General features: G+C 41.9%; 8 protein-coding genes across 11 annotated transcripts in view; 4 read left to right on the top strand and 4 right to left on the bottom strand.

The window, feature by feature from the left end:
- LOC138622807 (SITS-binding protein) overlaps positions 1–8,459 on the top strand; it is a 23,506-nt gene extending 15,047 nt beyond the window's left edge. For 2 of the 3 annotated variants that reach the window (XM_069701870.1, XM_069701871.1), the window contains 6 exons: positions 1,012–1,209; positions 1,623–1,891; positions 2,027–2,163; positions 3,023–3,144; positions 4,934–5,113; positions 5,315–8,459. In XM_069701870.1, the coding sequence (XP_069557971.1) occupies positions 1,012–1,209; positions 1,623–1,891; positions 2,027–2,163; positions 3,023–3,144; positions 4,934–5,113; positions 5,315–5,488 (1,080 nt within the window). In that variant the 3' untranslated portion in view covers positions 5,489–8,459. Of the gene's footprint in view, positions 1–1,011; positions 1,210–1,622; positions 1,892–2,026; positions 2,164–3,022; positions 3,145–4,933; positions 5,114–5,314 lie in introns of those variants that run through there. The other variant, XM_069701872.1, reaches the window with a different exon arrangement.
- Positions 8,460–14,008: 5,549 nt separating this feature from the next.
- On the bottom strand, positions 14,009–30,923 carry cpt1ab (carnitine palmitoyltransferase 1Ab (liver)). 2 transcript variants are annotated; one of them, XM_069701855.1, is made up of 19 exons: positions 30,811–30,923; positions 27,210–27,374; positions 26,525–26,667; positions 25,267–25,438; positions 24,906–25,007; positions 24,665–24,802; positions 24,435–24,512; positions 22,502–22,609; positions 21,146–21,230; positions 19,633–19,828; positions 18,835–19,023; positions 18,636–18,741; positions 18,319–18,435; positions 17,887–18,051; positions 17,166–17,297; positions 16,871–17,023; positions 16,473–16,586; positions 16,106–16,198; positions 14,009–15,991 (listed from the first exon to the last, which is right to left on the bottom strand). In XM_069701855.1, exons 2-19 carry the CDS (start codon positions 27,348–27,350, stop codon positions 15,905–15,907), a joined length of 2,319 nt encoding a protein of 772 aa, XP_069557956.1. In that variant the 5' UTR covers positions 27,351–27,374; positions 30,811–30,923; the 3' UTR covers positions 14,009–15,904. The 2 variants fall into 2 exon arrangements, with proteins under 2 accessions (XP_069557956.1, XP_069557955.1); XM_069701854.1 differs by lacking the exon at positions 21,146–21,230 and adding an exon at positions 21,740–21,827.
- A 3,338-nt stretch (positions 30,924–34,261) lies between these two features.
- On the top strand, positions 34,262–54,837 carry LOC138622805 (USP6 N-terminal-like protein). The gene is made up of 14 exons (XM_069701859.1): positions 34,262–34,523; positions 46,182–46,255; positions 46,740–46,825; positions 47,003–47,042; positions 47,129–47,209; positions 47,583–47,690; positions 47,784–47,893; positions 49,538–49,586; positions 51,170–51,290; positions 51,559–51,653; positions 51,928–51,993; positions 52,184–52,283; positions 52,710–52,862; positions 53,012–54,837. The coding sequence occupies exons 2-14, from the start codon at positions 46,190–46,192 to the stop codon at positions 54,442–54,444; spliced, it is 2,508 nt and encodes an 835-aa protein (XP_069557960.1). The 5' UTR covers positions 34,262–34,523; positions 46,182–46,189; the 3' UTR covers positions 54,445–54,837.
- Positions 54,838–56,890: 2,053 nt separating this feature from the next.
- Positions 56,891–61,454, bottom strand: uevld (UEV and lactate/malate dehyrogenase domains). Its single transcript, XM_069701873.1, has 12 exons — positions 61,359–61,454; positions 60,680–60,764; positions 60,517–60,582; positions 60,265–60,428; positions 60,017–60,158; positions 59,834–59,928; positions 59,627–59,732; positions 58,719–58,889; positions 58,441–58,605; positions 58,019–58,106; positions 57,188–57,311; positions 56,891–57,080 (listed from the first exon to the last, which is right to left on the bottom strand). Exons 1-12 carry the CDS (start codon positions 61,398–61,400, stop codon positions 56,916–56,918), a joined length of 1,413 nt encoding a protein of 470 aa, XP_069557974.1. The 5' UTR covers positions 61,401–61,454; the 3' UTR covers positions 56,891–56,915.
- Positions 61,455–62,506: 1,052 nt separating this feature from the next.
- On the bottom strand, positions 62,507–67,273 carry spty2d1 (SPT2 chromatin protein domain containing 1). The gene is made up of 6 exons (XM_069701856.1): positions 66,752–67,273; positions 66,303–66,426; positions 64,654–66,177; positions 63,479–63,635; positions 63,324–63,401; positions 62,507–63,204 (listed from the first exon to the last, which is right to left on the bottom strand). The coding sequence occupies exons 1-6, from the start codon at positions 66,812–66,814 to the stop codon at positions 63,111–63,113; spliced, it is 2,040 nt and encodes a 679-aa protein (XP_069557957.1). The 5' UTR covers positions 66,815–67,273; the 3' UTR covers positions 62,507–63,110.
- A 2,318-nt stretch (positions 67,274–69,591) lies between these two features.
- tmem86a (transmembrane protein 86A) lies at positions 69,592–82,744 on the top strand. The gene is made up of 3 exons (XM_069701874.1): positions 69,592–69,730; positions 76,438–76,702; positions 77,380–82,744. The coding sequence occupies exons 1-3, from the start codon at positions 69,710–69,712 to the stop codon at positions 77,805–77,807; spliced, it is 714 nt and encodes a 237-aa protein (XP_069557975.1). The 5' UTR covers positions 69,592–69,709; the 3' UTR covers positions 77,808–82,744.
- Positions 82,745–84,836: 2,092 nt separating this feature from the next.
- LOC138622791 (immunoglobulin superfamily member 22-like) lies at positions 84,837–94,877 on the bottom strand. The gene is given in 21 exon segments (XM_069701844.1): positions 84,837–85,088; positions 85,197–85,378; positions 85,497–85,548; positions 85,755–86,385; positions 86,449–86,527; positions 86,698–86,908; positions 87,197–87,338; positions 88,868–88,992; positions 89,109–89,393; positions 90,128–90,290; positions 90,558–90,670; positions 90,876–91,038; positions 91,151–91,264; positions 91,507–91,571; positions 91,574–91,665; positions 91,974–92,009; positions 92,161–92,270; positions 93,319–93,360; positions 93,363–93,457; positions 94,216–94,347; positions 94,871–94,877. Coding segments are annotated over 21 exon segments (2,898 nt in total). The 3' UTR covers positions 84,837–85,029.
- A 10,912-nt stretch (positions 94,878–105,789) lies between these two features.
- Positions 105,790–143,423, top strand: part of b4galnt4a (beta-1,4-N-acetyl-galactosaminyl transferase 4a) — a 127,519-nt gene continuing 89,885 nt past the window's right edge. The window contains exon 1 of the mRNA XM_069701857.1: positions 105,790–107,396. Within this exon, the coding sequence (XP_069557958.1) occupies positions 107,255–107,396 (142 nt within the window). The 5' untranslated portion in view covers positions 105,790–107,254. The remainder of the gene's footprint in view (positions 107,397–143,423) is intronic.

A 143,423-nucleotide genomic window follows, 5' to 3' on the forward strand; every position in this document is an offset into this window, starting at 1 on the left:
CACCAGCTCGATGCTGCGATCTGACCCGGACAGTGAAACAGGAGAGAAAGCAGCGGAGTTTCACATAATCACATCAATCAGCGAGCTGAAATTCAGGCAACTCTCAATACACAGACACAATGGCAGCAGTATGTTCCCATTACCAGTTCTGTAGGTGTGAATGAACAGAGAGAGGGGGAGAAAATGGGAGGAATAACACATGTCAGTTGAGGGATACCATTCAGTGAACAAGAGTTTCTTTTTCCTACCCAGAATCTCGGGTTTTCTGGTACATCAAAGATATTAACCACCAGTTTTGTTGGCTCTGCATCGCCCTGTTCCCCTCACTTAGTGCTATAAAGAACCAGTCAAGTGTATAGTCCTGCATGGAAACTTATGGAATTGAAGTTGTGCATGAAGTGTAAGGCTCTGCAGAAGTGTGACTGGCAACAATGATCCTCTCTTTCACTCCAGTTTTACAAGTATTCATAAATTATCAGTCACACTATGACCTTTCTTTCCCAGTTTCCATATTAGCATGGAATGACTTGCTGGCATTGGGAAATTTGACTTATTAATAAGTTTGTCACTTATCACTTAGACACTAAATGAAGTAGCTTTTTGTAAAAAAAAAAAAAAAAAAATGTAATTTAAAAGGCCATATTCTAGCCCATGTTTTTTCTTCTTTTCCAATATTTTTCTTTTTCTTTTTAATAAAAAAAAGCAGAATAATTGAAATATCAGAACAAAACTTGAGAAATTACACAATATGTACTAATCTGGCCTTTCTTCCCAAAGCTATTTCACCTTCTAGGGTCAGCATTTATATTCTGAAGAGTTTTTGTTGCACAGTTATGGAATCTGAAATCTCTGTTTGATTTAAGCATGTAAATCCCAGAGGATTATGATATATGTCAAATGGTTCCGACAGAGGTCATACTGTCACAGCCACAGGTTTGCAAAGCAAAGTGCCCACATGGTCTGTTCCTGCAGTCATATAGTATTGTTGTGTATCTGTCTGTGTCTCTGCAGGACCATGACTACCTCAACAGCAGGAAAAGGGGGATGTCCAAGAGACTGACCAGGGACCTCCCACTTGTCAAGCTTCTTAACATTTCCATCACCCTGTCCCCTTTCCTGGGCGTGGACACCACGCAGTTCCACACCTCCCTCATCGACGGCACCGAGGCCTATTGGCTCAGTCTCCCCTCGGCCCCTCAGGGACAGCTGGTGAGACCCGCTAGGCATTTTGTATTTTCATTTTGGTACAGAGTTGCCTCCCCTTAATAGTCAAAACAATATCCACATTCTTTCTGTTGTGATGTGTTCACATAATGGAAAACATTTTCCATGTCATCTGCAGTTCTCCATAACAATGAACTTTCCTGAACTTACAAGTACTCTGTCAAAAAGAATCCAGACACAGATTTTTTTTTTTTTCAAATATGATACTTTCCATCTGCATTGCAACCTCTCTTCATTCACCACTTCCAGTTTGATAAAACGCAGAGCAGTGTGAATATGGCCTAATCCAGAAAATCTATAATTGCAACAGAAAGAGGCACTAATTACCCAGACAAACTAATAGCAGTGTAAAATAAACTCCAATTAAAATCCATTTCCTCTGTTCTTCCATCCATTAGGTCCCTGTGATGAGTCAGTGGCGAGGAAAGTACTGTGTAAAGCTGAACATCACAAACCCAGGAGCGGTGAGCTGGTTCCTGGACAGGGTGGGATCCCTGCAGGCCCATCTAGGAATGGAGTACATCCTGCTGGAGGGGGGCGAGGGAAATTTGTTCAAGGAGCAGGCGCTGCGGCCGCCACAGGGTCTGGGCGGAGACAAGTACATCAGCCTGCTGGCTGACCTGGCTACCAGGATAGGAGACTCCACCATCGTGACAGCAGGGATGAGGTAAGGCCCGCAAACATGTTCCATCAACAGGCATTCTCCCAGTACATCTTCATTATCTTGACATTGCTCCTTCAGCGTGCTTTTCGTTTTAAGGTATGCTCATGTTTGTAACGATTCTTTCTTTCTGTGTCTCAGGTCAAGCCACAAGCCGCTGTTTGTTAGGATGACCCCCTCGCAGTCGGACTGGAGCCCGATGGGCCTGAAGGCCATCATTCCCTCCCTGCTGCACCACACTCTGCTGGGATACAACTTCCTCATTCCTGATGCAGTAGGTAATACCACAGCCTTTGAGTAATTTTTCTCCTTTCTAGTATTATGATGAAATTTTGCCTTTTACAAAAAAAAAAAAAAAAAAAAAGGTTCTGATTTGATCTGAGCTTCTGGTTTCTGGCACAAAAATCAAGTGTATTCCTGTAATATTCCAAATTCTTCTGATGGTGGATCGCAGACAGGCAAGCAACCAGGCAGACAGACAGGCAGGCAGGCAGACAGACAGACAGACAGGCAGACAGGCAGACAGACAGACAGGCAGGCAGACAGACAGGCAGGCTGACAGGCAGACAATGTCTGGGAGAAAACTATTTACTTTGAAGTGGAGAAAACAGGGAGCTGTCAGGAGCACAGACAGAAGAGATCGTTTGATGTACTGTAATTGCACATAAAACATTTTAGATTGTGAATTTAATCTATCCATTACTGTGACAGTTGTGAGAGCTGCATTTGGATCACTTCTTAATCCTTGTCTTAAATCATATTTTTTTTATATCAGCATATAAACTAGTTAATTTACTTTTCATTAAAATATTAAGAAAATCTAAGTGCAATAGTTGCTTCAGTTTATCTCCAAATTGATTAGAATGTATCATCAAATATTAAATAGTCCATTTTGCTTTCCTTTCAGACAAAAATATAGAATTGTTCTAATTTTTGATCATCTTTTTGATTCATGGATTGGCACCCAGAACAAAAGAAAATAGGACTAACTTCTCCCAGAGGACCAATATCCCATAATCTGTTTACTCTTATATTTGCCCATTTCAATAACCACAGAGAAAAATTAGGTAGGAAGTGTACCAACTGTTTAATTCATGATTTTCTCTGCCGTTGTCCCTGCTCTGTCTCTCTGCACAGGCGGCTCTCTGTCTGGAGATCTGGTCACAGATGAGGAGTTGTTCATCCGTTGGCTGGAGATCGCAGCCTTTCTCCCTGTTATCAGCTTCCACACACCACCCTGGGTCTGCGGGGAGGACCAGGTACACAACCATGAACTGAGCACACATTACAACGCAGTCAGAGCTCCTATGTAGCCCACCAGCAGTCAGACTGAGTTGAGTGACATTATAGCTGCCTCATCCACATTCGATGTAATTACGATGTGAACAACATAGTAGGTTCACGTTCTTTTCCAGACTTGTTAACAAGATTTTCACTTGTGGAAAGACCAAGTCAAGTGAGGTGTGAAAGCTGCCAATTAGATGTTCTAAAAGGGAGTGGGAGATTATCTTTCCTTCCACACACTGCTTTTGAAAAAGAAAAATAGACATTAGAGAAGTAGTTTATTGACCGAGCAGCCTTCCCCGTCAGTTTTGAGGGTCAGTGCCGAGAAGTTCCCACCGATACTTTTGCAGGGGAGCCTCAGGAGCTGCTGAGACCTGATCTATCCAAACTCAGACCTGGTAGGAGAGGCAGGACTCAACCCTGTCCTTCTCTGCTGGAAATCAGGAATGTGCTATTCACCGTGCACAGCAGGAAAACAAGGCCTGCCCTCTCCGGTGACATGAATTGATACTTTTGACAATGTGGTACCAGAGCTCAGGTTCCTGAACAGAAAGACACTTGATGTTTCTTGAGAGGATAAAGCCCCCCCCCCACACACACACACACACACACACACACACTTCCCCCTGCCCTTCCCCCTGCCCTTCCCGCCTTTCCTCATCTCATTCACCTGTGGTTAAGGGTCCATCTGTTCTGAATTACTCTCCTTATTCTAGATTTATGGCTCACTCTCACTCTCAACGGCCACTTCAGCAGGAATGATAATGAATTTGAGAACAAGTCTTGGAAAAATACTTTATTGAGGCAATTAAGATTTCCATGAGTAATTGACAAGTAAGACAGAGTGGGAGTGATCAACTGAATTTATTTTCCACTAGGAGAGGACGCAGGCAGCAAAATATATTGGTTGTGACTTGTGTTGCGTGACAAAGATAAAAAAAAATAGGCCTTTTGGATAGCTAGATGTTTGACAGCAGCAATGTTTTCCATTTTGGTCTCTTGCATGGCCTTCAATTTATAAACCCCGATGGAGTGAGACTGAGGAGATGTTTAGTGGAGAATAGACTGCTGCACTGCACATGATAAATGACTCCTGTATGGGCATTTTACTGTCGTTTAAATGTGGTGCACCTTTATTTCCAGAATGTGTGAGACTTCACTCAGTCACAGACAGGTCACAGCAGCGACCACACTGGAATCAAATAGCAATAAAACCTCAAACCCACACACATGCCTGACTTCTCAATTAGAGAACAGATCTACTCAAACCCGGGCTGTGATTCAAGCTCATTCCTACAAATGTTCTCTATCCCAACTCATAAAAATACATTTTTTTTATAGATGCGGTCAACTTTTGTTTTTGTCATGGGACGCTGAAGAGGATGTGACCCTTTTAGGAATGCCGGAGTAGTTTGGCCAGAGTGAGACAGGAGGAGGACTTGAACAGTGTTAAAACCACTGTGTCAACAATGAGCTGCTATTCAGTTCCGTCTGCATGTCTGCATATAGAGATGGCACAAATGTCCTTAGCAGACCTCATTGTCAATATTATTCTTGTCCTGAAATACTTGTGGTAGATGATTTAGTTTAGGAAAGGGCTTCCATTTTTTTTTTTTTTTTTGTTGCTCTAGATTTCTTGAAAAGGCATACAATAAATGGTTCTGAGTGAAAATACAGTTTGACAAAAAGGCAGACAATGATCCGTCCTTCTATGACTAAACTTCTTACTCATTTTTCCTCATGAAGTTTATGTTTTTCTCAAAGGTGCTAAACCTAACTCGGACCTACATAGCGAAGCACCAGAGGGATGTGGTACCGCTGATAGAAAAGTATGCAGAGGAGTGGCAAATGACGGGAAACCCCATCTACCGGCCGATGTGGTGGCTCAGTCCCAGTGACCCCATGACTTTCACCATCGATGACCAGTTCCTCATCGGAGACGAGGTGACTTAATGGTGTTCTGATGGGAGGGGATTGAGTTCCTTCAGTCAGCATCTGATATACTTGGCATCCGATAGTGAAGAAATGAACTGCAGCTTGTGTGTGTGTGTGTGTGTGTGTGTGTGTGTGTGTGTGTGTGTGTGTGTGTGTGTGTGTGTGTGTGTGTGTGTGTGTGTGTGTGTGTGTGTGTGTGTGTGTTTCCAGGTCCTGGTGGCACCAGTGGTGGAGAAGGGGGCAGTGCAGAGGGATATCTATTTACCTGACGGGGGCTTCCAATGGCAGGACAGCCGGAACGCGCAGGTGTTCGACGGCGGGACGTTTCTACAGGACTACCCAGTGCCCCTGGAAGAGGTGGCCGTTTTCTTACGGAGAAGCTGAGTCACTTATGTCAGTGACTTATCCTGATACTGTTTTTAATCAAATTCTTTTTAAAAAGAAAATACTTGTGCTGTTCTCAACTTGCACTTTTCCACTAAAGACCATTGACCCTGTCTCAAGGCTCTGTCTTGAGATGATATGTAGAATTTTTTTTTTTTTTTTTTATACTTGCACTTTACAGTTCAAAAGTATTTGTATTTTTTTCTTCCTTTTTTAAAAATGTTAATCTGTTTTACCTCTTGGCTGATTTGTTTCCGGACTTTTTAATCCGCTCTGCTTTTTCTTTTTTTCTTTTTTGTATAGTTCCGGAGAAATCTGTGTGTTTACATACTGCATTTCTACAGTCTTTACATTTTTTTGTTGCTGCTGGCTCTCTTGATTAAGGAGGAACAAAGCAAGCCTTTTTGTTTGCTTAAAAGAATCTGAATCTCTCAAGAAGACCAAATGAACATATAGATAGACAAAGGACGATGTTTAAAAGGGCTTTTTCGATGGAAATACAGACTGGGATGAAACTAGGTCACAGAAACCTGCACACGGGGACAGACGTGTATGTCATGCTTACTCATTGGAAAGGCTTTTACTTGAACTTATCAGGCTGAAAGGCTGATATTTTATGAATGTACCTCAAGTTATGGATTTTCACTACTTTATAAATTCATCAGACACACGATAACCAACATGTTCTCATTCCCAGGGAATCAAATAATGCTGTTTTCTTTCTTCAAAGCCGCACAAGGTGCCTCACATTTAGGCACGAAAAAAAACACATGGTTATGGTTGGGGAAAGGTCATGGATTGGGTTAAATTTGACACGGTTGCCTTTTGGCCAGGTTTATGCAACAAAAATGATTGATTAGGGTTTGGAAAAGAACATGGTTTGGATTATTTCAATGAAATCCATGTTAACTTCTGAGAGAAAGTCCCGGGTTTGTTCCGTCCAGCCACCCCAGATCTCCTCCTTATGACCCGCTTCGAACGGCCTTGTCACATTGTGCATAACACAAAACGCACCATGTGTGCATCACTCGGACACCCACGGCTGTGACAAAACAGAATTAGGCTACTTGACACCCTGTGAATGAGAAGGGGCTGCAGTAACCTCTAAACACATATTCTTAGATTATTTTTTGATTTAGTTTATTGACGTGCCACTCTGTTGGACATACATGTCCCGCCAGATGGACTTTGAGGCCAAGCCGCTGTCATTGTAACTATACATATATTTAGATTAAATTTGACCTTCCTAGTAACCTGCTGCAGCGAGGGCTTTTAAATAGGTGGCTCTTTTTTTTTTTTTTTACTATGTGACTGTTGTTGTGTTGAAATGCTTTTTCATGGGAGCCAAATGAAGTTCTGAAGAAAGCCTTGCTGATGACACATCACAAGTGGAAAGGACATTTTAACGAAAAAGCTTGACATTTGGGGAAATACACATGTTCAGTTTTTTATTTTTTAAAAGACTGATGTCACTCCTGTCTGTTTTGTAAATATGAAGCTACCACAAGCGGCCGGTTAGCTTAGCTCAATGTAAAGACCAGAGATGCAGGGAAACAACTAGCCTGGTCCAAAGTTAACGGAGTTTGGCAACCAACACTTGTAAAACTACAATTTGTTTTTGTTTTTGTTGATATTAAGCATTATAATGCTCATTATAATGCTTAATTGCTTAACAATTTGTTTTTGTTTTTGTTGATATTAAGCATTATAATGCTCATTATAATGCTTAATATCAACAAAAACAAATTGTAAAGACAACAACTTGCAGTTCTGTTTGCTTACATAGACTACGGGACTTTTTCTTGGAGGGAAGATTCTTCGGTTTTTAGGCTAAGATAATTGTTTTGTGGTACTTCAGCGAACTACTGCAGGTACATAAGAGAGTGGTATCAATTTTCTCATCAAACTCTCAGCAAAACATCAAATCAAAACTTATTTCCCCAAATGTTGAACAAAAATACATAAATACAATACTCTCTTAAATTATGCCTCTTGTTTGCATATGAGAGCATCGCATTCAGCCCTGCTACAGAAGAAAAAGACATATTTTTGCTCGATTTACCTGAAATAGTCCAAAGCATGACCTGACATTTGAAATGATAGAGGTGCAGTGGCCGCCTGGCACAAACCTTCTTGAGTAATTCAGTTTCTGCCCTCAGGTGTACCTTGACTTAGCCAACTCTTTGAACTGTGCTTGTAGCAACATGTAGCTTTCTTCAGTTTATTAGTTTAGATGTAACAGAATATCTCATGTTGTTTGAACACTGACTTGATGCTCTAAGCGAATGACATGTAAATGATTGTGATTATATTCAAAGTCAGCCCATGAAGAAATGTAATAATCTTTATACCATGATGCATTGCTCTATATATGGTTGGTTAGTCGACAGTGCTCTTTGTCAGTATTTTTCTTCATTGATTTGTTCTTCACGAGGCGATCTTAGCTGGCCAGCAGTGATGATACAGACTCTGGAAACTTATCACTTAGACCACTAAACTGATTGTGAAACTTTGATCGAACTAGTTTACTGTATCAACTCAAACACTCAGGTCTAATGAAAGCTTATCAGATCACCAAATGTCTTAGTGCAACGCAGTATGTTGTGAACACATTGACGTCTTAATCTCTCCTAGAGCAGAATGCACAATGGACAAACTGTGATTTCCCACAGCCCTTTGAGTGAGGAGCTTTTCAAGTTCCTGTTGTAATGCCTTTATGAAACGCTGTGGTATGTTCACATAATATGTTGCAGGAAAAGCTTTGATGTGTTATTCCTTCCCTGTACAGACTGAGCGAACCATGTGCCTTAATATGCCACTCTTAAATCTGGACAACACAAGTGTCTGGATTATTGCAGTATCAGCAATGTACATATTACGATGACTGTGCCATTATAAGTGTTTTTCTCTTCTGTAAATCAGAGAAGGTAGAATGACAAAGTTGCAATAAAGTTTACATTTTCTTACTTCACTTCCTCACATCATTAAGCTCACGCTTATTTCACAACACAATGGGGCAGCAGGGTGGACTATAAAAGGAGACCTACTGTGTTTATTTACAGTTTTTTTTTATCCTGGGATTCTACTTGAGTAGCTTTGCATGATTTAATGTTCAAAAACAAAATAGAAAAAAAACTTTTATTTATCTTATACCGTTCCTTCATGCAGCCCCTCAGTTCATCCTGTCTGAAACAAACCGTTCTAGTTCCTGTCTCCTCCCTAAAAGCCCACTTTCTTCTGATTGGTCAACTTTCTGGAAGTTTGACATGTGGCAGCTCATGACCCCCAAAGATCATTTCTTGTTCTTAATTGGAAATAACAAATTCTCAAAACCTCTCAAATGTTCGTGCCCAAATCCGGTCCGGAAAATCCAGAGAGTGGACAGCACGGACACCTGCAGCAACAGAGACTTGAAGCAGGACACGTCGTTTGAGCAGTATCACACTCATTACCTACTGATTGTGTTACATAAGGGTGGAGATAGTTTTTCAGTCCCAAACTGTATATAAAAATGTTTTCTATATATGCCCGTCTCAATAGGTGTATGGGTTGGAAATGAACTCAACCTTAGTTTGACAGGCTTTTAGTTTGAAATATCCTTGCTTGAACATAACTGCTTTTGGTATTACCGTCAGACTGAGCATGTGGATGGATGGTGCCTGCAGGCTCTGCGTCGTGGCAGAGCAGATGACCGTATAAAGAAATCCGTGAAGAGTGTTCCAAGCAGTCTGAGCTTTTTTCTCAAAGGAAATTTCTTTTGCATATGTTTACCTCATGGTTTGACATTTTGGCAACATTTGATATTAACATCTGACGTTGTAACATTATATACAGTGCATCCGGAAAGTATTCACAGCGCTTCACTTTTTCCACATTTTGTTATATTACAGCCTTATTCCAAAATGGATTAAATTCATTTTTTTCCCTCAAAATTCTACACACAATACCCCATAATGACAACGTGAAATACGTTTTTTTGACATTTTTGCAAATCTATTAAAAATCAAAAATGAAAAAAATCACATGTACATAAGTATTCACAGCCTTTGCCATTACACTCAAAATTGAGCTCAGGTGCATCCTGTTTCCACTGATCATCCTTGAGATGTTTCTACAACTTGATTGGAGTCCACTTGTGGTAAATTCAGTTGATTGGACATGATTTGGAAAGACACGCACCGTCTATATAAGGTCCCACAGTTGGCAGTGCATGTCAGAGCACAAACCAAGCCATGAAGTCCAAAGAATTGTCTGTAGACCTCCGAGACAGGATTGTATCGAGGCACAGATCTGGGGAAGGGTACAGAAAAATTTCTGCAGCATTGAAGGTCCCAATGAGCACAGTGGCCTCCATCATCTGTAAATGGAAGAAGTTTGGAACCACCAGGACTCTTCCTAGAGTCGGCCGCCCAGCCAAACTGAGCGATCGGGGGAGAAGGGCCTTAGTTAGGGACTGTCAGACCATGAGAAACAAAATTCTCTGGTCTGATGAAACAAAGATTGAACTCTTTGGCCTGAATGCCAAGCGTCATGTTTGGAGGAAACCAGGCACCGCTCATCACCTGGCCAATACCATCTCTACGGTGAAGCATGGTGGTGGCAGCAGCATCATGCTGTGGGGATGTTTTTCAGCGGCAGGAACTGGGAGACTAGTCAGGATGGAGGGAAAGATGAATGCAGCAATGTACAGAGACATCCTTGATGAAAACCTTCTCCAGAGCGCTCTGGACCTCAGACTGGGGCGAAGGTTCATCTTCCAACAGGACAACGACCCAAAGCACACAGCCAAGATAACAAAGGAGTGTCTTCGGGACAACTCTGTGAATGTCTTTGAGAGGCCCAGGCAGAGCCCAGACTTGAACTCGATTGAACATCTCTGGAGAGATCTGAAAATGGCTGTGCACCAACGCTCCCCATCCAACCTGATGGAGCTTGAGAGGTCCTGCAAAGAAGAATGGGAGAAACTGCCCAAGAATAGGTGTGCCAAGCTTATAGCATCATACTCAAAAAGACTTGAGGCTGTAATTTCTGCCAAAGGTGCTTCAACAAAGTATTGAGCAAAGGCTGTGAATACTTATGTACGTGTTATATTTTCATTCTTTATTTTTAATAGATTTGCAAAAATTTTAAACAAACTATTTTCACTTTGTCATTATGGGATATTGCGTTTAGAATTTTGAGGAAAAAATGAATTTAATCCATTTTGGAATAAGGCTGTAACATAAGAAAATGTGTAAAAAGTGAAGCGCTGTGAATACTTTCTGGATGCACTGTATATGACGGGAAAATGGAAAAGCATAATAGGTCCTCTCTAAGTATAGGGAGACTACTATTCAAGTGGTGGGGCCCAGACTTTAATGAATTTTGCCAGAAAACATCTGGACTATTTTTTGCTGCACAGAAGAATGTCCTCAGTTCAAATCTGTCCTTGAGTTTGCGTGTGTTTTTTGTCTGTGCTCATGTTGATTTACTTCCCAAAATATGCGTTTGACCATCCATGGAGTGGACTTGCGACCTGCCAAAGTGGTTCTTTAGTTGCCACAAAGGATTGTGGAATAGGCTTCAAAACAACAAACACTAAGCAGAAATATGGAAAATGAAAATATAAGAATTTCCGAATGTAAAATAATTATTTTTACTTGTGATATTTGTTGCATCCATGTCTGTGTCTGCTTTCCATGTCCATGTGTGTACACTGGAACAAAAAAACTATAGATGATTAATTCTGAACATGATATTCTGGAAACATATTTGGATTCAGCATGCAAATGTGCATAGAATTATTTTTTTTTAATTTTTTTTTTGCATGGGCCAGATTTTTGTTCACCAGTGCTATTAACACTTTACCCTCTTTCTTCTCCTCAGGCCAGATATACCTACATATCTATGAGCATGCTTATGACTAACATCTGCACTAATTCCACTCAAACCTCATAAAAGTTATTTATAGCTTTGGTGAGCATGCGGTGGGAGAGATTCTCAGGGGAATCACATTCGGCCCCAACGTTCGCTGAGCTTCTCTTCCTTACCTTCCTCTCCTGCTGCCACTTGGCCGAGTTCCACCTTGGGGCCCCGTGTCCCTGCTCCTTCAGAGCAGTTAGACAGGTGCAGCTGGCCGCAGACATGCAGAGTCCCCCCATGCCAGCCCCCGAGCTCACCCTCTCCGTTTACACCCTCGTTTTAATCACTTAGATTCATATGGCACTTTTTAAAATCTCAGTCCAGTTCTCAGCCAGATAAAATTCCCAAGACATACTAGTGTGGCTCCATGGTTTGTGAGGTGATGAAGTTACAGTGTTGGAGACCTGAGAGGACTCTTCTTCAGGGGACAGCAGAGGTTAGAGAGCTGGTGGCGGGTCATATTCTGTGCAAAACCTTAAATGACCTTCGTCATGATCTCTTTATTTCAGTTTATAGGCAATAATTTACAGAATTCAACATAAATATAATTTTCTTCGAAATGTCACAGTACAATAAATCTGTTTGTTGTATGTTTAATATTGATCCTTGATTATGAGCAGTGAAACTCCCTCTGTAAGCTCCACTTCAATGTTAATTCACAGCACAATAGCACAGTTCCTTCCAGGAATCTTGCAGTCAAAGACATCCACCCTTAAACTAACATTTAGCAGCAGGACACAGTGGTCCAATTATTTTTTTCCTCATTCACTGAATAAACATGTAACATTCAACCCAATTAGTTTGGGAGCATAACAGAGCCTTATGTAAGTTGTCCTGCAGTGCAGGAAAAACAAATTGTCCTGCCAAAACCCAAATCAAGAATGACGCGAATGATCTATATACAGTAGCAGCAATTAGAACAATGTTATTCTCCTCCATTAACAACTACTGGTGATTATACCATCAGACAAAATGGGATCATCACTACTCCTGCATGAATGAATAGCTTATAAAACAGGATAGGCAACACTGGGTTCCCTCTCTTCTTCGAGGGTGTTGTGGAGCAAATGGCACATGAATTAAACTGTTGACAAGCGGAGGCTGCAGATCTCTCCCAAAGTCTACTTTTAGAAAGTGCAAGTCAAGGTTTTAAGTTTCAATGTCTGCTCTTGAGTGAATGGGTTTTCCAGCTTGCCAATTAGGTGCACAATTTAAAGGCTTGTTGTGCAGAAGCCAGAGGTTGAAACTTTGCAGATTTGTCATCAGTTCACCTGAATAGTGTGCATTTTGAACAAAGAAACTGCCTCTGGTCTCAGTTTAAATACTGATCAGATTTCCCTGAATGCACAGAGAGCCAGGACACACTTCATGTTTTTAAAAGGACATAAGATATATACAAAATAACTGGCTTTTGAAACTGGCGCTTTTTCTCATGGTGAAAGCAGACCTCAGGAATGCTGTCTTCAAAAGTTAGCTTGCTATGGGAAGCCCGGGGCAGGGTGACATCGGGGGAGGTGTACCATTGTGAAAGTTGTGTGTGGGAGAGAAATTTGGTGCAGCAGAGCTAGAAGGAAATCGGTCCCATGTAATCACTTCCGGCCTGCCCTCTTTGAAAATCTGTCACCTCGCGACGCCTTTAAATGACTTCCGTTCAATCTTGGTTAATCACTGATTACACCTCCAACAGCCTCAGTGCAGGGACTTATTAATACCCTCAGAGGCGGAACTGGCTCTTTGGTGCTGTCCATTTGAGCCCAACCACCTGTCCAGATTGGCAGGCTAATGCCATCAGACAGCTTCCCTTTGATTAAATAAACACTGAACTAAGGAAGGAAAGATCTCGTTTTCACACCAGACCAGTTTCAAGTGGTTTACAAATTATCAGAACTAAGAAAAGCTGATAAACGGTAGCTGTGATCCACTTTGAGACAGATGAGCACCCAAAACCTAAACGGCAATTGGACTTGCTTGAGATTCTTGAAGACGTTTCACCTCTTATGCGAAAGGCTTCTTCATTTCTGAATTGATGATGACCATGACCTGCATGACGGACAAAGCTTGAATTTGGTGATTCACCGTTATTTTATTTTTTTCCTCTCATGCTTTCACAGGGTCTGTATCTTTGGTTTTTAGTTTTTCACTAATTGCATATTAGCATGCTGATCTTAGCATTTAGCTTAAAGCACCGCAGTGTTTCAGTACTATCTCATGTGGGGACATTGATGCATTGATGTAAAATATTTTTCTTCGTTTTCATTATCGATAAATGTGACAATTATTTTTGAATTGCCATCATAATTCTTCAAATTACATTTTTTTCTGCCCACAAACTAAAACCTAATAATATTCTGCTAACAAGCAAATCTTAACATCTGACAAGAAAAAAAATTAGATCTATCAAACAATTATCCAAACTGTTACCATCATATTATTTCTTTGTCAATAGCCTCACGTAAAAATGTATTACGTCATTTCAGATTAATCAAAAATTCAATTATGTTGTTGATTGCAGTCATCAGCGTACCTTTAACGCTGGTGAATACACTGCTTATCTGTCCCAAGTTATTAAATTATCTAAAAAAGAATCCATTGCAAGTAAGAAATGACAAACTCAGATGATGCAGCTGTCTGACATTCACTTTAATGTTAAAACTTTGTTTGGTTTGTCAGCTGCTTGTCTTTTTTTTATACACATCTTTAAATTAAGGGCAAACATATACAGCTTCATCTTCAAAAAACATGCAGCAGTGTAAACATGAGGTCTACCGAGATAAAAAGTCGTAGAACTACAACATACTGGCAGAGTCTGGGACAAAACTGTCATGTCAAAAAAAAAAAAAAGGATGCATTTTGTCCTTCATAAATTAGCAAAGCTTAAATTTAGTGCTCATCAATCGCCATATTTAGCTGCTAAATATGCATGTTGTGTGTGAGTAAAACGATTAAAACCCAGAAGAAATAAATATGAACTGACAACATGTACATAATAATAATAATAAAAAAAAAAAAAAAAAAAAAAATTAATTCCTACGCATGACAGCTCCTCTTTATCTGCCCTTCCAAAGAATAACTCGGAGAAACAACGACTTCCTACTGTCCTGGAGAGGCCAAACAGGCCACTAAGAAATTCTGCACCTAATCTCGACTAGGCAGCAACAGACGACCTGACAGACAGCTCGTAAAAGTTTACAATTCATCTTGATGTGACAAAAGGCTACCAAGGTAGTCAGAAACGGGTTAGTTTGAACTATAGGGCCAGTCATGGAGTGCACAACAGAGTTTAAGTAGGGATAACCCACTATCGTTTAGGAAACAGAACTAAAGTCACCGTTGGCACACACACACACACACACACACACGGCCCTGCAAATCCTCACGTCCACAGCAAACGCCATGCTCGACTACCTACCAGCTCATTTGGGGGTCACATGCCATGACACTGCATTTCAACTTTCTCCTATGGTTGCACATGTACATGCCAGCATATGCAATAATCTTAATGTAGTAGCCAGCAACCTAGGATAACAGGCCAAGTTAGCAAAACCTGAGTATGAGAGAACACAAACACACACACACACACACGCCTTTGTCGCTACATCGTAAAATCCTTGCAGCTAGAAGTCAACACGCATACAGTCGGAAAGGCAATGGGGGTCCACCGATTAGACAGTAACAACCGCCTCCTGTGTTGGTGTTCAGCATCACACCGATACAGAACCACTTTTCAGATCAAAACTCTATATTTATAATTACCAGATGAATTATTTTAGTCCTGGGGGTTTCTGTAGATAAGAGATCAGTGGATACAACTATTAAGCTTCTATTTTAACTAATATATATGAAATTAGTGGACACCACGCATCATGCAATCTGTTGATGATATTTAAAATCAAGTTTGCTGCTTTGGTCAGTTATATGGGACTCTGGCGCTACAATCGAAAAGACTAGAAAAACCTAAAAAAAAAAAAAAAAAATATATATATATATATATATATATATATATATATATATATATATATATATATATATACACACACATAGGCTATGGACAGAAATATTGCACCATCTCACAATTTAAAATGTGATTCAAATATTGGATGATGCAACTTAACAAACCTTCAGCTGAAATGTGTTGATACAGACTTGATCACAAACTAAACCTTTGTCCTCCCTTTCTGCCCTTTTTTTTTTTTTTTTTTTTTTTTTTACATGAGTGGATCACTAAGGCACTGGTGCAAACAGTCCTGGAAATAAAAACTTTGTTCTGTGCACTAAATGTACCCAACACCACCAGAATCTCACCTTGCCTCTAGATACAGTACACATCACCGCCTCACTAACAAAATGACGGCATCGTTTCCGAAGAACCTTTCAATCATCCATATTTCTGAAACATCAATTAACTTAAAAAATAACCCAAAATCCAACAATTGATTCTGTACAAGCTTCAGGAAGAATATATGTTTTGCTAAAACAGTTTCTTTTTCATGTTTATTCAACCAATAAAGAGCACCATCACTTGGTGGCCTTCTTGTCGAGCTGGAAGAGATCCAGGATGTCCAGCATGGCCTGTCTGATGTTGGCGCCAAAACGATGTGAATCCTGACATAAAGCAAAAAAAAAGAAGGAGATTTTAGAAAGCCTGTTCATATGACAATGGACATAGAGGAATCAGAATTGCCAGAAAAAAAAAGAAGAAAAAACTAGTGAACTTACAGTTTCTGGACTTGAGTGTTTGCTGGAGATGTGGAAGTTGATGAGGTTCTCACCAACAATGATGTAGGAGACACCGTAACCATCATCAGCCACCTTGTGGACAAAGAAAAAAAGAGGTACGATTTTAATCTCAACCGTAGTCACCGTTTTTACAACATTTTTTACTATATTTCCAATAAGTCTGACATTTTAACGTGTACCAATAGACTTTTAATTTACCCCAAAAAAACATAAAAACCGGTGGATGGAAAAATACTTGGTGTTACATGCTATCCTTTAATCAGAGTGAAACAAATAAACATAGGAAGGCTGAGTAACCCTCTTTACACCGTCTTTAAATGACTGTGAAAGCTGATAAAGAACTTACTGGACCAAATCCACCTCCGGACGACACATATTCTGAGTGTCTGACCAGATCAAACAGCTCGGTCTGCTGCAGAGGAGTCTGGCTGGTGGACAGCCTCCACGGCTCGGACAGGACCTACACATACAGGAGACACATTAAACTCACTGCTCAGGGGAAACACAAACCTTCCTCAGCCCAGTTAGTTTTTGTCAAAGTCGACCACTCGACGTATTTTCATTACTGTATGAAGAAACGAGCAGATCCCGTCTGTACATTGCCTCTTTTTCAAAAATAAATAACAAAACATCATGTGCCGAGTCACACTGGTCGATCACTTTGGTGGGGGGATGATTTACAAGAGCAACTACGACAGCTTTAAGAGCACTGATCCCACAAACACCTGCAGCAACAGCTCATACCTCCTTCAGGAAGGCCGAGTCCTCTCCCAGGTATTTGGAAATCACATAGAGACAGAAAAGGTGGCGATCGATGCCCTGTCCCGTCATTGCCAAGCGGTACATGTTTTGATGCTTCTCTGCCGCCCCTTTAAGCAACTTGAGACGCTCTTCTGTCTGCATCGATGGGAAGGAAATAAAAGTGAAGCGTGACAAATCACTGAAGAGCATGATCTGCCTACTGGAATAGCAAGTCAGTCAACAACAATCAGTAGCATGGTAGTCAGAGGTGTGGTGCGTTGCCGAGATTTAAACTTACTGTCTCATCTCTGATCATGGAGCGAACAAAGGCACAGGTCTCCATGGTGCAGGAGCGCACGGTTTCTGTACGACCCTCACGGAACAGACGCGTCATGGAGGCTTCGTATGTCAGGCAGAACTTCCCTTTGTCCTGTTAAAAGAGAAGACAGATCAGCATTATAAAAGAGAAAGCTGTTTTACAAATTGTTAATGAGTTAATAGTAGATTTTTGACACATTCATAATTGTAAGTGACTTTTAGGAGACTTTTAGACTCAACGGTGGCACTAAATAACAGAAATACCATATTTAGACTGCAATACCAGTTATTACCAAAGGTGCTACATACAGTAAATTAACTGTCTGAAGTTCAACACCAAATCCCATGTGTAAATTTTACTGAGCAATTTTTTTTTTTATCATCAAATTAACTGTAAAGTGAATAGGGCAACAGCCTCAAACTATAGCTGAACAATGTTTTGATAAAACCATTCACTGACAATGTTTGACTGTCTTCAGTGAAATGATGGCTGGCTAGTTGTTACTGCCCTCTGCTGGAAATTAGGAGGAGTGTGACTGGAAGGTATCAGTCCCTGCTCAGCAGAAAGCTCTGTCACAAACCCCACAAAGTTGTTGTTTAAATCTTTAATAATAAAACAACATACAACGTAAATACAATTCTTCTGCAACACAATATACTTTAAATGACAAACAAGAAAGCAGTGGGGTGAAGGCACTTACTCTGTAGTGGGCCAGCTGTAGGGCGATCTGGATGAAGGCATCGGGACTGGTGCGACACTTCTTGATCAGCCCCTTTCCGAAGTCACTGAAGGGGAAAATGTGACTGTCCACATCATCTGCCAGAGTCCTGGCGACTGTCAGAGAGCTGTCAATGATCTCCTGGCACTAGAGAACGTGATATAGTTGTTTTAATTAGAAAATGTAACTTGGCATGATTGTCAATATATTTAGAAAACATTTTATGAAGTCAGATTAATAAAATGTAGGCCTAGATCAATTATTAGACAAACATTAGTCATATTAAATATTACTTTTTACATTACATTTTTAAAATGAAGTAAATAGACGTCAACACTGGTGCACATAGTTGAAGCAACCAGCAGAGGGAAGCCACGGTCTGTGAAAATCAAAGTGTGTTGTACAGTATGAGACCTCATCAGTGATCTCCCACTGCAGCCTCTGAGGACCTGGCATGTTGGGATGGGGCTCCCCAACGCAGTGACCTTCCTCAGTATATCCAAGCTTTAATGGGTCCATGGAAAGCACTTGCTGCAACAGAGTCACGTTTTACCATTACTGACTTCATGTTTCATGTGTTCCGATTGTTGTTCTAGTTGAATTTATTACTTGTGTTTTCCTTGAGCCAATGACAGAAGGTATACTGAAATATTCATTTCATGCAACATTCCTTGTGACATAATTAGATGCTGGTTTAACGCAAAGATGTGAAATTCATTACGCAGTCGTACCTCCCACAGATGGCCAACGATGGGAGCATCTGCCCAGGAATGCTCTGCGTTCAGTCCCATAGTGCCATTCTTAAAAACGATCAGGTTAAAAGACTTGTCAAACCAGCTAAAAGAAAACAAAAAAATGAACACCTTAAGTTCATATTACTACAAGCTCATGGAAAATCAGCCATGAAATGTATCAAGTTATCTACCCTACCGGTCATAACATTTTCCGTGGAGCAGGGACTTGGCATAACTGTCCAGAGACTTGACTGGGTTGTCAGCTTCGAAACGCTGCTCGGTGTCATCGAGGGTCACAAAGAAGGCTGCTTTCTCAATGGCATCCAGAGATTGCTTGTTCTTACCACGGATGAAGTACGTCTCGCGGGCAGTTGCCCAAGGGGTCCTAGAGAAGGTAAAAGAAAAGAAAATCTGCTGTTGATACGATGCAAAAAGCAACTGCATGATTGTAAAATATATTTAATAAACTACTCCTAGTTTATTAAATTCAAATAAATTCAATGCAGGGCTTATTGTAGCAGAAAATGGGACTTTTGGGGAATTTTACAGCTACTGAAGTGCATTCAAGTTTCTCAATTCAAGCGTGAGCATTTATTTCCTTGTCACATGCTTTACTACAGAACATCCACAAAAAAACAACAACTTAGAACTGACTGCAATCAGCTCTCCTAAAAATATTATTAAAAGTCAAATTTAAGTGATCCTTACAAAAAATATCTCCATCCTAAAAGTGAGAAGATGATCAACAGCTCACATCTGTCAGAAAACTGCAATATTGATGACTCTGCAGAATAACTTAAAATAACACACAATAACAATAATTGTTATTTTAAGTTATTCTGCTTTACAAAGACCAGAAACCTCCCGGAATCAACCTCGGAACATACTGTAATAAATGTCCATCTACAGAGAGTATCTCCTTACTTCCTCTCGGGTTAGAGTACACGATGTGCATTGTGTGGCTGCTGCTCGCTCATTCGGTAATACCACCCACCTGTCCCCTGCAGTAAGTGCAGCGAGTCTCTCCTCTCCTGGTAAGGACTCCGACTTGTCTGCCAGGATCCTCGCCATCTGCTGCTCTATCTCCCGTGGCAACAGCAGCCGACCGTCATAAAACATCCACACCTTGAAGAATCGGCCCTTATGGTACACAGCTATGTGTTTGCTCTCGATCGTGTGCTGAAGGATGTCTGGGAGAGACGAGACGAACCAAAGGAAAGACAAAAAGAGGAAAACGTGAAAGACAATTGGCAAAGTGTTGGGGTTGGTGACAAGTAGAGTATATTCATGTGTTAGTGCATGTGTCTTTGTGCAATGTAAAACATGTACACCACATATCTTGTGAATAACGGGTATATAAAATCAAAAACTCATATCTCTTTGAAGTAACCAATTCAAATGGGAGCACAGACGTCGCATCGTTTTACTTCTGGGAAAAGTACAGGTGCTAGTAACCAGTTCTTTGCCCCACTAATAAAATGATGTGATATCCACAGAATTCTGTTAAGAGCAAACACTTATTTGAGTGCTGTTTTTTTGTAGTGTACCGTGTGCTGGTAGAGACTATCCAGTTCAGGAACTAAAGCAATGGGAAGTGCAGGAAGTGAGATGAAAAAGGAAAGTAATTTGGGATCAGGGATGTGGTTGGGAATACAATGAACTTAGACAATGCTTGTTTGAGCAGCACTGTGCACAACCAAGAGAAACCAATTCCAAGCTTTGTTTACTTGTTATCTTAACTGCAAATTCCTAATATTATTTTTGGTGACACTGTGTTTAAACAAGCATTGACATTGTTACAGACAAGGAAGAGGAAATACTCACGCTAGGAACAGCCAAAAGAACAACCTCACATCCAGATAATACTTAGCCTACTGTGCTTCCTTACTGTCAGTACACCTCCAGCAATATTACTATAAATATGGACCCAATATTTAAATGAATTGGCTCTGGCTTAGTTCAATTTAACAAAGCAACTCCCATCCCTCGGTTTACAAAAAGCCTTAAAACCACCTATTACAACCTGACGGGTAAACTTCAAACTCGTATCATAACATTTGTATTTTATTAAATCGAGAAATGCTTCATATATTTAATACAAAAGCAAAAGGTTTTCAGAATAAACACTGAATAACACTGTCTGTCTTATGCATTTTGAAAAATTTCAAACAAGTTATAAATCTCTTCTGTCCTCTATAACGGCAGCGATAAAAACACTCAAAGTACAAAGTATCTGATTATTTTTTTGACATTTTTTTTAATGTATTAAGGTTGGCCCATTTAATCCAAAAGTTCCAAGTCTTACCTGAACACTGTCACCGACTTGTCTTCTAAAACCCCAAAACTAAATTTCAGTCACATGCAAATTAGTCCTCGCATGGACCAGCACACATGCATTATTCATTCATAGAGATCAGATTCCTTCCAACTCAAACACATGGACACGCGTCCCAAGGAGAAGTACAGTAGGAGTAGTGTGGAGGAGACGGCACTGCTAAAGACTCTACCTGTGTCTACACCTGGGACACGAGTCGTGTTGAACATACGCTCGTATTGGGCTGAGCACATGGGAATAGTGTGTAGGAGCATGAGCTGAAAAGCAAAAGGGGAGAGTCAAACACAAAGAGATGACAAACTAATTCACTAAAATCCCCAGAGAGAGGCAGCGGACAGAAACATCTACATGGACAGGAGCATGGATGCAGGGCAGACGGAGTGATGAATGATTGATTTGATAAGCAGTCTTAAAGGAAGGAAGAGGGACCTCAGAAGGCTGCCAGGGAGAGAGACATGAGCAGGGTCCAGAAACCATTGGGTTGCCATTTCAATAGCCACCAGCAAAGTCCTGATGTAACAGCAGGATTTGAACTACAATGCAGGTAATTTTAGGACTTACCAAATGACTTCAGTTCATTTACATATTTATAGCTATGAAATCCAATCAAATTTGGGACTGTTTTAGGGCTGTGCTGTTGACGATGTGTATATGAGTCATGGTTTCCAATGGCTGTTGCCACAGCAATGACTAGGGTCACAGGGTCGAGGAGTCAAGAGGGGCGAGAGGGGTCAGAGGGCACGGCGGAGAGGTGCCCTCCTCTTACCTGTCTCCACACCAGGGACGCGGGAGGTGTTAAACATTCGCTCCCACTGAGCCGAACACAGAGGAACCTTGTTCGCCAGCAAGTAAATCTAACGCAGCGTCCGACACGGCGAAAGGACAAAACAGTAAAACAGAGACAACCGAAGGTGAGTGTGGAACAGAGTGAGCTCATGCATCTGTTGTATAAATGCATACAGCTGGTCTTTGCAAGAGAGTAAAGTGTGCATCTACACAACATAATGTGCAAATCTAATTAAAAATTTGCACCGGAGCATCATGCAGGTTGGTAAAGGAAAAGGACTGATGGATGTGCGGGAAAAGATGACACTACATTGTCAGTTAAAGCACCAGCATTCATAAAGCCTTATTCACTACACGTTCAGAAAACACCTGTGACCTTGCTTTGCCGGTAATCAAAGCTGTATTTCAATCAGCAAGCAAGGACTGGCTCATTACAAAGTCAGAGGTAGACACAACGAGCTGAGGATGATATCAGGCAGCTACATAATCACGAGTGAGATTGCGGACGACAAACTTACTTCAAACTATACAAGAAAAGCTTGTAAAAGATAAGTAGCTCTCATTGTAAACAGAAAAAGACAAACACACTGAGATAACATCTATTATTAACTCGTGAATTATGAGTGAGGAAGTTAAACATTTACATAGAATATATTCGAATGGGCTTTATATTACGTGTGGATTAAACTAAGTTAAATCATTAAAGCAGTGAAGCAGGGAGACAGAGGAGCTCTGTACTCACTGGTTTGAGCTGAGCTCGGTCCAGTTTTCTCCTGTAGAGCATGATCGCATGGATGGCATTACCTGCCCTGGCAGCCTGGATGGAGGTGGGGATCACGTATAGGAAATCCTGGAGAAAAAGAAATAAAAATGTTTTGAGAAGGTGAACTCGATAAGAAAAGTGTTAGTAGTTAAAAAAAAAAAAGTTTTTAGTTCCACCATTGAATCACATTAAACCATCTCACAGCCAAATTTCCGTCTTATCTGAAAACCTTATTTTTTGTATTTGCACTTCTGATTGCCAAGTAGTCGATTAAGTAATACAGTTTTAAATATTTACAATCATAACATACACATTTGCCATGTTCTTTCCTTTTAACTTACCAATCAATATATATTGATGAATCAATATAATGTCAATTTTACAATAGCAGCATAAAGTGAAACTGCGGTGGGAATTTGGAGCTTGTTATTTGTAGAGGACACAACGACCATGTCCAGACTAAAACACAGGTGCAAGTTGAACTGCAGCTTCTGAGGACACAGAAATGGGGTTCAGGTCATCAAAGTCATATGATCGACATTGATGTAAACAACATCTATTTATACCCGTCCGAAACCTTAAGTGAGCCTCTTTGATCTATCAGTTGATTCTTTGCTGTTATTTTGGTCAAGGACTGTATGCATACAAACAGCAGCTATCGTGACCTGCTATTTCAAGGATGTCGAGTGTTGTTCCACTGAACCCCATACCAAGTCTACCGCTTTCAATTGCAGTGTTTTTGTGATATGGATGTGAAAAGCAAGAGCAGGGATCCATTTTTTGTGCTATGAAGTTTGATGGTGCTGCAATAACAATGTCACAGTTACACAGTCTGTTTGACAACTGCAAACAGGCAAACGGGTGCACTGACCCTCCCCTACTTTCTCTCTCATTCAGGCAAAAACATACAAAGGCTTGACTTGTGGTTAGCGATCCTGCCAAGTTCACAGGGGTGACGATCACAAATCTGACACAGATTTGGAGCAATCAAACGCACCACAAAATAAAGACACTTGTCATCTTATTAATTATGAACTCTTTATGTGTAATTTTTGAATCATTTGTCACTAAAGCTGCAGAGTTGACACACCAATTTATTACACTGTAAATTAAATATAGTAAAATTTGCCACTTTATGCCATATTTTAGACATTCTAGACTTATATGTAACTTATAACCACACATATTGGAAACAAATCGTACCTGTACCAAAAACCTAACCGTCTTATTTGAGCTGATTGTTCCTAAATCATGTAAATACTGTTGCAGCTTCATCTTCAACTGAACTTCTTCAAATTTGAACTCAACCTTCTTCATTTGACTTTGATTGAACAGAATATTGTGTTGCATTTGTTTAGTTTTGGACAGATTAGAAAGCTTTATTAAAAGTCTTACTTAGCTTTTAAGAAGGAACATTTTTGCAGCATAACTCTACAACAGTGTATGAAAGCTGTGTACAGTTTGGTAGCAAATGTTTTTCTATATAAAAGGTAAGGATTTCCACTTGGCAACATAAACCCAAAGGCATCTGTGAGCTGAAATGTACTTTTTTTGCTAATTTCTCAGGGGAACTCATTACAGCTAAAGTCTTACAGTCTTGGGATTCTCAGCATCTTGGCTGGCAAAGCTACAATGACTGCATAATAGCCTTTCACAAATTTCAACAGCTCTGTGTGTATGCGCGCGCGTGCGTGCGTGCGTGCGTGTAATTTTTTTCTAGCGCTGGCAAAAGGTTCATGCTCACATGGCGGTCAAAGTATTGAAAGGCTTTTGGACTTTACTCCAGCGTCATGATAAACACTACACACCTTCAAAGACTGAGTCACAATTGATGTGGGGAATCATGTTGCTTAATCTTTAAACAGGGGGCTATGTCACTGTTTGCAAAGAGAGATACTAAGGGATGTCTTACCATGGCATAATAGTTGCTGTTGACCATGATCGGTCCACGGCCTCTCAGGTAAATATACTCCTCCCACCAGTCACTGACCTGTGCCAGACAAAGAGAGAAAGGAGAAAGGAACATAGAGTGACATTACTGGCTTTTCAGATCGAGGCTGATTCAAGACCCAGGACAGTGTCCAAAACTGTGACTAAAGAGTGGAGAGGAGTGAAAGGGAGAGGAATTCTTTTCTAACTCACATAGTTGGATGCCCACCAGGACTTGAGTTTGAGGTACCACTGCAGCCTGGGTCCCAGATTCTTCTCAAAGTCTTCAGTCAAGCCCTTCATCCGTTCATACTGCTCGTCTTCCATCAGTGGGCGCACTGACTCCAGGTACTAAAAACACGAGACATTTTTTGAAAATCAAATGGTCCATTATGAACAATCATAAATGTGCAATAAGCAGCGGTTCCGAAAGGCAATGACAAGTAGAAATTACCCTTCTGCAGGTGTCCTTGACGGAGGGAAGGGGTAGTCGAGGCAGTGAGTTCTGGAAACTGTAGAGCATTGGCTTTCTGCCAGAGAACACCTTCACTAGCACCTGGACAAGCAGAACAGATAAGGGAGATCGAGGGCAAAGGGAATTGGAAGTTATTTTTTTGTTTCACTGGGAAACCTACAAGTCATGTGGCAAAGTCCAAACACATAACCTGAGGGTTAATATTAAAAATGGGCAAAGTAGCACTTCTTCCAACAGTTGTCTCTTATCAAGTACTAAAGAATGCAGACGTAAAATTCAATGTGAATAAGAATACCGCTGTGACATTATACTGAACAGAGGAGCACAATCATTGTCTCACCATCCACACACGAGTAGACCAGGACACGGAGCCATGGCGTGAATGCATCCAGCCATGCCATGACAGCAGGCACTTCAGGACATTCCTCATAATCATGATTATGGTGACCCACAGGCCTGTGCCCACCAGAACTCCTCCAACTATCCTCTGGCTGTCTGTGGACATGTATCGGCTGTGGACAGCGAAAGAGAGTGAAGTGGAGTCAATACAACAGAAGAAAAGCATCACTGTAACTCAATTAGCTGTACACTGGACACAAAGGATGGAAAATTATATTTACTGGGACTCAAAGTGATAACGGGAACTATTTCATTATCAAGCTTGGACAAATGAGCAATATAAGAGTTTGCACTATAACAACACAGTGGAAACACAGGACAATAACGGTTATATAACAATCATGAATAATAAACAACCCATGTCCTTTATCTTAACAGGGTTATATCACCCACACACATTGTGATTGCTTAACTGTCAACAGTAAAGTCCCAAACCTTAATTACTCAATGTAGCCATGTTTACTGATAGTACATTATATATAAGTAACATGGCTTTAATTTGTAATTCCAGTGTATTACAGACAGGTGTTCTAACCTTTCACAAAAAAAGGAACTTTTACTGAAAGTGAGACATTCCTCAAGGTTATAACTTTAATAACGCTGTCGTAAGCAGCGCCTTTGATTTGATGGAAAATCCCCAGAATTGCTGAACAGAAGAGCATTAAAAGGTTTGTATGAAGAGACAATATTACTAAACATGATAAAAAAAAATTTGCAAACATTAAAATAAGGTGTGGTGAGTAGTTGGAACAAAATATTATTTGGAAAGAGACTATTTCACAGTCTTTAATTACACCTAAAGCTGCCCCTGAAGAAGGTACTGGAGAAAACCGACTCGCAGGAGGCTTGTGCAGTAACGCAAACATTTTATAAAAGCGTGATTCCACAGTCATTGCTATGCATTTGTCAAGCTGAATCTTTCTTATCACATAAAACATTTCATCCATGCATGTTATTGTTTCTAGCCAAACTCCTGATTCAGAAATGGGTTAGTTCCCTCTGTATTTGTTCAGCTATTTCCTCACTAACCCTGTGCCAATTTGTAAACAAATGGTGCTTATATCTACACTTGAATACAGCTTGCATTATAAAAAAATAATAATAATACAAACGTTTTTATCTTGCTTCTAGAAAACAGGGAAAATAAAACATAAACCATATCATCCTGGGACAGCACCTCATGACATCAGTGGCCTTACCTGATGGGTATGTGCTGGCCCAGCTTGGCAATGAAGCCCAGAGATGGATCCAGCTGTTTATATCTATTGAAAGACATGTAGGACACAACCACCACCATGAACCCACCCGGGCTGCCCGGGTACACACCAGTCATTATCCCATTCTGTGGAAATATAAGCCAAACGGAGGGTTACTAAAGGTCATTCAGGGTCTCAGGTGGAGAAGAATGTATAAAATTACACACTTCATAACATGCGGTCTTGGGTAACGCATGTTAAAACATGTGAGTTTTCATTAATTGCAGTCATTGAACAAAATAGGAACGCATGAAAACGCTAGTAGGTCTTTGGGTTAGAGTTAGTCAGTATGACTGTGTGTAAACAGACAACTAGGCCAAAGACTAGAACAGACAGGAAGGTTACCGTCACTGTTGTGTGACACTATGTGTGAGAGTCGTTGACCTTTTACAGTGAACAAGTTCATGCAACCCAATAAACAAATGTACGGGACAGGAGCGATCAACTCAAATAGATAACATTTCTTGTGTTCTTATGCTGTAGTTTATTAACTGTACAGAAAAGACCAGTAACTGTTGTGAGATACTAGCAGGCAACAAAGCTAATATAAGGGCTCAGTAAAAGCTGAACAAATTTTCCCATAATGAACAGAAAGCCTTTGCTCTTCCATATGTTTAACACCTCTTACCTTGAAGCGAATGAACCTTTTCTTCCAAGAGTGGAGGCCAGACAGGTAGATCTGGCGTAGAGCCTCATGGCACAACTGCAGGTCGATGCCATCAGGGCTGACTGTGAACTGAAAGGCCACAGCCTGGTGCGCTTCTGCCATGGTGGCTACTACTGTATAGAGTCACTGAGGGGAAAGAGGAAAGTGCAAAATAATAACGTTAGCCACGTGGGAAGTCTCAAAATATCTATGACAAAAGATACGAGGACGATGTATGATCCTCATCTCAGTCGTTGTTTCGCATAACATTTTCTCACTTTGAATCCACGTGGATGGCATCATCTCTTAAATTGCTCACAAAGTTGGGTTAAAATGGTTGCCGACTTTAATAATAATCCCGTCGCAACAAATAGGAAGGTCCGATCACCACATGCTGATATCTAGATAACACTGTGCGTAACTGCTGTCAGACAAATATCAGAATTGTCTTTCATTCTGATCAGCTTCCGTCACTGTTCCTTGAAATCACAAGTCCTTACTCATCGACAGCACTGATGGTCACCTGATGTCTGACATTTAATCAGTTTCAGGCCACTGAGTGGTAAAAGATTCTTCTTGGATTTTTAGAACAACACTAGAGTTAACACAGTTAGACGGATAACTGCACAATTACTCACATTATGAACATGTACAGACAAAATTGCTGCAAGGTTTAAGTGAGGAGCAGTCAAAGGCACAACTATGGCACAATCACTTGACTAAGCTGTCATGTGAGGCAGCACTGACACTCACACAAATATGAATAAAAAACATAACATCACATCCGCCAAAGAAGTACTAAGCACTACACAAATGACCAGAGTTTTCTGTTTTCCTGCATTAAAAATGCTTCGTTATGATGATTATCAACAATGAGTGGTTCAACAATAACAAAAGCTGCATTTCCTTTATTAGGAAACGTTTTGATTTAATAAATTTCTTTCACTAATGAGCTTGATGTGTACATTTTTGCATGCAGTTACTATATCAACGAAACTGGTTCCTGCAAGCCGACTCCAAAGATGATGCACTGGGAGGAGACTGTGTTGTAACACCCGCCATTCATCTCTGAACTGGTTAGGTGGATGTGTTATCTTATAAATCCCTCCAAGAGAGCTGATGCTCAACAAAATATGACTCGAGGCTCCCTTTTATTTGAAATCTGAATGTTCTAGTCATTACAAGTTTGAATAAGGTGTTTAAAGGAATGAGATGTTTTGTTTTTTTATTTATTTAATAAGGTAAAGTAGATAAGAGGGGAAGATGGTGTGCAATCAAAGGAGAGCTAAGTGGAGACAGACTTTAAGCCTTTAGAGGTGGCGTGACAATGTCTACTCTTGCACTGCACACTTCTAGATACAAAATCTTCTCATTTAAAAAGGAAGCTCTGGGAAGTAAACCTGATCAAAAAGGAGTCTGGTCTAAAGCTTGTATTTTAGCAAGTGAATCTTCTCTGTGCTTACCTTACCTGCTACCTGAGACTGCACAGCTCTTGATGGTCTTGTAACTGGCTATATTAAGATCCTGTTGGTATTTTTTTTTTTGCAAAGGTCTTGGCTAAATATTTAATAAATGTATTGGTTCCTTATGCACAAGTAAATTACAACGATTGAAAGCCCTGCATCACTTTAAGTGAGACATGAATATGCCTGTGACGAGTTGCACACATTAGAATAATAATTTTAGGCATATTTGAAAAGCTATTCTGTAATTCTTCTTCATTCAAATGTAAATTGCACAGCTAGAGCTCAATCTTCAATTCGATTTGAATTTGGCATTATTTTGGTCTGTTTGTGTAGGTTATGCGTGCATAGTTGTCATGGGAACTGCTGCTGCAACACGGTTACTTCCCTAACCATCTTAAAGGATGATTTCAGAAATATGTTACCTCCTAATACAACTGACGCTTTCCCTCCTAATGAATATGGCGGGATTTCTAAACATGCAAAATGACCAGCATATTTCCGGTTTTACAGGAACATGTCTTCATTTATAAATCAAGTTAGTTCAGTCTTTATTTCACTAAAGACAGCTCCGGTAATCTGCAAAGCTCGACTTCCTATCCGAGAAGGGACCCCTTTTTATTTGCAGAGTTCGTTTCTTATTTAATTCAACAAAAGGCACTCTGAAAGCAGAACACGTCGTTTCTACGTTTGTAGTCCTCGGAAGGAGCAGCATCCACGGAGCAGGGAGAAGAAAAAAAAAAGCATTTCAGCAGCCAGTCCCTTCCCCCAGCTACTTTTCCAGCATCACATGATCCACCCTGTGCTGCAGAAACTGGGGGAAAGGTCGCAGCGCTGCGCCGCTTAAATACCGGTTAAAAAAAAAAAACTGGGTAAAACTGCCAGCATTAGTACACACAAATCATCGTATGCCAGCAAGTAGTCAGTTATGACTACAAATGAAGCCACCGAAAACGTACTGTTTGCTTTGGATATCGTGTAATCGGCGTTTGTTCCATTTCTGTACTTCAAAACATGCAAGACCTTGTCCATTAGTCATGTCAATTACCCTCTGGTTTTCACACGCTTAGTGCTGACGATCTGCATTATGATTGTGACCGCAAATCCCACATAATTAAAACTTTTTTTTAATTTTTTTTTTTTTTTTTTTATAGATATCACTTACTAAACACCAGACACATATTCAAAAACCAACTGTGAATATATAGGCTACATGTCTGGTGCTATATCAAATATCCAGCCCACGTGATATGCGTGTAAACTAAGTGCTATTTATTTCATTTAAGCTGTCAGCGTTTTCAGTCTCACCTACATGAAGTCAAGCTCTTCCCAAGGACACCACGACGAGACGACTTTTTTTTTTTTTTTTTTTTTACTGACCTTCACATTGCAGGTGACATTCACACACATACCTGTAGCCTTCTCTCATTGGATAGTTTAATACAAATCACAAACAATAGGGCCCCGTCAGGCACACGCATACCATCTTAAATGATGACCCAGTAATATGTATTGTAACGGAGGTGCCAAGAAGTGGTGGCCAGTAAATGACCTTTACTTGGGACATCCGTATTATGAACAACACCTCAGGAGTTTAATACAAGATCGCCATAATATATATAAAAAAAAATTATTATTTTTTTTTTAAATCATAAAAAGGGGAAATGTCTAACCTAATGAACATATTCATAGAAGTCTTTTCAACAACTATTCCCGTAACCTGCTGTGAACGCAGCGGATCGTTGTCCCCCGAGGCACGACCGTGATCTTCAACTATACACTTGATTTCTCGCTGCCGACAGGCCAAACAAGCACGCAAAGCCTCGCGGTTACGACAATACGATGTCAAGACCAATTTTCTGTACACGTAAACACAGCCCGACTCGAGCACAACCGCGCCGACTGGGAAATGCAACCAACTGGCATTTAAAGCGCAAAGATCACTGCAGCCTGGTTTTAGTTTAGCTTTTGGAGGCTGAATGTTTATCTCCCTCCTCCTCCCTCCTCCCCCCCACCCCAAAAAAAAAACAACCCTTGCAGTGACATTTGCATAGCTACTTCCGAAATAGCAGCAAAAGAGAGAGAGCGAGAAATGACTCGCAGTAAAAGAAAAGACTCACCGAGGCTTTCTAGCGGTGTTGAGAGAGCGGAGCTGTCTGTTTTAACGAGGATGTGACACGGGGCCCGGCTGTCGGCTGCTGCCGCTGTAAACTCAGCATGAATGGGAGCGCAGACTTGTATACACGGACTGCCCCGTTTTTGCTGCGTCACATTTATTTCCTGCTTCTGGTGTCCTACACACGCACACACACACACACACACACACAACAAGTCATGGTCGAAACAGCACCACCTTGAGGTCACTTATGCCATAGGAAAGGTTGCATGAGGACACCAGGGATAATAAAAAAAAATAAAAAAAACTTGATGCAGGAAATGATATCACGGAAATGGATAAGTTTCCATGCTCGTGTTGAACAGTTCATGGATAAAATTTGAATATCTATTTATTTTAACCCAACAATGTAATGGCATGTAGTCAAAAAAATTTACAGGGAGTGCTGCCACAGTATATATTGCAAGGCAAAATCTCTGGTGATTGAACATTTTATTATTTGTTTCTTTAATATATCAGCCGACCCTGCAGTCTAAAATGACAACTTTGGAGAAAATTCAATCAGCATGCACACAGATGAGCCACAACATTGGAACCATCTTCCTAATATTGTGTAGGTCCTCCTTGAGCCAATAAAACTACTACTATTGCCGGACTACGGAGTCCACACGACATCTGAAGTTGTCCTTTGGTACCAGGCACCAAGATGTTAATAGTAGAACCTTTAAGTGAACCTTGGTTGCTCATGACCCTGTCAGGGGCTCCTCACCCGTCCTCACCATAGGTGAACTACTTTTGGTAGGTACTGCAAACCAAGCACACGCCACAAGACCCGATGAGACCTTTTTTTAATCTATCTTTGGTCACCAATAGACTTTTTTTTCACACCAGACAGTTTGGCTTCTCACAGCATGAAAAGCACAGGTGTAATTGATAACATTAAAGATAATTAAATCCCCTTTAGGTAAGCTACTTTAACGATCCTTATATTGTAAAGTCTTGCTTACTGTAATGGCTTACTGAAAACTTAATGCAACCGAGTCATCGTTAGTATAATTTGCCTCACCTCTGCTTTCCCGAAGACAAGTCAAAATGTCTGCAGTAGAAAGGGTTAACGTCAAGATGTCCTCTACAATGCGAATATTCTGACACGCCATGGAAAGAACACCACAGGTGTAACTAATCACATTAATGACGGTTCTTCCATTTAAGCGGCATCCCAATCAGCCAGCATGTAAAATACCAGGGTCTAAGAAATGAAACTCCTAAATGCAGCAGCCGACACTGTGGCCTGAGGTATAGGCCGTCTATGGTATAGAGTAGACAATAATATGCTTTCTCTGATCTTGTCAGACGCTTTAGTGCTTCTGCCTGCAACGACCTTCACTGGGAGGGATCTTGCTGACCTCGCTTGTCTTTTTGCAAGCCAATAGTCAGTAGCTCACAGTGAGTCACTTATAACCCTGATGCGACAAAAAAATAAAGATGCAGTGCCAAGCTGCAGGTGCTGTTAACGGGAACAGATCCAAGGCGCCTGTCAAGGTGATGTCCGAATCGGCAGACATTTTGACCTTTTAAAAGTGAATGGTATTGCTAAAATTACCAATGGCTCCTTTCCAGTCAAGTGTAATTCAGCTGCCATTAATTTTCTGTCCCGTTTCATTTCAAGGATTTAGTCGTAATTAGGAAGTAGTCATTCATACTTGAAGGCCCATTTTACAGCTGTACTTTCCTACAATGATTATTTAGTCATTAAAAACCTGAAAGTTCACATTGTGAGCGTTGACATATTTGGACAAACATTTGATCCTCTTTGAAACCGAGCCCACACATAAAGGTGGTTTACATAAACAAAACACAAGGTAAATTAGCTTTTTCAATCATTTATTGTAAAAAATATATATATATATATATATATATATATATATAAATAGATATACTATTCCTCCATGGAAAAAGTAAGCACAAGGTTAGTATCGAAGAAATTCCTTCTGCAATACTAGCATTAACGGCCAACAGTTTTTAGACATTGGCAAGCTAAGATTTTTGACCACTCTTCAATGTAAAACCCCCTCAGTTGCAAAATGTTCAGAGTTGGTTTTTTTTGCATGTACTGCCCATTTCAAATCTGTGCTTTTTTTTCTCCAAGTCTTCTTTTTTTTTTTTTTTTGCTATTCCTTGATGGATTTGCTGGTGTACTAATGCTCATTGTCCTGTTGTATCACCCACCTCCGGTTCACCTTCACCTTTCGAACAGATGGACTCACATTATCTTCAAGCGCTTTTTGATACGATGCAGGATTCGTAGTTGAATCAATGACTGCAAGCTGCCCAGTTACTGAGGCAGGGAAGCACCAGTTCATAACGTATCCATCACCGTTCTTCACAATTGGTTTGAGGTTTTTCTCCTTAAAAACCGTCTTTGAACCGTGCCAAATAGGTCTACTGTTACTGTGGCCAAATAACTGTCTTTGATTTGTCTGTCCAGAGCACACAACTCAAAAAGGCCTGCTCTTTGCCATATGTTCATTGGCAAACTGTTTTGCGCCAATGTTATTTTTGGACCGTAAAGAGTTTTTCTTGTCACATTTCCACGAAGGTTAAAGAGATACCTGCAGAACCTTTCATGAAGTTTTCGTGAACAGTGTGCTTCTTGGCAGAATTTGCTTCCTACGGCTCACGCTTTGAATTTCATGGATTTGAAGGTGTGATAAATGTAGGCCTGTACTTATTTTTTTTTTCCCATATGACTGATCTGTTATTTTATTTATTTAAATGATGAAAATGATTAAGGAGTGTCAATGTTATATATCGTTTGTTTGACAGTATAATCTTTATTAGTTTTCGAAAGAAAAATCAAATGTTTGCTTTTCCAAATATGTCCAAAAAAAAAAAGAAAAGAAAGAAACTTTAAATGGATTTGAAGTGTAAGGTAATATCCCAGTATCACCTGCGTGTCTCATGTTTATCCAACAGAGGGCGCAACATATCTTATTTCAAGCAACTGTGGACAAGTTAAAGGTTGAGAACTAGTTAGGTGGTGTCAAATACCCCCCCCCCCCCAAAAAAAAAAAAACATGAATGTGCCAAAGCTTTATTAAGCAAATGTTACAATAGACTAGCTGTTAGTTAACTGTTACTCAGCGGTAACTCATCGCGTCATTTGGATAGATGTCTCCAATCAACTTGCAAAACCGTAGCTTTAAAACACCCATACAAAATATGGAGGAAGAAGCAGTAACTCCCTTACTTGTTTTATTTTTTAATTTTTAAGTATGATACACGTTAGACATGAAAACCTACCGCCTTTTAGCCCAGTTCCTGCACATCAAAAAAAACAACAACAACAACAAAAAAAACCGTTCAAACTCGTAGAGACGCTCCTCCCGTCCGCTGCTCGCGCGCGTGCGTCGTACTGTCACCAGCGCGGCCAGAAACAGCTGCAGACAGCTCGCTCTCGCGCGCTCTCTCTCTCGCGCTCGCAGCATGTGGAACTGGACTTCGGGGTGAGTCCGTCCGACCTGCATCGATTTCAGCGACGCCAGTCGACAGCCGGGAGGACAAGCCCTTTTTTTTTTTTTTTTTTTTTTTCATCGTAGCGGACGGCGTTTTGTGTGACAGCTTTACCAGCTTTTGACAGCGTGGGAGAGAATGAGAATAGTGGATTTCGTTTCTACTTGGAGGTTCAGCGCAGCAGAAGAGAAGTCGCTCGAAAAGGTAAAAGCGGTGAGCGACGACGGTTTGCTGCTCAACGTTAGCGTCCCCGCCGCATTGTTCACTCGTCCGCGTCTTTGTAGTGATTAGCGCTGGAAGCGCGATGTGCTCGGCCGTACAAAATATTTGCCTCTTTATCTAGCGGTCCTTTTGCGTTTTTGTTGTTGTTGTTGTTGTTTTTTACAACGTCCCTAATCCACTACAAACCATTAAAGAACTCAATTCCCACTAATTGCAACGACTACACGCACGTGCACGGTCGTGGGAAACGTTTGTGCTCATATTTGCACGCTTTTTAATTTTTTTAAATTTTTTAAATTTATTTTAGGAACAGACACTGTTTACTGTAAGAGCAGATTAGTGTAACAAACCCTCTCTGCGGTGAGGACAGTGAATGAGCAACTTCTCCTGGGGAATTTCTGACTTTGCATCACTCTTCACGGGCTTTCCAGCACTTAAAGGACGGCGAGAAGTGTGTTTATGACGGGAAAACGACCCTCCGGTTATCCACAATAACAAACAAGTATCTGTTTACTTGCTGTGCGACGACGTGCCCGCATGAACCTCAATTCAGGACAGCCTGAAGTTACGCGTTTTGTCGATGTGTCCGTGTAGTATGTATTAACTATAGTTGTGATCAAAAACGACTGCCCTCGGATTGATTTCCAAAAGGAGACATATTGTCACTTATTATACGGAGTTATATCGAGTATTATACTCTCCACGGCCCACCACACAAGACTCTCCAGCAGCCAGAAGTAGGCCAGTGAACTGGTCTGTGTGTCATGTCATGCCATGCGTGGTCCCTTCTGGAAGGTTAACTGGGAGTGGGGGAGGTTACAGACAGTCTGAGTGAAAGACCTCCAGCAGGATCTTGCTTCCCATTAGATGTCTGGTTGTCTTTGCGTTGCTGTCACGTTTCGCCTTCAATGTGTTTTGTTGTCAATATAATGTGGCAGATCTGAATGGTGCACTATTAGTCTGCCATTTCCCCACATTTTACATGTGCACTGCTGGTATTTGGTGTTCACAATTGTAAAGGCTGTGGAAGGTGGAAGTAGACATGGTGTGTTGTGCCTTTGTGTACATGCGTGTGCAGTTGAAGTTGTGGATGTACAGGGTTGAATAATTTACTGTCCAGTCACCAGACCGCCTTCTTATTTTTTTTCTTTACAACAATGAGAACAAAGAGTTCCTTTTTCCTCAGTAGTAAATGGACACGGTTGCAAGCCCAATAGCATAACAACATTTAGAGTTTGTATTTTTATTGTTTCTGACAGAACTGCAAGGACTAGTTAATTAATTAATTAGTTGATCAGTTTAAAAAAAATAATTGCCAACTATTTTGATAATGGATGAATAACTTTGAGCACTCTTGATGTAGTTCTGCGTGATGAGTACAGTGTGAGGAGCCCACCTATACCTTATAATTTCTGACTCATTATTTGTGGCCCACTGCCTTGCTATTATTGTTGTCAACTGGTTTGATTTCTGTTTAACCTAGGAAACTTTTCAAAGGTTAAAAGATTGATGAGCAATCACGTCCCAATGAGTCAACCTCCCACTGGACCCATACAAATCATTAAACCTTCTGCAGTGCCTATTTACAACTAGGGTATGACATTTGAAAAAAATATAGCCAGATATACTTGTGTCCCCTCTTGTATACTTATTGAATCAGTATAGTCATGATTACATTCTTCTTAATCCATATTTTCTTCACTACCAAATCCATTTTAAGCCTGAACTTTTTCAACTTTGACTTTAAGAAATGGTTGTGAAGATGCCTTTGCTCATGAGCAATGATCTAATTGCGCTCTTTGATATCAGCAGGATGTCAGCCACGTGTGAGGCAAAGCATGTGAGCCCCCGTTTTGTTTTTGTGCCTGTGAATGTGTCTCAGTCAGCAGCATTTTACTTTTCTTTTAGAACTCTGAGTGGATGATTGTCTTTAATTTTTCTGTTGTTAATCCCCACTGGATAGCTTCGCAACAGTATTTCAATATTTATTTATTTATTTATTTAACCCAACTGAGAAAAGTTAGTAGTTAGTCGGATAGAAATTAACGCAAAATCTTAGTCATACTCCGAGAGCATATTTAATGTTAATTTATGTTTCTCTTATAACGCTTCAATCAGCAGCATTCATTGTATTCTGTTGTCATAATATTATTTAAGCAGAGAGCCAACAGTAGCCTTTTTGTCTGCCTGAATGGCGGCTTTATGATGGACGTCAAAGGCCCCCAAACGTACCAGTATCACAAAATGCACCAAATAGTGAAGCCTTGCCCCGACCATTAAAAGGACAGAAAGGCTTTTGCCCTGCTGTGTGACTCATGAAATGTCTCTTCAGAGTTTCAGTGTTGTCTTTTCAGATCTCTTTTGAAATAGTGTCCATATCCCTGCTTATGTTGTTGTTGACCAGATCCTGAAGCTTAATATGTCACCACACATTGGGAGGTGGGCAGGAGAACACCCTGGACAAGTCATAAGTTTACAGGACTACAGTAGAGACAGACATTGTCCCACTCATACCAATGTTTTGTGTTTCACAATTGTTTGCTTCAACTCAACAGTTGTAGTCCATTCATATTACTTGATTTGAAATGTCCATTTGCATGTACTCTGAAGAACTGTTAGATGTTGAAACACTGATTTGATGCACTGATAACATGGTGTAACTGATCGTACCATAGGCGTGTCTTCTCTTGTTTTTGTTTTTTTCTTTACCTTTGAGTTGTGAGCTGAAATCGTATGACTGGCCAGTGAGTAGGCTCAGCCTGCCTGACCTGAGTCACTTTTAAGCTTGCTATTTTGAGTTTCCCATTCACCAAACCTGCATGTGTGAAACCTTTGCAGCTCATTGGAGAACATGCAAACTCTGCGCACAAACCCAAAGCTATCCAGTGGACTACAGCCTATCTAGTGGCTGTCATGATTAGTTGTCATCCAAATAATTGAGATGAATGATTTAATTGTCTTTTTCTGTTCATTTTATGCCACTATTATAGTATAAGTCCAATCATAGTTTGATAATAACTTATGAGGAAGAAGAGGCATTTATTTGCATTGAACATGAAAAAGTGGAAATTTCTGTTTGCCCTTTAGTTTTGTAAACAATAATTGCACAGGGCATGTATGACATTAATAACAATTTAAATATACGAAGCCGATTACTGAAATATAAAAAGTGAATTGATGACAATGGCAGGTACAGCCAATCAAAACAATATAGTATGGTGGCACTATAATATTCACACTGCAATTTTAAAACATAATATTAATTGAATTAATATTGCAGTTATGATGGCCTTGTGGGTAGAAGCCTTGGTTTTCATTTGACCTAGCAATTCTTAAGTACAAAAGATAACGTTTTAGCTATCACATTACTGAAAAAGTCAAAATCCCACAATGTATTAGTGTTTTCTCATAGCATGTTACAGTATTATATGAAATTATTAAGCAGTTCTAGTGGTATGTGTTTGATATGTTGCAGAAGTAGTTCCCCCACCCCCCTCATTTTAGCTCTTTAGAATTCCCAGTGTTAAAATTATGATCACTTAGTCAATCAAAAGAAAATTAATTGACATAATTTTGATTCGGGTTTGGATTATTGGTGGGACAAAACGCATACATTAAAAACGTCATTATTTTTACCACTTTGACACCTGCTTTTCTTTTTTTTTTTTTTACATTTCATCAGCTTAACGATGACGACATCATTAAGCTTTAATTGATTTTAATAAAATGGCAGGTCAGTTGACAGTGAAAATAACCATTTACTTGCCACCGAGTGTGACTCAGAGTTCCCCATCATGTCAGTTTATCACGTTCATGAACCTTTGCCAGAAACCTATGTGACATTTGACTGAGCTAGTTTGTCTATACATTTCCTGAATCTATTTCCCACAGTCTATCATTAGGGAAATTGAGGTCACTACTGTTGAGACTGTATTTTGATACTCAGGCTGAAAACTGCTTCTGAGCTGAGGACATGAGTGATGTCTCCATGGGATAGTAGCCAAATAGTTTTTTTTTTTTTTTTTGCCATTTGTCTAAAGGCTAAATTTGGCTATCTTGGAATTTCCCCTCGATGATTGTCTCGCGTTTGAGTCTTCTTTTTTTTTTTAGATGCCACATTAAATTAGTTTTTGCTCCAAATACTTAACTTCTTTCTGCTGTTGGACCGTGGTGACGTTCCAGTTTCCTCTCTAGTGAAAGGCTGCTCCCTTTCCATGTACCATAATCCTCTGTTTCTGTCCTTGTAAACATAATTTGAACAGGAAAACTATGACAGCCAAATCACCAGTGGAGCGTGCATCAGTGAATCTGGCACCATTACTGTTTCGTTTTTTTTGCTTTGAGACCAGCTGACTTTGGTCTTGGTTGGGCCCTCCTCATTGGGTGAAAGCTTCTCTGTGTGCTCACTTGCTTAAATTATTTAATGTGTTTGGCTTTGTAAAAATCAGTACTGTGCCGTGGTGAGTGGATTGTAGTGGTATATACAAGAAGTGGAAGCTGTGTCAGATCTTATGTTGTGAGCTAACCGATGACCTGATCACGTTGTTTTCGGTGCAGTGGAAGAGGATTGTTACGCAGAAAATGCTAGACAGATATTTTTGTAAATGGTTAGGTACAAAATGAAACTTAATAATAGCATGACAGTCAGCATGATGTTGCAACTTCCCTAAACACTGCGTGTTTCCCTTGTGCTTTTCTGAACTCCGTAATATTAATTGTTCAAATTCATATGTAAACATGAGTTTACAATTTTTTCGAATGTAATAACCGTAGTAATTTAAACTCTGAATGAGAGCTTTCCTGTGGCTTCACCGGTTGTGTTGTGACTGCATCCTTGCCAGGAAGACGGTCCGTTTCTGAGAATGTGGCTTTCTCAGCAGCATCGTGTGGTTTTGTGTTTATGAATACTGTTCCCTTGACATTCCTGTCCTCCTCATACCACCCCCCCGAAAAGTGCTGCCACTGGGAAACGAGGCCTCTCAGACAGGCCTGCTACTCCAGCATCCAAAACTTTGTGCGGTCATTGTTATAATTAGACACCATCTCCCCTCTCCCAGGCAGCAGCAATGTCTAGAGACCGTTCTGAGAGTGGGTCAGATGCAGGGTGAGGTGAGCCCTCTTTTCTCAGACTCCCATCTCATTTCCTTTGTCAAGTCTGATAAAAGGTTATGTAGTTTGGGATGAAGAGTGTTGTTGTTTTTGAATCTGTGTGTTTGGCTTTGGAAAAAAGATGGGGAGGAGGGACAGTGGTGATGCAGAGTGGAGCAGGACAGAAAGACCCTTTGGGGACAACAAGCTATTCTGAGCCTTCTGCTTTTCCCCTGTTCTTGTTCTGTGGATGGTTTGGCCCCAAGTCACACAGTCTTGTGTCACTGCTATTTTCTGTGCATAAATTCAACAGCCAAAGAAAATAAGGGAGATAGAGTGAAAAGAGGCTCAGACAGCAAGAAAGGCAGCGATTCTCTTGTTGAGACTGGCCGGCCATCAAGGCTTACTAGCGGTACGATGGTCGCTCATTGGCCTAAGGTGGATATGTCCTCTCCCAAAGTTTACTTTGATTTCCTAGTTTACATGGTCTCGGTGGTCGTTTCAGCTTAGTCAAGAGGAGATCAAGTTAGCACACTGTTTGCCTCGCTTTGCTGGGAATCAGTAGCCACAGTCGTCCTGAGAAGGAACCGCCGGGGTGAGGGCAAACAATTGTCCATTGTCCATTCACCGTCACACCTGCACAAAATGTTTGGTAGCATGGGGCTTCAACATTTGCATCCTTATTATGTCTGAAGGGTCCAGATGGTATTGAAGCATATGGGCTTTATTTACATAATCAAATCATCAATGTGTATGTAATTATGGGTCATTAAGTATAGCATGTTTTGAAGATGGCAAACAAGATATGATTAAGTAGTACAATGTATTTATTTTTTTTATTTTTTTTATAAAATGAACTAATACTGAATCACTCCCTTACTTATACCATAACCTTGAGTATACATTTAGAAAATTTTAGCAGCATTTCAGTATCTCTGAAGTTTCATCTAGACTCCATAAAGCTGTTGAACATCTTGTACCAGTCTGCTTCGGTTCCCTGTGGGGGGATTGCTGGTCTCTGAAGCCCTCCCTTTTAATTACATCCTTTTTTCAAACTGACAACTATTGAGAGGAAATGAATTTAAGATCTTTTCAGAAGAACTTGATTCTAATCTGTGTCAGGATTATGTGAACCTGAAACAGCTAGTATACCGTACCCCTGCTGAAAATAGAAACAAACCAAACAAAAAAAACCACTTCCTTGTGATCCTCATCACTCTCTTTCTGTTTTTTTTTTTTTTGTGGACATTTTATTTTCTTCTTCTTCTTTTAGACACATGCACGCTTACATGCACACACTGTGTGTCTGACACCCATTACAGAACTGGAGCTCTGAAGCCATCTGGGACTTCAGGCTTCTTGATGTGGAAATCGAAGCCATGTGGTCGCTTGTTAGCCTCTCTTTTCTGGACTGGAATGATATGCTTGTTCTCCACAAGCACCATGAACCTACAGAATTAAACAAATTTAATGACAGGGATAATCATATACACTGTAGTATAGCACATTCTTTGAACTGATTTAACATAAATTGTTCTCGTAATGACTGTAGTAATTACTGCAACAATGACTATGGTCAACAAATGTATAAAATCACAGTTGCAATTTTTTTCGGTGCGGCGATATGTGAAGACGATCTGTGCAACTGCAAATAGAAACGGTGATGTCATGGGATTTAGGGATACTTGAGACGCGTCGGAGCACAACTTAGTCACACAAATGAAAAGCATGCAGTGAGGGTATTTTGTAAGAAGCCCTTTGATGTAGCCTTTGGAGTCGTTTCTTTAATATTAGACATCTCTGATGTTTTATATGTTTTTTAGAACGTTAAAATGTTTAGTTTAGCATCATCAAAAAAAAATCGGTTTAACAATCTTTGGAAATTGGCGCAAAATATTGTCTACCCCAAATGCGAAGCAATATCAGCCTGTGCAGGACAGATGTTGGGTTACGGTCCACAGAGTACAGATGATAGGAGAGGCGGGGTATGGGCCGTGCTCTGCGAGGTTAAGCAGGTTAAATGAGTCCTTGGCATGAGCTTGTCTGATGTCAGACTCGGATCCTTCGGCTGACCATGCAGGATGGTGACTAATCATCCGCCGGTAAAAAGAACTAAACATCTGGCATATTCTGCTTTGTCAGGCCATCAGGAATTTGGGGTTTGCGCTTTGATTGCCTGCCACATCGGAGATGTCCAATACAAAAATGTGATCAGATATCAGTAATAAATCCACCCCTCAGGATTCAGTGCAACATTTGTACAATGTTTGTAACACACTTTATAGATGAAACAGAATTGCGTCTCCACTTCAGCGACTTCGGCTCCGCTTCCTTCTAACCCTCTGCTTGTAAACGTTCCACACCCAGAGGTAATTTCACTTGAAGATTTCAAGTCAAGATGTCAGCCTACTTATACACTCATACAGTAGTATACACGCATCGCTCTGTATCTAACCAAACAACAGAACTCCAGAGTTCCCAGGCTCCCACAGTTGGTTGACTATTGCCAGCCTCCTTCTAATCCCGGGCTTTCATTCTTATTTTGCTCTTGTATAATCCTCTCCTTTAAATCGGATGCCACTCAGATTAAGATGGATTATAAAGCAAAAGAGAGATGATTATGGATCAAGGAAAAAAATAAAAAAAAATAGATGTAAAAAAGAAAGGAAAAAAACTTATGGCTTAACTGTCAAGAGTTGATCTTTTTGCAGTCAAGCATTGTATTCTATTCGCCTTTGCGTGATTAGAGAAAATGTATTTCCTCTGTGGACTGATAAAGCTTTTTTTTATTTTTTTAATATTTGTTTTGTTTTTTGGCACTGTCAGTTGACTAGGCTCTGAAATGGAAATAAATGGCCTTTTGGGTGCCAGCGCACAGACCATCTTAACCTTATTTCCTGGAAGTCTCTTTAACAGCATTACTTGTCCAAATGATTTTGCTTCATGAAAGTGTAATTATGTATTTATTTATGCGTCTCAGATAGTGTGGGTCATTTCCTGGCTGAATATTGCACCAAGATGCAGTACATTTAAAGGTAGGACATTTTGGTGATGAATCTGTAAAGGAAGTTTTGACTCAACCGTGTAATTAGTGTGATTCAGAATGCCATGCGAGCTGTTTGCGGTTACAATTGTGCACTGAGAGCTTATATACCCAAGCTAGATTTAGAGCTCTGTCATAACAGGAAATGATGTCACCTAAGCACCGGGCGCAAAGTCTTCTATCCTGTCAGCAACCAGGTTTTCAAAATCTGGCAAGACAGGGAAGTGTTCTTTCACTGCGCATTCAGCGTCTTTAACCAGCTGAAATTCTGGCCCACCGTGTGGTCCATCTAATCTTTCCCCCCTTTTTGTTTTTCTTAAAAGCGGTAAATAATTTAAACCTAAATAAAACATTTTTTTTTTGTTCCTCATACCTCGGTGCCTACCAAGTCTACACTCCCCCAGGTGTGATATTTGCGTGAGCTCTCTGCCACTCAGTGAACCTTTCAGCTGCTTACTAACTTTTTCCTTCTCGCTTCGATCTGTTAACAAGCCACCTATCTCCTTGACCACTTGAGAAGAACTGCTCAAGTCTTTGAAACCAGCCTGAATGCTCTGTTGAGGACAGCCTCAGCCTGTTTTCTGCTGGTGTTTTGCTTATGAGTCACGAGCAGAACGCCAGTAGTATTAATGTGACTTGACCACCCTATGATTTACCCGCGTCTTTCTTGCTGACTACAAATGCCAAGTCTGGATAATTTTAGGCCTTTTTTTTTTTTTTTTTTCTCCATTGGTTGGAGGAAGACCCACTTTGTTGTCACACTGTTTCTGCCATTCTCGTCAAACCTGTTGTTGAAGGAGTGGCAGTTACTGGTTTCCTTTTCTCCCTGACCTCAACACAATAGTATTAGCCGTTTGGAGACTAAACGCAGGAAGTAAGTATCTGCAGACCTTTTCTACTAATTCACCTTGTACATAGTGATTTTAAAAACGGTTCACAATCTGCAAGGAGCAGCTTGAGTGAAAAACACGTGAATGAGTGAAGTTAGTCACGTTTTCAGTCATTTGTGGTCAGGTCCTGACTCGGCAAGATGATTGGAATAGGAAATAAAAATTGTAGTTATTTAATTTTATTAACAAGTAGCATAAACAAAGGCCTAATAAACAAACAAAGGCCCAATGTTTGGTTTTTACTTGGTTTGCATTTGCTAACCAACATGTTTGTAGGGTGATGGTTTGTGCAAACTGTGATATGGGAACATTTTACGTTTTTATTAATATACAGTATTTGTCAATAATCCGCTTTTTGGGAGGCGGTTTTCCCTGTTCATGTGCTAGGTGCAAGATTAGAGCCGGGTTAATAGCACCGCTTCGTGGACTGCTTACTGAACTGTTAAGAAAACTACACTGACGCCTTGAAAAGCCCTGAAACAGCCTGACCTGAGCAAGTCGAGAAAAGGGAAATTTCAAAAAGGAAAACCGAGTGTATTTACTCTCTGGTCTGGTTTCACTGATCACCTGTTAAGACAAGAGACTCAGCTGTTTGTTTTAAAAGCTGCAGTTAACATTTGTCAAAGATTAGGTCTGATTGTAGGCGCGGGGGGGGGGGGGGATGGGGATTAACAATGTGTACTACTAATTATATTTCAGACAAGTATATCAACAGCGCTGGATACTGCTGGGAGATTTATGCGTGTCCTTAATGCGTGTAAACACACACAGACACAAACATGGACACCCAGAAACAAATGACATCGTTCCGTTTGAAACCCTCCTAACTTATCTCTTGTGTGTCCCGTGTTTCAGCATCAACGTGTAGATTGTGTTGGGGAAATCGCTTTAAAAGAAATGTCTCCCGGTCAGCGCAAAGCACCGAGGCTCTGAGGGGAAAAGTTAAAGGGTTTTCGTGTGAAGCGGCAGGCGCTCCTCACACCTGTCGCTGTAGGCATGCCGGACATTCACGCTGCCTAAATCCTCAGCTGGCTACACATGTTGTTCAAGCAACAGCAAAAGTGTTTCTCAGTGCGCTGTCATTTGTTGCAGTGGGCTCACTTGTCGATGGTACAAGCCGGTTCCTGAAGTAAATCGTCCTGTTTTTCTCAGTGTCACAGTTTATAATGAACTTTATTTAAAATGCTGTGGCACGCTTTAGAGTTCTTTAGATATCTGTTGAAACATGCTGAAATAACCTCTTATTCTTTCCTTGTCTGTGCAAAACGTAATTTGAATTTCCTGAACTTCAACTTCTGTCCCATGATAGAATTTAAGGTTGCAGCATAACAAAGGTCTAGTTGTCTAACTTGTTGCTTAAAATAAACACCAAACAGTAGCAGATGTTTCTTAACCCAGATTCTTCGTTCCACGGTGCCTGCTCGGCATAGCTCCCATAGTCTTCATATCCAAACACCGCTCTGAAATGCTGATCCGGCAAAATGGGCAGCGCGGCTGTTCTCTGCTGAAAGACCATTCAGACGTGACGACTGCAAAACAGCCGAGCCATGCTGCCAGAACACATCAGGCCGGGGAGAGAAAGAGGGTCAGACCGGAGTCAGGTCCGGGTTACACAGTTAGAGAAGGGGGGGTGGCTCCAGGACCATTGGAGAATTCTGGTTTCACTTGGTACCCTGGCCTTTCTTGTCCTCTCTTGCTCAGGTCATTCGGTCACTTCCTTGCCTCTAAGTAATGTGAGTTTGTGTATGCAGAATCTAAAATAACAGCACACTGTTGTAATCTGATGCGTAATGCTCCATGACTGTCAATCCTTTTCACACTTCAGATGGTGACCCGCTGTGCAATTGGCCCTCAAATACCCAAGTACTTTGTGATCAATGTGTAAATCGGCCTGGAGACACACAAGAGGATTATTGGGCTGTTTTACACAGTATGTGTGCATCCCAAAGTGAAGTTGGTTTTCACAGGGGACGAAAAGCTTTCTTGGAAGCATTTCACAGCACAGATTATTTGGTATTGTGAGAGGTTTAGCAGTTCAGCCTAAACTGTTCTGATCCACTTGCAGTCTGACCCGAGCTGCCCCTGTCAAACAAATTAATTGGATTAACAACACAACATTTTGGCAAATTTGAAAGTGGAATGGACTGTCTGGAAAAGGGCAAAGCAACCAGTGACGGTCACATGTTATCTGCCATAAATCACCAGAACAAAATATTTTGTGTTTTCTGTTGTTGATTGTTAACCAAGTGACACAATGCCAGCATCCCTTTAAAGGAGTCCCTGATAATACTTATGATACACTCTCGAATCCTGTGACATGTTCAGATATCCGCTAACTATCCTTTCATACTGAGAATCTGTGAACTTCAGCTTGTCTATTGGCACCAAATGTTTTGCACAGCTGAAGTTCTGGGTATTGTAGCAGGAAGCAGCCAATGTCCATGTGGTTTGTGTTCATGCACCGGCTTCTTATAGTTTCTGGTATACGGTGTTTATTTTAAAACAACTAAATATAATGCAGATCACACACTTGTACGTAATCCTTGCTTTGACTGGTGATGTGTCCAATTTATGCAAATCCTGACCATTATTGATGGCATTTTATCTGCTTCTTTCTAGATTTTGACATGAAGAAGGATATAGACACATTGATAGCAGAGGAACGGGCTGAAATCATCTCTAAATATGACAAGGTAAGTGTGTGTACAGGATATCATCATCTTACAGCGAGGATGACGGCCTCCCTGCAAGCCCCATTTTAAGTCTGTGTAGCTTATAAATTGAATACATGCTTCATTTGGAGGAAACTACACAGAAACTGCACAGATGACTGTCAGTGACATGCCAAGCAAAAAAGAAGTGGGAGAGCATCACCAGGGAAGATCCAAAGCATCTTCTGATGTCTGTGTCCAAGACTTCTGGCAATCATTGATGGCAAAAAGATTTTTCACAAAATATGAATTATTTGGAGTAGCTTTCCAATTACTTAAACTTTAGGCACTGTGTCTTATGAGGACTACATCTCCCACACACTTCCTTTTATTTTGACGCAAACCCTCCAAATAAAGCCTGGGACTTTCCTTTCATTTAATTTTAAACTGAATGTTCTGAAGTTCGGATCTTTAAGAACAAAACTAACCAAATACTTACGATCTGGACCGCATGTGGCTGTTTCAGGGCAGGCAGGAGGGTGTCAACATCGACCCATGGGAAGATGCTGACTACAGCATCTATAAAGTCACCGACCGCTTCGGCTTCCTGCAGTAAGTCAATTTAAAACCCTGACTGCTTTCTTTGGTCGTGTCTGTTTGTTCCCTAATTGCTCTCTTTCTGTCTCTCATATTTCTCACATTATGATAATGTCTTGCATACTTGTTAGATTATCCTCTTCATGTTTGTATCTCTAATATACGTTGTGTATTTATGCATTTCTCTTCCAGTGAGGAAGCGCTGCCAACACCAAGTGCCCTTGAAGAGAAGGTATGGACTTTGTTGCTGTAAAGCGAGTTCAGTTTTTTATTTTTATGCCCTTTCACATATTCCCTCTTCCCATTCCCTCTTCCCAGCAAAAGCACCAGGAGATAGAGCGAGTGGAGAAATGGCTGAAGATGGTGAAGAAATGGGACAAGTACAAGAACAGTGAAAAGGTCCATAGCGGCACCCTTCAAGCGCCAGACACCAACATACTGTCTCAATTTAGCCCTCGCTTCCCTTGTTATCTACTCAGTAATGTGTCGTATTATTTCCATTTTGGTTCACAATCTTTTTTCCATTCCACTTCTAAGCACAACTCGTTCCTTTGCCTCTCCCCTCTCTCTGGTCTAGACGGTTAAAGCAAGTACATAGGTGTATGTGAGGAGTGCTTGTCATTCAAGAGAGTTAACAAGGAAGGCGACACCCCTTAAAGCAGCATTTATATGTGACCCCTCTGCCTGTGTCCTGTGATTGCTGTGGTGAACTCTGTCTTTTTATGTTTAGAGAGTCCCTCTGTTCATATGTGTCTTGTCACGTGTGTTTCAGTTGGTGAAGCGTGTGTATAAAGGTATTCCTCTCCAGCTGAGAGGCCAGGCTTGGGCCTTGCTTTTGGACATAGAGAAAATGAAAGGCGATAATGAAGGAAAATATGAGGTATGAATCCCATAAATGTGGATGCTGTGACAGTTTTAATTCTTGCCTAGTTGCCTAGTTTTAAAACATAATTGGCATTTTTCTGTTCTCCAGAAAATGAAGCAGCAGGCTCGTATCTTCTCCACCGAGATCAAGCAGATAGACTTGGATGTGAACAGAACCTTCAGGAACCACATCATGTTCATGGACCGCTTTGGAGTCAAGTGAGGTTTTTTTTTGCTTCACTCAGAAGAAAGCTGTGTGGAGCAGTTTGTATTTCAGCTCATCTACAAGAAATACTGATGCAGCATGATGATTTCTTCAGTTCCTCTTTTAAATGACGGTTACATTCGAAACCTTGACTAAATTGTACCTATCCGAAGCATTTATCTAAGTAAACGCACTGCGGATGTTCCTGTGGATCATTTAAATACTCCACGACCCGAAGCAGGTCAAATAAGTGACACAGTTTAGTTGGTTTTCATAACCTCTTTCTTTTTAAAAGCGGCGTCTCCACCGTTACTGTTTTCGTTTGCTTTGTCACCTCCCATGTTCAGGTTAGCCCTCACTGAGGCTTCTGCAGGGTGTGACCTCTGGGCTAAACCTTAAAGCAGCAGCCCCACACACACACACTCACACAAAACTGAAGCGGTGGTTTCCTCCGCTGCCTTTTATTAGCCTTCCTGTCAGTGCACAGAGCCCCACAGGAAATGGCATGCATACAGAAATGTGCACCGACATCAAGTGTACACGTACAGAATAACACAGTAGAATGCTAATAAATTTAGAACAACATTTAAATACCTAAAGAAAACTTCCAAAAGACAAACTAACAACTACATTGTATTTCCTTGGGACAGTTGTGAAACAGTTGGCGTGTCTCTTGAGTGTGTAACGGGGTGCTCCCCTCTTGCTCTTTGTAACGTACTTCCCCTTCAATTCAAAGCCACGGTGTCCAAACAGACCAAAACACCGCTCCATCCTGCTTGGCTGTTCACTCTTTCCCTGCGAGTCAACAGCTGTCTCTCTCTCTCTCTCTCACACACACACACACACACACACACACACACACACACACACACACACACACACACACACACACACACACACACACAGCACACACAGGCAGCACACACACACACAGGCAGCACACACAACTCCTTTCCTGTTTCTGTCACTGCCTATAAGACATGTATTTACTATAGAGGCCTGGATGGGAGACATCCTCTCTACATCTACATTATATTTATTAATGCCCCCACTCCACTCACATATACATTCACGCACAGACAATGGCTGCCTCGCGTCACAGAATCTGGATGGAAGCCGCATGCTTTGGAAGAATATTATGAGATGAAAATCTCTGGGATTTTTTTTTGATATTCTTGTACATCTGCTCACGTACGTAAAATCCTACGAAACAAAAGATTCACTTTATATGTCACACTGCTGATCACTAAAGGCAGAAATCCATAAAAACAAAATGTGGTTTTGTTTAAAAATTACATTCTCGAGTGTCACCAGGGCACTAATAGATCCCAGAAGCCCTTCCACACATTCACATCATTAAATCAAGCAATCGGCCATGCTGGATAGCTGAGGAACAGGTTCACCGGGTAGAGGGAGAGACTCTCCACACAACACACGGAATTATAAAAAGTTTGTCGGCCTCCCCGGAAATACTCGCAGCCGTTTTCAGTCCAGCTGTGCCGATTTAATTCAAGGATGAGGCGGTTGAGCGTTCATTACTCGCGGGGCCTTGGGGAATTTTCATTCAATTAATTCCACTAAACTCTGACATACTGTTTGATTGTTGTTAAGGAATCACATCCTGGTTTTAACTGCTGGTTTCTCTGTTCCCTCTGCAGGCAGCAGGCACTGTTTCATGTGTTAGCAGCTTACTCGGTCTACAACACGGTAAGTGTGTGAAAGTGCGTGTGTGTGTGCACACGTAAGACTGTGTTACATAATACAGGGGAGTCCTTTTGTGTTACACAAAAAGCAGCACGTGTGGCGCAACAAGTCCATCGAGTGTGTTCACTTTTCATAAAGCAAAGAACAGCCCAAGCACTCTAGACCCATCGTCTATTCACATTCTCGTTAATAGCCTTGTGTGTGACCTTTTATTTATGAGTGCAGCTCTGTAACACAGTCTAACAGTCAGACCACCGGTGAAAACCCACATCCATGCAGTTGTTAGACTAAGTTCCTCTTTTTTCTACGGCCCATGCTTCAAATGGCGAGAACGAATGTTGAAGCTGAAACAAAATTGATTAATCATTTAAATCATTCAAGCAAAACAAATCTGCCATTTTTTTCTTTTTTAACCAAGACAAACTTTCAGAAAATTGACAAAACATTTTATCCATCTGAAGTACACATTTTTGGTGACCATTTTATTTTGTATTTGTCATCTTAAGTGTTTGTTTTACATTCATGCATTTGAGTTGTAGTCGTGGATACTGGGGGCAGCCATGAATGTAATTGCTTGCATCGACTTGAAAGTCCCAATGAGTTTTCTTTAGAGTTTCTCTGTGAATTTAAATCCTGCTTTTACAACTGAGCAGGAATTATTTGTTTCAATCATAACATTGACAAATCCACACTAAATGCGTGTGAACATGTATTTGTTTCGTAAGATCTATATTTATCTGTATATTTTAATACCTGTCCAAACACAGCCTGCTGCCAGCTGGAAAAGCTAGAAATATTCCCACCAAAAGAGGTTCTTTTGGACAGTACTTCACGCCACACACAAACACAGCCAATGTCTGTTTTTCTGATCGGGTTCTGCACTCAATTCCTGTGCGGTGGAGGTGTTTGAGCTGGAGGAAATGGGAATGTGCCTTTTCCTTTTTCCTTTTCCTCTCTTCTCACACACTGCTCATGAGAAACTGGGTCAGTGGGAGAGCCAAGAGAGAAAGAGCAAGGGAGCGATTGGGGGGGGGGGGTTTGTTTGTCCTTTTAGGCTATGTGATGGTAGAGAAGAATGTGGAGAATGTGTAGTTTAAACTCACCGTAACCCTATTTGTATTTCCTTGAAAGGATACTTCGGAGTCTCCACTTCTAGCCGCACAATAAATCTGCCTTAATATGGACAAATACCAAGTATGCGTCTGTGTATACGTATCTGTGCCGGCCAAGGGGTACTTCAGTGTAAATCACTGAATCATTGCTGAGTCAAGTTGACGGTAATTCGAGGCAAAGGCTTGACATTACTGTCAATGTTTGTTCGGCTACCGTAAATATTTGAAAAACCTTTTGGTTCTGGTGTTTATAATACCAGAGCTGCATCTCCTCCTGTGCAGTACAACCACACTCTTCCACCGTCTGCCTTCAGACTACATCAGACATTCAGGCAGTCTCCTCCCCTCATCTCTTGCCCTCTGTGTGTGTGTGTGTGTGTGTGTGTGCGCGCGCTCTATTAAATTATGAATAGTTCCCTTAATTTGCTCCTTCGGTTTAACTGAAGCTTGTTTCTTCCCCTGTGTTCCCCCCAGGAGGTCAGCTACTGCCAGGGCATGAGTCAGATCGCCGCCATCTTGCTCATGTACCTGAATGAGGAAGATGCCTTCTGGGCTCTATCCCAGCTCCTCACCAACAGCAAGCATTCCATGCACGGTGAGACAGAGGAAGAAATGTAGACAGACCGCAAGAAGCAGGCCTGATTATTGTCTAGGTCATAACTGTTCTTACTGAAAAGGATACCAAAAAAAATAAATAAATTAAAAAAAAAAAAAATATATATATATATATATATATATATGGCCTTAAGTGACTTTATCACTTCTTTCATGAAGGGACATGATCTTTCATTTGCAATTTCTAAGCCTCTGCCATCACCACACACCATTTATGGTCTGCTGAGTTATTCTTTTCTCTCCACCAGGGTTCTTCATCCCGGGATTTCCCAAGCTGCACCGCTTCCAGGCCCACCATGAGCTGATCCTCTCCAAAATGCTGCCTAAGCTAAAGAAGCACCTGGTGAGTCACAGCACTTCTGTATGACTGATGCTTTCCGTCCATGCAAGAGACACCTGAGCTGCTTGATCGCTCAGGAGGTCACGGACTGTGCTTGATTTAATCCGGCCATTTCTCATGATTTGATTAATTTGTGTTGCACGAGACCACATGTTAAGGATGTTACTGCTGCTCCCGAGAGCCCAGCGTATTTGGAAAGTGAGATTTAATAAGTGAGAACAAATGATGAGGAGCAACTTCCCATAGAGACGGTTTCTGATGAATTCCTGCCCCACAGGACAAGGAGCAGATGACAACCGGGATTTACACCACCAAATGGTTTCTCCAGTGCTTCATTGACAGAGTGAGTATTTGGATTTCCTCGGCTTTTCAAACATAGATGTTCCCGCTCCAGATGTTCCCTGTTTTGAACGGAGTCCCGTTAATCCGTACCTGGCCGTGCAGCACTCATTTTACATCTGGGTTGCTTTTATACATTTTTTTTTTTTTTTTTTGATCAGACTCACTGTCTTCTTCTGCGTCCTCCTTAACAGACTCCTTTCACCCTCACCCTGCGTTTATGGGACATCTACGTGTTGGAAGGGGAGAAGGTGCTCACTGCTATGGCTTATACAACCTTCAAGTTGCACAAAAGTGAGTATGAAGCCGATCACGCTATTTTGCCGTGCCGTGCAGGATGAGACAAACCAGGTTTATGCCCAGATACAACCGTGTCTGCTGTTGCTATACCAGTGAGTGCTACTGTGGGGATTACATTGCACGCTTCCTCTCGGTTGGCTGCCTCCTAACTGGATGGCTTACATAACACGAGTGGCCGGTTGCTGTGGAGAAGAATCAAAAGCCGACTTTTTATTGGATGCATACTTAAACATCGTCTCAGCATATTGGTTGATTTTTTTTTTTTTTTTTAAACAATCTTTACTTGGTGTCTCAAAGTAAGACTTGTGTAAAATCACTCCCTTTAACAATATAATATCTGTTCAGAGTTCACCGTATCACAGAGAATACCCGGTATTTATTTATCCTCGGGTTAACTCGCCTCTCTTTGTGTTTATTCAGAGCGCCTGCAGAAGCTTCAGTTAGAGGACCTGAGGGAGTTTCTTCAGGAGCAGCTGGCGGATTCTTTCTTCCTGCCTGATGATGTGGTGGTTGAACAGTTACAGGTTGCGATGTCGGATCTGCGCAGTAAAAAGCTGGACCAACCTCCTCCAGGTACAACTATGTTCTTTTACTTATTTATTTTCTATTATGTTATATTTTCACAATATCAAGCTTCATTCACCTCTTTGTCCGATACATTTTAAAGTATGGTTTTTTTTGTTTTTTGTTTTTCCCTTCCCATTTTCCATTTCCTTTTTTAGCCAAGTCAGAGGAGCTGCCAAAGATGCCTCTGGGTCAAGAGAGACCCGTCCTCCTTCTGCCGTTGAAGCCAGATTCTCATCTGGAGGTCAAAATACAACTGCAACCTCACAGCCAGCCCGATGCAGGGAGCCAGCAAACAGATGGCATCACCCCACATCAGGCCCCTTCTCCTGCAGAACCCCAGGACTCAAGGAGCCTCTCCAGGGCAAACACACCTAGTTTGCTTTCACCAGACCCAGTTGTGGTCCACACAGAAGGAACACCTTCTCCGAGGCCTTGTAGGGCACCTCCGATGCCTCCAAAAGCAAACAAATCCTGTGCAGAAGTAGGGTTGGTCAGAGATGAGAAAGAGTCTCTACCTGAAGTCAGCCAAGATGTGAGGATACAGGAAAACCAGCCCAGAAAACCAGAGATCCACGAAGAGCCTATGGATTGGCCTCCACCCTATGAGGCCCCTGATTTTGATACTGTAACCATGCAGACTGAGGATGAAATCATGAACCTCCCAGATCTACCACCGCCACCTTTGTTTTACCCTGAGCAGAGTGACCAAAGGCCTCTGGACGGTGATTCATCCCGCCCGGGGGCTGGACCTGGACCACAGACCCACCACCGCCGCTCTCCTTCCCCTCGTTCAGCCTCGCCGCTCGCCACTCAAACAAAGCTATCTCCAAAACGTTGCCCAAAACCGCCCCCGCCTGTCGACCTCACACAGACGAAACCTCCTCCCTCAAAACCCTCCCCTCACCGTGCCTTCACAGGATCCACCTCGTCCCCCTCCTCTCCCAGACTCCCTCCACCGAAGCCGACCAAGTTCCCGGTCTCTCTTTACGTCCCGGCGTCCGCGGGAGACAGACGGCCTTCCAACACCTCCCAGTACGACAACCTTTCTGAGGCCGACGAAGACGATCGCTACCTGGAGAGGCTGCTGGCCTCCACTCCCGAGGAAGGTCCCGGCATGCACAGCAACCCACCAAATACCACTGACAGAGACTATGACCCTACTCTCTACCCTCTGCCTCCACCTCCGGTCTTCATCCCTCCTTCCCCGTCCCCTGTTCCTCCATCCCGATGCGCTCTCCCCAGTCTGCCCAAGGAGCCAGACTACGAGGGAGAGAACAGCTGGGTGGAGGATTCCGTCGTTCCCCCTCCTCCGGCTAATTTTGCCGACAGACTCGCTCCCTTCCAGTATACCGCTGCCAGCTGTTCAGACTCACACAGAGCCATGTCGCCCGGCTACTCTAAGCCTTTCTCCAGGGGCCCCAGAGATCACTCTGCCTTCCCGGCGCCACTGTTGTACACCGGGTCTCCCCCGGGTCACTCCAGGTCCCCGGGACAGTCACCGGTCGGGGTGCCCTCGGTTCGATCCAGCCCCGACTTTTGCAGGATGCCTCCCGGTGGACAGCAGCTCCCCAAATCGGTGACCTTTTAAAGGGTCAATTCAAGTCCAACCGATTCTGCCGACGTGACATTGATTCCCTGTCAGAGCTTGATTCATTTTCAAAGCCAGTCGGGGGTGAAAGGCCAGTAGTTTGTCAAAGGTGTGTGTGTGTGTGTGTGTGTGTGTGTGTAAGGAGTTCGTCCGTTCATGCGTACAGATTTCTGTGACTCTCGCACCTTCTCTGTGAGGGCAGCAGCGTCAAACCTGTGTTTTAAAACCGCCGTCTGTGTTCCTGTCGGCTGCACAAACGGCGAGCGCTTTTAGCGTCCCCGCTCTTGTCGGTACACAAAACCACATTCGATTTCAATCCGACGTAAAAAAAAAAAAAAATAACGAGACGCATTCAAACCAAAAAAACAAAACAAAACAAGGAGACCTCACATCACCAATCCTTCATCTTCATTTTATTCCAACAAAGTGTCTTAAGCTCATCACGGCGCACCGAGGGTAGCGACTCTTAACACGAGGGCTTCCCGAAGCTGCCAGGTCAGATCACCGTACAGCCGCCGCCTACACGTTCATACTGAATCTTACGTCAACTGTGAGCGGGCTCGCACGTCTTTAACAGTATGTCAGACCGTAATGAGAGACTGTTACTATTACTTCGTTTCTTAACGGCACCTTTAGGTTCATACTCGACAACATAGGACCACTAAACCGGGTCGCACAAACGCAGTGCGGATGCAAACTTTTTAAAAGAATCGGTGGAAGTTGAAAGCAGCAGCAACAGCGAAGAATGGTGCAATATGTGTATATACTGAGGCGAGTTTCTTTAACCTGAAGCCTGGTCAGGTCAGCTGTTCACCAGGCAGGTAGCTGTGGGTAGTCTGCGGGTATTTTGCTGCTTTTTGTTTTGAATTTATTATATTAGGACGCTGTCTTTTTCAAAGGAATATTTTTGTGTCCTACCTTTTTTGTCTAATACTTGATTTCGCAGCACTAATGTACTGTGTATATGTACATGCATGTATCAAGGTGATGAGGTCGAAATGTAATACTAAAATGAGGATTTAATGGAAACATATTATGGCACAGACTTGCTCAGACTGTTTTATTGTAGGAATCCAACGGCACGGGCTGGTTTTAATGAGAGTAGCTCCATCTAGTGGTCAGACGGGTTACAGCTTGACGGTTGTTGGGAGTTGAGCTCCGAATGGAGCACACACCCGGGGACAAGATGCTTATGTAGTAACTATTTCTGCCCACAGATATGATGTATAAGGCCTGTTGATGAATGTGCACATAATACAGCAAAGCTAAGCGTAGAATAGAAGGACGAATCCCATATTTCATTAAGACTGTTACAAACCAAGAGAGAAACACACCACTTCATTCACATCTTTCAGAGCCATTGCAGAGACCTCGCCGTCAGTTTTAATTTAATTGCTCGAAGCTGAAGTTCTTCACCAATGGAAGTTGAGCCATAATATACTGTACCAGGACCTACTGTGTAGTCTAAACATGTTTATATTGTTGTTTTGAGTTGTACATATGCCATTATATATCGCGTCTAAACATCAGTTTTTGGGTTTTTTTTGCACTGACGTTTGTCACGACAAACAGGTTTTGCAGTTTTCGGTAAGTGTCGTTTTGTTTTGTTTTTGCAACGAGAGTTGCAAGTTAAAAAAACTTTGGTCTGGACTCAGGATGAAATACAGGCAAAAACAAGTACGTTTGGCCTGCTGGAGTATATTTTAACATGTGACCTGGCCACCAAGTGTAACACCCCTTCTCTCTATGGATCTGCTTTACATCTGCACCATCGGTGCTCAGACCAAAGCTTATGTGCATTTCTGCAACCACTTGGGAGTTTTATAAAAAGAGACAAAACCTTGGTTGTCTGTACGTTTCTCTTTTCCACAAAGACGATCCACATTCCTTTTCATGTATTTTATTGCACGCCCACAAAATCCTGTAGTCCTCCTGCCCGTACATACCTTTGATAGTTTCATATCAAGCTGTGCAAAGTCTTTACAGAGTGAACAAAAATAGGTGCAACGGAGGTTTAAATATTGAGGCATTTAAAACTTGTTTTATATACAACATACTTTCTCTACCACCCTGATTTTCTCCAATAAAATAATGAAGGGTTAAAATACATACGTCTTAAACTTAAGTTGTTATTGACAAAAACGCAGTTATGCAGGACTGTGAACATCACGTTTCTTCAAATGCTTTTGCAGAAAACTCCAGGACTTCCAAAAACTAGAACTGCCTTCATGTATCAAGTTTTGCTTCTCATAGCCCTGATCATTTCAAGTACAAAAGGCAATCTGTACATCATTATTGATTTAGTGCACAATGTCGGGACAAGCCTCGCCATTTAATTATACATATTTTAAGGCAGAAGCGTTGTCCATTAACTTAAAACCTTCAGGGTAAATCGAAAAAAACCGAAGCGCCGTGCCACTTCAGCTCAGCCACCGTCCAACGTCCACCGTCCAACGCGCCGCTCTTGTCCTTCACATCCTGAGCTGACTCATGAGGTTGGACAGGGAGGCGACGCTGTCCCTGAGTTTGGCGTCTTCTTCCTGTCCCAGCGACACCCCAGCCAGGCGCGTGGAACCATTCGACCCCATGAGGCACGGCAGGCTGAGGAACACCTCCGCACCGATGCCCCCCCAGCCCTGGAGAAAACGCAACACGCACGAATCCGACTTCACTCGCACGGCAGAAGAAATGACGGTGAGCGTCGGTGTGCCGTTCTGACGTCGAGACGTTCGGTAGCGCTTACCTGAGCCAGCGTGGAGACGGAGTGCGTCTTCATCTTGTCTGTCAGGACGCTGTTTGTGATGTCGGCGATGGAGAGCCCGACGGACCAGGACCGCTGGCCTCTGTTCTTTAGCATCGAAAACGCTCTGCGGGCACAAAAGGAAAAATCCGCATCAGAAAAATAGCTTAAAAAAAAACAAAAACATGTATTAAGTAACGTTGTCGGAGCGCGGTCAAGTAGATGCACCCGTGTTGTTCGTCTCCCGCCGACTGAATCTTAACAAGTTTCCAAAACCGCAGGGTGTCGTGAAGGGACATCTTGGAATTTTCTACCTGGACTCGTGTCGGGTCCGAGTGACAAATAGTGCCAACGACATATAAAACTGGTCCGCTATTGAGTGACAGCTCTTCAGCTGCAGAACACACTTCGGGAAAATTGCACCCCATCAATACACATCCAATTCAAAGTGCTTGTTTTCGCCGTCGGCAAGCTCGGATTCTTAATGTACTCGTCCGATAACGTGACGGAAAGGATCCCAAATCAAGAGACGGTAACGTCCTCTCGCGGAGACGTCTCGATTGGGGATCTTTGTCGTCGTGGTGTCGGGACGCGTGTCCTCGGTCTGAGCGGTCAGCTGCAAAAACGAGCGCTTTAAGTGGAGGTACATTTACGGGGGTGCAATTGCTCAAAGGAGTTGCATTGCAGCATGTTTTGCAGCCCTCTGTGCCTCAGCATTGGAGCGGTTTCATAAACCGTCGTCCTCGTTCGTCACTTTGATCCCAAAATGACGGCAAATCGGGGTCCGGGTTGAAATACTGACCTCAAAATTCCCTAAACACTCATTGCCAGTACCTGTCTAACAGTGGTTTGGTGGCGTTGGACCCCCGGGCGATCTCCGGCTGGCCTTTGGAGCTCAGGCTGATGTTGCTCATCACGGCGACTGCAACGCAAAAACACCCGATGATCTCAATTCGTGTGCATCACTTACAGGCGGCCGTCACGAATCTTGAAATGACAGGAGACCGCACGAGATCAGCAGGTCGCGCGGCATTAGTGGTCAGACTGATACAATTCAAAACGAAACGAATTAAAAAAAAAAAAAAGGACAGACGAGAGGACGATGGCCGCCGTTGAAAAGAAAACGGGTCAGTAAAGCAGATGAGACATTTTGTGTAAAGAGCGGCCCGTGTAAATGCTGAGTCGGTGATTCGGCCCGACTGTCAGTGGAACGCAGAGGCTTCGCGTAAATATTGAAGTGAGTCTTTTTGACTCACCTTTGTCGTCTGAAAGTTCCCCTATGACCCAGGCCAGTTTGTGAGTATTCAAGTTGATGTCCAGGATGTGGCTGAGTCGCTCCGAGTCCAGGTTGCAGCCTGCTCCGACCACCCGTGTCGGAGGCAGGCCGCTCTGCTTCCAGGCTACGTGGGTCATGATGTCAACTGATGTAGGAGGAGGAGGAGGAGGAGGAGGAGAGGGAAACGGAGGCGATGATACAAAATGGGTAAAGACTGAGTGAAGTCCATAGAAAAGAGTCTTGTTTATGTTTACCAACCTGGTTGTGATGCAATCAGCATCACAGCGTTTGGGTTGATACGCGCCAGAGTTGGGATTATCCCTCTGTACAGATCGACGTTGGTCTGAACAACGCTGACGTACGACTGCTCGTTGCTCCACGAGTTCGCAGTCACCACGACAACCCTGGAGCCTGCCGAAGCCGACATGTCTGACACGAGAGGGGAAAGTGTCATCAGCAGCTCGCGCCCGCGCGCACAATCCAAACTTTGTTGTTTCGAGCACACAAACTAAATTTGGATTCATCCCTGATGAGTAAACAGCTGTCGGAGAGGCGAGTCATCAAGCACAGTCCCAAAGTAAACTGCCGGTCCACTACCTTTTATACAATCTGACAGCAGTGATGACCGAGAAAGCAAACCTGGTAATAACCTTATCACTGTTCATGTGCTAATCATCTACTGATCATCACGTTGCTTTGATTTAGCTCTTAAATTCAATAAATTCACCACAAAAAAAACAAAATCTGCTGTCAAAGACTATTTTCAAGGTCATGTGACTCAATCTGGGCCAGTCAACACGTGTCCGTATGCGTCACGTGAAATTAAATCAAAAGCCGCAAACGCCCGGTTGTAAATTTCAAACGACGCTCTCTGAAAACTGAGCCGCTTCCCGTAAGATTTCCGTTTCAGAAGTATTTGGAAATGGTTTGGAAAATGATGAGACCACGACTATCTTCGCTGTTATCAGCTGGGGACAAATCTGCATGAAACTCGGGAGATGGTTTGATCCTCTCCATAACATCATTCATTTTGGACAACCACAGTGGGTGTTTTGTGGGTTGTTGTTTTTTCCCTTTCGGTCTTTAGAGCCGTTTTTCCCCACGACGTGACTCGGGCAAGAGGCCCCTCTTTTATTACTACGCCACGGTACGGAGCGTGAACGTACCTCTGGACACTTCGACCCTGGGCAGATCGAAAATCTCCAGGTCTGTGCTGCCGCCTTTGGTGGAACTCTCAGCAATGTCAATGAAAACAAGTTTATCCACTTTACACTAGATGAGGAGATAAAAAAAAATAAAAAATGAAGTGTTGGCATTTTAATTGAAGCTGGGAAAATATACACCATCGACTAAAATACAATATAAACATCTACCTTTGATAAAATGCTCATCACTGAAGCCATCCCTAAATCTCCTCCTCCAATAACGGAGACTTTGTTGATCGTTTGATCGTGATGTCCGGTTCCACCTGAAACGGACGCGAGGCGAGCTCCTTAGCGTTTCACTTCTCTCACCGTTGATCATTAATCATAAAAGTTGCATATCAAGTCGAGCACCTTCATTGATCTGGAGGTCGGAGACCAACGCCAGGAGGTCGTGGGGGTTTTTGCCGTCTTTGCCGGCCTTCGAGGACAGCGGGGGATCCTCCTCGAACTTGGCGATCATCTCTTTCAGGAGACCCACCACGGACGACTTGGGCTGTAACGGAGCAACAAAAACTGATGACGAAAAACAAACACCACAGCAGCTGGTCTTTGAAATCTCACATCTGAAATCTCACCCAGAAGGTTCATTAAGGCCTTACGTGATCCCAGTTGTGCAGCCCCGGCAGGTACATGCGTCCCCGGGCGTCGACGTGCTTTCCCTCTCTGACGACCATGTTCGAAGTGGGTCTCAGGAGGCAGATGGGGGGAGTGAAGGGGAACGAGTCCAGCAGCCACAGCTGGATGGGGAAGTTGTACGAGCAACCTTGGGGACCGGGGACGCAGAATCGGCACTAAATAAATGACCTCGCCAAATTCGGACAAATGAATCGGTGGAGAAGAGAGGGCCTCACCTTCATACTGGACAGGAATGTTACCGGTTAATTTCACAAGATCTTTCTGGGTGCTGTCATTGTATGCTGTAAATTCAAAAGAGATGCCATCGGTATTTTTTTTTATGCGTACAAGACAAAAAGGTGAAAGTCTACAGCAGGTAGACGGAGTGAACCGACTCACTGTACGTGCCCGTGGATGGTTTCAGCCCCGGGTACACCCGGTGGATTTTCTGCAGCTCCTCAACAGCCACATCGTGAAATTTGTACTAATATTCAAGGGAAAATATGATTTTTTTTTTATCAGTGATTACTGATTACTCACGTTGTACCATTATCTTCAGACATTTTAAAAGATCAAACATCATCAAATCAATCATCTACAGATTAATGGATCATTTGGAACATTATTCGAAATTATTTGATGAAGCTGTTCACTCTGGTTTGAATTTCTTAACAATGTGTTGTATTTTAAAAAAAATATATATATATTTTAGATAATCTAGATTTAAATTGTGTCCAATCTTCATCTTCAAAGCATTTTAAAGTGGAATAAAAAAAAAAAAAATAAAAAAAAAAGTAGAATATTTTCCTCAGTTACACACAAATAGATTTTTTTTAAAGCGTTGTTTTTAATTTTTTTTATTTCAGGTTGATGTTAGAGGAGTCAGTGAAGACGACGTCATTAAAAGGTTTCTCGGTAACACGTGAAGTGACGGAGCTGGTTCGGCCAGTCGGTGAAGGCTGGCAGCGGCTAACGTGAACCAGCCTGCGTTTTCTAGATCAGGTTGTTTTGTTTGTTTTGTTTTTCTTTGTTGTTGTTTTTCACTTAAAAGAGCTTTTTAAAGGTAAATAACACGCACCTTGGAGAGGATCCGCTGGATCTTCTCTGATGTTAGGTCCATCTATTCCGAGTGCGACGCCGTTTCCCCAGATGTTTACCCTCCTGACGGTCGACTTCTGCTGGGGAAAAAAAAAAATATACAAACAACAAAAAAAACTTCCGCAAACTTTCAAGGGGCGGCGAAGCGAGGGGAGCAGTCCGGCCCCGCCCATCTGTGACGTCAGGTACGGCCAGCCGTGAGGGAACAAAAGGCCCCGCAATGACTCAACGTGCCTGACGCGAACGTCAGTGTTGTATTTTACTTGCGTATTTCCGTTGGTGCTACTTTATACTTCCCCTCTACTACATTTGTTGTATTTTTTTTTTTTTTTTTACTTCAATACATTTCTACTCGCTTCAGTAACTTTTAAGATGAAGATTTGACACCATTACACTTTTGAAATACAACTTTGTTAAATATTAAACCGGTGGTTTCTAACCTGTTTCTTATCTGACCTCTCACAAAAAAAACAAAAAATCAGTGTGGGGTCTGGGTCACATTGCAGATGAGTTGTTAACAGCGCCATCAAGTGATTTATTTTTTCCCCTCTGAACTTTTCACCTGGTTTCATGTTCAAATGATCCAATCTCTCACCAAAAATCAAAGATGAGAGAATAAAAAAAAAAAAAAAACAGATTTGTGAATCAGAACTTTTCTTTTTCTTCTTTGCTCTCTCAGTATCTGTACTTTTGTGAAGGATCTCCGTATTTCTTCCACCCAGTGCCTAAAACTAATGTTATCAGGTTTATCAGGTTGGTGTTAGATTGGATCAGCCGGAGGGATGCTAAGCTCTTACCCTGTTGTGGTTGGTTGGATGTCACTCAACTAACACCATCAGGGCCTTCACCCCCCCCCTCCCCCAACATCACCAATCACAAAGCAGAGCATTTCTCCTGCTGATCCAATCTAGCACCAGAACTTTGCTCACCATTCAGTAAGTTTCTTTCAATCAAGTGAATTACTTAAAAAAAAAAAACAATGAAACAGCTTTCCACACAATTTACAGCAAGAAAACGTTTCATTGCTTCGTCTAACAACCAAAAATCACACCATTTGCCACAGATGACATTTGTAGTTGAACTCTATTATATATTCCTAAGATTGTCAGAGACTGAGAAACTCGGAAGTAAAACTAGACAATTAAATAAAAGCCTTTATGCAATCGTTTCTGTCAAATCCTTTTTAAAGACAAGACACACAAGTTATCAAATGGAAATGTTTTCTGCATATTTCAACTGACTTTACAATCAAAGTGTTTGGAAAAATATGCAACGACATCTTCTGCTCAAAAATAGCCTGTTTTTAAACACTTGACATGGTATGTTATTGTAAGACCAAAAAAAAAAAAAAAAAAAAAGATCACACTTCCATATTTATTGACGTCTTCGCAGCTCAACTCGTCTTACAGATCGGGACTGCTGTAAACCCTGCACTCAGTGGGGGAAATAAATAATATAATGCCTGAATGATTTGTGCATATTTTGTCTTTATCAAGTCGGGTTTTTTTTGTAAAAATTCTTCTTGTTGAGACAGTCGCATGTCACTGCACTCAGTTTTTTTTTTGTCCAAACACAGAGAAAGAAGCAGAGATAAAAGCAACATGGACCAAAGTGGGCTTCGTGTGTTAAGACGGTGGACCGGCTGTCCCATCTTTCAGGGGGACAACAAGGACTATTTCTTTCTTTTTTTTAAGTTATTATTAGTCAACTCGATGGAAATGAAGTTTCAGTTTCAGTTTGTTTTTTTCCTCTTGTCGTTTTTCCTTTTCAGTTCCTCTTCATCTCTTTTCTCTTCCTCCAGATCCTCCTGCACGGCCATTCTCAGGCTAAAGTAGCAAAAGCACAGGAATACAAACAAAAAATACATTATAAACGAGGCAAATGCTACAACTCTGTGAACAAAAGGTATTATATATATATATAATACAAGAGTTTGAGACTGTACCTTCTGGCTTCTTCTTTCTGCAAATCTTTCCAGCTGCTCTCCATGAATTTAAGTGCATAGTCGCTCTCATCTTTGTATCTGAGGAGTTTAAAAGAGTTTAGAATTTGGTTCACGATTGAGTGAAATGACCAGAATATACGGGGGACAACACTTACTTCTTTCGATCGTAGCCAAAGATTTCCCTTATGTGCCTGGAAATTTCCTCTTGCTCATCACCAGCATCGTCAATAAAATCATCCATTTCTGAGTCCTCGTCCTCCTCGTCCTCATATTTCCTCTTGTACGCAGATGTGATGGGTGGTAACGTTGCCCCTGGATGGTAAACACGGACGTTATTTGTCTTTCTTCCCTCTTGAACATAAACATACCGTGTGAAGACCTTAATGATTCGGTATCGTGTGCTTTGGGCGCTTAAGAAACGTTTAAACTGGCGGTCTGGGGATTTGTGAATTCTGCTTTTGAACTCCAGTTTAAAAAAAAAAAAAAAAAAAAAGTCACTTTGACACGAGAAGGCAGACGACCCTGAAATAACGTTTTGTTTATGTCTGCGAGAAAGGTTGATGCACTCTGACCCACAAATGAAGACAAAGGCTGCCGAGTGTTGCTGACACAAACAAACCCTCCGATTGTTGTTCCTGGCTGTTTACAAATTGTCAGCAACTATATATTATAATTGATAGCCACGATGCATGAGCTGTGAATATATAAATATTCTAATTACTTAACTTCACATTGAAATGTATTTGTTTTGCTGCTGAGGGACGATGGAAAAATGTGGTTTTTTTTGATGGAATAGCAAAAAGAAAGGATATAGTACAAGAAATAATAACAATAATATTCTCTCCCTGAATAAAAATGTGCCGACTCAAATGTCATTACAACCAGCCAGCAGCAGACAACGTGCTTGAGGAAGACAGGAAACATGTCCGCTCCTGTTTTTGCTGCTCTCGTTAAAAGAATGTACCAAATACGCGTATAGAAAACGGCTTCATTTTTTTCAAAATGCCTCCTTTCAAGTTGCGTAGCAGCTCGGATTTACCCCCAATCGGTTAAGCACATTGGGCCAAAGTTTGAATTCACTTATGTCTTTAAGGTCTTAATATTTACCCCATTTGTTGTCTCACTACAATTTGGAATATCAACATGATTATTGTTTTAATTTTGTACGAGTTTAGTAGTGCCGCTGTTAATGTCTTGTCCTTGTTAGTTGCTTCATCTGTCTGAACGTGAGCACTTGGTAACGCTGTACTGAAATGTGCTCTATGACTATAAATTAGTACACGAGGTCCATAAATAATAATTTCATAACTATCTTCTCTCTGGCTCTTACCTGGTGGTCTGTTCATCACAGGTCTGGGTGGCATTCCTGGCCGAGGTGCCATCCCGGGCCTCTGTGGCATGCCTGGCCGAGGGGGGACACCCGGCCTGGGTCCACCAAAATTCTTGGACGAGATGGTCTCCGACACCACAGTACACTTGGGTCTCCCGGGTCCTGATCCCGTGCTGCCAGTCGGCCGTCCCGGTGCCATTCCTCCGCTCCCCGGCCGACCCGGCCCGATCCCCGGAGGACGGGATCCGCTGCCTCCGGGGTGACCCTGTAGGCCACTCCCGCCAGGCCTGGCCTGTGGCACACTGCTAGGTTTTGTCTGGAATGAGCCTCCGGGCCTCGCGTGAGGTTGACCGGCTGCCTTAGGAGGGACACCCGAAGGTCTCATCCCTGAATTACCACCGGGTTTTACTGCAGAATTAATTCCAGGCCTCTGTGGTTCTCCCCTCCCAGTCTTATGGCCTCCAACTGTTGGTCCTTGCTTGAAAGAGCTGCCCTGACTGGGCCTGGTCTGTTGGGAGCTGCCGTGTTGAGACCTCTGGCCTGTGACAGCTGTACCAGAGGGCCTGCTTCCAGGAATACCTGACGCTCTTCTTTCAAGTGATGATGAGCTTTCTTTTTTAAAGCTAAGGTCACTTGAGGTGCTGGATTTGTGGCTAGACGAGGGCCTGGGGCCCCCTTGTTTGGCTAAAACCTGAGATGATGTAGATTTTGAAGGAACTTTACCGCTTATGGCACCCGACGAACTGGACAAGCTCGTCTTGGGTCTGTCTCTATCGCTGTGAGACGTCTTGCTTCTGTCTCGTTCTCTGTCATTAAAAGACGGCTTAGAAGAAGACGAGCCTCTATCGCTGCTATGTGTTGGATGCGACTTCTTCCCTGAACCACTGGGAAGACTTGGCTTTTCTAGAGGGTTCTTTTGTGGTCTGCAGTTCTTCTGTTCCTTCTCTAAAGTGCTTTTTCGACTTGAACCGGAGGTAGACTGAGACTTGCCGTCTCTGTCTTTCTCCGGTCTCTTGGCCTTGCGCTCCATCTCCAGCTCCCTTATCTCGTCAGCGGTGCGAAGCCGTTCTTCCTTTTTCACCAACTTGGGTTTTAAGTCAACTGGCTCAAACTGCTTCTTCTCTGCCAATTTGAGTAAGTCGGCAAAGTTCATGTGAGCGGGTTTGGGCGGCCCACTGGGTTTTTTAAAAGATGACTTGCTGCTGCCGTTCCCACCGACACTTGTGGTTCTCCCTGGTCTCACCGGCTCCGGCTCCGTCTCCGAATCCGTCTGTTCATACTCGTAGTTGTCCTCATCGTCCTCTGGGTCAATCGAGTTATTCCTAAATCTTTCCATATCCATCCCACTATCTTGCTGCATCTCTAGTTTTGATCTCTTCTTCTTAGGAAGCTCCACCACCGGGATGCCGTTGTAGCCTCTGAAATTGTCCTTGGTTCTGGACGCCATGGCTCGTGCTTTACGATCGGATTTTAACTCAACCCTCTTGGCTAATAGTTCATCCTTCTGTTTCCTCATTTCCAGTTCTGGAAATTAAAAAAAAAAAAAAAGTAGACAAATATCGACATAATAAATGAAGAACAGTGTACAATATGTTCAAAAAAAAAAAAAATCGATGTAATGTACACCAGCTACGTTTTGTCACTGGTACCTTTAGTTTTAGTGTCAATGACTTGCTTCTTCAGAAGCGCCTTCACAGCAGCAGGATTTACACCTTTCGACTTCGGGTCCTTTTTGGGTGGTCCGGCTTGCAAGCTGTACCTCTTTTGCTTTTGCTTTTTAAAAAAAAAAGAGACACAAACAACACGTTGATAAGTTCAGGTTTGTGAATTTGGAGAAGCTGCACAGTCTCTATAATATTGACATTTTATTTTACAGGGGTATGAATGTTTTTTTTTGTTGTTGTTGTTGTTGTTTATCCAGCATACTGATCTTTAAAGATCCTGGTTTGCAAACGTGTTCAAATCCCGGCAGGCAGGGTCATGAGTTTGCAGGTTAGCGGTTAGCCGCATTTGCGCTTTTACGCGGCGTCCCCGCTGGTCCTCATCGATCGGCCACGAGAGACAAGCCTTTAACTCACCTGCACATCCTTTAACTCACCTGCACAGTGCCGAGGCCCCGATTTTGCGAGGCGATGTCCAATATGTTATCGAAGTCCATCATTTTTTTTTTGGGTAGGGGGGGGCAGTTGAGCCAAACGGGCTGTTGGAAGCGACTCGAAAGCGAGGAGAGCCGAGATTCCCGTCTAGTTTTCAAAACCGCTAGATAGCTCTGTTAGGAACTTACTTCATCAGGCTACAAAACTGTAAACTAAATTAAAGTTGATGCCACTTTACTCCATCGCCTTACGATAGCACGCGCTAGCTGCGTTTAGCTGTAGCCTTACGTTACTAACGTTAACGTCGGCTAACCAAGAAGCCCGAAAGACGAACTTGCTCTGTGCTCTGAAAACACGCGAAACTGAGGCCGGATCCATCCAAACGCTGCACGGTTACATCCTACTGAGAGAGAGAGAGGGGAAAAAACAAACAAAAAAAGGACCAAAACTCGGTCATTACAAATGCCGGGTGTTGGTGGAGATATGCAGCGAGAAAGAACGAAGATTTACTGGTCCGAAGAGTAATTTGCGGAAGTGAGATGATTCTCGTGTACGTACTTCCGTCTTTGTGACGGTACAAAGAGTCAGCAAACGCAGAAAGAGAACTCCTCGCGGAAAGACGTCTTGCGAGTGGACACGTTTTGATAGGTGATATTTGAACAGGTGTTGGGTCAAATTTGGATACATTTTAAAATACTTGTGTAAAGTAATTGAAATAAATAAATAAATAATCGGATAAATAAAGTGAAGTCAAATGCTTGTGTAAAGTAATTGACTACAATGTGGTAACCTATAAATGTGGTATTTAAAAATATATATATATTTAAATAAATTTAAAATGATGGTTTTCTTGTTGACGGAAGAAGAAGAAGTTTTTGCTCTTTTATGAGGGAACAAAGTGAGTTTGGTACAAACAGCCTGCAGCGTTGGAAGAAAACACTCTCGGACCTGAAGGAGATGTTACACCTGTGAACTTCTTAAAATATATAAACTTAAAATAAACAAAAATTAAACTTATTGTAGCCATGTTTGCCACGAAGATTTGCTCTCATCTTAATTATGTGAAAAGGGGGGTGACCTGTCTTGATCATGAATGTAAACTGAGTGTGTGTGTGTGTGTGTGTGGGGGGGGGGGGGGGAGAGAAGAGAAGTTTAACTGAAAAATAACATCAGCGAAAAATAATCTCATCTGCTAATACAATGTTTAGCACTTATAGAGTCTGACAGAGTATTAGAAAGCCAAGCTGTAATACTTGTATCTTGTGGGACCCATACAGTCCATGGTGGGACCTCACGTTAAACCCATTCCGCTTACGTGTGACCAGCACTTCCGTCTCTCGTCCCGGGGTTTCCTTACGCAATGTCCGTCCAAACCGAACCTGCATTTTCACAGTTGTCTTGTAGCCCACATGATGTCGCTACTGTTGTGCATATATACGGTCTACGGGCATATCCTCAAAACCTCTAGAAATGTCATGTGAGGTGTTACCAAAGCTTCTTTTTTTTTTTTTTCCTTTCGTGTCACTCCTTCCTCATCAAATAAACATATTTTTGCCCAAATATCTTGTTTTTGTCTGCAAAACACACAAACTGTTACAACCGTATGGTTTCTAGAGGTGGAAGTCTGTAGATATCTAAAAAAAATATCAATGCCATAATGCAGCAGAACACAGTTCCATGTCAAACTCCTTCATTGACAACCGCATTTTAGCAAAAGTGCCAAGTATGATCAAAAAAAATGTTTACCAGAAAGGTTCAGTACTTGTGTAAGATGTCCCTCTGTGGGTCAAAATGATTGCATTTTAACATTTTATTTGGTATTTAAAATTTGTTTTTGACCAGGTTAAAAAAACACAGCAACTAAACAAAGGTACATGTCATGTGTGCATCAATTACATATTAACAATAACATACAAAACAAGACATAACAACAGGAACTGAGCAATAACTAATGTCTGCGCATCACAGAGGTTTATACAAAAAGTGTGGCAAAATTAATTATAAATATGTATGTAATACATAATTATACATGTTTCATAAGTCTTAGTTTCTAAATAAATTAAGTGGACTGGAGAGTAAAATATATTCGTTGGAAATGTAATGTAGAAGGATCAAAATTCTGCCAAGTATTTTAGTAAAATAGTTTTCACTTCAGATTGTTTCATGCATTTTAGAGCAGTGGCTTTCCCATCCACTGAGGTTAGAACAGAATTACCTTAATCCTGAAATTAACCGGGAAAAAAAATCATTAATTTCCAGTGTAAATTCATCTTTGTAATAACACTGACAGTCTAAACTGAGGAGGATTTTTATATGCATGTTCCTATCATTTATCTAGGGGTCTTGATGTCTTTATTCTTAATAATACTTGATCAAAAACTCCAAATGGAAGGAAACCAGGCAGAAGATCCACAGTCTGTTTTCATGAATATCTCCGAATCAATTTTTATTAGAGAAACATTTCAGTCTCAGATAGATGTTAGTTCCTTTTTTTAATGTCTGATTTCTCGCACCCGATCTGACCCATTAACACTGAATTGTTTAATGCGCAGTCCAAAATAAGCTCCACACGTCTTATCAACCAGCTCCATTTCTGTAAAATGTAAATAAAGGCCATCTGCTCCGATATGTAAACAAGACACTGACTCCTCCTATCCGGGCGTCCCTGACGTCTTGACCCGCCCCCAAATACGACCGTTCTCTGCTCCTATTGGTTAAAAGTAAAACGCCCGCCCGCGTCGGGCCCAATCTCTGCTCCTATTGGTTAACAGCGAAAAGGGCTGCCCCACGTTGCGGCTGCTCCGCTGCCGCCTCCTTGAACGTCGGACCGCCCACCGGATCGAGGACAAAAACAATCGGCATCCCTCTGGCAGTCCAACATAAACAAGAGGACCCAAACGAGTTTAGACATTATCCACTTTTTTTTTTTTTTAACCGACAAGGACAGCACCGAGGGAGAAATGGTTTCACCGGTAACAGTGGTGAGTGTCAGCTTCAAACCTGCCTTTGAAACAAACAGGAACGAAGAGCAGCTAGTTTAGCTCGTTACATGTTAACGACACTTCCCAGGATAACCTTCTTAATATATTTCTGTTTTTACATGTTTTATTATCTCCAGTTACTAATTGAGCAATTAGTTTTGATGACACACACACACACACACCCTGTCATACTTTGTCTGGGAAGACCAGCGCATAGCTCTTAATTGTCAGTAAACAAACATGTTCGCTAAATTAAAAAAAAATATATTAAAAAAAAAATGCTCATCCAGGTGCCCTTGAACAGCCGCGCTGACGTCTGGTTATTTGCACAATATGCATGTGTTTGTGTTAGAGACTCAATGAAATAACTTTTAATGAAGGCCATTTCCTTGATATTTGAGCTCAGCAGCAGTTCACTTTTCCTTGTCGGTGTACTCCACGTACACATAAGGACGTTTCTACACGTTTCAAAAGGCAGCCCCAGACGAAAAGAAAAGCTCGTCATGTGACGACCTTTTTTGTCCCCCCCTCCCCCCCCCCACCCCCCCCCACCCCCTTTTCCTGTGCCCTCCAGTAACGCATGCGCCGACCAATGCTGCTCGACTATGGTTGCCTTTCTTTTTCATCTCCTTTGCTGAAGCTGAGCTTTATATAGGCTCTATTGTTTAAGCCTGCCCATCAGCTTCATAACGGACCTGACCGTGAAAATGAACATTTTGACAGAAAAGATGAATAATTGAAGCGGGCTCCAGCATCCTCTTACTGTGACAGGACTGCTATGAAATGTTACCCCCCCCCCCCTTTGAAGGATGGTGTAACTTGGCCTGTAGTAAACCCTGATGTCTGTCCTGGGGTGGGTGGGGGCTGTGTGGATGAATGCTTGCCACACAGACTAGTTGCCTTAGTGATGGGAATAAAGTGCAGGTTCGGGGTTTGACTTTCATGAAGCCACGGCCGGTGCTGCGGTGAAAAGTATGTAAAAAAAAACACCTTTGGGCGGCGTTGTTTTCTTCTGATGTCGTTCCAAGAAAAAAAAAGTAAGCAAGCGGTGACATCACAAAACAGCACGTTGACTATTGCTTTTAATTTGCTGCATTTTTGAAAACACCGGTCTCAGAAATTCACTATCCCTGGCTTGAGCATGTGGTGTGTTCGCTGTCTAGCTCTGCTCAGAGGTCAAATGTATTGTGGGAAGTGAATATTGCCCCGTTGAAAGCTGCTGTAGCTAAGTTGTTACATATACATAAGATGCAGTTAATATTGGGAGTAAAGTAGGTTTTGAGAATCACTGCCACACTCGCTGACATCTGGCGAACAGATTGTTGTGCTCTTAAGGGAACTTATCAACTTGGGTGTCCTTTACAGATGATGTACAATGAGCCGCTGAGAGCACATCCACTCTCAGACTGGCACATACTGGCCTTCGCAAATATGGACTTTGCTCTTGTTGGCAGGTACCTGCTGTAGCCCAGACATACAGCTGGGGCTTCACTCTGCTTTTTGGCTTTATTAATAAAATCGTAGTGGCTTGTCAGTGTTATCCGTTAAGTTAAGTATATAATGTAGCAAACAGGTTATGTTACAAAGGTAAACAAATAATTCAAGTTCAGTATTATTGTAGGTTTTCTCTGAGCAGGAATGCTACCTTCTGCTGCGCTGCGCTGCTCGTCTACAGTTGACCTGAAGTGATCCTTGGAATTAAAGCAGCTGTAGGATGGAAGGAAACAGAGCTGTGTGATGCTACGTAGAAATAAAGATGTCATATGATTCACATACCAGCTGAGCCTGCAGGGACCAGACTTATGTTACAGTTACCCCTCTGCCAAGTTGAGTACACAAGAGTTTACAGGTCTTTAAATATTTTCCTATATCATGTTTCTGACTCTGAATGGTCGAATAGATGTCCTGCTGGCTGGATGTTACTCAGTGCTTCTGTGCTGTACTTTAGTTTTTTTTTGTTTGCTGCTAACGGCTGCATGTTTCTTCCTGGGCTGTTGTTAGGTTAGGTTAGGTTAGGTTAGGTTAGGTTAGGTTAGGTTAGGTTAGGTTAGGTTAGGTAGTTACTTTATTAATCCCCAAGGGGACATTTTTTTCCCCGCTACAGCAGCATACAGGAAAGCAATAAAATAATAATAAAATAACAAAAAGCAATAAAATGACAGTAAAAAAATTGTTTTAATATAAAATGCACAGTATATACAGTACAGTATATATATATATATATATATATATGTATATATATATATATATATATATATATATATATTGTTGTGAAAACAGAAACAGTGTTATTGTTGTGAAAAAAATTTGGAGTGACTTACTTAGAAAAAGCTCGGTAACAACATAAATCCCTTGTAATTTTTACTCAGGAAATAATCAAGTAAAATTGATATTAATATTTGTAACATCGAAAGTTTTAAAGTAGATTTTACGAGCAATTATCTTTCCTGGACACAAAACTGACTCATTCTTTGCTCATAAAGTTCACTCACATTACCTTTGTATGTAATTACAAAACCTTAATAAAACAAAATACCTGGTCTTTCAGGTTTAAATAACTAGCTGTTCTTTACTTTATTTCAAAAAACTTAAGAAGCTGCTTCTGAAAGGCAGAAATGAGGAATGAATCAGCTTGAAATAGATCCTTGTCATAAAATAAGTGAAATATCTTTATGTTACTAAGTACAACATGTCAAGATGTTTTTCATTCAAAACATCAACTCAACTGCAGATAAATATTAGACAGGAACCCTCGTGCAAATATGAGCGTGCCGGATATTTGTTGATCTGAAAAACAATTACCCACGCCACATAATTTAGCCATTACATTTATTAGCAGCAAAGTATGCTGCAAAGATGTCACTGAAGGCATTTTGGCTCGCAGAAGATGCACACAGCATAAAACGTGACTTATCAGTTCTGTAAAATCACCACATCCTCTTCTGCAACCGAAAACCTGCATGTCACACAAACGTGAGCAGCGTTGTGCCTCGAAGTCATCGACCGGAAGCTGGAAGCACGTATGCCAGCACAATAACTAGCTACCTAGGAGGCTAACCTGGGAAGCTAATGCCGACGTGAAGTCTCCACCACTGAAACACAGACTTTAACCAACTGAACCAGGAGTGAACAGTTAGAAAAAAAATTTTTTTTGTATAATTATTTTCTTTTTTGATACAAGGCCACTTTGGAAAGGAGAGTTAATCCATCTCGACGTTAACTCCCAACAAAACAGTCCAATGTTTGTTAGTAACCATGCAAATTCAGTCAATCATTAACTATCATTGTTCAGCAGAGGACAGAATCAGGTGTTTGCAGCCAGTCAGCTGTACTGTTAGCAGCTCTTTATCAAGCAGCCTCTATTTATAATGTAATCACTCAGACTGCGAGACGATGACAAAATGATTCATTTTCTTTGCCTTTCAAATGAGGCTGTGTATCCTCTTTTTTTTTTTTACGCCGCTGGCGACGGCCGCCTGTCACACAGGACTAACAGCCATTACTAATGTCCCTGTCCCTTCAGTGTCCCCGTAGACAGACAGACCGACGCCTCAGTGGATGTGAGCGCAGTGCAGTTGAAACGACACCGCGCCGCACAATCTCAATCGAACACAAGAAAGTGAGGAGAAGAGCAAGGCTGACCCTGAGAGAAATTAAACCATCGCAACCGGCAGTTTATGAATTCCAGCAAGCAATTACGTCTTCTTGGTGGACCAATTTGCTGCTCACTTCTTAGCATAATGGGATAGGGAAATTAAATAGTAGTAAGAGTAGGCAATTTGACAAAAACGGTAATATTCGGACACCAGATGGTATCATAATTTAGATTCAAATCTAAGCCAGCTGAGCAAAATGTTCTTTCATTGAACATTAAGCTAAATTGAGACACATGTTTTTGGTTTAAACTTCAAGAAAGAGTAGCTTTTGTATGCTTTGTGGCCTTTGTGTTTCCCATGTAACCAGTGCCGTTTTATTCTTGTCCTCTTACTGGGTAGATGTCACTAGATTACAAGAAGAACAATGGCAAGCAAAACCGAACAGTATGAAACACAGCGGGAATCAGACCAAAGGTTATGGGAAGCTCTAACTTCCTTCCACCTTCCACCCTTATTCTCTAAACCCCTCATTAGACGGATGATCTATGCGTCCACCATTTCCATAGATAAAAATCAAACTGTCTACAGATTTTACTGCACTTTATAAATAGACTGGCTGGATGATAGCCTCCTTGGAGTCGTCTTCGAATCCCAACAGAAAAATGTTGTGCTTTCTTGTATCCTGTGATTCAGTAACTACCAGCGGCTTTGATAAACAGTATTCTGATATTGGCTGGTCTGGGAGTGCTGCCAGGGTTATCTCACTGCTTTGCACCCATTTGGCCTTAACAGGATAGATAAACTCACCATACACTCACACACACAAACATGGCAAAGCACACGTGGAGAGAAGAGGAGGGCACCAGTTCCTATTATACAGCTTTAGTTTTTGCCTCTGTGAAAAATTCCTCTCATGCTACTTGTATGTTGAAAAGACTGATAATATCTTTGATGGATGTTTAAGCAAAACTCAAAGAGTCGTTTGACCATAAAAGGCACAGCATAACTACAGATGATTTTGATGCTCAAGTAGCCGGAGCAGACAGCAGGAAAATCCTGTTATTTCTCTTTTTGATGTTTAGCAAGCTGAAAATAGAAGGAAAGCTGAGACAGCCTTTATTTGTTTAGATAAATAGATTCTCAGAAAAAAAAAAAATCATGGTCACACGCTATGTTGCAAATAACGCTTTATATAAATAATCTACTTAACAGTGGTTTCCAAGATAGTAACATCTGTGATTTAAGTACAATATTGTAAAATAAGCAGAATTAACAGCAATTAAATATATCACGAATTACAGATATAGAGACACGTATACATTTGAGCTCGACCGATTTATTGGTTTATCGGCTGATACTGGCCAATCACAGACGTATTTATAATGGAGAATATATTATATACATGAAAACTTTTTTTTTTTACAGATCTTAATGCAGAAAACGATGCTTTGGGTAACTGTTTCAATGTACTGATGTCATTTTGGACAATACATTCTTTGCTAAACTGGTAAAATCCTACTTTGAGAGAACAGTTCAAAATTAAATGTCATATTTTTTGGTTCTGAACCAATCTACCAAAAACCCCACTGGAAGATGTTTTGAGTGGTCGCGAAGGCTCACAAAACAGTAGGGTGTCTCAGTCTAAGTCAGTCCTCAAGTCATTTGGAGCTTCATATACTCCATAATCAGATATTAATGATAAAGAGAGCCAGTGTAGTTCAGATGAAACTGTTCTCTCTGGTTAGTTTCGGTCAGGAGTCTTAGCAGCGTTGTGGCTTTTTTTTGTTTTAAATGGTGCATTACTGTAGTCTGTCAACGCTTGAGGGCAACATGTGAATTTATTTAGTAATGGCGAAGGCGGGAAAAAGCTCTTCCTCTTTCTTGATTTTGTCTGAACATGTTCGCGAAAAAGTGTGAACTTGGGTGTCAGATCGCCGTTGTTTTCCCGCTGGTATCGGGTACACCAGTGCAGGCTTGAGGTCAAACACTGTGCTTGATCCTGTACTGTAATTTGGTCTGCTTTGTTATTGAGCAGTTGTGCAATCAAGGGCATTCCCATTTCTCCCCTCCTTCAGGAGAATAATGACCTAAAGTGACCCCCTCATTCTCTCTTAACCTTCTCTCCATCTCACCACCTCTCCTTTCTCCCTTCCACGTGTCCTCTCCTAAATCCAGCTGTGGTCCGAATGTTGGCAACCCCATCCCACTCACCACCCCCCGCCCCCGAAGCGTCGCTCTTCTCTGCTTCCCCTTGCTTCTTTTTCTTCTGTCCTAGTTACATGTGGTTTTGTGAACTGAGCAATCAGAGCAACACTTTTCTTCTGCAGCATTTTTCTCACCACAGGATGTTTGTGGTGAGGGATGCTGAAGGCTCACTGGAAAATTCACTTGGGACATCAAATCAGCAGCTCCTGTCCAGTCTTGTCAGACCTCTCCCTGCTGCCCTCTGATCCATTATCCCACCTCCTCCCCCTCTTCTCCCTGTCTTACATTCCTCATCTCTCCTCCAGTGATTTCAGCTCTAGTGAACCCTCACTCAGTCCCTCTCCCTCCCTACTCAGCCTCTTCCCTTCTCCTCATCTATTTATCCCCCGGGCCTACCCCCCTCCAGAATGATTCTCAGAACCGTCATTCCAGAGGTGTTGTGAAAACTTTATCTTTCTTTTTTTTTTTTTTTCTGACCCTTTTGGGCCTCATCTATTTGGACAGAAATAAATATGACTGGTAATACAGCTGGAAAGAAGAACTTGAGCCATGAATGTGATACAAGACTTCAAATAAGTCAAAGAAGAAGAAATACAAAGGTTACAGGTAGTCAAACGAACAGCGTGGGAGCTTTTTGCATTTCCCTTTCTACTAGCTGTTTCCACCAAGTTTCAGCCACAAGACGTGCGTATCTGATGGTGATGAACTATCAAAGCATGCCTGAAAACTAAGTTTACAACTGAGTTTAATGCATATCTTTTAATCAGACGTTTGGACCGACTGCGATGCATCTAAATCTAAGTTGATGTAGAGTATCACATTGTTTAAACACTGAACAAAATCACAGAATGTAAGTGCAACCGGCTACGACTCACTAATTCATGTAAATATTAAATCTGCTTCCAGGTCAAGAGTGAAGGCCCTAAACTGGTGCCGTTCTTCAAGGCGACCTGTGTTTACTTTGTCCTGTGGCTGCCCACCTCGAGCCCGTCCTGGTTCAGCGCCCTGATCAAATGTCTGCCCATCTTCTGCCTGTGGGTCTTTTTACTGGCCCACGGCTTCAGCTTCCTCGGTGCTCACTCCAATGCCCGCAAGATCTTGGCCGGTCTCATCTTTTCTTCTCTGGGTGATGCCTTTCTCATCTGGCAGGAGCAGGGCTACTTCGTCCACGGTGAGAGAAAATCTGGAAGAGTATTTTTTTGTTGTTGTTGTTAAATTTAGATCAGATCATTCTGATTTATTTCAACTCTTGCAGTTTTAATTATCACTAATATTGATCGTAGCATTGTTGTGTCTGTGCAGGTAATGCTACCACTGTAAAGGGTCAAAGGAGAAAGAAACTCGAGCTAGATGATTATGCATGTTTTAAATAAACCTTTAGCTCCAGGTTAGACAAACAAGGTAAAGAAAATAAACATCCATCAGGGTTTGCATTGATAAGTCCTGGATCAGCTGTAGTTTTTCCTAAAAAAAAGACGCATTCTTTCAGAGTTTCACTGAGCTCTTGATTTTGATTTCACCTCTAAATAAAATGGCAGCTAATGTGAGAGAACTTTTCTTCATTTTGTCCGATCGTCTGACTGCTCCTGTTTTTTTTCGGCCTGTTGAGTACAGAGTTATCACAACCAACAGAAACACTGGACGAATCTACAAATTATGGTCACATTTGTAACATGTTAGATGAGCTTGCTTTGCACTTCACCAGGTGCCTTTCTTCAAGATTTAATTCAAGATATTTTCATGAAGCTTTATTTTACATTAGATGTATTGATAGCACACTTTTTGTGTGTCATATTTAGATTTTAATTTTATATATAAATATAAATATATATATATAATGTCTTACAGGCCTCCTGATGTTTGCCATCACCCATATCCTGTACTCTTCCGCCTTTGGGATGAAGCCCCTTAACACACGTGCTGGCCTGGTGATCACTGCTGTGTCCTCTCTAAGCTACCTCCTGCTTTACCCCTACCTGTCCGGCCCCTTCACCTACCTGGTTGCCGTCTACATCGCCCTGATCGGCTTCATGGGCTGGAGGGCCATTGCGGGTCTGCAGCTGGCCAATGACCTGTGGACCTGGACGAAGCTGTCCGCCTGCCTGGGCGCTGTCCTCTTTATGGTCTCCGACCTCACCATTGCCGTCAACAAGTTCTGCTTCCCGGTGCCCCATTCGCGAGCCATCATCATGGCCACCTACTACGCCGCGCAGATGCTCATAGCGCTGTCGGCCGTCGAGTGCCAGGACGTGAAGGTGGCCAGGAAGAGAACGTGAGGTACCGCAGTCTCCAAAGCGCATGAGGCCGGGGAGGTGGCAGCTGCTCCCCCTCTGGCCCGGAGTGATCATGGACACATCTCACTGCCAGATCCCCAACCCTTAGCCTTCATCTCAGTGTGGCGCTACCACACTGTTGTCACCACGGCGACTGGCTATCACCCTACTATCCCACTAGTATGGTAGTATCACATGTGTCTTCTTACCAAGAGCACACAATAGTATTATCTTCAGCCTTCAGCAGTCCTACCTGCCTCCTCCAAACCTAGAATAGCTGTCTCTAACCTTGTTACCATGGCGACAAGTGTAGTGATATTAACCTGCTATATATAGAGTATTACTTTACGTTGAACTGTTATGTTTTACTTTATAACGGAAGCATGTCACAGGGCACCTTCAAGGAGTGTGTGTGGGAGAGCGATGGTGTGTGAGCAATGAGCATTCATGTGTTTGAGTACCACTCTTACCTCGCTTTCACACACCGTCACCAGACTGACTCCGAGCACACTTTGTGTGGTCCAATAATATAATTTAGCAAGTTGTGTTTGTCTTTTTTTTTTTTTTTGCAATTGAGTTTTGTTTTTTGTTTTTTTTACCAACTTGCCCATGTTTGTTTATTCCCTCTGTGTTCCCCTGAATTAAGGGTGCTATTCTCAAAGTCAGGAGCATATCCACACACGCACCTGTTTTTATTATCTAGAGTCGCTTCCATTTCCCTCACAATAACCGCACTGCCTTTGTTCGGTCCACTGTTTTAACATCCCGCCCAGTCTGCGTGGATGAATTGAATTTTTTTTTTCTGTTAGGATGTCCTTGAATAAGTCGATGTGCAGAGAGAGAGAGAGAGAGAGAGAGAGAGAGACACACACACAAAAAGGAAGCCAGTGAGGTTGAAAGGGAGGGAGGGAGGAGTTGCGTGTATAAAAGACATTGTGCAGTGCAGCTTTAGTGATCAAACATGTATGTTTGGGGAGGTCGAGGTTGTTTGTGGGAGCTTGGTCTCTACTGTTGAGATGCTGTAGGCACCGCTGTCACAAACAGAGCACAGTAAACATTGTAGTCACATTATAACATTCTGTACGCTGAACCTGCGTCTCCTTTTTGAGTTGAACCTGCCGGGCATTCGTTTTGCCTAATGGCAGTTTTTTTTTTTGTTGTTGATGAAAAACACAGTAGGTGCAAATGTCAACATGCACACACACACACACACACCTGAGACCCACGGCTCCTGCTGGTTTGGTTATTTGGAAAAGTTCACGGGATCTCATTGCCGCACGAGCTCAGGCAACCCATGCTGTCACTGGCCATGTTATGAAGAGTGAAAAGAAAGAGCTACGTCGCAGTCAGGAGTCTTTTTGCTTATCGACTCTGTGTGTGTTTACGTGGGAATCAGAAAGCAGAAAGCACTCATTCACTCATAACGGCACAAACATGCACACGAGCGTTCACATTGCCTCGGGGGCAGCCTGTCCGAAAGAAAAAGGAAAAAAAGAAAAGAAAGGAAGACAAGGGAACTGGCTTGTCATGTGAGGGAACAGTTATACCATTATTCCCAATAATTCCCTCTCACAGGACACTCCATCAGATTTAATCCCGCAAAATCCACCCCGGCTAATCCCCGAGAGGTCGTCTGACATTTTGTCTTTCATCTCTCACACGTTTCCCCTCCTCACCTTTCATTTGTTTTCGCCCTCTGCAAACACTTTATGTCCAAATGAAGTGTATTACTGAACATTTGTGAAAAATACGTTATACTTTCTCTTCAGACGTCGACATTTATGTATGTTTTTGAGTGTGTGTGTGTGTGTGTGTGTGTGCGTGTGTGTGTGTGTGTGTGTGTGTGTGTTGTGTGATACGAGTCAGAACCAACTCAAAGCCAGAAATGCTGTGAACCAACCTAGTTTATATGGAGTAGACACACTACTGGATAGTTTTAATGTATTCTCACAATGCTCTTAAACTTGTCTTCATCCCTTCCTCCTCTTCAGAGCATTAACTCTGTTAAGTTGGTATTTGTGGGATATCTTGACTTTACATAACAGTGACTAGTGCTGGACCTGCCAACTCTTCATACGTCAGCAGCATTAAGATTAATACCACTAACAGTTTATATAATAGAAAGAAAATCAGTTTTATCGCAAATAAATAGAAGGAATTGAAACAATTAACGGCAATAAATAAATAGCAAAGGGACAGATATTGTTGTTTAATAGAAACAACCAAAAATCACATGCTGTTTCCACAGTATGCTGTTTACAGGATAAACAGGCATAGAAAAGAAACAAACCCATGTTGTGGGTTTCTTCGGCTGGGCCTTTGATCCTTAGAGCTGTCAGTAACACACACAAATTGTGCACAAAACACACAATATGTATTGATGCATCACATCAGCCGCCATGACAGATCTGCAGGCAGATCATGGTGTTGACACGCTTCGAGGCTTTTCACATCAACAGCAGTTTCTGCTTTGACCAAGAATGACACTCGTGTCCAAGTGGCTATCCTCGACTCCCGCTGTGCCAGATAGTTCCTCAATCCTCCTCTCAGCCTGTCAGTGTGCTTGTCAGCACAAAATTTGTGCTTTATCAGTAAAAAAAAAAGTGTTTCATTAGTCTGGGTGTATGACCACTTGTTTTCTGTTCCATGTTATAATTTGTCCTCCCTGCGTTGCTGTTAGAAAAAAGTACTCAGAGGCTTGGTTCAAAATCAAACATATCGGACATTTATTCTCGCAAGAAGGAGCAAATACATGCCAGCCTCGAAGAGAGGTGTCCCAGCAGTGCTTCCCGTCACTCCCTTCTTAGGGCAGCTTTTATACAGTGTGACAAACAGTTGACAGTCACCCCCCAATTCCTTTGTATCTGCTTTCGTATGGTAATACAGATTAGATTTGCAGTTCACAAGATAAGGACACAAGGGGAGTCGTCAATTAGATGCGGAAAGTAAAACAAAAAGGAATCACTTGCAAATAAGACAGGTGACAAAAGAGACTTTTCGGAGCCTTCTTGATAAGAGACTTTCCGGAGCCACAATGCAAACAAGCGGAAGAGGCAAATCTTTTCTTTCCATCAGTTGCAGAGGCCGACTCCGCAGTACTTCTCCCTCTTCTCATCGCATCCACCTCCCTAGCAGTGCACGTTCTGTCTCTGTGCCGAGAGCCATCCGCAGAGACTCGCTGGCAGACATTCATTTGTCTGTTTATTCTGTCTTAAATCAGGGTTTAGTGGAGGACAAGTGGGGCTGCTAGTTAACACAGCTGACTCCAGCGTGCAGCCTCAAGTAAAACCATGAGGCCATGGTGAGACTGAGTCAAGCCGTCTTGCTCATCCTTACTATGTGGGCAATTTATGTAAGCACTACGTCTTTGTCCTCTGCCACACGAAGCCTCTCTGACTTTTCCTCCCACAGTTGTAATGCTTCCACACCAAAAGACAAGATGTATATTGAAGGATATTTCCCACACAGGACTTTTATAAGTGAAGTTTCTTTTCTTGATGTTCTGAGAGTGATGGATGAGTGGAATTCCTTAAAGCAAGAAATTAACTGATAACATGCTGATTAAGCGCATTGCCATCTATTGTGTCCACTGATGGGATTTAGTTTCAAATACGGGCTCTGTTTCCCCTCCAAAGTTTCTGCCTTTATTGGGCCACAAATAATCAAAGCTTAAAGCATTATAGAAAACTGAACTCATTTGCCTGAGAGGAACTTGTTGGCATTAGAGACCTCTCATGTATCAAACAAGCTTTTGTTTTGCAGGTGACACAAGTCCTCCTCCTCGCTGGTGCAGGATTGCTTTCGGCCTTCCACTTGGGAAGGAGGTTATTGTTGAGTGATATTGTCACTAGAATTAGGCTAAGAGGTGAAATATGACACACGGGGGAAGAGTGTCTTCCCGTTAGCTACCATCCTGTTCCCCCACAGATGGCAGGCCAGCAGGAGCATCACTTTACCTCAGCCAGTCAACAGCCCAGTTGTCCTGAGCTTTATGTGCGCAGACAAAAGAGACCCGAGAGAGCTGCGGGAGGCTGGTGTGGTTTCGGCCTCCACAGTGAGCTGGACCCAGGAGCTGTTGTAGTAGAGAGGGCCCGTGGTTTCACTTGGCCCTCTGAATAATATGGCACTTTGCTTTGGTTTCATGTTTTTCTTTTTGGTGTTTTGTTTCTTGTCTTTGATTTAAAATCTTTTCTGTTGCGTGCTGTGGTCGGGCGACATTCAAAAACCATCTTTACATACTGACAAGTAGGTGGAAATGAATCCTCCACATCAGTTCTCACTAAACACCAAGGTGTTTTTATTACTACAGCTGACAGCCCTCCAACATCAGTATGAGCTCATGAGAAGTATGTAAAACACCCATCTTCTCTTTGTAATATCTTTCTCAATCTACTGCACTTTTCTGAACCCAGAATAAGGCCAGTCAATCTCTCTTTAAAACTATCAGCTAAAGTGTTTAATGCAAAGGATTGTTGTGTACTGTATCCACTGAAGTATATGCTCCTTTTTTTCTTTATTTTTATTCTTGAAGAGAGAAAACAAAAGTTGCTGTTTTGAAAGTGACAAATCAACATGTGGGATTCAGCATTTTTCTTTAAAAGGCATTCATTTCTCTTGAAGTCTTACCAAACCTTTATGTATGAACCTTTCTTAAAAGTGTTATCCTTTCATTTGTAGCAAAATGAAAGCCCAATGAGTTATTTTTGCCTGTCACTGTGGTAAAAGCCAAGTTTTCTTTCCACAAATATGGACCCATTTGACCTTCTTTTATGAAAAAAGTTTTAGTTCTATGATATACTTTCCCTTATTGTCCTTGATTTTCACTTTGTGATTTCTTTCTTTCATGACTGTAGGGATTAAATAGTTTCTTTGATGTACTGAAACTGCTATGAATGTGAATATCTATTGGAGAAATAAATGCAATTACAATGCAACTTCAACATGACGTCCTTTGGTCTTATTTTTGTGTGCATGTTGTTTCCTAGGATCAAAGGTACCCCTCATTCAAAATGTCAGCTGATATTTATAACTCTTTGGTGTTTCTGTCTCTACCGAAGCTTCTGGTCCTCAACAGCCAAAGTGCCATTACGACAGAAAGGACAGGACGACAACAGAGAGCTCTGTTCTAGTAACTGCTGCACTCTATTGTCCGGCCGAGGTGGAAAATTTGTTTTCACCAGCCTTTAACCTCGTGGAAACTCACCCAGACTGCTCCCAATGAGGCTCTTTCTCTCTCTTTTTTTTTTTTTGTCTTCCTCTTGCCTTTTCTTGTTTGGTCTGCTTCTTTTTTTTTTTTCTTCTCTCTGCCCAACATGCACACACACATCTTAAAGTTTATTCTCGTGGGATTTGTGCCAGTTCTCTCCAACTGTATCTCATTCATTGGCAGCCAAAGTCTTGCCATCAAAGAAGTCCAGTTTTCGATGAAAATGAGGCACCTCTGTATTAGCCGTTATGAAAAGAGGTTTGTTGACACTTCCTTAGAAATAATAAAATGACCTGAGATTTCCAAACAAACATGAAAAAAACTGCTGAACAATACTGCTCCAAATTATATTGGAGAAATCTTTTAAAAAGTTTTCATCTAGCATCTCTTAGATTCAGTCATTTGAATGCCCTGTGATAGAACATTAGAGAGAATGATCTGAAATGCATGATAAGTCAGTTCCCTTTGAGTGCAGCAGTCGTTTGTTTCCGTCAAACACCTCGATTGACTATTCAAGGTTTCACTCCAAACTACTTCCACTTTATTGTGCCTCAGCTGAGCGGTGAAGAGGCGGAAGGTACCGATGACGTCGGTTTAGTGCCTGTTGCCGCTTAATTGATTTGAACCTGGCAACCTGACCCTGCCAGTCCCCCGGTGGGTCTGTAGAAATGGAATTGTGGGAGCCAGCAATAGTGACGTCAGGATGGAGAGGGTTTGTAACCTCCCTCTGTCTGTTTGGCAGCTCCTTACCAGACCACACTCAAGTCTTAAACAACAGCAGGCCACTTGGAGGAGATGCCTTTTGAAAGAGGCTGTCAGGCGTCTTTAACTCGAGGGAAGACATCACACACCGCAGTCGGAAAGTTTTGGGACACTTTTTCTTATGTTTCTGCACACTGGTCTGAATCACAGAGGGGTTAAAAAGTGGACGTTCAAAGAATCAAGTAAAACCACAATGGATGATTGGATTTTTATACATACATTCCCCCGATTTGAAAACAATGCAGCAGGTTAGCAATCCTAGATATATAAACAAGACAAACAATGAAGTTCTTGTTAATGGCCGAATACTTGATGTGACCGGTTGATCGCCTGACCTCAAACCAGTTGAACACGTGTGTCGCTTGCTGAGATCAGACTGACGGAAGAAAAAAACAAGAAGTGAAAATGTGCGCAGTGCAGGCCTCAGTTGCGAAGTGTCATCGATGTCTATGAATATCCGCTGTCTCCGGTTTCAAAACATTTGCAACTAAATACTAAACATGCTTTAAGTTTGTTGTAACTTGTCAAATTACTTCCTGGTACATCAATGTTTCATTATATAACTAATACAGTGATGGATTACAGAGAAAACACTTTTTACAGCAGTTGGGGGGCAATTTCTGTTTTTGTTAGAGATCCTTTTTGAGGCCATGGTGCATTTTTTTTTAAATCATCTACAGTGAAATGCACCAGGCAGCAGGCTGATATCCCATAATGGCATTAGGCCGGATTCAAACACAGCACAGACTCACAAAGTAAAGCACAGGGGCCAGTGAGATTTAGATTTTGACTTCTTGCATAATCATCAGAAAACCATGCTCTAGACTATCTGCTGTGATGAGGTGGTGCATTGTTATAGTAAAGGATTTTTGCTTTGAATCTTATGTAGACACACACTCAGCAAGTCTTGTCAAGCAAGTTAATTGGGAAGAACTGGAAACCCAGGAGAGAGAAAAAAAAGAGATTTAGATATTTCTATAGAGAGAAAAGCATTTGTGATTTAGAGTGAAAGGACAATCTCTCCAGCTGACTAGTGAGTAATAATCCCCAAACATTAATGTGCTAGAGTCTGACCTCTGGTGTTCATTTGATGTACTATCAGAGCAAAGCGTGTAGGCAAGGATGAAGGGTGAAAAACAGCATTTTCAACAAATAGAGATCAATCCCAAAAAAGAGAAATTAAAGTAAATCAAGAATCTGAGACCCTGGGAAAAATGAATAGTCACAGTCATTGAAGCATAAGATGAAGTGCATTTCTCATGGTATCAGACTCACAAAATTGGTCAGACTCGCCAACAGACTCTTGTCATTCTTGTCTGGAAGTCATGACATAATAAAGGGATTAAGAATGAGTAAAGTACAGCACAACAAACAGTAATCTTAATTGATATATTTTTCTGCTCCCTTTCTCTGTTAAAACCTACCACATGTCACCAGGTTGGAGGAACACTTGGCCATCCCCAGAGGGTTTTCCAGCACCGGTGTGTATTCTCCGCGGTCTTTGGCTCCACATGCGGGGATGACCAGGGTGCCCACGCCGTTGGCTGTGCTGTGCCAAAACCGAGGGGGAGTCTGAGATCTCCGATGCCCCTTTATACCAGCAGGCCTACACAGGGGAAATAATTGTACTTTTAGGGGATCAACTTAGGAAGTTACCATAATTGTTTCAATCAATACTGCACAGATATTTCAGGCACTGATATCAGTAGCCATGTCTTTTATACCTGTGGTGTCGGCAGTCCTTGGTAAGCACAGCTCGTGGTGCAGTCGTGTCCTCTGCGAACAGCACGATCCTTCAGAGGCAGCAGGAAAGTAGGCTTCACCTGATGAGGTGGTGAGACATATTCCTTCAACCGAAGACTGCTGAGGCACTCTTGGAAAAAAATAAATACAAAAGACATAAATACAAGAAAGTAAGCACTCATTTGATATCAATGATCAATGATATCAAAGATCGTGAAATCAAATGTCTCCCCTCTCACTTTTCTCATTAGCAATAATGAGAGGCTGCTTTGAGTCTAAAGGATCACTGTCACCAATAGAGTTCTGTGCGATGACCCTGAAGTAGTACTTCCTCCCTGGCAGAAGTCCAGGGACGGTATACTTGCTGCTGAAGACGCACTCGGCCACAGTGAACCAGTAGGCGGTGCTTGTGTCTCGTTTGAGGTTGACATAATGAGCTCCCAACTCTGGACCCCAAAAATCCTTCTGTTTTACTCTAGAGTAGAGATAGACTAGAGATGATTTTGATGATGTCACCCTTGATGATAATTTGTAGTTTAAATTAAATATCTCACCTATGGGCTCTCCAGTACAAACCTCCTCTGTCTCCAGAGGGTCACTTGTTCCCTCCACATTGACAGCTCTGATGCGATACTGGAACGCTTGGCCCTCCTCCACTTTGTCATCGCTGAAGGCGGTGGAGCTGCTGTCCACCTCTCCGACCCTGCTCCAGGACTTCTTACCTGCAGCACGGCGCTCGATCACAAAGCTGTTCACCTGCTTTCCCCTGTTGTCCGATGGAGCCTTCCCCTTCATCGTGATATACTTTCCTGAGAGCTTGAGTAACTTAACTTTTCCTTGAGGAGGCTTTGGATGGTCAAATTTTTTTATCTGAATGTATGCAAATCTGTATTTAACTTAACTGTCAGATATGTGATGTCACCCACCAATCACATTGAGGTGCAGGTTGGCCACGGCAGTGCCACAGTCACTCTTGAGACGAAGAAGAATTGCGCCACTGTCCTCTTACACAGCTAATAAAGTGAGAAAAAATATTCAGAAATGTGTACCTGCACTTTATGTGTGTGTGTGTGTGTGTGTGTGTGTGTGTGTGTGTGTGTGTGTGTGTGTGTGTGTGTGTGTGTGTATGTTTGTGTGACCTTTGAAAAGATCATTAGAAGATGACATCCTTCTTTGCTCAACCACCTGCTGAGCAGCAGTGAGGTGCCATCTGCAGCCCGCTCCACCTTGGTCCTCTCATCCTCCGTAACCTCCACACCGTCCTTGTACCAGGTGACCTTTGGAGGCGGTTTTCCTTTGAAGGGGATCTTAATGGAGGCTGTGTGGCCTGCCTTTACAGTGACAGGTTGGGCCCGCAACATGTCCACCACAGAGGGATCGATGTCTGGGGAGTCTAGCAGAAAGAGTTCATACACTTGGATGGGCTTCTGTTGATTTTTTTTCAGTTTTCAGAGTGGTTTTAATTAGCTTAAGCTTAAAGGACCTTAAATGAAACCCCCAAATGTAGTTGTTGAAAATGTCTGACTTTGGCTGTTCCTAGTAAGTGCAGCAAACAGGGCCGCAGGCTAAAATCAGGCATAATAAAGTTGCCTGGATTTATGTTTCCCTGGTGTTTCTGTGTGAAAGTGGCAGGAAGTTTGTTCACAATCCACTTACTCAACAATCAAACACACACACTTACCTGCGATGGTGAGCACAGCCTCACTCACTGCTCCTTTTGCTCTGAAGGTGTACTTGCCCTCATGAGACTCAGTCACACCAGAGAAGATCAGTTTGTGGACGGCACCCTGTTTCACCACCTGAACTCCACTAAGCTCTGAAATCTGTCAAATGTAGCGCCAAAGACAAGACATGACACTGACTTTTTTTTTTTTTTTATATATGTCAATCACAAATAAATGATTCAAATCAGAAGTGTGTGTGGGTAAATGACTGGAAGCGGTGATAGATAGCTAGATAGATACTTTATTAATCCCCAAGGGGAAATTCTTTAATTTAAAAGACCTACAGTCATATTAGTGGCTCCGTGAAGCTGCAGTCAGGCACATTTTGTAATTAGCTCCGTATGTTTTCATGCTTATGTTTGCTTATTAACACTAAATTCAAAGTGCCGCTGAGTCTCATGGGAATGTCATTAGTTTTGCAGGCAAGTATTTGACAAAGTAAACCCTAAAGTAATACACCTGCTTATAATAATGAATGAAAAGTTAAAGGATTTAAAAAAAAAAATTCGGAAGTCGTCTTGAGGTGAACATGAGGGTGTAAACCAAATTACATTCCAAATTTCTTCCCAATAGTTTTAAAACTTTCACTCAAAACCACAAATATTCACTAATCAATGTGGTGAAAGAGGAAAATATCAGGGGTCACTAAAGTCATCCGGGTCAGTTTCTGGGCAGCATACATATCCGCATTATCATTGAAATGTTCGAGTCCATCCAATAGTTGATGACACAATTTACAAAAAAACACACACACAAAAAAACTGTTAGGTGTTGTGTTTTCCACTCCTGCCCTGCCTTTTTTTTTTCTCTCTCCCTCATTTCCCATTAAGTGTCAATCAGTTGACTGGGTTCCACCTGTGGGAGCCGGTCATGCTGCTCCATGGGTTGCACCAACTGCAGGCTGGCCAATCAGCAGTGAGAGCCAGGAATAAAAGCAGGAAGCCTCAGGAGTTCGGGAGCTCTTCATTTCTGGTTGTTTCTGTCAATGCTGTGACTGCATGTTAAGGTTTGTGGTGCGAGGTTTCGGACAGTAGGTGAGTCTGGCGTACCCTGCACATTGGCACGCACATGTAGTGGTTTTCTGTGTCTAGAAACACTAGGTTTGTTGGTCGGTGCTCCCTCTGTATTTGTGTTTTGGTCAAGTGACATTTAGAGACGCCAGAGGAGTCATTTTGTTTGTTTCGTTTCAGAGATAGGTAGTCGGGATTAGTTTTGTTGTATTGATTTCAATTGTTTGGCACGACCACACCTTTCCCCTCCTCTCCCACTTTATGTCAGAGTGAATGAAATAAAAATATTGTTTATTGTTAAAATTATGTTTTGAAGTATTGGTTTTTTTGGGGCTGCTTTAGGTTCATTCCTACTAATCCCCTGAGCCAAGTAACAACTATATACAATATATTGTGTTTTGTACTCCAAATTGAATCCAATATTTTTCTAGACATTTCCCTGAAGCAAAAATATCAAACTGTTGATTGTGCTAGGGGAAATGTTATTGGGATTAACCATCTGGGGACCATGACACACACTGCCAACCATACTGCCAAAGGTCAGATACGTTTACATACGTAGGATGCATTTAAAGACTAACAGCTAATAAAACCCTTTTATCTCATATTAACTCTTACCTCCGCTCCATCCTTCACCCACACACCATCCACCTTCTCGTCATTGAGAACAACACCCATCTCTGCAGGGGAGCCTGTAGGACACTGACCATCGGACATACCGCTCTTCACCGAGGCAAAACGCTCTGGATACGCACAAAGAAAAATAACTTGAATAGGGTATTCACAATGAGTCAGTTATGGTCAATTGTTGTACCTCAAACCAGTTGGCTGATACTGAAAAATGTCCAGAAATGATTACCATTGACGGTTAGATTGGCAGATGAGACATATTCGTGCGTGTCATTGTCCTGAGTGCGGACAACAGAGTACTTTCCCTCGTCTTCCAGCCGACAGTCCTCCATGATATCCTCTGCCCTCTTTCCCTTGCGTGTGAAGATGTAGCGACGGCTTGTTGTGATATCGCGGCCATCCTTCAGCCAGTGAACGTGCACATCCTTGGATCTCATCTCGCACTCCAGGCGGGCCTTGCCTCTCTCCTGCGCGCGGACGTTCTTCAAGCGGCTGGTAAAGCTGACGGGAATCCCTGCATCAAAGGAAAACAGACCAGGAACGAAAGGAAGAGTCACTTTAGAGTTAATTCAAGTTTTTGACAAGTTCTATACTATAAGCACATGCATTATGACTCCCATTGGATGTACAATGGGGAAAAAAAAACATGATTAGAATATGAACAGAATTTGTTTGCATCCCCACTTTATAGGTTTGTTCTTTATATTCAGGCCCTACACATACAGCAGACCTTCATCATAGAATTATAGTTAAAAAAAAACAAGAACGAGAGACTACTCATGAATAACTATAATTAACACAACCCCAATTACTATGCTTCTGTTCGTGCAAACCCCAGAGGACAGCCACATGTCCTTGTGAAGATATTTACATGCCCCAGCTTGCACCTTGGGCAAGTAAGCATCTTGTTAGACAGAGCCGTAATAAATGAGCTTGTTGTGAGGAGGGATTTGGTGGGATTACTTTCAACTCAGCACTAGCAGGGAGGATTTATTATGCTACCCATACGTCTTTATTTGGAAGATAGGGAAGATGATGTTGTTTAGCATAGCTATGAAGGAACGAGCCCTCTAATCTCAAGGGAAGGGAGGGGGGGGAAGGCAGTTGCTGTTCATCCGCACTGTCTGAAAGTTTGTTTCCCTAGAAATACTGGCTCCACTAAAACAGCCCTTTTGGGAAATACAAAACAAAAGAAAAGGCAGACATAGAAGATTTTGCAGTAACAACCCAAGAAATACTTGTCCATACAGTCCATGAAAAGCGGCACGGTGGCAGTGAGGTCTCCAATACTGATGGTGTAGTCTCCAGTGTCGTGGATTTTCATATCCTTTATCTTCAAGGTGTAGGTTAGACTATCCTCAGACAGAGACACATCAAACTTTTCATCTCTTTTTACTTCCTTTCCTTTTGCCTGCAAAGACACAAAGCAGACACGTTTGGGAAAACGGCTTCCACATTATGTTTTTCAGTCCTGTACTGATATCTCCCTGGTGTTCATATTTTACACAGATGTTGTCAATATATTCGTGTATTCTTTTTACTGGAGTAACTGAGATTTCTAGACATAGTTTTTTTTTTTATGAGAAAAAAGTCTCCAATCCAATCAGAAGAGATCGGATATGATTGTGTAAAAGTGCAATTAAGTCATTTAATGTGTCTTTTTGAGTCTCATACAAACCTTCTAGATGAGTGGTGCGTCAGTCTTCTTGGAAAGATGGATCTCAAACACAGCAGTCTGTCGCTCCGTCACTTTCTTCGTCTTGAAGTCGGACAAGAATTTAAGTGGTTCATCTGAATAAGAGATACAATAGAAGAAAAAAAAACAATTAGGATTCAGGTAATTTACAATAAATCCTGTAATCACCCCACTGGCCCCAATGACGAGGTAAAGAGAGCGAATAAAAACAGTAAAAGTGACACAGTGTATGTAAATGCAATCACTGACATCTGCATTATGAGCAGTGAGAAGGAGTCCTGAGTCTCATTCTGCACTTGCCTGTGACGTTGAGCCGGGTTGACAGTCTCGTGTCTCCAACATGCAGACTGTAGGTGCCCGTGTCACTGGAGCTCACACTTGAGATACACAGCAAGTGCTGGGTTCCCATCTGTTTCACTTCGTATTTCCCGTGAGAGTACTGGTTCCGCAGCAGCTCTGTGCCCTGAATTGTAAATAAAATGCCTACATGAGGGGAGGACTCGCAAGTGGTTTATGTCATGGAAGCACCCATATACGAGCAAAGTTTGACACCTGAACCGACGGTTCAGTTTTACCAGAAACCACTGCATCTTTGTGTTTGAGTCCTTCAGTTCCAGCACGGTGTCGAAGACGACGTTGGCATCGGCTCTGACAGTGATGTCCTCCAGGGGCTTCAGCACGCGCGCCATCTGGTAAGATATTAAATGCTTAAATACTCATTTGCAGATTTTAAACAAACAACGAAAAATGGCATGACATTGCATCTTCACAGTAGTTGACTTTTGTTGTCACCACCATGCTGAGTAACTGTGTAAACTTTTTTCTTCTCCATCCTGCTCTATTTTCAGCTGTTTTCACACCATATCCCAAACCTTCTCTTTTCTATGTGATCATGCGGCATGTGAACAAGCTCTCTGTATGACAGGCTCACCTCCACTTTCTTCTTCATCTCCTTCAGCTTCTTGAGGATGCCTCTGAAGTCGGTGAAGCCTGCTCTATCCTCTCGTAGTCCTTCTTGTCAGCTCCAGCCAGGATTTCTAACATCTCCTCCTCCGTAGGTGGCTTCTTCTCCTCTCTCTTTCCCACGCTGCTACAGAGGGAAAAAGATGGGAAACAAGTGTGCATGTGTGTTTACATGCAGTTATATAATTGTGTGCTGCGCTTGTGTGCATGTATGACTGATAGCATATGGATATGAGCGATGGTAGCTCAAAAGCATCTTCCTCTGTCCCTGCGGCAACACGGGTACACCGCACATCTCTTTAGATCTCTTCCCGTAGATATTTCTGGATGCATTAAAAAAAAAAAAGAAGATCTGGGGGTGGATCAGAGAGAGCTCCATCACACCTTAACAGGTTCTGGGAGTGTCACGGCTAGTATTAGACAACGAGCTTGTGCTCCTACCGTTTCTTCAGCATCTTTTTGAAGTCCGTCGCTGAATCAAGAAACAAAGAGAGAACAACTTTCACCTGAGGCAATGAAAGAAAAAAAAAAAAAAGAAAGCACGTAAACTGAACTGAAAAGCTCTAAATAACTATCACAAGTAGGAAAGGTTCACACAATATGCAGGCATCCTATAAAAGGGTTCGACTCACTTTCTGTAACAATGAGGGATATGGAGAAGGTGGCTTCTCCGTGCTTGTTGGAGGTGATGCACTTGTAGACAGCTGCATCCTCAAGGCTCAGGTTTTTAATCTGGTGTGGAAGTGATGCATTACAGATTAGATCAAATGAATTAAAATCGCTTGCTTAATCCTCACTGTGAGACTATTTTCAAACTGTCATTACATCGGGGGATCATTTTAAATCCCACTGCAGTACTTACTTGAAGCACTAGGAGGCAGTGCCACGCTAGGAATACCCAGCAAACATTTAGCACTGGAACTTAATAGTCATCCCTCAGCAGAGAAACAGATGGCAAGGGGAGATGCATATGTCAGCACCCACAAGTTAATTGCTTTATAATAGCTATTTAAGCTTCACTTAAGCTCCCCGGCTGGTACAGAGAAAGCGCTAAATCCACTCCAGTGTGGTTATAGATAAAAGGATCAGAGAGAGTTTTTTTTTTTTTTTCTTTCTATCTACTTTTCGTCATGATGCATGGTGTGCTGTCTGAGTTGACAGAACCAAGATGGCAGAGCCCTTCAGCTTAATGATAGGCTGTACCAGAGCCACTGCACTCTGCAAGAGTCTGTTATGGTCACATTAACGTTTCAAAGCGATGCATTTTGACTCTATCTCGGTAAACGCGATTAGATTTGAATGCATTGTGGAATCATTGAGAGAAACACTTTCAGATGCTGGAGTTCAAGTCACAAAGTGAATTTGGCAAAATGAGTGGCATCTGTGTGTACATATGATAAACCTGTCTTAAAATTAACACAGCAATCAATAAAGCAGCCAGAAAAAACACTTGAGTGCATTGAAACATTCAAAGCTACAAACGAATTATAGTGTGACTGAAATAAAACAAACAAAAAAAAAACCCTCCTTGAATAACATATTGGTTTTGCATTAGTCATGGTGCAGTTATATCACACAACACAATGAAAGCAAACAGATTCTGATATACAACAGAAAATGAAGGAGACTTAATAGTTTTGACTCCATTTTAGTATAGTGTCTATAGTGTCATTGTTTTCTTTTGATCACAGGCTCGGTTTTGTTTGCAGATACAAATACTGTCTGTTAGATCCTTTAATGAATGAGGAAAGCTATGATCTGTGTTTAAATAGTGTCAAACCTGAAGCACATGCTGATTGTTGATGTTGTCATAGAAACACTTGTCATCGTGTCAGACAGTGGGCATCCACTATCTCGTTCCCAACTAACACTGGGCTGTGGATTCCCAGTCACCTTTGCCCTGAATACTGCATTCTCACCTATGAATGACAAGAAGACAAATCAGGTCAATGTTTATTATTTGTTTGAGAATACTTAGCTTTAAGAAACTTTTGTCTTTTTTTCCTCATTGTAAATTATTTTTTAACAAACACAACATCAAATCATACTGGAGCACCGGGAATGAATGTTTAATGTACTTCAGATCAATCCTCTCTCTCTCTCTCGCGTCTTCCTGTTTTCCTTTTGAGAACCAGTGAGTTTAAGATCATCCCATGAATGCTAATGTTATGGTTATTCTGCAGTGTTCTGCATACTGTGACAGGCTATCTTTGAGTCTCTTAATCTATAATTCACAGGTAGAGCCAGGGTGAATCAGGTTCAAACACCTACAGTTTATGCAGAGCAGGCACTGGTATTCATCAGAAGTAGCGCAGACTTTCTTCCGTGGAAGTGACGAGCACCACAAGAACTCTATCACAATATCTCTGTGCTTTGTGAGGTCTTTGTCAGGACTTTCATCAGAGAGGTTTTGCAGTAACTTCACCCGGTGAGAAAACACACTTAAGTTTACACATTGCAGAAAACTTTTGTTTCCCAGTGGAGTTCAGTTTGCGTCATCCAGAGTTTCTAGGCGAACTATGGGCAAGAATCTAAAATTAGCTTGCACATAGTTCTCCTATGGTCTCAAGAGTTCACAGTTGTTTGCAATTCAATGTGAACAGAGATATTGCAGGACGCAAAGGGCATTTCATGAAATTTCAAGGTGCTGTGAAATGAAAGGAGCGGTTCACCTCACCCTCTTGGGCAGTGATCGGGCGTAGCTTCTCCTCGAAATCTGGAGCAGACTCTCCTGGGATTTTTGGGGATTTCTGTACCTGGCTGAAGGACTCCACCACAGCGGAGGTCTGATGCTGAACCCCGAAGTGCTCTGATGGAGAGTAAGGTACAGCCACTGTGACAACATCAGAATCATGTGCAAACATGTCAGCAATGTTACAATGCTACAGCCGCCTAACAGACAAATAAAATGTTGTTTAATTTATTTTATTGCACCGTAATACTGATTGATGTAGTTAATTAGGGCCCGAGCACCGATGGTGCGAAAGCCCTGTTGTTCTTCGAAGAATTATTACTCTGCCTTATTATTATTCTCTGTAAACAACTTCATTTTTGGAGGCTTTATCATATTCAAAAACTCATGAAAGATGGCGCGTCTCTTAACATGTTTGGAATTAAAATTTATCAAAAGAAATTGTTTTCGTCGATCGGTGTGCCCGTGGCGTGACGGCCAAAAAGTGACCCAAAAGTCATACTATAGCATGTCGTCCAAAATGTGATAAAAAAAAAAGGTCATACTATAGCATGTTGTCCTGAATTCATGCCCTGTTTCATAGGTTACAATGCAAAGAATGAAATAAGAGGAGAAGGTCATCTTAATGGATGGTTCCTACCTTCCATGGTCCTGGACGAGCCCTGGGCTACTTTTTTTTTAAAACGTGCAACATCTTTTAGTCGGGATATATTGCCTTCAGTAGATAAGTGGAACCAGATGGGGGGGGGGGGGGGCAATGATAACCGATTCACACAGCAGCTGATATCCTATTGTGTGTTCTGATAGCAAAAGAGGATGCTCAGATTAGACTTGGGCTTGTGTTTGTGTACTTGTGTTTTCTTGGGTGTTTGCGTACACGTACAGAACACACGTCTTCATACTGTGGTAATTGGGTCTGTGTTTCCAGAGGTACGCACCATGAGATGATTGAAACTCACCTCCCTCCACTCCTCCCCTGACCTTTCCTCGCTCTATCATCCCCCTTTTAACAGCGACTACAATGGTCCTTTGCCAGACTCACACAAAGATCCAATTAAAAAGGTAATCCACACACCTGCTGTGTGAGATAAAGCATGGCGTTTGTACCACTGATGAACTGTGCTCTTCGTCTTGTACTTTGAATTTGGATTTCTCCCTCATGACCAGTCCACATTTCTTTCCCTCTGCATGTGTGTAAGCTGTGTATGTGTGTGTAAGTGCATCTCTGCCTGGAAATAATGTACACATACTGCTGGTAGCTGAAGGAAAAAATGTTAAATGTGTCAAAAGTAAAGCTAAGTCTGTCCTTCTAGTTAAACCAGGCCACTAAATGTATCTACGACTCAAATGAAATTTCTTTTAGGAAACATAAACCTCAGTGTGTTAGGCCATATATATCTCTGAGCCAAAATAAAAAAATACAAACCGTTTTCTCAGCCTGGTTTTTAACGTGTAAATTTGACTGTACAATACAAAGTAATGAACAGTTAAAACTGCAAGCAGTGATGTACGGGCCCTCGCACTCCCGCGCGCCGCCTCCCCGAAGCCGTCTCCCCGGCGTGCAGCGCGCGAGGGGCCGCGCATCCCCGCTTACAGGTGCTATTTTTGTCTCGTTTCCTGTCTCCAGCCGTTCGGCCACGCCCACTCGCAAAACACATCAGGTGTATTGTCTCACCAAGCTGGATGTATGTGACACTTTGACCTTGACTTTTTCGCATTGGCGACGCCCATTGACAAAGTCGAAGGAATGTCTCAATATATCATCAACTACATGTTCAGGTTATTGTGACCCGACTTTACGTTCATGTGATCAACCAGCTCGACGTAGAATGTGAAAGTAGGAAAAGTGTCATTTCCAGTGGCCAACAGGGGGCGCTATGACTATGAGCGAATATTACCACACGGGGGTCTTCGGGCAGGGCTGTCATAAAGTAACGAAAAGTAACGAAAGGTAACTAGTAACGCAAAATAACGCAAAGTAACGAGTAACGAAAGGTAACGTGACGACGGCGCTCAGAAGTTCCTGCGTTTAAAAAAAAAATAAAAAAATGAAGCTCGGACGTTTCCTTGTGTTACCTGTGCAGGTGTATTTTAAAGCTGAATATCACGTTTTATATTTGTACACTGAGCTCGTCACACTCCTGGTTTTATACACCTTAGTTTGAACTGTGACCTCTGGTGCTGACTCGTCGATGACTGTCCATTTAACCCATAATCCACCTGAAAATCTACCTGCAGCATTACAGGAAGGATTTTAACTGACTTCCTGTGTTCCTTTACATCCTGTGCTCTTAATTTGGAAAAACAATGTTTGTACCTGATTTGCCCCTTTTATTGTTTCATTAATGCTGCAGTTGTGTAAATATATTTCTGTAACACACTAATCCCTTGGAAAATGGAGGACAAACTGTTTTCTATCTGATTTTATCTGTTTGCTGAGGAAACATCTATTACTACTTAAAGTACTTTTTTTTTATACGACATACTAAAGTCTTAAGTGTTTTATATTTTTTTGACTGAAAAAAAAAAGTCATACTATAGTAGGTGAAGGGTGAAAAAATAAATAATCAGAATTATTTATGTGCCTCCTGCAATAAAAACGCAGCATGTTTCTGTTAGAGAGTTCATTAATTATGTAAGCTTTGATACCCACAATAGGAAGTTGTTTTTAAGCAGCCACAGCAAACTCTTTGATGGTATAACTCTACAGTCTAAACGAGTAGCAAGTGACTGGAAGCTATAGAAGTGCTGAACAGGTTGCTGTCTCACTGCAAGTAGAACACAAGAACATCTCTTTTCTCTGCCTACTTCCCTGCCTCTTTGTTCAGTGTCCTTGATCTCACTCACACTCACAGCACGAAGCATGGCAAATTGCAAAAGGACTTCTTTTTTTTCTTTTTTTTTCTTACTTCCCCCTTGGCTCTATTATTTCAGAAAAACCAAGACACACAGTCAACCAAACTTACTTGTTACAGCAAAGTCTTTTACTTTTTCACAGATTCTGTCTCCGCCTCAGGTTTCTGGTTCAACTGCTCCCAGCCCAAATGTCTCCTCTTGTGATCAAGCTCGCTGCTCTCCTCTCAGTGCAATCCTGGCAGTTTGGTCTCCGCTGCTTTCTGGGTTGTTTTTTGGTGGATGAGCCACGATGGGGCACTCAGCTTGAACACTTGCTGTGTCCTGTCTCAGCACAAATAAGGCTCTGATCTGTTCTGGGTCTGCTGGGCCACGCTCTCCTGAGTTGGACCGATACATCATGCAAATATTTCCCGCAGGTCATTGTGTTTGAGGGTCCACTGTAGGACATCTCAGTGAAGTATTTTAGAACATCAATGTTCGCCAAAGAGCATGTGCTGATGGAAAATTTCTAGCAGCCTCTGCAGCACATTTTCCTTTCTGCCTCAGTGTCATAGGTCTCAGTGGATCATTAAAAATGCAACAATGTGGATGTTCATTCGACAATAATACATAAATTATCATTCTCTGTTGGTCTGGTACCTTGCGTGTTCTTGTCTCTTCAGTGCCCTTCAGGATGTGCAAGATTTACACCATCTGTTCCGAGCTTGTCCAGCACTAAACTCATGATGAACTACTGAAGTAAACTATTTGTTATCATTAACAGACAAACTAAAACTAAATTAACTAATATTAAGGGCATGTATCCTGAGATTATAAAAAAAAAGAAGCTTAAATATAGCTCCACCAGTTTATAAAAGTCAATTAAAACAAAACGATGAACATTTCAGGAAGCAGTGGGAGTCTTAAGGGCCAAACGGGGACGAGGACATTCCAATGTCCAACTCAATTCCAATGTCCAATGTTTTTTGTGTAAACGTTTAGTTCGGTGAGAATTTACAGGAGGCTACGTCAGAAAGCTAACTTAACCAGGTGGCCTTTACTGTTTTGTGGAAGGTGCACACGGTAGACATTGTGAAAGTAGGGGTCCAACAATATCTTTAAAAGCCTTATGTTGATTTTGCTGGGCGTTTCAAGCAGCTAACGTCGCCATGACAGCGATATCAACGACAAAATCCAATTTCAAGTAATATTTTTTTGATCCATTTAGCCAGCTGCAACATTCTGTTAGCTTAAGGTAAACTTTAAAATGTATTTAAAAAAAAAACAACTGAGAACTGTGAATTCTGTCACTTCCAATAAAACTGCATTAAGATGACATCTTTTCAAGATAATACAGACTTGACAAATTGTGAAATAACTGTATAAGTACAGTGTAACATCACCTTTAAATGGCTGCGATCAATATTTTTGCATTACCATTGTATGGAAGGACAAGGTGTCTCTGGTGGTGAGGAAACTACAGCGATTTATTTAAGCAAGCCCACATCTGTCCTCCAAATAAGTAAATAAAAGGTTTTGGCTCTGATATGCACTGTGTATATGTGATAAGATGATAATTCATAAGATGAATGACTTTAATTTGAACCCACAACACGGTCCATCGGGTTGAAGGGGATGGGGATTACAATATATCTTTGTTTGTTTGCCTGGCAAGAAGTGTATTCTCAAGATGAGCTCATAAAAGAGAAAGGAATTGTTCGCATTTGCAGATATAGCTAATCATATCATACTTTAGGAAGGACCCAAGCAATTACTCAAACCCATGCTGGGGCACCTGGCCCCTTAACACATGCCTGCCAAGAACATTGCTAAAATAACTAAGGCCTTTTATTTTATCCAGGCCTCTTTTAGTGATGAAAATGAAAGTTTCTACTTTCTCCACACACTGATTGCTTTAAAAGATGTTTCTGTTTTAATGTATTCATATCTGAACTGGAGAGACAGCAGATGCTTTGTGAAACAATGTTTTATTTTACAGGATTAGAAATCATCACTTTAGATTTGTCTTATCCAGACAACTTTGTGTTTATAACTCTCTCATGATGTTTTTTTTTAGAATCCACAGCCACCTCAAAAGTAATCATTGCTCGACATGAACACTCCTGTGGGAATACGCTGTTGAGCTGAGAGTTTTGGAGATGTTTTTGAGAAACCTTTTTAAATATGTTCTGTGTTTTGTTTTTTTCATTTGGTAACACTTTTGATGAAAGTAGACAAACTCAAGAATAGTTCCAAAGGACAAGGGGAAAACAAACCAGGACATAATTGTCAATTAAGAGAACTAAAAATGAACTCTGACATGAGAATGCTATTTTCTGCATACAGGCCTGTAGGTTACTTTTGTGATCATATTTATGAGTAATCATTGTTAATGAATTCTGAATAGCACAGAGGCAATGTTAACATTTGTGCCTTATTAGGTTAATCTGAGATGACATGTAATTACAGTGCATTGTTTGGTAAAGTGTTGCACTCTTGTCTTTTCTGACAAGAAATGCATTATTACTTCATGATGTACCTCATAATGTGTTATTATTTGTGCGTCGCCCTGGAGTAAAGCTGAGAATACAGCACTATCATCCTAACAAAGTGTGAAGTAGCTCATGAGTTTTAGCAGTGAATTCAGTTTTATTCATTAATGATATGAGCCGATTGTAGAATACTTATATAAATATCATATTTGAACTTATTATTTAATACATTGTCATTTCAGATCCAACTGTCATATGTATGCTAGCCTACTAACTAGGCCTGTCACAATTATTACATAATCCCGATTGCAGTTGTTTGAGCTGACAGGAATCATTTTGCATAATCATCAGAATCATTAATATTAATGTGTATGAAACACTAGTTAGATGAAACTAACGGAAATGTCACATTTTCGTCCTTATTTCCATATCGCTTTCCCCTGTTTTAGGTTTGAATGATGCTTCTTTAATAATGTCATCTTGTTGCACCACTTCTCTCTGCAACAGTTCAATATCACGTCAGTGGAAAATTAGCGCCACCAACTGTTTAACTAGAGGTGCTTCACGTCTTATATTCAACCGACTGCATTTCGATGACCAACTTACGTTGACATCATGGATTTAGTTGCTAAGCCAAACACCACAGCCAACAAATGGCTCTTCCTCTTCATAAGGTGTATTGTTAACCTATGATTAAACTTATACTATGTTAGTGGCATAAAATGAACAGAAAAAGACAATTAAATTGTTAATCACACATTATTTGCATGACAACTAATCATCATCTAAAATGTCATACGTATAACTGATAAACTGATATGGTACATTTTGTCTCGCTGTTGCCCCATCATTCATGAACGTTCATGTTGACTTTGTCTTTGCTCTTCTCAACTTCATTTGGTACAATTCCAGGTTTTCTACTGCGAGGCTTGACGTTGGCTGCTCTGTTGGATCAATCCCAATCCCACTCTTTGTGACTGTGAGGAGAAAGAAAGCTAATTCAAACAGCCATTTACAGTATCTGTTGATGAAATGTTCTGGTGATCACTTTTATGCTCTGACACAATGTCAGAATTGTAATTTAGGAAATATTCCTTGTTTAATGGGCATGAAACAAGCTCACCATTGGAGCTGGGTATTACAAGATTGTTTTAATACAAGCCTGGACTACTTGTTTTGGGATATGCTCTTCGAGGTGACAGCAGAGAGCATTTATGTGAAATTGTTTGCTTTGAGTAAGAGAGAGAGGGAGATGTAGAGAAAGAAGAAGAGATAGACACAGAGAGACCCGTTGGCATTACTTCCCTCTAATCCTCTTTGCGCTACACCTGGCCAGCATAGTAATGATGGAGAAATGACCTAGATTTTTTTTCTAAGCACATTCATACTCTCAGCACAAAACAGAATGAATGAGTTGGTTGATATTTATTTTGTGTGACTGCTGTTTTTTTTTTCTGTCAGCACTGAATTTGAGAAAGCTAGCAAGCAGCTAGTTCCCTCTTAATGAAAGACTGAGACCGAGGTAGTCACTTTGGTTTCAGTTGTTTGAGCTTCTTTAGTGGCTACTTGATGAATACAATCTCTGCTTTGACAAAGAGGCTAGTGTGTTGTCAACACAAACCATGTCTTTTGATATTGCATGCATCATTGGGGTAGTATCTTCAGAACAAACTAAGAAAAGAGAAGAATTCACAATTTAACATGTTTACAGCTAATACAACAGTGACATCAGAGCTATTTTTACTGTTTCTGTTTTAGACTTGTTCACATGGGGATGTGTAGCTTACTCAATAATTCACTATGGCAACAACACTGCTAATGAAAGATTTCTGGAAAGACAAATCCAGTAGTTTCACATATGCTGTAAAGGTTAAGGTGACTAATGAGTGTGTGTGTGGGGCTACTACTTTAATTTTTTGCAGTCAGCGAAAACTGTTTAATATGGCAACAGCTGTAGCTATGAGATGGTAAACGCTCCTTTAGAGCTACACATGTCTGGAGACAACTAATTTTCAAATCTGTCTGACAGCTGATGAGTGCAATGTGCCCGTCTTGGTTTGAAAGGGCTGGGCATGAGGGTAGAAATGATAAAGTTAAACTCTCGAATTGATTCAACTTTTTCACCATCTCTACCATTACATTTTACTGTAAGGTTTTTGTGCACTTGCTGTTGCTGAATATTAAATATGGACCACTGTACCAAGCTGATACTGATACATAAATATGAAGAAAATTAATTTTACAATTTCTTCCCTTTCCAGAATCATCTCTCCCGTCATCCATGCTCCCCTAAATGTATCCTTTTTTCGTCTTCTCCTCATTTCTTCTCATCCTTTCTCTTGACCTTTCCCCATCTCTTGTCTCATCCTTACTCATCTGTAAACACGGAGGAATGTTGTTTCCCCCAGGAGTAAATTTAATAGGACACAACGGAGCAGAAAGAAATGCCACTCTGCACCTGTTTTTTTTTCCCCCCCGGTGGGGGATACGGCCAGAACTGATCTGGAGGGATGCAGGAGGCAAAACCTCTTAATCCCTGTGACATTTTAGCTCAGACCTCTCATCAAAGCCTGTGGGCTGCTGTGCTGCCCAGGAAAAAGGAGAGTGAGGAGGAGTGTTAGACTGAAGGAGATGAAGGCTGAAGGACAGACAGAGATGGGCAGAGATACACAAAGACAGACAAGCAGATGTTGGATGAGTATAAGGAGGGGACATTTAAAAAAATTACCATTTTAAGATGGCAGCAGCCTTGATGAAGAGACCAGTTTGTCCTCGCTTGCTTGTCTGCATCAAATCTTCTCTGTTTGAAATGCAAACATCTTCATAGTCTTGAGATGATGTGCTGTGCATTATGAGTCCCTGAGTATACCTTCCCCCTTGGCTGTGCAGCTCAATGGTATCATAACTGCAGTGCCACATGTCGACACCTGTCACGGCCAACTGGGCATTCACCCCTCCCTGTGGGCACGGTCTCTGTAATTCCCAACGAAACAGCAGCTCGTCTGCTTCTATCAATTCCCACCTGGAGCACCCTGCCTGTCCATATCTTTTCACTGTACACCACCTTCTCATCGTCCAAGATTCATCCGGGCGTGGAGATCCCTGGAGGGTTGGCCTGGTTGCCAAATGTTTCTGTAGTATTTAAAGAGTGAGAGGAGATGCAGAGAGTGGAAACAACATTAGTTAAATTCGTTGAGATGAGTTTAAAAATCAGCTGGATGTGAAAGGGTTTCCGATAACAACACCTTTCTTTGAGCCAATTTACAACGTCTCCTTGTGCTGCTCAAATGTGATGTGTGAAACTTTTTAATGTGACTTCAAAGTGTGCCGCTCCCTCGCTGTGAATTGGACGCTTGCCTGCCCATAGATAAAACAGAAATAACAGAGGAACAAACAAACAGGATATCAGGTACACTGACTGAGGAGAGAAGCGGCTTGTTTCTGTCTTCAGTCTGACAAAACAGCATGAAAAGGAATAGAATCAGGACCTCAAAAGGACCATGATAATGTCCTGCAGCCAAGAAAGAAAGAAAAAAAGAAAACAGTACATGAAACTATTTGATTACACACTTTGGATGACTTTCAAACCCAGTAGTTATGATGAAATACCTTCAGTTTTCCCTGCAACAGCCCAAGCAAGGTGAATGCTGTGAAGTTTTTGTTTCAGCGTTAAATGATGTCTGGCTGAGGTCATTCACTAAGTACTCATTTCAATACAGAACAGATGAATACCTAAGCATTTCATTTACGCTCGGTGTTTGCCATGAAGATTACATTATTAATCCATGGAGACTGAGGATTATGGTTTGTCGGGCAACTGATTGAGAAGGCACAGCTGGGACAAACTAAATTGAGGTCATATTCTTACAGGCCAGGTGTCATGTCTTTTGATCCATCATCTCGATTCATAATGCCATCAGTAGCGTACCATCGCTGCAGCTGGATGACATGTATCCAACAGGGGATAAAACCACGTATTTAATGGGTTTTGTCAACCGAAAATAAAAGATACATTAAAAGGACGACTTGTTCTTTAGAGGTTTATATGAAAGGCTCCTTTTATTTCCTTCACACATTTTATTTTTCCTGCAGTCTGCTGATTAGACATATTCTTTGGGCTGTGTCGGTGTGAACAGATTGGGCATGACTGACATCTCCCTCAAACCCTTCTCTGATGACACCTGTCAGAGCAGGACAGGTAATAACGTCATTATTCTCTATGTTCCGATGCCCCACGATACATACAGTGTACGAGATACTAATCATTATAGGAATGCGTTTTTTTTTCCGTTAGCCAATATATTTAACTATTTTGTAACTACAGAATCTTAAACTTCAAAGCAAAATGTTTTCTAAAAGTTTGAAATCAGTCTGCTGATTAGAAATATTCTTTGGGGCTGTGTCGGTGTGAACAGATTGGGCATGACTGACATCTCCCTCAAACCCTTCTTTGATGACACCTGTCAGAGCAGGACAGGTAATAACGTCATTATTCTCTATATTCCAATGCCCCACGATACATACAGTGTACGAGATACTAATCATTACAGGAATTTTTTTTTTTTTTTTTCAGTTAGCCAATATATTTAACTATTTTGTGACTACAGAATCTTAAACTTCAAAGCAAACTGTTTTCTAAAAGTTTCATTGTATCACCTCCATCTAAATAAGTTGTCATTTTTTCCCAGCTATGAGAAGATTTGTCATTTTTTTTAAATTAATTACATCGTGTGCAAATAGTATACATTACCACACTCACAAATCCAGGTTGTATGAGTATGAATACTTTGTTTTGAATATACTTCTTTTTTTTTTACTTGTGAGCAGCACACTATATGTTCTAAACCTGTACAAGATCAGTTGATTTTTTTTTTACCTTTGTGTTGGATGACATCATAATTCCCACCATACCACTCTGCCCAACATTAACAGAGGTCTAATTAACCAGAATGATAAAAACATCATTACTTGTGCAGAGCTATTAATCAATTTGAAAGTTTCTTTCACACAAAAAACAAACAAACAAAAAGTAAACAAAAACAAACAACAATTTAGCAGCAGACAGTGGGACACTTTTATGGAACAGAGCCTTTAATAAATCTGAAATCTTTTGACCCCCCCAAAAAACAACAACACACAAACGAAAAATCAAAACAAACAAAATCTTTAAATAGGATTTTTATTAGCCGACACTGGGACACTTTGATGTACCAGAGACATTTATAAGGTCTGTTGTAACTAATTTGTAGCTAGAATATGAAAGTAAAAACACAAATCTTTTCACTCTAGAAAGAGCTCAAAAGTAATTTTGTGGATGTTGAGATGGAATATAACCTCATTATTTGTCTGCATGTGTTTGGTCTCCTAAGTAACCTTGTTTCAGCAGTAAAATTTGTAAAGACTGTTGCCTCACTTAATGTAGTCGTTGCTCTTTTATCTGCGACCAGAGGGTGGCAGTCAAGCGTGCCTTCTGAGTGCTCTGCAGGGTGTCACCACACAGCTCAAACACAAAGGCTGCATTTTAGCCTACCTGATTTTGTAAAGTAATGTGTGGGCAGGTGCTAAATTAGGAAATTAGATTTCCCCCTCCAAATTAAATTAATAAAAATAATCAATAATTTTGTCACCTCTATAGCTGACACTAACTTGTAAATAGACTGGCAAATCACTCCGTTTTGATTTTGGAATCGATTTAAAAAAAAAAAATTTTTTTACAAACAAACGTTTGACAAAACAAATCTGATTTCACAGGGGATCCAGTCCAACTGAATGAATAAGAATGAGTGTTCCTGAGAGAAATTCATACATACATTTAAAAAAAAAAAAAAAAAAAAAAAAAGCTGCTGTGTCTCAACAATGATTCCCATGTACTGTTTTTAAAACGACTAAGTCATCATTCCATTTAATTTAATGTCAGCAGTTTCATTTCTCGAGGTATTCCTTTGTCATTCACGAAAAGCAACTAATCATTGCTCACCTAATCGCCACGGGGCCTTAAAAATCTGGTGGAAATGGTTAGAATTGGAGAGCTGAACAAGTTTTCAGGCTGTGCGCTCCGCTTATTGGATGGTGGATCGCACTGGTAGCCTACCAAGCGACGGTGAGGGCAAACGTAGTCATCCCGCCTCCTCTGACCCCTTTCCGGGGCTCTAATTGGACGCCACGCTTGTCAATCGCCCCACCTCTCAGGTTAGGTTGCTCCGCACCGTTAAGATGCTCAATTGATGGGCGTACTGAGCTGCGCTTTGAAGGGAGAGATACCCTTACGTGTTTCATTGTAGCAAAACAAAAACCATGTCATCTCCTGATTGTATCGCAGCTTGTTGCTGTTTTTTTTTTTCCTCCGCGCGAGCCCTCCTGAGCTCAGCTGTTTTTGGTTTTCTTCCTGCGCTCGTTTGACAAGCGGGTTTTGACGATGCCATTGCGGCGTTTTAGTGGGGGAAAAAAGCTCATGACAGAATAACAACACAAGGCAGTGCATCGCTGCTAGCATCATATCAGTGTTTATTAGTTTAATCCGGATTGAGGTTGTTTGCTTGCGATCTTTCTCGCGCGCGCCGTGGACTCGGACCGCGCGGGTACTTTTTTTTTTTTTTGGGGGGGGGAGAATTGGGTGGAAAAATGCACCTGCTGTGAAGACTAGCGGACCGACCGGGAGCACATGGGGCATCCGTTCCCCGGACTGTCACAGCTGAGTAGCCCGCCTTGGTACGCCGCCATGGAGCGTTCACAGTTTTTTTTTAACCTGCGTCGTTTAGTATCTGCTCGTTGCTGGGGCTTCAAACCCACCCGAGTCTGAGGATGACAGCTGATCGCCCCTCCTCTCCCAGGACTTCAATAAAAACGCGCTCCATCTGAATCCGCCGCCGTCGACTGGAAGCCAGAGTCTCCGTTTCAGCTGTTTAACAATAAGATGGAGCGCAGAGGGCTGTGACATTTGGCCGATTGCCACCCTAACCTTTCCCTGGTCACGTTGCCTTTGCAAATTCCGTCAAAGGTTTCATTAGCCTATTTTCTCTGACCGGCCCCTTCATTTGGTTTCTGCTCATTTGGAAATATTAAATGACCCATCTGTAGAAATGCTACATCCGATTGCCTCTCCACATGGAAACTAAATTTCACTTCTTGCTCTTTGTACACGCTAAACCCCGTGGCCGGGGATGATCCTTGAGTAGCCGATAAAATAATCAACGTCGCGGTGTCAGCGAGGGTTTGAGCTGCAGGGGATTTGTCTAGATTATCGCCCGGACTGCTATTTTGTTCCCTCGGTCACACTCTTAACAGAACTTAGCGGTATTTGCTCTGCAGCCTTTTCCCCGCTTTCCCAGCCGCCTGCAAACTCCCAACCGGGAAGCCTGTTTACAAGCCACGCTATTCATAAGGGAACTGGAGAAACCGGGTTGCATTCATAAGCAATGACTGCCACCGAGGTGCTTGGACCCAGATCTGAGGATACGACGAGTTTGGCGCTGCCGTCACCCCGTGGATCTGGGGGAAGGAGACGCGCTCTCAGGCTGTAGTTAACACTCCCTGTTTTACACGCAGGCTTGCCCGGGAATGCCGTCGCTGTGACTCTTCGCTGGGAAGAAGTAGTCCGTCAGTAGAGCAAAGCGAACAAACGCAACCCAGCAGCGACCGCTTATCCCGACCCGTTTTGACTATCTACCGGGCGGCTACCGGAGGATGTTTCAGCAAGGATGCTGCGCTTCCCCGTGAAGAAGATCCGGAAGCAGTTCAAGCTCCTGCTGCTGCTGGTCCTGCTCACCTCCGCCGTGTGGTTCACCTACCTGCACATCAACCAGGGCAAGACCATCAAACTGCACTTCAACTACGGAAAAGGTAGATTTCCCTCCCAGACACATCGTGTATTCATCGCGAGTTGCTATCACACTTTAAAGTTTTCTATAGGAGTCTTGTCTTTTACCCTGATGGATAACGTTCCCTTAAGACATTTTAAAAGGATATTTAACAGTATATTTCAGTGACATCAGTGGAGATTTTAATGCCACAAAGAATCATAAGAGCAGCTATACTATGGGAACAAGTCACAGTTGTCAGATACCATAGCTTTTGATCAAGCCAGTAGTAACACTACAGACACGTAAAGTCTCTATGCATTAGAGGAATTGTTGGTTGAATCAATTTATGGCAAATGTTTCCATGAAGCAACTGTTCTGCCGAGTTTCACGGACTGATCCGGCTCGGTTCGTGCTATGGACCTGATATACAGCAAGAAGATGTGACACAGACAGGGAGAATGCCTCATAAATTAACGATGGTTTCCTTCTCTAGACTAAGTAAAGAGCACGGGCCAGGTCGAAAACTTGCCCGTCGCCTCCAACATTAATAATCAAAGGGCTGTTCATGAAGGTGGCTTCAGAGGTCGCAGGCATGCCAGTCAGCTGTGGAAAAAATAACAGGGGGTTGGGCAGATCCCCACCTGCTGCTGTTCTGCTTCTTATTACCAAGACCTGATTGCATCCCTGCGCCGTGCGCAGCGGCTGGTTGTAACAGTGGATGAAGCTACAGAAAATGACAACTGATAAAAAAAAAACAACAACACTGATATAAAGTGTTGGATCTGATATACCACCACCTACTACCGATTTAACACTGAGTGTACTCGTATCCCGCAGCTGTCCGTGTAAGGTGATATCCAATGATTATGATGTCCTTGAGAAGTGTACACCGCCCGCAAGTACACACACAGTATGTGACTGACACGTAGGGATCATTTCATTGTCCCTGATCTCAGTTGTGGGTTTTTTTTTCCCAGCAACAGACTAGATATAGTTTTCTGATGAGGAGGGTCCGGAGTGGCTGAAGGTTACCACTCTGGCTTGTTTCATTTAGGAACCGCAGCTCAGTGAGTTGTGGCGTTTTCTTTAGGATTTATGGTATAAATTCGCACAGTATCCCAGCAATGAATCTCGTATGTCTGTCTACTCTGGATGGATATGCAAAACCTCTAAGTAAAGAAGAATACTTATTGTAAGCCCCATACAGGTTGAATTTATGCAGAGCTTTCAGGTTTCATCACGCTACACTGCACAGGTGCTCATTATATCGTATCCACTACCAGTGCTCGCATGTACATGCTCTGAAGTTGCACTCTTGCATTGTGCATCCTTTACCTGTTGTGATTTTGTAGTAACTTGCGAAAGAGCGTGAAAGCCTCTTTTATTCTCTAAAATCACAGACCTCACCGCATGCCGACGTTTTCGATGTTACTGTGTTCCTCATTTTAAGGATTCCTCTAATAGCCTGCCTTTTGTGACGAGTCTGCTGTGGCTGTCTGGCGTGGAAGGAAGCTGTTATGCTGTGCTGGTCTGTGTGTCTAATTGACTGTCTTCCATTTAGCAGGCATCTGAGCAGGTCAACTCACTTAACCTCTTATGAATAACATGTCCCCTCTCGCACTAAGGGTTTCTAAGTGAGATGTAGCCACTACTGAAAATGGGGCTCCATGAAGTGTGTAAATATTCATATCAGGCTGGCAGTTTTTTTTTTTTCTTTCTCCACACAAGAATCATCATTGATTCTTAGCACTGAGGTGGGGCAGGTAGAAATAATGTAATTTCAGTTTTGGCTGGAGTCTTCCCTTATTTGAATATGAAATGACAATTTGTCAAATTTCTATTCTACTTGTCTCTATTTTAGATTAATCAGATGTATCCCAGCCAAATCCTCTCCTTGAGCAAGCATCAGACAGATTGCTGCTGGTTCTTCATCCATTGGATAATGTCTTTCTGGCTTGTGACCAGCAGACCTGTGAGATATATACACACGTTGGCATAAAGTGGCCAACTGAGGCTGTGTCTGTCGTAATTGTGGATAATGATGTGAGAAGCGTGACTCCTGATGAAGGCGCGAGAAAGGTAAATGGTGATAGTAAACGGTAATTGAAATGGTGATGGAAAGTGTTTGAACTGTAGATGCTGATCAGGGTGCAGGTGTGAACTAAAAGTGCTTTTGGCAGGTGTTGATGGCCTTGACCGAGATTCAGATGGAGGTGTTTTTGGTTTTACTTTCCTCGTGGCTTTTTACATGGTGTTAAAGATCCAACTCAGATTATATTTGATCCATTCAGTATATTAGAAACTGTTTAATTAACATCAGTTTACACACTGTGCTGAATAGGCTGACGGGCACATCATTACTCAGAAGTCATATGTGGTCATTATTCACCCTACGGTTGGTGGACAGAGAAATCAATCACACAGAAGTGTCGTCAAGCCATTTTGGTTCAGAATTGTCATCATTCAGAGCACTAAGCCAGCCACAGCCGTGCTGAAATGGACCATCATTTTCTGCAACTAAATTATTCAGTACAGGATGAAACTGTGCGATATACTGATGATAGAATGGTGATGGGAAGTCCACTCACCTTTTTTATGATTTTTAGAGCATGTAGCGTGGGAGCCGGGAGAGAAGTGTCCAATCTCAGACTGATGGCACATATGAACCGGAGCTCATGAAGTGAGGAATTTAAAACTTGACTACTTTGGCACAGAGAGCAGATTTTTTTTTTCTTTTTCTTTTAAAAGATTTTGAAGTTGAAGTTACGTCCCACCCTGTAAAGTGTCTATGCTTGAAGAAGAAACTGTAGGCCAGGAGGTTTTTCCTCACATCACATCAGGGAAAGTACAAACAGAATCTTTACTTGCTTTGTGTATAGATGTCTGTATCACTGGCATACTCTACATTGCTCTATTGTTTGACACAGACCAGTCAAAGCAGTATAGTTATAGGGCAAGAAAATTAACTTATGCTGATATGGCAGTGTTACTTTGGGCTTTATTTATATTTTCTTAAAATCTAAGGTAGCTGTTGCACGTACGATGATTGGGAAAGCCAAAAAGGTGTAATTAAATAGTTTTCCAATTGCACGCTGGCCAGACTTGGCCTTGTTTAATCAGAATTTCAATGAGGAAGTGTGTTGGCAGGCGGTGCTGCGGTGCATATTAGATGAGTGCCACATTTATGTGGCCACCCAGTTGTACAGCAGCCCCCCTGTTTTCAGGCATCAACAGGTCCACTGAGGAGGAGGAGGAGGAGGAGGAGGCTGGCGGCTGCATACAGGCCTCTATTGATTAACTATGATTACACACGTGGAGGCACACACACATGTGCATACACTCAACCACCCCCACACAAACACACAAATGTGTTGCCTATATTTGTAAAACAGCACATAATACACACAAACCCTTCCTATGATCACCAGGAAGTCGGAGAGGGGAAGTCTCAGGGGCCTCGACAGATTGGCTGCTTGGTTGCCCATGGAGACAACATATGGGAGAGGAGAGTGTGGTGGTTGGAGCTTGTTTTATCAGGATCAGTGCGTTCATAGGTTTTGAGGAAGCATGAATGTGTTGAACATCTTCTGAGAACCTAAAAATAAAACCGAGCATGTGGCTGCAGAGTCAGTGTATTATGTTGATATCTCTGGAGAGAAAGGTAAAATAAGTCACGTGTAAACACTTGGATACAGTTTCTGTAAAGAATAAAGTTAGATTTGGCTTGTTGTCGTATCTCGGCAGCAACAGCCTCAGGCTGGCTCGCTGTCATGGTAACCATGCCCTCCGATGTCACTTTCCCTAATTTTAGCTCTTGTGGTTCTCACGGTTGGTCAGCTTTACGTCGGCCATAACTACTCTTCCGGTAAAATGGTAATAGACACCGCCTCAGTGTGTGTAAGTACGTAGACACTCATGCACTGCACCTTTTCAATGTATCATTTATTCATGTAGCAATGAATATCGTCAGTTACCTTTTCAGATTTGTGAATAATGCAGCTGCTTGATGCTCAATTGTTCTTTTGATAGTTGTTAATAGGAGAACAAAAAAAACGGAACAAATAGACATAAACAAACTATATGCTTTGTGAAAAGCAATTTCTGGGGCAGTCATGTTTTATATCTTAGGTGTGTTTCTGACAGAGTTAAATTTAGCAGCGGGTGCACGCTGCAGGTCTGCATCGACAAAGTGGTTTGGGCATGTTAAAGCAGGGGCACGTGTGAACCCATCTGGGCAATGTGGCTTTTAAAGATTGCTTCCACTTTGAAATCTTGGGTCTTTATATGACTGTGGAAGAGCTCTGTTAATCAGATGGAAATAGAAGGAAAAAAAAAGAAGCTTTTCATCGGGTGAAATTCTGACATTAGTGAATGATGAAATTGTAGCTGCACTAATGCTGTGATTTATATTCTTTACAGCCATACCATTTGGCTGGCTTAAAAGAAATATTTCTGAAACTGTACAAGCACATAATTCCATTTCGAGATGGAAGTTATTACTGCAGAGACCTGGATGTTTGCTGTGATTATAAAATTGAAGATTGGATCGTATAATCTGTGCTTCTATCTTTGCTATCATCGAGAGAGAACTAAATATAACAATACCTGTATTATAAATTCAGCCATTTAATTTGGAGCGACTGCATCTCGGATGTCTTATTTCATTGAAAGGGTTGTGACATTCAAGTGTACACATGTGGCAGTCAGTTTATTGTTAGCTTTAGCGTGTGTCTGGGGAGCTGGGGCGGGGACTGTCACGGGCTCAACCATGAATCTGCCCCACAGCTTATCTGACCAACCCAGTAAATCTCTCTCTCCCAGTAATTCCGCAGCGCGGCTGAACGATGTCCCCAGAACAACTCGCACTACATCCTCAGTGCGCTCACGATGCTGTAGGATCTGCCTGGTGGAGGTGGAGACAACAGAGGGATTAAGAGGGGGAAATAATAATCTCACGCTCTTCTTATTCATATATGCATGCGTTTGCGTTTCATCGTGCACCTTGTCAGATTTTTGCCTTCTCTAATTCACATGTACACGAATAAACTCTCGCTCAGAAACACTCTTGTCCTTCCTTCTGTAAGGATGCTCAAGGAACTGCTCAGTGCTACTGTACAGAATTTAAAACGGCTCTTAAATATTTCACACTCCGCATGCGTGCCGTTCACATACCCACAGTGCATTTCATGACTCCTAAGTGTTGCATGTAACATTATCAGCTGGGCATGGAGCGGCTGGGATGGAGAGGTCAGCAAAAGCGTTGGGAAAAAAACAAGTCCAGAGTGTGTTAACCTCGGGGTTAATGAAATTTGTGTTGGCCTGCCTAACGAGCCACCATCAAGGTACCAGCTCTGCCCCATGCAGATGAGAGTTCTGGCCCACTGCCACTGCTTTGCCGCAGGAGATTTGTCTGTGCATGTGTGTGAGTAAGTGAGTGAAACAGAGAGATTTTGTGTGGAAGAGAGCAAATGTGTATGTGTGATGTAGTTTGTTTTTTTAGCAAGTGTGTTATTGCACGTGTCTGCGAGAGCACACCTCCTCGCTCTCGCTGCCGTCTGCACTTTAGGCCCAGTGTTTAGCCGAGCAGAAGAGGAAGCAGCTGAATGATGGCACTGTCTGCCCGTTGGCACACTTGCTATGATTGGGGGGTGGAGGGGGTGAACATTTGGGGAGGAGCGACAGGGCAGAAGAAGGACACCCTTCTCACGCAACAGGTGGGACATGCAGCAGGATGCATCATGGGAGGATGCGACTGTGACTCATGATAACCTCGGCGCTTCGATGTGCACCGAGCACAGCCGGTGTAATGTGTACTGTACATGGAGCTGTGCACGCATCAAATGAAGTTAGTTGTAGAAAGATGTTCCGGTGTAGCTAGCTTATACAGCAGGGGTGTCTAATAATGCCGCGATCACATTGTTAAACAATGCCATTAACATTTAATTAAGACCAATTTCCTCAGTAGGGACTCATAAAAACCCACACAATTTGGACAATTTACTAGGACACTGCTGGGAGACACAGAGGAGGGGAGTGCGAATCAAAAAGCGAAGAATGAGTCAGTGGTTGTAGAGTTGGAAAAAAAAAAAGTGCGAGACAGAGAGCCAGATGTCAGGTGGGAGTATCGACTGTAGACGATGGTGATCCCTGTCATGATGGGATTTGCTGGTTTCCCCGTGCTCGGGCTCGGTTCCGCTCTTTACTCCCCACCTCTGCAGAAGGATTTTCTTTCATAGGGTTTCTATGCAGTGTTGGGCTGTATCAGCTCTGGTGTCGCCTTACCGTAAGTGATCCAGACCTTGCAGGATTTCAATCAATCATCAAAGAGTGTGTGTCTGTGTGCTCCCTGCTGCTCAGAATGAGCTTTCTGTAGTGGTGGCTAATGGAAAAGGTCACCTCTCCCCGAGGCCGCGCTGGCTCGCAACAAAGACAGAGAGAGGATCAGAGGAGAGGGACTGATAAACCCTGAGAGATGGAAGGGGCTGACGTTTTGGAGATTGAGGTGTTGGATGTATTGTAATCAGCTCTGGGGATTTTTTTTTTTTTTACAGCTCTGCTGAAAAGTCATAAAATGGAAACATGATATAAGTGAGTAAATTGACCGAAACTTGTCTGTCCCAGTGTGTGTCTCTCTCTGTAGTTTTCAACTGTCACCTCTATTTTCTTTTAAAATCACTATCTTACACATTTTTACTCTTCATCCTGCACTTATGAATATTTACACGTTTGTGGAAGCAGATCCGGAGGTGGGATAGGAATTCATCTCATTTATAAAAGCTTGCCGCTCAAAGAGAGAGGGAGAGTTGGAGGTTTTCTTCACATTGACATTTAAGGGCTTTTACCAACATGTCTGGTTGCCATTTCGATGAAACTTTATATCCTTGTATATCTAAAAGGAATAAAAACACCAAGAGTGTGATAGTGTTGGTGAAAAGATTCCCCGCCGGTCCACAATTGGTCTGACAGTGCTCCCCTGCTGACAGCATCCAAATGTGAAACCTGTACCGTTTTTTTCCATTTTGCATTTTGATCTAAATGGCATATATATATATTCCCTTCTTGACTTCTTTTATCTTGCAGCATTTTTATCCCATTTTATATTCCATACTACCCGACTTCCATCTCACTTATCATCCAAGTTGTCTCTTACATCTGCCTGTCTCTATATTTATCTCATTTTTCTGCACGAAGCGTAGGAGTGTCGGAGGAGGCAGGAGAAGAGAGCACGAGCACGAGAGAGGACAAGGGCTGCACTTTGTCATTCTTTTGTTTTGCGTCTCAAAGGCCTCCTCGCCAGCTTGATTACCATGTGAGCTGCTTTGTGAAGGAGCGCTCTCTGAGTGCTGTCAAACACTGTTCCCTTTTTCTATTGTGGCCAGTCATGAGGAAAGGTATTCAAGAGAAAAGGAAAGTTTCCAGTTGACTCTGGAGCCCTGTTTGTGCATAACTGTGCATACATGCTTTGAGTGAAGCCTTGGCAGTGTGCGTTGAATTTTAACATCTGTTCACTTTAAAATTTGCTGTCACTAAATAGCGTGTGTTAATGTTCACTGTGCCGTACTTAAATTCTTGTTTATGCCTCTAGTCAGTGTCTCAATCACGCTAATACCACTGGTTCAGCTGCATCATTGATGGAACTAAAAATAACGGTCGTGATATTTTGATCACTGAAAGTGTTCCTTGACTTTCATATCACAAGTTCATTTTAATTTTTTATTCCTTTGCTAGCAACTTTTTATTTTTATTTTGAAGAGTTTACTTTAAGTCTGTGAAAATATCTTGCAGGCCAAAAGAAGGTTATACAGCGAGCTCCCACTGAAAGTTCAGTAGCAAATAACAAGTAAACAAAATGAGCAGCTGATAGTTAAAGGATTATAACAAATGGTTTTTCATGCTCTAGTCCATTTCTTTGGGAGGGGGGCAAACCATTTTAAACATTCTAATAGTTTTAGAAAGAAAAAAGTTAATTAAAACTTGCTTCAACCATGAATTTGAGTGAGGATTACATTATTGTTTTGTAGTGATGCTGTGCACCACTTACGGCTGCATCATTAGTTGTTTAGCATACTTCTGCATGTTGCATGTCCACTATAATGGATTATGTGTCAAGCAATCTTTCTTGAAATGCAGTGGAAACACTTTTAAATGACTAAAACTACATTTGTTTTTTTTTGAGAATGATCGGCACCAAAACTTTAACATCAAGCAAATCATTTGAAGTGCTGAGATTTAAGGATACTTCTCACAAATCTTTATAAATCCCAAATTTCACCCTGGATCTCTGTTGTTGATGAAACTCAAGACAGTTTCAGGTTGCACAAAATGTGTTCACTCGTATGCACTTATGTGAAAATCAGCGAGTAAATATTTAACTGCCCAAACTAGATTTTCTTCACCTTGGCAGGCTGTCCTGGAAGGACCACTTCTCTCAGGGTTCAACCTTTACCAATTACCTGGGCTGGGTTTGGGCCAATCTGCATTTTCCCCCATCAGATCCCAAATGAGAAAATCACTTATCATCCTTAAATCTCAGCATTCAATCTCTTGGCCTCTGTTGGCTTTGTCTCATGTACAGTATATCTGGCTGCTTTCCCAAACTAATCTGACGATGGCTGCTGCCAAGGGCACTGCTATAAATTCCTACTTCCAATACAAAAAGTCACGCTGAGCCTTAAATATCTAATTCGCTGGATTATCAATGCAGAAAGCACAAGTCAAACTTGAAGTCCATTTTTTCCCCTTTACTAGCTCCCCTAACAACATGGTGCCTAACAGCTAAAAGCAGTGGCAAAAAAACAAACCAAAGTTAAAGGATATCAAATAAAAGCATGTAAAAAGTTAGCAACAAAAACAGTAGCTATGGCACCACAAGATAGATAATTGTAAGAAAATATGTAAAGCATGGACGTGCTTGCTGTTTTACTGCAGATTTACATCTTGGTCTCATGGCTTCGTTTACATGCACACAGAAGACATTCTTAAAAGCTCGTCTGACAGAGAGGGCATTGTACATCTAATGTCACCACACTTTTTTCCACATTCTTATCTTCCATTCCCGTCTTGATTTTCTCCGATCCTCTCGCTCTGTTCTTACCTCCGTCAAATTACACATCTTTCCACTCTCTATTTTTACATCCATTTTAACATCTACAAATTAGATGTGGGACAACTGCTAGCTTTTCATCTGGCTGCATTTGACAGGGAGATTCACCTTTCTCAACAGAGCCGAGTGATCCATCACTATTATCTCTCTGTCATATGCACTGATGCTATCTGCCCTGCTGGTGGAAATGAGGTGTTTTTACATGAGCTGATGGGTATAATACATTGGTCAAGCACTTTTTCTTATGACCTGTTCCAAAATACAGAGAACAGAGAGAAAACAGCCAATGCCTTGGACTGTATATATTGAGTGCTGATATATTGAGTGCCGCAGGATAGAGCAAGATTTCTAATGTGCTGCATTTAAAGTGAGTTTGGCAAGTGGATAGATAGATCTGTTTTCTTACGGTATAATATATATGCATTTATAAAGTACATGTACTGTATATACAGAAAAGAGTCATCAAGATAGATGGTCTCCTAATTTATATTGTAGCAGGTTATATGTCTTTTTTGTTTGTGCGATTAGTTGGCAACCTACTCATACTGACCCAAAGTTAAAATTTGATGGTGTTGTGAATGAAAAATTCTGCAGTTGGCTCTGTACAATAGAAAGCTTTTACCCTGCTTCTCTTCAAAAATAACCAAAACACATAAAATGTAAGTGCTGGATGCGTTACATCTACAGCGAAAGGACAACAAAGTCAACATAATAAAAAAAAATACTGCATAAAACATGCTAAAGGGCTGTAAAAGTCCAATACAATGAACAACAAATAACTTCACAGCATATTGATATTTAAATACTGACATTGCAATGGTTAGACTAGATGGCAAAATATTTTTGTATCAAGTAAATGGTCTGTACTTGTATAGTGCTTTATCACCTTTCGGTCTCAAAGCGCTTTAACATGGTTTTCCCATTCATGAGACAGATCACCATGCAAGGTGCTGCCATCAGGAGCACATTCGCACACCAATGGTACACCATCGGGAGCAACTTAAGGTTCAGTGTCTTGCTCAAGGACACTTGGCTGTGGACAGGAGGAGCTGGGGATTGAACCACCAACCTTCTGATTAGTGTGCAACCCACTCTACCGTCTGAGCCACAGCCTCCGTCATGTCATGTCATGGCTTAAAAACATCAGAATACACTATTAAAGTTTCATAAGAAACATGTTATTTTTCTGTCACATGAATCAATGCAAAGTTGACTCAAATATTATAATTAAATGCTGTATGTCTCGATATAGTATGGCCGTAAACATCTTGAGAGTCATTGAAGTCTCATGTGAAACAGTGCAATAGCCATGTATATGTTTTGTCCAAGGAAGACCGATGGTTTGTTTAGTGATGGAACGACCATTACTAAGCTATTCAAGCTCCATCAGGTTGGATGGGGAGCGTTGGTGCGTAGTCATTTTCAGATCTCTCCAGAGATGTTCAATCGGGTTGTCCCGAAGCCACTCCTTTGTTATGTTGGCTGTGTTTACCACAGGTGGACTCCAATCAAGTTGTAGAAACATCTCAAGGATGATCAGTGGAAACAGGATGCACCAGAGCTCAATTTTGAGTGTCATGGCAAAGGCTGTGAATAATTATGTACGAGATTTTTATTTTTTTTATTTATAATGGATTTGCAAAAATTTCAAAAAAACTTTTTTCATGTTATCATTATGGGGTATTGTGTGTAGAATTTTGAGGAAAAAAATGAATTTAATCCATTTTGGAATAAGGCTGTAACATAACAAAATGTAGAAAAAGTGAAGTGCTGTGAATACTTTCCGGATGCACTGTAGGTCACCCTTCAGCGCTAACTAAATGTCCCATCATTCAGTTAGCGCTGAAGGTCACGTGTGAGTCGACCCATCCCGTCCCAGCCTTTTAAGCTTTAGTGGCGGTCTTCAACACCTTGAGAGTCACAGAGGTCTCATGTGAGTCGTTGACCCACCCAGCCATCATGTAAGTCGTTAGGGTGACATGAGTTATGGTCGATAAGGGTTACAATGAGTATCAAGCTGCCTCATGAGGGATTTCAGGACTGCTCTCCATATGGCTAAAAAGTGGTATTGTAGACCACCCGCTCTGTTTAGTGACGGCCGTTCCAGTTCTTTCAAACCATTGATGGTCCCTGGGCCAAAATGTGTACATTGATGTCACACTGTCTCACAATGACTCTCAAAGTGTTAATGATCACAGAAGTTGTTATAAGCCTGGGAATCCCCACCATTCAGTAAGAACTGAAAACGCCTTTCGGATAAAATGTTAAAACGTCCTGCATGCAAGTCCAGCTGCCTTCGGATATAACACTTAGATAGAGCACACTGTCATGATGGTGTTCTTCTTGGTTGTTGTGAGTTTTCCCTCTTGTAATATCTTTGCGCACTTGTCAAAGCATGACTAAAGTGTTTTTGTCTCTTGTCAGACCAAACTGTTGACTACAGCATTTCACATTCGCTGTCATCCCTCTTTTAAAATACAGTAAACCACTTTTCAGCTACATTTGCTGCAACAGGTCTCCCTCCACAATCTCAAATCATCTCTATTGTTTTCATTTAGATAGAATCAGGCCTCGATGTGTGTCTGTATAGCCATAAAATTAAAGTGCAAAATTTATTAGCCATTACATTAGCTGTTAAATCTGCCTGCCCAGCAAATGCTCGTAGTGGTAGCAGCTTGTCACAAATGCACAAAAGCCTTTATCAGATATTTGTCTTTGTTAAAACCACTACTGACTGTCTGCTGTAGGTACAAACGGCATCAACACCTCAGTCAGTATCCATGACAGCAGCAGTGAAAGCGTCTTTTCAAAACTGATTTCCCTGCATAGTGTGAAAATTCTTATCAGATTTAGAATGTAGCAGTTTTGCAGCTCTGTGGACCTTTTTCTAAATTTGTTGTGCGCATGTGCCTGAGGGTAAACAAAGACAAAAAAAAAAAGAAGATGACTTTTTGTTTACAACAGGTTTTTCTACCTACCCACTTAAAAACTCATGTTAGTGATGGAGAGAGTGATAGTGTGGTTTGGCCTCTCTACAAATAGAGTCAGTGCAGCATGATAACAGAGTAGACCTTGTCTCCTCCTCGATCTCACTCTCACTTTAGCTTAGAACTGAGGGAATACTGATTATATTGCCTCTTCATACTAACCTGCTTTCAGCCCACACGTTTGTACGATGAAATGGTCACACTCGCACATATGGAAACGTGGACGCACAGAAGAGTAATTTGTTTTTCTTTGAGTGCCCTCAACACTCACTGGTGCTCTGAAAAAAAAGAAAGACAAAAACCCTCATCCAATCCACAAAGCGTCCTTGTTGTTAAGCCTGAGTTTTGCCCATCCAAATGGAGTGATCACAAGCTGAAGTGGATTCTATTTATTATCTAGAGCAGATCAGATGTTCAGGTGAAGGCCTCATTCAGCTGGGTTAAGTTAATAGAACTTCAATTTGAAGTTTTGTCGTTTTTTTTTTTTTTTTCCACTGCCAGAGCTGTGTTTATCTGGATGAATGGGAAAGTTCCAACTGTCAGTTCCATCTTCAATTATCTTTTCTGTTTTGTTTGGATGGACTCATGGAAATCTTATTATATAATGTGGTGTGTTAAAGGGCATTTGATGCATAATGATTGAATCCGATAATCAGGAAAAAAAGGAAGATCAGATATACATTTAAAAAAAAATATTTTTGGCTCTTGTACGATCCTGTACCAATGATGGATTGGTCTGAATTGCTGCCAAAATTTTACTCTGGGGGCAGCGTTACGACACTAAATACTGGCTGAGTAAAAACTCTGCACTCTATTTTAGGTGGCATTGGCTTGTTCTCAATCAAATTTGACAAACTATACATCATTTGAAAGCACAATTCCTCATAATTTCAACGGTAATTTTTTTTTAACAGTAAATCCCACAGCAATTGTTGTTCCATACTTTGTAATAAGAATGCATAAAGTGGAAATTCTTTAGTTTCTTGTTTTTTTTGTCATCTCTAGACGCCGATATGTGCTACGCAGTATTTTCACTCTAAGAGTCCAATGAACAAAATGCTTTCAGGCTTTTAGAGGGTTTTTTTTTAGAAAAAAGAGGGAGAGTGTTAAGGAGCTTGTAAAATCTTTTTATCACCAGTCCGTGTTGTTTAAGGGTACAGATCTCTCGCTTCAGTTATACCTTGTTCTTCTGGATGTGTGTGTGCGTGTGTGTGTGGGACAAAAAAACATTAGCTTAAATATACTCCAACAAAGTTCTCTGACCTCCAACTTTGTCTCTACACTGAGAGTTCTTTTGTGCCCCGAATCTTTATCTTTTCAGTTTGACGTTGAAATCTGATTTTTTTTTCTCCGTTTTATTGCAGTGTGTGTTTTGCACTGTGCTGTATGGAGTTGGATTGTGGTTCGGTCGGCTGCTCTCTCTTTCCGTCACTCTCAACTCCTCACCCTTCACCTCTCGCTGCCTGTGCCACTGAGAGAATACGGCCTGTGTGTGATATTGGTGGAGATTGTAATACCTGTGGCCTGCTACAGGCTCTGTCAACTAGGGTTGGATATTTTCCTTGCTTGTACCCTCACAAACTCACACACGTCCTCCGCTCTATCCATTCCCTTCATTCAAGTACTCTGCTCATTCATATGCTATTGGGAATTCCTATTTTGCTGTCTTGATTCTATTCCATCACACACACACACACACACACACACACACACACACACACACACACACACACACACACACACACACACACACACACACACACACACACACACACACACACACACACACACACACACACACACACACACACACACACACACACACACACACACACACACACACACACACAGCCTGGACTGAATTTTCTTGCATGTTTCCTATTTAAGCTGTAGGGAACCTGATTCTGGAAGCATTCACATTTGCCCTCTCAGTTCCAGCTGCGTAGAAAATAGCTGCAGGAGCTGTGGAGGCGACATGACAAATAGAGGAAAGAAAATATTATCACACTTGAGTTGCCAAGAGAGATGCATTTTAAAAGGGGCTTAATGTGGTCTGTGCATATTTTAAAAACCTCCTGACCTGTTAAGTCACATCACACTAAGGCTTTATTGTGTTTCAAAGATAATATAATTGTTTTTCTGTCATAAAGCAGAGCCTTGTATGGTTTTTTCTGTTAATGTTCTCAGACGGAGGAAGTGGCATCTGTGAACATTTTTGCAGAAAACCTGAAACCTGCTGAACACACAAGAAAAGATGAGTTGGTTCCAGTATGCTGAAGTCAGTTTCTATAGTTCCATATTGATGAGATGTGTGTGCATGTGTTCCTATGTGCTGAAGCCATTATATAAATGATAGAGAAACTACCTGAAGCCTATATCAGCTATCCACCGCTACATTTTCCTGTCAGCAGGTTGATTTGCACAGCTACATGAGTCAGCTGAGTTTGACACCTCATTCCTATTGATGTACACACACACACACACACACACACACACACACACACACACACACACATATATATATATATATATATATATATATATATATATATATATATATATAATAGACAGCACTCACACCCACACATAGCATCAAAAGCAGCCCAACCACCATCAGAAGATGAATGAAGTGGACATTAGTTTAAAAGTCAAGCTAAAAATGGCCATTGTCGCTCCAGTGGCTGTCCAAAATCCCACTAATGCTGTGTGGTTGTTTGTACTTGACTGAGCATCTCTGGGAGTCTGGCCTCACAACCTCATCCTGTTAGCTCAGAAAAGCTTGCAGCCTTTAGCAACTTCAGCGCTTTATTCATGTCAGAGCAGAACACAACCTCTCCCCTCTGATTTAAATTTACTACCCATAATCCAAAATGTTAAATAAGGGGTAGCTCTCCCACCAAAAATATATCACAACCCTTTACATCAATTTCATATCTACAAAAACTCATGGGATCACATGATTGTGCACATTTGAAACATGTATTTTACCCGTGGGAAACATGTGGTTTTGGAACCTTTTCATGATGTAATGTATGAAGCCCATGTAGATTCACATGTGAAAACCTATTTTCCCCATGTTATCATATGTTATGTGATAAACATGTCATACATTTGGTCATGTGTCACGTGGGAAAACTGGGAACTCTTCCCAAACGAATTCCAATTGATGGAAAATTGTTTATTTAGGATGATGCTGTGAAACAGTTACATGTTTGTTTTTTTTTATGACCAAAACTGTTATCGTCATCCAACTACCAAAGATGACCATAAAATAATGTCAGGCACCTGACTTTTTGCATGAGAACTCACAATGTAAATTGCATATGACCCTACATAAAATGATGAGTAGCTTCGTAAATGCACCAATAAATGCTTGTGGAGTTGCATCTCGTTGCAGAAAACTAGCAAACTTCTGCGTCTATTTTGCCTTGTTATTTTGCCAGTGCTAGAGAAACAACATAAAGGCAGATACCCCCTGATGCTCTCTCTTTGAGCAGAGTTGTCTCGCAGCCCAGGAGCTGTAAGGCCAAACAAGAATACAGAGCAGGGAGTCAATCATCAGGGCGAAACGTTCATTTTAGTCCAAGCTGTGAACTTAACTTGTTCAGAGAAACATGCCAGTTTGTCAGTTTGTGAGGTCCTCTGTGCTTTAGCAGTCATTCTGTGGAGCTGATTTTTTTTTTTTTCAACCTGCCTCACATTGTTATTTCAGGTGGTTCTTGTCTTCATTTCCCCAAACTACTTTCAGCATTATGAATCAAAGGAGGTTTCCTCTTCTGTATAGCATTAGTATAGTGGAATTTTTGGGCATTGATAGCAAGCAAACACACCGCCAATACCCGGCGAGCAGGTCAGCATTAGGGACAGATCTCCTGAGCAAAAGTAGGAGTAATTACCATTCCACTTAAATTGTTAATCGCCATTTAAGATGTGGACGAGGACACATCGGTGTCAGGACCACAGCGTATTTAACCTGCCGTTCTTCCTGAATCGTAAACAGCTTTGGGAAAGCCAGAGTGGTCTCTCTCTGTTGCCCCTCAGCTGACAACAAAGGCTTTGCAGTGACGGTGAGTACTCAGGCTCAATGTACGATTTCACCTCTGGAGAATGAGAAGCAATAATCTGAGTTGTCTGACAAACTGTCCTCTATCCTAGAGAAGATTTCACTTCTCCTTTCTACCCTCCCCTCCCAACAATGCCTCTTGTAAAACCTTTGATATCCTGGTGAAAGAAACCACAGCGGTATGTTTTTATGTTTTTACAACTGATAGAAGTAAGCGCAGAAAGAGAAAGCATTCATAAAATAGAAAGTTCTGGTCATAAAGACAGCCGTGTATGTAGTGGAACTGGTGACATCTTCCTGAATGATTTTCTTGTCATGCCGTGCAAGTTGACCACTTATTTGTGAGAGGGAAGGAAAAGTAATGTACAGTTTCCAACAGCAACATAGCCCAACAGCTGCAAGATCAATCACCATTAGCTGTTATTTTGACAGTTTAACACGTGTGTTCAGACTTGAAAAGCTGAAAGAGGTTGATTTTCTTTCATTTGATACATTAACTCTGACCAATGTAATAGCTACTGGAAGAGGATCCTGAAAATGTGACACGCTGCATGTTGGTCAATGCATGCAAAGTCTTAAGAAATGTGAAAATTCCCCATCAGCTAATTCTCTGAACATGCTCCCCCCTCTCCTGTGGGACTTTCCTTTTCTAATTTCTTTCCTTTACCTACTTCCATCCATTATCTATAACTGCTTTATCCTGAGCAGGGTCACGGGGGTAGGAGGGGGCTGGAGCCTGTCCCAGCTCACATTGTGTACCCTGGATAGGTTGCCATCACAGGGCCACATAGAGACAGACAGAAACAAAGACCATTCACATCTAAAGGCAATATCTAGAACCACCAATTAACCGGAGATGCATGTTTTTTTTTTTGGTGGGAGGAAGCCGGAGTACCCGGAGAGAACCCACGCAGGCACAGGGAGAACATGCAAACGCCCCACAGAAAGGCCCAGGCCTGGATTTGAACACGGAACCTTTTTGCTGTGAGGCGACAATGCTAACCACTGCACCACTGTGCCGCTCCTTTACTTACTTTTGTCTTTAAATGACTCTGATTTGTTAATTGAGAGTTAGGCTGATTGGGCTTTCAGATGGTTTCAGGGCCAGACAGACACATGAAGCCCACGGTGCTGTGCAGATGCTGCGGTAACATACATTTCCTTTAATGGCCATCTGGGAGTAAAGATGTCAGGATGTGTGTGTATCCCACCCAAGAAATCATGTAAGCAGTATTGCTGTGTTTGTATGTGGGTTACGTGTGTTATTTCTTTGGTTAAAAGACGTTTTTTTTTTTTTTTTTTTTAATGACTGCACACTTTCTTTGTCTGGCTACATCAAACGGTACAAACAACATCACTGATAACAACAATGCCAGCGGCAGAATAAAGAGACAACTTTTTTTTGCTAATTCTTTGACTACTAATTAACTAGTAAAGAATGCTGGCGCACACACACAAACACACACACACACACACACACACACACACACACACACACACACACACACACACACACACACACACACACACACACACACACACACACACACACACACACACACACACACAATGCAGTGCGCCTCACAAGTGAATTTCTGGTGGACTTCTGGAGAGGGGCAAAGAGTGGCAGCATAGCATAAGACAGACACAACATATCCTTTTGTCAATATAAATATATGAAAAATATTTCTCTTTACCACCTCATAAAGTGTCCACTTATTATATTTTGTGTCAATGCACTACTTCTTCTATTTCTTCTTTTCAAAATAATATATTCTCCCTTCCCAATACTCTGTGGCGAATCTGACAGACAATATGGGGCTCAGTGAATTCCCGAACTCGTAATCCAATTTCATAATTCACAATTCCCCTTTCCTACCCGCTTGCCAAGGCGAGAGCAGCAGAAGCACAGAGGGATATGCGCAGTGACGGGTGGACTGTCAGTGAGTGTGAGCAGGAGGGTTAGAGGTTTTTCTACAGCAGGCTGCTCTGACTGTAGAATAAACTGCACTTTTAAAAACAGTTTTTTCTTCAGGTGACGTTCAGGCAATTTCCACGTCCCTTATCTGCACTTCGTAGAGCTCTGAAGTGACTGGTTCACGGTCTTCAGCTTTCTGAATGTAAAAAGAGTTTTCAAATGATGCCTATGGCAGAGACAGTCCTCTTAATTCTTTATGCACCTGTCACGTTGAATGGCATGAGAGTTTTGTTTACCCTTTTACTGCCATGTAATTTTTTTTGAAGTCAGCCTGATTCTCATTCATTCTCTGTCCAGCATTTTATTTGTTGGTGAGTTTACCGTTTAAAATTCCCGTTTTTATTTTATTTCTCTTTCTCATTAGTGTGCACTCTGTGTGTGTGTGTGTGTGTGTGTGTGTGTGTGTGTGTGTGTGTGTGTGTGTGTGTGTGTGTGTGTGTGTGTGTGTGTGTGTGTGTGTGTGTGTAGCCGTAAGCACCACAGCTCTCCCAACCGGTCTGGTCTTCGCTAAAGCTGTACGTGACTGTGGCTTGTTCCTTGGCTCTGAACTCAAATGTCTTGGCATCCATTCATGGGTACACAAGCGTGATATTGAATCACACAAAGAGAGAGAGCTCTGATTTCCCCGCTGGGTTTGCCCTCTGTGGCCCCTTGCCGTCACCCCTCCCCCTCACACATTGGGTGGCACAGAGACGCAGCATGGCCAGAGGAAGGAAAGTCTGATGATGTAACTGAGGGCCACGGTTAGCACGATGAAACAATGACAGTGCTCTCATAACTTTTTTTTTTTTTTTTTTTTTACTCACCATGGTTTTTGAAGCTAAACATTCTTTGCCCAAATGTGATTTGGGAGAAACCCAAAGGCTTCTTGTTTGAAATTAATACTGTTCTCAGTATTCAGAAATGAGAGAGCCCTGTTTTAAAATCATGCTGCATTCAAGGCAAACGCTGACCGGTCGATACTTCTGCCATGAATACTGTCCCAGTATGCATTTATTAGCTGGCTGGCTCATCGACTGCCACGCAGTGGGGAGGAATCTGGGTGACAAATTGACCTGCTTGTGTTTAATGTGGAGCCTGATGTAGGTTAATGATCCAGCAGAAACAAAAGATATGGCAGCGGCAGAGAAACATTTCCTAATGTTAAACCGTCAGAGGGAGGTTTTCTTTTTGCTCATTGACCAGAACTACATTTCTGGCGTTGGTAGTCCTCCCCTTGATGGTCACCATACGAGGTGCAATGAAAAATTTCAGAGACCGTTCCTGTTGCACACAAACCAAATGCAGAACAGTGATGTGCTCAGAACAGGGGGAAGCAATAACTTTGGTGAGCAAGTATTCCAAGTTATGTCGTTTGATCAACATGTGCAACTGCGTTGTGTTACCGTAGACATGAGTAGAGAGCGTACATCCAATTTGGTGTCAAACTTGGGGAACTGGCAACATATCTCACAAAATGTTTCACAAAATCTACGGCAGTAAGGCCATGAGCTAGGGCCAGGTGTTTTGAGTTAAATTGATGTTTCAAGAGGGGCAGCGTGTTACTGAAGTCTTTCCTCCAGGGTCAGACTGCTAACACCGAGTTCTGCTTTGACATTCTGGGGTGTCTGAGGGAAAACATTCGGCGCAAACGACCTTAACGATGGCCCCAAAAATTGGCACAGCATTTTAAGTTCTTTCTGATCAAGTTTCAGGTCCATTGAGAAATGCCCACATACCAGTGACGCAGAATTGTGTGAAACCCAGGAGCTGAAGTTGATCAAGGGATGTAACTTGGAACACTTACTCACCAAACTTACTGCTTCCCCCTGATCCACGGACATCACTGTGCTGTACTCTGATTGGAACTTTTTGATCCAGCTTTTTGTGCATCCATTGCTGTACCACTCTCAAAAATCATTCAATCATAATCTGCTAATACCATAGTTAGATATAGGATGAGATATATTCTGTATAACTTCAGTACTGGAGCAGCTTCAGTATTTTGCTCATACATGTTGAGAAGACCAGATCGTGTGATTTTCCTTTTTTTTTTTTTTTTTTTTTTTTTTCTTCTGCTTCTTTGCTGGCCTGTCAAGTTGATTAGTAGCCCCCCATCATGAGAGGAAGGAGCTAACTGTCCTTGTGTCACACTGTATATGTGCCAAGGTTTCTTTCATGCTATTGGGGAATCAATGGGGACTTGTTTCTGCATGTGGGACATTTTTTCTTTCTTCATTTTCTGCGGAGGTGGTGTGGAAATCGATGGCTTTTAACTCAGACGAACAGCAATTCAGATGGGAGCCAAGCGTTTAATGAAATCCTGCCCACCAGAGACACACTCGGTCAATTTGTCTGATGGACAAAATGTTTAAGAAGTAGATCTCCCAGACATATATTTTAAGTATACCCACCAATTATCCCATAAGTGCATTTACTTAAAATATGATGAGATGCGGATATTCGTTGTGACATTACAGTGTGTTGAACTGTTGCCCATTTTGTCTCGCCCAATAATTCTGTATAGATGAGCAGTCTCTGCCAAGCCAATTACTTAATCCTGACCCAGGGAGGCAGGGAATCAGAGATGCTCTGGACTTAGTGGCTGTCTGTAATCTTGAAAGAAAAGCAGCACGGTCCAGCTCTAATGTGGGAACTGGAGACACCCTGGACTCCATGCTGGAGCTGGAGGGAGGTGGCGACAGACACAGGAACAACTCTTAGAATCGAAACTGCTGGGACCAAAACATGCAGCCACACACACGCAATGAAGCACCGATAACATGATTACAGAGGTGCTGGGTCTAGATTTGAGGCCTCAGGGATTGATTCTGTGTCTACATTTCTCTTTTCTTTCAATCTTTATCACATATTCTGCTTCACAAACTTAATCTCATGAGGGCTGATAGCAGTTCTTTGTCCTTCACTGAGAGTAGAGACGCCCCAGAGCCATCTATTCTCATTCACCTTTTACAAACCAAGCTCTCCCTGTCTGCGGCCATGTCCAACCTAATGTGGATGATCTTGAAGTTTTCTGGCCTCGCCAGTCTTTTCAAATTGTATTTTAGGGGCTCACAATACACACTGCAGTGCTACAACAATGGAAACTTTGACCTGTCATGACCTTTGCATTGTCTTCAGAGGAAGGCCTTTAGAGAAAATACAAACAAAGGTTTGTACATGTGACAGTAATTCTTACAAAGTTTCCAAAAGCTCAAATAATTTTTTTTTGTATTTTTGGTGTCTCGATGATTATAGATTTAGGCAACAAAAGCCCCGTGGTTAGATTTAGGAAAGGATCATGGTTTAAATGTGACACGGTCGCAATTTGGTTAGGCACAAAAACTACTTGGTAGTGTAAGGATTCGAAAAAGATCATGGTTTGGATTCAAATGAATACGTTTACAGAAGCAATGTTACGTACATTAACGTACGTTAAGTAAGTTAAATACAATACATTATGGACGCAATTTAAAAGAAATCCTCATTGACCTCCTTCCTACCTGGATTCTAGCACTCAAGTCACATGATCCCAGTCCCATGACCTCCTTCTTTCAGTCTGGTTGTACGTGTGTACTTTTCAGGCCGAGATAAGTCAGAAAGGCGCACTGTCAAGGTATTCTCGAGTTGACATATGGGTGTTGCGCACTTTGGTTTGATACTGGACTGGACATTGTGAACCTGTTAGCAAGCAGTTGCTCACTTAACCAGCTACCAGATACAGAACAACTTCAGCATTAATTTGGAGTCATATTTCTGGTCAAATGGCAAAGCAAGCCCAATATATTTTTTCATTTTCGCTCTGTTTTGTTCTTCACCAATTACTCAGGGAACAACCTGCCTATTTAGTTGTTAACACTTCACTAGCTTGTGGATAGATTTGTATTGGCATAGTATGTAAAACCCACTGCATACTGGCAGTGGGTTTTACATACAGTGCAGCAGGTGTTCCTGGGTTGTTTCTATCACATGCCAGTAATACTAGATGCTCTGGGGAGTATTAGCATGCAGTAATACTCATTGTCTTCTTGGTGTTATTTAGATAATAATTGTGTGTACACATATGCAAAAGGCAAGTGTGTCTAACACCATGAAAACGATGAAATACATCTTTAGCTTGGCTGCACAGAACAGCGGAGTTCTTGTATCACACTTGTGCCCACACAGATGTGATCACACAACGCTGACTCTTGTGCACTTCCACATCAGTTTATAGAAACTGCCCATGCTTTTCATGACTGAACAATAGGTCTGAGGGGCATTGTGAGAGTTGGAGCAGGATTAGACCTAACCTCCGAGGCCTCTCTCCAAAGCCCCTTTTGAGTGTGTTCGTAATAGAAACATTGTTCCCTGAGATTGTCGGTCTTCCTGGCAGCCATCTCTGTCTTGCACGCTAGTGAATCTTTGTTTAATCTAAAATAAGGATCAATCGATGTGTTTTTCAGGGTGGATTTATATGTTTAACACTTAAAGAATTTGCTCTTTCGGACTGATCTATCTGGTCTAAGTTATATGCTGATTACGTTGAAATCTGCCCAGTGTTCAAGGACAAAAAGCTTGCACTATTTTTCTTTCTTTTGTTCTCTAATTATTCCTAAATGCAACCTCAGTAGTGAGCTGCGCTGATGTCCCTGACGTTACACAGGACACCAATGTATCCTCCTCTATCTCTCTGTGTGTTCGAGGAGATGGAGAATGGCTTGATTTAAGGTTTCACTGTACCCTCCTCTTTCCTTTGCCTCTCTAATCAGCCATTTCAATTGGCTAAGCGCATCTGGCCGGTTGTTGTCTTTTCAGCTGGCTGAGAAAACACAGAGGGAATCAACGAATCATGGCAATCATGGCTTCAATGTAATTGGCTGTCTCAGCCAGTAATCACGCCTTGGGGCTCTCTGATAATAATAGTGCATCTCCTCTGCCTGATTGTCAGAAGGCATTTCAGTAAGATGTTATCTTTTTTCTCCCCTTCTCATTTTTACAGTGAGGGAAAGAAAAGGTTGGGAGCTTCAGCAGAGGGTCAGTGGTGCGTGAACAGAAAATTACTGGGAGAAATCACTTTCCCTTTGCGCTTGATTTTAGTTTTTTCAATTACCTCCTGTGCTTTATTCCTCTCCGACATGCTGTGGATTAGAACATGCAGGTGGACAATAGCAGCGTGTCTGTGTGTGCAGATGTACTTCAGAGTCACTTTATTTGCATGTATCTCTGTCAGCGCATGCACGCATGATCAGTGGCCCGCTTCATCTTCTCAGAAGTTGACCTGGTTTCTGGAGTCAAGCGCCAGCATGGTCAGCGGTGGTGAGGAGGTGCTCAATTCATCCCGAGTTGTAAGCATTTGACAGTATCGGTCCACCATTAGGCCCTGTGATGGATGCTTCACCGAGTGTGAACAGATGGGTGGAGGCTGCTCAGGATGGGAATGGGATTTGTTGGTAGACATAATGCAGGGATTCTTTCATCCACAGCGTATGATACAACAAAACACGTTTCACATTTCATTTTCTACAGTTAAATGCAGTGAACACAACAGTAGATGAAGCTTTTGCAAACTTAACTAGTAGACTGCAAGGAATGATTTCGATAAAAGAATGAAAGTAGCTATATTCTATCGATATGATCCTTAATTTGACTGATACACACACTTTTTTGTCTGCGTGCTTGTTTTTCTTCTTAACTCTGTATCATTGATGTGTGTTTGCATGCCCAGAGCGAGGACCCTGCAGTCCATGCATGTGTTTGCTATCCTCCTCGGTTGCTTGCCCCTGTTTGCACGGATGAATACAAATTGGGCAGTGTTCCTTATGGCGAGATGTGCTGTAGTGAGTAAGATTTTATCCCCTCGCTCTCTGTTTCTGTGATCTCTTCACGCAGACGTTATTCTGCTCCTGGCAGGAGTTTGGTGTTACTCATGTCCCCAGATGCAGCTCTTTGTCATTTTATTTTGTGTTATAACTAACGCCCCTCTCCAGTGTGTGTGTTCTTGTGACCCTCACTACAAGCTGAAGTGTGAGCGCTGGTGGCCTGTTGTCCTGAGCAATGACCATCGTGTGCATTTTTGCCGCTCTAATTTCATTCTTTCTTTTCACCCTCACTTCAACCTAAAGTAGTTTTGCTGGATTTGGTGTTGCATCACTCACAAGTTCCCTTAACTGATCTCTTCTCGCTTCTTACATGGCCCTGATATTGTTCCAGTCCACCATCGTGAAGCCAATGCACTTCTATTCTGCTCTGAGGGGTAAGGAGGGAACCCTGGGGAAGCTTGAGTTGAGGGTACAAAATAGCAGCCTGCTAGAGGACAAACTCCCCCTTTATTCAAAATCTGTCGTGATTGAAAGATGCAGCTGATTTGTCTGCAACTTAAATTTTCCATCAAAACGTACAAATAACAAAACCAACTCAAGAGCATTAATCCAAGATTTTGATTTTGTTTGTTCTTAGATTCACCATCTGCGTTAATGATATTGTCAGGGAATGTCAACAAACACATTTTAACTGTCTGTCATCATTTCCATTCAGTCACATGTGACCCTAAAAATCCCAGCACATCAGGTAGAAGTATATTTTCTCTAAAACATTTAGGCTAATTAATCATTTCTATAAAATACACTATTGAAAGTTGCTTGTGTGCAATCAGCATCTGAGCAGTGAAGTACATTGACACAGTTGTTAAACTGATCTGAGCATGACCCAGGTTTGTAATAAATGTACAGGTGTGTGTCAAACAACCCCAGGTCGTTAGTAAATGTGCATCCTAATTCGTATTTGGAGGAGGCTTATATGAGCAAATCCAAACTCCAGAAAAGAAAAGTCTGCACAGAACTCTGAAATCTGATTGACAGATGATCCTGCTGTGCCGCTGTCATTAGAAATGAGCGTCACTTCAGGTGTCGGTTCTCTTTCCTCCCTCTCACATCTTTTCCTTATGTCTTTCCTCACATCTTCAGCAGGGAAGACTGAGATTCAAGGAAATGATGCGAGTGTGGCTATAATTATGGGAATTAGGATGTACCCCATCTATGTCTTTCCCGTCTCTCTCTTCTCCCTCTGTAGTAGTTTTCTCCAGCAAACCATCAAACTTTCTTTTTGCAGTGGTCCTCCCCACGAAGCGTTTTTCATCCTCCTGCGGAAAAATATCAAAAGAAGTATCGGTAAATTATTTTTTTTCGCTCTTTTGCATTCCTCAGCATATCCTTAAACCTGTGTCTCCCACTCTGTCCGCTCTCCCTCCCTTCCCTTTCTCCTCCCTGCTCCTCATCGCTCATTCCTCCTCTCATCCCCCAATCTCAGACTCACACCTTTGCCTTTGGGCGAGATGGACCGAGCTTATCTCTTCTCTGGCAAACATTCATTCGCAGTCGCTGTCCTCTGCTTCTTCGTCCAGTCCTTTCACCCCTCATCTGCTGTCCTTCTCACCTCTCTGCACTCTCCTCCTTTTCTCCTCTTCCTTCCAATTTCCTTTGCTCAAATGAGATGTTGTGTACTGAGGAGAGTGTGTACATTCCTTATCACCAGCTGCTGTCTGGGTATTAGTTGGGGGAAATGGGCTTGCAATGAAACAGAGAGAACTGCTGTGCAAACTCACACCCTCCAGGTTTGAAGGTATTTTGGTATGTGTGTCAATACACGGAACGTGTGCGCGCGTGTGTGCGTGTGCAGGTGTTCGAGTGTTTGTACACGTGTGCATGCTGACGAGTTCTTTCTCATCCTATTATTTTTTTGCCAGTGTCTTCTCTTGTCTCTTTGTGTTTTGCTCGCTCGGCCTCTTCCCACTTCTTCCATTTATCTCCGTTCCTGCTTCCCACTGTATGTCTCGGGTTTGTCTTTTGCTCAGGATTATTCTGCCCACTGCCCGAACCTCTCTTACTGTTCTTTTAAAAACAAGCCTCTGTGCTTCTACTGCAGGTATGTGTAACGTGTGTCCCTCCTTCAGTCGCTGTCATTCTTCTCCACCCACGCACCCTCACCCTGCACTGTGGCCTGTTGCCTCTCCTTCTCCTCCGTTCCTCATGCATAGTAGATGTGTTTAGTAACAATAGCAGAGCTGCAGTCTGTGCGCCCTCTTGTTTCCTACGCTGCTGCTGTGTTGTCTGGCATGTCCTTTGTCTTTGCATAACTTTGTTTCAGAGCTCACCCTTTTCACAGAGCCCACACAGAAACAGAATGGGCTTTTGTCTTTGGTAGTGACAAAATTTTCTGCAGTAATCCACAACCGAAAATACTTTCTTCACTTTTCTCCTCTTTTGGCATCACTCTTTAGGAGCCTGCTTGAAATAGCCCCGATAGCTTAATTGGATATTGGTGAGCCCTAAAGAAGGCATAATGCCTCATTTGACATTAAAGTGTGTCAGATGAGTGAATTATAGGTATTCTCACTTGGAAGACAGGGTTGCCCTGTGACTTTTTGCCTTTGATCACCAGTAGATGCAATTATATGTGCCAAAGTTGTTTTAAACCCTATTTGTCCTTGTTTTTGATTTTATATATATAAGGGAGAGCTGATGTTGATTCTCCTCAGATAATGTGGCGATATTAGAGGCAAAAATCTGTTTTCGGGATCAACAGGATTTTCCACAATATTTCCATTTTACTGATACATAAATAACTATTGATCATGTTTATCCAATTACTAAAATCTAAAAAATAGTGAGAAGATAGAATTATAAAACAGACACTAAAGCAAAAATAATTCAAGCATTGAAGAAAGGTGCAACTATAGGCAGAGACAGTAAGAACACAACAGCATGTGAAGAAGAGAGGATGGAGCGATTCTGTCAGGTTAATACAAGCTCACGACTCAGGGGAGGTCTTGTTTTGGCTCAACTGTAGGTGGTTACACTGACAACAGGATAGCATGGTGAGTGTTGCTAAGGGTAACAGATTGAAATACGCTTTTCTGCCTCCAGCTCATGCTCAGGTCAATGTGGTTGCCCAAGGCGATGGTTTTCAACATTAAATCCTCCTACAGGGTGAATGAGTGGTTGCCTAGGGACACGAATGCAAGGGTCCGTAGACGGTGGTGTACCATGAGGACAGCTGTGGCTGGTTCATATCTCCGTCCTACATTAGCTGTTAGTTTTCCCTCCCATGGGTTTTTTGTTTTGTTTTGTAGGTTAAACAGAATGAAAAATCAGCTGTTTGTACAGTGAGGTGTAATTTCTGTGTTTGTTACAGTTTAAATCAGGCATGCATCGCCTGGCGCAGCAGGTCATGAACGGCTGTATAGCGACACAAGTTCAGATATGGGTCATAACACATTGCATATCAGTCACGGGTGAATAAACCGTGGCAGCTCCTCTCTGCTCCTCCACCGTCTCCCCCGAAATAAGGTAATATAAAGAGACACTTGAGGTAAAGATTTACTGTTGTATAATGAGCTCTCATGCATCACTATGTGTGGTTTATACAGACACTTGAGTCGTACTACAGTATTATTATTATTATTATTATTATCTTTGCATAAAGGAAGATATATTAGATAAAACTTGTAAGGGAAACGTACTACAATATCAAGTGCTGATAATGGAGATGTATGAAAAAAGATTTACCAGCAAATATTTTTTTTTATTTTGAGATAATAACCTAAAATATGCAGCAGCTTCAAACAGTAAAATAAAAGTACAGGATTTTTGCTCTAAATTTCATATTGTTCGACACGACCAATTAATATTTTGTACATTTATTCTAAAAACATGTCTGTGAAGGTGTGTACTCACCGCTGTCTCCATAATGCAGATATCAATGACATCATGTAGCGACTCTTAACCAAATTATGAGACCTCTGGAGCTCTCTTAACTTAAAGAGTGTATCTTTATTTAAGTAAAAAAAAAAGAAAGAAGAGGATTCATTTGTGAAAAGGAGTAAAGGTCAAAAATATTTACTGGCACCTCTCACTTTATTCCAAAATGTAACTTTAACCAGTTTAATACGGGCCCTGTTGTGACTTAAGCTTTGCTCTTTTTGCTGTTAAGAGGCACAGCAATATTTTTGAGTTTCTTTTTTTATTATTTGGTTGTATTTTTACCTTTATTTAGACGGAGCAGTGCTGTGTTGACATATAGGACATGTGGTAAAGGTCCAGCCAGCTGGGAATCAAACAGGGGACTTACTGCTGAAGGCATATGTGCCCCTGTGCTATGCACCTCAACCACTCTGTTATCAGGTTGCCCAAGTTTGAGAGTACGTTAATGATCCCCACTTTGTTGTAATCTCATACTGTGTGTCGGTCTCCTGTTACATTGCTTATTGCATTTGAACTGGAAATGTGGCCTCCTCTGGACACATATAGTGGAAATATTTGCCTAATGTTGACTTTGCATGTAGATTTGACCTCCCATAAGCCGGTCACATGCTTCCATTGTCACGGATGACGAATGCACAGCGGTACGATTTAATCGGTTTTTGATCTTACATCTGTTCATCAGTGCTTTGACAATTTATTCTTTAATATGCACTAATTTTTTTGTTGAGGGAGTTGCCAAGCAGAGAGACACAGAAGCCTGAGATATTGTCACACCATGCTTGGACATGTTGCGATCTGGCTCTGCATATCAGTGGAAAAAAAACATTGATTGAAGCCCCATCTGTACTCAAACACTGAGCTGTCTGGGCACCTGTTCAATTAAGCACATTAAAATTATTTTGTTGCACACTCTACTCACCCTAATAATGCCATTTCTCTTGACAATACCTTGGTGGAGTGGAGCTGCTTTTCCAATTACTTGCATACCAACATGCATTACTAGTTTGCTGCATGCTTGTTTAATCGACAGTCTTGTGTCTTTTGAAGTCTTTGATGTTTTTAAATACAGTTTTGAGATTTTTGTTAACACTATAGCTATATCACAGCGCTTTGGTTCTGGTGAGAAAGGAATTTACAAAACAAATAAGCAACTTAGTCTCATTAATGAACAGAATTCACATGTTTTTCTAATTCCTACCATTAGTCTTAATTCTTATTCCTGGCTGACATGAGCAATCTGCCTGAAACAGCTGTGTAACAGAGCCTCAACAGAATTTTGACAATTCCAATGTTTTAATCATTAAAAGCATTTCTTTGGAGGACTAAACAAATGTGACTATATAAGTACCCTGATAATCTATCATCTGATGTGCAGATGTGGATGTTAATGGTTGGATGTGGCAGGTGAACAGCTTAGCACAAGTAAGAAGGGACTTTTGTTGTGGAAATTACTTGTTTAAAGTACGATTTAAAAAAAAAAAAAAAAAAAAGTCTTTCTCTTGCTCAGAAGAGATTCCCATTCGCTCATGATTTTTTATTTTTTAAATTTTTTTATTATAAATTGTTATTGCACCCATTTACCTGATTCAGAGGAAAATGCAACAAGTATGATGGTGCCTGATGTAGGACCGGCACATCAACTTTGCACAACAAAAAGGAGACGCTCATGTTTTTAGCTTAAATGCAGCAGCTTCACGAATCTGACACTAAACATAAAAACAATCAACTTCAGTCTCTTGTCTTCTCTTACTTACACAACCTATTAACAAGTATTTTTCTGTGTACTCCTTTTGTCACTGGGTTTGTTTTCCTTAGTGCGAGTTTCTGCTGTTCTGCATCACGTGGTGTAATGCAGTGCCGGCATGTAGAAATTAAATCACAAAAAGTTATGAACTGAGACTGCGACTTAAACACAATTAATTGTTCAGCCCTAGTTTAAGGATTATTTTTCTTATTACACAGACTCCAGTTGTAATAACTAACTGCATCAGCACAGCACAGTATGTTTGTAAAAAAAAAACCCTACATCATAAAGGCTGCAAATGTAAAATACTGCCATTTTTGATTACAAAACTTCTTTTCAAGATATTTATCAGCACGAGATGCAGAAAAAGGCTGCAGAAAAGCTCGTATCTAGACCTTGAGTTAAGATTTTCCAGTAGTGTGAGTCCATGGATGCAAAGCCAGTGTTATGATTAATGATAAGACAGGTGCTGTTGCCACATGACACACACACACACACACACACACACACACACACACACACACACACACACACACACACACACACACACACACACACACACACACACACACACACACACACACACACACACACACACACACACAAAGACACACCAAGAATTGAAATTTAGGTCGACAAGACTAGCATAGAGAATTCAGCCTCTCTGTCTGCTGTGTGTATGTTATGCTGAGGGTAAGCCGCTCTCCCCCTCCTGTTATTCCTTGGTGGTTAATGGGCGTCATCCCTGAACCTGCTCCTTCACCCTCCTTTCCATCTCCCGACCGTCGTCAGAGATGTCGATCAGTGGAATGTGTTTGTGCCTTCACGTCTTCAGCGTGACCAGCCTGTGGTGTCGCTGGAGGATACCGATAGGAACACCCATGAATAATTTACACAAAGCAGGAATATGTAAACGGGTAAACAGACACAAGAAACAAAATGCAAACAATTGCAGCAGCTCGCTTGAATTAATTACTGGTGCCCTGTGTTCTGCTTATTGGAGCTCTCTGTCCTTGATGACTGATTCAGGGTCAGTGGGTGAGGGGGATATTTGGAGGACGATAAGTGTGTGAACAGACATTAGGCCGGTGGAATTGTGTTAGTTTTATGCATTTATTGTCGGGTTTTATAGAGGAATAGTTACGGTTCTGTCTTTTGTCTCAAACTCTCCACCCCAGCAGCGAGGTAAAATTTGCATGTTGCACCTCAAAAAGTCAGTAGTTGCTAACCATTGCTGTAATTGGACTGTTCATTAAAGAGATGCTGACGAGGCACTTCCCCCCTCAGAACCAATAAGTAGATTCATTTGATGTTTCTGTGCATGATTATTTTATGAAAGCCCTACGAAAGATGTGGTGAAGGGTGTTGTAATGCGTTGACTGATTACAAGCTCCTAAACCAAGCTGTCACACGTGGCTAGTTGATGGTGTGGAGAGGTGAAGAATCGTTCTCAATAGTGAGTCATCACCAGTAACCAGAGGATGATGTGCTGAAGTGTCCGTCAGAGTGGAGGGCACAGCAGTGGGAGATAGGACGTGACAGAGTGGCCCCATTTGAGGTTGTCACCAGGTCCCAAGAGTGACAACACCGACCTAAGACGAATCGAGGCCCAGCTGGCTCGTATAAGTTGCCAGATCATAAATAGCCAGGACTGCAGTGCAGGGTGGAGGTGGTTTGTCATCAGGCCCGGCCCCAGCCAGGGCACGGACTCCCTGACGAGAAGGGAATTTATCACTGTACAGTGATAAGACAAGGCTATTATTGTTTCTGTCCTCCTCCTTCTCCTCTGCCATCTCCCTCTCCGCCCCCTCCTCCTTGTATGTAACACATCAGCTCTTCTTTTTCTCCCGAGTTTCCCCCCTTCTCAGAGTCCTCCTTGCTTTCCCTCCTCCTGTCCTCTTTCATATTTTATTCTCTTGTTATAAACTGTCACCACTGCATTGCCTGCATTTATTTGGACCCCTGTTCTGTCCATTATATCTGTCCTCCCTCCTTCAACATCCCTGTTCTTCCATCTCCCTTCCTCTCAGCACAAATGTGGTAGGATCAGTAAAGTAATGACTCCTTGGGATGATGATAATCAGATACTCGGTGGAGGATAATGACCTCACCGGAGTGCTACATTGAAACCATATTTAGGTATTAGGTATAAGTGTTTGAGATCTCTGAAATACTATTTGTCTCTGCCTCCTAGTAAGGCACAGCTAAACTCTCCATTCCCCCCCCCCCACCCTCTTCCTTTTCTTTCATTTTTTTTGACACCTTTGCATCTCCTTTTCTTGCTGTTCCCTCAAGCAAAGTCTCATTTTAAAGAATTATTTCTGGCTCACACAGCTCAGTGCCACGAGACCTGGAGCCCCGGCCTCAGCTCTCAAGTTTATCTAGTGTACGTGCAGACATCCCAGGCTCCTCTCTCATTGTCTCCCAGCGTAGCAGCTCGGCTGTCAGGAGCGCGAGAAGATGGATGAATTATCACAGAAAGGTCTCCTCCAAAGCTCTCACCTCATTTAGATGCTCTGTTTGGCTCTGACTCTTGCTAACAGCGTGACACTGCGTTAGCCTAGCACTGAGGCCCTTGTCGCCGTTATTTCTTTGTTTATACATCTATGCTAATGAGCAACAGGGCTCAAGGAAGCGTGCAACCTCTCTGTGCTCACTATAATTCCTTCCCCAGCGCCACATCAGCTGTGACAGTTGTGTTTCTGCTGCGGCTCAGAGTAGCCTCCTTATCTCCTTTGCTGTGATTGGAGCAGCTGCCTCTTGGTGTCACTGGCAACTGTGGGGATTACATAGTGGTGTGTGTGTGTGTGTGTGTGTGTGTGTGTGTGTGTGTGTGTGTGTGTGTGTGTGTGTGTGTGTGTGTGTGTGTGTGTGTGTGTGTGTGTGTGTGTGTGTGTGTGTGTGTGTGCGTGCATATAGTATGCATCTCAGCACACATGCAATAAATACCCTGTAGCTGGACCTTATGGACCTCAAAACAGACAGTCAGAGTTCACAGACGCCCTGGGCACTAAGCAGCAGGAAGAGATAGGCAGAGGCAGACAGCCATTTAGAGGTGAGCGGGGAGAGTTGGCTGGCAGGTTGCAGAGGAATCAGACTGTTTTGGCTCCACAGCCGATGGCCAAATAACAACTAGATGCGAGATTGACAGAGATGTATTGTTTTTTTTTTAAAAACTGTTTCTCCAATATGACTCGACTTGCCATCTAACTAGCCCCTAAAAAAAAAACCAATCTCACATTTTGTTGGGAATAGGAAGCAAGATTTATTAATGACCGGAAATATCAAGTATGTACTATCCATAGACTGTATATAAAAGTGAACGTAGCTTCTGGGTCTGACCAGTGAAATATTATAAAGTGCAATGCCACTGAGGGCTGCTTGGGCTTGACTCCAAAATTCTCTGACTCCACAAACTCCCATTCAACTCCTCACATGAAATACAAAGTACTTTTTTTTTTTTTGCCATTATGAAGTCATTCACTAAAGTCACTCATTCTTATTAGATTTCTGGTGGTCCATCTGAAAATAATCCCATCATTAATGATATATTAGGCCTTAAGACCTATGTTTTGGGGCGTGTCTGTTTGATTGACAGGTCTGTGGTGCCTTTTCCACTATCAGTGGACAGGGCGTCGTGCCCTCGGGTTCCCAATCAGATCAAAACCTCAAGTTTCAAGTAGAAAGTCAGCTATAAACCTCATTAGAGGCCACATGGTTTTAAGATGGGCATTAGGCCTTTCCTGGCTTTCAAAGCCTTTTTGATTGAGGATGTCATCTACTGACTACTAAATGTCACTCTTCACATTTCCATACTGTGCTAAATAGTGCTGACATGCATAAATGAAAGGCCAAAGATTGCCTTTCATGTTTTTATACGTTGTGTAGGCGCTATGAAAATGAACAAGTTACCCTCTGAATGCAAAAGACCTCTCACTGATCCCCATTGTTGCAAATTACCAAACTCATCTGCTGTGCAATGCAAATGTTTAAGTGATTCTCCTCATTAGCTTTGGTTCACAACAATACCCTCTAAGTATAAGTATGTATGTGTCTTTTGCATGTACTTGTGAGTCTGTGTTTGTAGCCCGACTCTGCAATAAGGTCATTCCATTTTCTTTCAGGCTGTCTATTAATCTTTTGAGTGTGCGCTCTGATTTTATTCCGTCCAGGCATTTGAGTTTTTTGTTATTTGAATTTTCTTAAATGGCTTTAGCTTGCCATTAGTGGAGTACAAAACATTACAGGAGCTTAGAGGAGAGGGTGAAATGGAGATACTGGGACCTCTTTCCCCCTGACCCATATTACAGCGCATTATGCATCTCTATGCAATCTCTCGTCTTCTGCCCTGCATACCCACAGGCCTGCAAGCACGCTTTCCTCATTCACTCCTTTTAATCTGTCCTGCCATCAAGTTCTACCCATCTCCTTTGTTGTCTCTTGCTCTTCTCTGTCACAGGCCCGTTGTCTTATCTCATCTCCAAAGCCTTGTTATGCCTCTTGTCTTCATGCACCCTTGTTGGGTAGCACGGTGGTGCAGTGGTTAGCATTGTCGCCTCACAGCAAAAATGTTCCGGGTTCAAATCCGGTCCTGGGCCTTTCTGTGCGGAGTTTGCATGTTCTCCCTGTGCTTGCGTGGGTTCTCTCCGGGTTCTCCGGCTTCCTCCCATCATCCAAAAAAACCATTCAGGTCAGGTTACCTGGCGCCGTGCTAGTGGCAGCCTGCTGCAGCATCTCCCCCCTGAGAGCCCCCGAAGAAATTTCCCCTCTGGGATTAATAAAGTGAATAAAATTAAAAAAAAAAAAATTGTTGCTATTTTTTTCAGAAGGCTATGTTGTTCGAGCTGAACTAAAGACTAGGGAGCGCAGCACTCTGAGCCAGGCCTATTTATCAGTGTCACAGCAGCCCTCCACTCTGCTTCATTACTGACTGCCTAATGGCACAGATCAGTGCAATTTATTTACTATAATTAGGCAACTCCATTTGGCCAGCACAGCCCCGGTGAAACCTGTTAGACTTGCGCTGCCCCCTGCCATGTCACCCTGCGTGCGTGTGTGCACCGTTACTTGGCTGTTGGGCTTTAAAAAAATCATTAAGAAGCTGTTGTGGCACAATAGTTTGACGTCCCTCATTGCTTTGTTATAGCCACGTCTTATAACATCATGCGTGATTGTGGAGTAAAACGCACGAGCCTTGTAAAATTTTATAAGCTCTCTGCGCTTGTAAAAAGTAGTGGAGTATATTGAAAATGCGTTGCAGAGAGAGAGAGTGACAGGGATAGAGAGCGGATGAGTGAGTGACCGAATCAATCAGTGAATGGCTGATTGAGGAATGAGTGAACATGTGAGTAAGCGGGAAATTGGTGACTCTTTCCCTGTGGCTGGCTGCACACACTTCTTTGTTTCTCTTTTACAGTCTTATCTCCCTTACATCCCACTCAAGTTCTCATTAGAGTCTCCACCAAGTGTGCCAGTCTCCCCCTTGACTTTCTGTTTAATCTCCTCCCTTCTACCTGCTTGCATTCTCCACTTTTGCGCCCTGTCCCCCCTCTCACTTAATCTCCCACTCCTGTGTTCTTAAAAGCTGCAGCCTCTTGTTTCGTCTTCCAATGCAATTTTAATCTCCATCCTTGAAGGAGGGAGAGGAGGCGAGGGGTATATTCCCACACGGTGCTGGTCCAAGCTCAAGGGGAGTACAGCCTACGTCACGGAGATGAAGTCACATTGTACTCACGGAGTAGACGAGATCGAGCCCGTCAATAATTTACACAGTGCATGCTGTTGCTGTGCACTTTTGCTGTCCACTCTTGCTGTAAACCTTTTGTCTGCCTTCTTTCCAAATCTTGTTTCCTCATGTCTGTGTTTGAGTTTATTGTGGCTCCCAAATTTTGCGTGGATATCCATTATTTTTGCTCATCGTCATTGTCATTATTAAGTGATCCTGCTTAAAAAAGCTTGACTTTTGCTCGTAAACCACACAACAGGACAGGCATAAAGAAGCGAAGTGACTGGGAGTGAAGGATGGTTGTGGCAGTTCCTGAGGTTGTTGTTGTTTCAGCACCTCAGAAACAGCCAGCCTCCTGGGACTTTAATGGATAACGAAAAACAAAACATGCACTCGACTGCAGTTAAGCAGGCAAAACCACCTTGGCAGGCGAGGAAGGTCAGGGGCAGATGGCTAAACTTGTTCAAGCGAAAATGCAGGTAAGTATGCCTGCGAGCAGCTCGGTACAACAGTGATTTGCAGAAGGGCATGTCGAAATTCAGCTCATCAAACCTTGAAGCAGCAGCAGCAGAGGACCATACAGGGATACACACAAGCACCAGTGATCTTCAAACTTCAATGATCAAACTGTGAAGATGCTCTACCTGCTCTACCTGCTCTCCTTGATCTTGATTTTTTTTTTTTTTTTGTGATACGCTGATAGCGGGGTCAGAATATGAAGTAAACAGCATGAAGTCATCCATTAGTC

This window comes from Brachyistius frenatus, unplaced genomic scaffold, assembly GCF_029030835.1.
Source record: "Brachyistius frenatus isolate BFR_SWC_R1_liver_20210118 unplaced genomic scaffold, ASM2903083v1 Contig_39, whole genome shotgun sequence".
Taxonomy (NCBI): domain Eukaryota; kingdom Metazoa; phylum Chordata; class Actinopteri; family Embiotocidae; genus Brachyistius; species Brachyistius frenatus.

Excerpts from the sequence above, each read along its gene's own strand:
- cpt1ab (XM_069701854.1), bottom strand. The coding sequence starts at position 27,350 with ATGGCAGAAGCGCACCAGGCTGTGGCCTTTCAGTTCACAGTCAGCCCT. Across the intron at positions 19,829-21,739 it reads CGTCCCTGGTGTGGAGACAG|ACATCCTTCAGCACACGATC; the intron begins GTAAGAGGAGGG and ends CGTCTCTCCCAG. Across the intron at positions 18,052-18,318 it reads AGTGGGAGATCACTGATGAG|TGCCAGGAGATCATTGACAG; the intron begins GTCTCATACTGT and ends CACGTTCTCTAG.
- LOC138622805 (XM_069701859.1), top strand. The coding sequence starts at position 46,190 with ATGAAGAAGGATATAGACACATTGATAGCAGAGGAACGGGCTGAAATC. Across the intron at positions 51,291-51,558 it reads CAGCAAGCATTCCATGCACG|GGTTCTTCATCCCGGGATTT; the intron begins GTGAGACAGAGG and ends TCTCTCCACCAG. Across the intron at positions 51,654-51,927 it reads CTAAGCTAAAGAAGCACCTG|GACAAGGAGCAGATGACAAC; the intron begins GTGAGTCACAGC and ends CCTGCCCCACAG.
- uevld (XM_069701873.1), bottom strand. The coding sequence starts at position 61,400 with ATGGACCTAACATCAGAGAAGATCCAGCGGATCCTCTCCAAG. Across the intron at positions 60,583-60,679 it reads ACCATCCACGGGCACGTACA|CATACAATGACAGCACCCAG; the intron begins GTGAGTCGGTTC and ends TTGAATTTACAG. Across the intron at positions 57,081-57,187 it reads CCGTCTCCACGCTGGCTCAG|GGCTGGGGGGGCATCGGTGC; the intron begins GTAAGCGCTACC and ends CGTTTTCTCCAG.
- spty2d1 (XM_069701856.1), bottom strand. The coding sequence starts at position 66,814 with ATGATGGACTTCGATAACATATTGGACATCGCCTCGCAAAATCGGGGC. Across the intron at positions 66,427-66,751 it reads GGGGCCTCGGCACTGTGCAG|CAAAAGCAAAAGAGGTACAG; the intron begins GTGAGTTAAAGG and ends TTTTTTAAAAAG. Across the intron at positions 63,402-63,478 it reads TTTGGCTACGATCGAAAGAA|ATACAAAGATGAGAGCGACT; the intron begins GTAAGTGTTGTC and ends TAAACTCCTCAG.
- tmem86a (XM_069701874.1), top strand. The coding sequence starts at position 69,710 with ATGGTTTCACCGGTAACAGTG. Across the intron at positions 69,731-76,437 it reads TGGTTTCACCGGTAACAGTG|GTCAAGAGTGAAGGCCCTAA; the intron begins GTGAGTGTCAGC and ends ATCTGCTTCCAG. Across the intron at positions 76,703-77,379 it reads GCAGGGCTACTTCGTCCACG|GCCTCCTGATGTTTGCCATC; the intron begins GTGAGAGAAAAT and ends AATGTCTTACAG.